This window comes from Passer domesticus, chromosome 9 (genome assembly GCF_036417665.1).
Source record: "Passer domesticus isolate bPasDom1 chromosome 9, bPasDom1.hap1, whole genome shotgun sequence".
NCBI lineage: Eukaryota > Metazoa > Chordata > Aves > Passeriformes > Passeridae > Passer > Passer domesticus.
The window spans coordinates 2088692-2231017 of NC_087482.1; the positions used below are offsets into that span (position 1 = coordinate 2088692).

Here is a 142326-nt window from a genome sequence, read left to right on the forward strand (position 1 = left end):
GTGGTGGGGCCCCAGGCAAGGACACCAAATCAAAGGCCATCCACAGCCAGTCACGCACCATCCCAGGAGATTCCAGACCACATGAGGAGGACCCAACACACAGAGCAATACCGAGGGGAACCCGCCAGCTACTGGTAACTGCTATGTCCATTGACTTTAAAAATTACAATGTTTATCGTGTTCCCACAGGCAAACGTGGGCCAAAAGGTGGTCCTTCTAACATCCTAATTATAGGTGATACTCTCCGTAGCCCAAAGGAAGTATTTGTTGTTCCAGAAGTACAAACAGTGTACCTGGGACAAGAAATCTCTGTCCAGATGTGCTGCACAGACTTACCATTTTTTCTTCCAAAGGGTACTCCGTTTGCACAAGCCTTTTTACTCCCTAAGAATCACAGGGAACAGCTTCCTCTAAACCCCACAGCAATGTGGACACAAGCTGTGGGACCGAGTAAGCCTGTCATCGAGTGCAGTGTTACCTGCAGAGGAGAAAAGATCCACCTACCAGGGATGCTGGACATCAGTGCAGACGTATCCATCATCACCCGCTCAGAATGGCCAGCACACTGGGAACTACAACCTGTGGCAGGCATGATTACAGGGATCGGTGGAGCTACAGTTTCCATGCGGAGCAAGAACTACATCCTTGTCGAAGGGCCTGAAGGCAAATTGGCAACCATCCGCCCATTTGTGGTAAGGGCCCCCCTCACCTTGTACGGACGGGACATTTTATGTCAGTGGGGTGCTTCCCTATGTATATTCCCAGTCCGGATTTCTAACTGGGGCCACTGAGGAGCGCGCACTGCCAGACACTCCTCGTCTCACCTGGAAATGCCATAACCCGATCTGGATCGAGCAGTGGCCCCTCTCTAAAGTCAAACTGCGCGCACTACATGCCCTTGTGGATGAACAGCTCGCCAAAGGCCACATCGTAGAGACCACCAGCCCTTGGAATTCTCCAGTCTTCGTACTACAAAAGCCTGGAATGGACAGGTGGAGGCTCCTCCACAATCTTTGCAAAATCAACGAGGTCATCGAGGACATGGGTCACCTCCAGCCTGGCCTGCCCTCACTATTGATGCTGCCTAGAGACTGGACACTTGCTATCATTGATATTAAAGACTGTTTCTTCAGCATCCCGCTGCATCCCCAGGACGCCCCACGGTTTGCCTTCTCCGTCCCCTCTCTTAACAGAGAGGCTCCACTCAAAAGATATCATTGGCTTTTTCTTCCTATAGGTCTCAAGTGCAGTCCCACTCTATGCCAGTGGTATGTTGCTCACATCCTGTCGCCTGTTCGGAACCTATTCCCAGACCCAATCATCCATCACTATATGGACGATATCCTGGTCTGTGCACCAGAAAAAACGTACTTGGACAAAGCAGTTAAAAGGACTATTGAAACCATAGAAAAGGCAGGATTCGAGATCCGTGAGGACAAAATACAGTACACCAATCCATGGACTTACCTTGGACTCCAGATCCGGGAAAGGACCATCGTATCCCAGCAGCTCGCCATCCGAGACAACCCAAAAACTCTGAGAGACTTACACAGTCTTTGCGGATCCATCAGCTGGGTATGTCCACTGCTAGGAATTACAACAGAGGACCTCGCTCCACTGTTCAACCTTCTTTGGGGCAAGGAGGATCTGGACTCTCCATGCACTCTTACAGCAGAAGCCCGAGATGCCATCACCAAGGTCCAAGAAGCCCTGTCTTCACTCAAAGCCCATCGCTTTGAGCCCAGCCTGCCTTTCCAGTTCGTCATTCTGGGAAAAGCACCTTGGTTCTATGGACTGATCTTCCAATGGGACACTCAACTTCGAGACCCTTTACTAATACTGGAATGGATCTTTACAAATAACCAACCCACAAAGACAATTACCACCTTCCAAGAAATTATGGCACATTTAATAAAAAAGGCTAGAACTCGCCTCCACTCCCTTGCAGGGTGTGAGTTCACATGCATATATTTGCCAGTGACCACTGGGGACGTGGAACATTTGCTCCAGACCAATGAAAATCTCCAGTGTGCCTTAGACAGCTATACAAGCCAAATTTCAGTACATATCCCAAAACATAAGCTTTTTAATTGTGATGTAACCTTTCATCTGACCCCAAAATTAATCCAAAGTAGAACACCTCTCAAAGCTCTAACCATCTTTACAGATGGCTCAGGGTCATCCCACAAGTCAGTAATGACATGGAAAGACCCTAAGACCCAAAACTGGGAATCTGACACGGAAATAGTGGAGGGATCTCCACAGATTGCAGAATTAGCAGCTGTTATCAGAGCCTTTGAGAAATTCAAAAATGAACCTTTTAATCTGGTCACATAAAACTCAGCTTATGTTGCTGGCATAGCTATGAGAGCAGAACATGCTCTTCTCAAAGAGGTTTCCAATCCAAAGTTATACCAATTGATTTCTACATTAAAACGCTTAATTTCCCACAGAAAACAACCTTACCATATAATGCACATGAGGTCACACACTGACCTCCCAGGTTTCATTCCAGAAGGGAACAGGAAAGCAGACACCTTAGCCATGGCAATAGAGACTGCTAATGTCCCTAACATCTGTGCCCAGGCAAAGTTGTCACATGCGTTTTTTCATCAAAATGTGCCTGCCCTTATCAGAATGTTCAAGCATTCAAAAGATCAAGCAGGAGCTATTGTTGCCACATGCCCGAACTGTCAAAACTACCAGATACCATCTATGGGGACGGGAGTTTAAACAGCTTTAAACAGCTGCCAGCTGTGGCAGACAGATGTAACCCACTTTGCACCTTTTGGAAAGTCAAAATACTTGCATGTATCGGTCGATACATTTTCAGGAGCAGTACTTGGATCAACACAACCAGGAAAAACTGCGCAGCACACCATAAAACATTTTTTTCCTGGCCTTTGCTACCCTGGGAGTACCAAAGGAGATCAAAACAGACAATGGACCTGCCTATACCTCTCACAAGTTGAAAGAGTTCTTCAGTGACTGGGGAATAGAACATAAGACAGGTATACCTGCAAACCCCACAGGACAATCCATCCTAGAAAGGACGCATCAAACCCTCAAAAGAGTCCTCAATCAGCAATAGAGAGAAACAAAAATCATTTCTCCAGTTGAAAGACTTTGCAAGGCTCTCTATGTCATCAGCTTCTTGAACTGTACAACATCAGAGCCTGATCCACCAATACTTCACCACTTTGCACATACCACCCAAGCAAAGCTCACTGAGAAACCACCTGTGCTCCTGAGTGGGAGGCAGAGCTGAGGGAGTGCCTTGGAGGGCACCAGTCACCCAGGTGCCCTCACTGCCACTCAGGCCTGAATGAGAAATTGAATCACTTTCCATTAAGGTCCCCCTAGATGGAAGAACCAAGACACAGGAGACAGCAAGTCTCTGGAGGCAGCCAAATCTCTGCACAAGATGCTGAGTGATCTGGAGAGGTGCCATGGTGAGTGCATTTCCCTCATGCTGCCCCTGGGACTCAGCAGCCGGGGGCTTTGGCTGCACATCTGGACACGCCGTGCGCGGCACAGCCGGAAGGGATCCATGGCAGCCTCGCTGCCCCGCTGCTGCTGTTGCTGCTTTCACGCCCTGCAGGGCTCTTTCCCAGCCTGGCCTGGCTGCAGCTTCTGCCCAGCCTCTGCAGGAAGGCATTTGGCATCTCCTGCCAGGGAGCCCAAACTGCACCATGGGCCATGTCCACCCTGAGTTACCCTGCAATTTCCCAGTCTCCAGGCAGATCACGAGAGGTGGTGGTTTGGAGAAGGGAGGGGCCTGTCCAATCCCAAAAGCTCATCTGATTTCCTCATCCTTGTCCATGACTTTCACCAGTGTTAGCTTCTGAAGACGACACCTCCCCATGGGGAACTGTCCCATCTGATCCATCTGTCCCTTTTCTTTCTCCAGCGATGACCCAAAAGCTGACAGAGAAGGTGGCTGTTCCAGGATGAAGCAGCGGCTAAGTGGCAGCCTCTTCTGCAGGAGAACAGGCAGTTCCAGGCACTGGCACAGCAGGTGATTGCTCCAGTGTCTCCTGACAGGGCCTGAGCCTGTCCCCTGGGGCTGGGGGAGCTGTGACGGGGCAGGGAGGGCCAGGGCTGGCAGTGGCTGCTCAGGGATGGCTTTGGCCCATGTCCCTGGCAGCAGCCACTGCCCAAGCAGCTGCGCTGCCCCCGGGCTCTCCTCCCGGCCTGCTGGGCTTTGTTGGCTGGCACAGCCTGTGCCAAGGGCCGGCAAGGTGCCTGCAGGCCCCAGCTCTGGGGGAAACAGAGAACGTCCTGCCCGTATCCACCGTGCTGCCAGCTCAGCAGTGCAGCACAGCACGGGCTCACACTCCCCATTGCTCCCACAGATGCAGCCGGCACCACAACACGTGTTCCCAATGCCCAGAAGGGCCTCGGAAGGTGTTGCTATTTTTGGAACCCTCTGTTTGCATGTGATAAGGGCAAGTTTGGCTATCTGTTTCTGCCAGGAAATTATTTGAAGAGCTCATCCGAGCCTTGACTCAGAGCTTCTCCATTGCAGTTCATGTTGTAATAAATAGGTGTGATTCCTGCTGATAAAATTGTAAAGTAATCAATATTGATATAATAATTAATATTTGGAAACAGTAGAACAGTTAGAAGGTGTAATGCCAAGGAAGAAAGGGAGAGGAGGGGCTCCCCCCCCTTCTCCTGCAGATGTTCAGAACAGGAAGAAGAAAGAGATAAGTATTACTGAATTTAGTTGGAAGAGAGGAAAGTTTGGTTGGACATCCAGGAAAATGTTAATTATAGGAGATTTATTGCTTTGATGCTAGAACATAGTATTGGCTTGTATGATATTAGCTTTGACTTACATTATACCAGCTTGTTGCGCATGTGTAATCCAAAAGGTGAATCAAAGGACATTGAGGAAGAGGAGAGGCCTTCATCAGAGATGACCCCAAAGAACAGTGCAACCACCTAAAAAACGGTGGAGCATGCGTGGTAAAAGTGATAATGAAGGTGGAGATACAAGTGTGACAAATTGAAAATGGGAGGAGATGGTGATGATGTACAGTGTAAAAAGGAGAATTTTAGGCTTGGCAATTTGTATGTGAGGGGACAGGGGTCAAGCCCTGCCCTCCGTACCCCTCGTGTACCCCGCACGATTATTTTTCCTTATGTGCTATTATAAGAACCAAATTATCCCTTATTATAACCAAATTATATTGTCAATATTTTGAGTGGATTCAATTTCATATACTTTTCTGCTACTTCATTAAAATTGCTGCAACATTTAATTTGCTTGGTTTTCTTTCATGATACAGTAATTGGAGAAATATAACAAAATTTTTGACTGTAATTCAGTCCTAGCAGTCAGTTTTATACCCCTCCCCTTATTTTCTATTGTTATAGCATATTTTATTACCAATGGGTTCCTCCTTTCCCCCCTGTGATGTTGGTTTTGCCCCACTTGTCCATCTCTCCAAAGACCTGCCCTTTTTTTCACTCCTCCCATTGCATGTCAGTCCCTCTCCAAGCCTGCCCCTTGCTCTAGAAACTTCCCTATCAATTTTGTATCCTTCGGAATCCCATTGGTTTGTTTAAGTTCTTCCCCTCCCCTGTAATCCCCAATTGGTTTAAACCTTGTATTCCCCGCCTGGTGTTCCACCCTCAGTTTCTCCCAATTGGCTAAAGATTGTATCCTGCCCTGGGACCCTGCATTGTTTGTAAGTTGGTGTATGCCTTTAATGCAGTGTTGGCCTGCCCCTGATGGTCTGTAGAGTAATCACCTTAGGAAAACATAGAGCAGACCTCACCCTGTTCCTTGTCCCTACCCTCAGGGCAGTCCTACCCCCAAGGCAGTCCAGCTGTGCTGTAGAGCAGCTGTGCCCTGCAGCCACAGCCCAGATTCGACAGTTTTCTGGGGGCAGCCCAGTGCCACTGTGGGTGTGGGCAGCTAGTGGGGCTGAAGAAATGGGGCAGCAGAGCACTTCCCAAATCAGCTCTTCTGTTGCAGTAGAGAGATGCAGCTGTGACCAGATTATCCTGGTGGTAGCACCAGCAAAGCCCACCCGGCAGCAGCAGTGGCTGAGCTCCATGCCCAGGAGCAGCCGTGGATGGCCACGGTGTGGGCAGGCAGGAGCCAGGCAGGGGCTGCTGTGCCCAGCGACGGGGCCCGAGGGGATGGGGGAGCCCATGCTGAGCATCCCTGGGCTGAGGGCACATTTCCTTCTGTGGGATCATCTGGGCCTGGACCTGAAGAGGCACAAAGGGATATTTTGGGGTGCCTGATGAGGGTTCCAGGAGTCCCGCATGTTTTAAATGAATTAGCTTTTTTTGATTAATACGGAGAATTTATTCCATAATTAAAATTCAGTCGTAGAAAATCTAGAAGCAAATATCAGATTGGCCCTGAACCAGGCTGACAGCGTCAGGTGAGACAGGTGGGGCATTTCTCTCCCCTGTGCATCACAAAGGGACAGCTCTCTCAAAGTCTTTTTTGTCCATTTCCAAGCTCCAAGCGGTGTGGAGGGCAGCAGTTTTTCTGCTTTCTTATGGTTGTTTTTATCCTTTTTGCATATTCATGTATTTTTTCCTTTCTTGCTGCAGCTCTTGCTGAGAGTTTCCCCAAAACTGGTAAAAAATTCACTTTGTTAGAGGAAAATCTCCTGGAATATGCATTCTAGGAGGCACACATTTATCTTATAGATGATGCAAATCAAATGCATATTGCTGAGGTTTGGTCAGAGAAATAATCTTCTGGAATCAGCATTTCTGGGGACGAATATTCAGGCTAGGATTTTGGTGCATGTTGATTGCCCTGAACCCTCCTTTGTTATGCTAGGATTTTCATTAGGCGAGATTACTGTAGTCTCAGCATGAATTTGTGCATACAATCTATCAGAATCCCTCCCTTTCTCTATTAATTTATTAAATTTGTACTTTTAGGATACACTTTGACAAAGCTTACTTATTTTCTAATTTTATGTTTAGTATTTATAAAACTTGACAACTACACTTTCATACTACTAGTCAGGGTCTAAAATTAACAGCTCTTCTCATAAGGTAGATTATTCTAAATCTTTAATTTCTTTTCTTTGGATTGTCAATTATATTTTTTTATATCAATGCATGTGCTTATTGTACTTTAGATATATTTTGACTCCATAGTCGTTTAAGGCTGGTAATATTTGTAAAATAAGTTTTTCATGTTTTCTTATGTTGCCTGCTAAAATGTGTCTTTATAACTGTCTCATGTTCTTGTTTTCTAATTCTTGAGCAATTTGCTTTATTCTACTCTCAGGATTTATTTCTTCTCTAGCTCTTCCAGAACAAAAAGTTTTAATATATTGCTTACAAATTTTGCCATTTTATTCTTTTTGCTGTATTTCACATTTTCTTCATTGCAGTCTTTTACTACTCATAGTGCACCTTCTGAATTTGTTAAAATTATAGCGTACTACACTAACTTGGTAGTGTGCATATGGCTCATTCTTTTTGGGCTTGGATAACTAATACAGTGACAATAATCCTCTGCAGTTTTAACACTCTAGCTCTCTCAAAGCCCCTTTGGGTTGCAGCCAAAGGGCAAAGATGTGTATCTTCTTGGTAGCAGAGCTTACACCTTGGGATCTAGTCACTGACGTCATTCGTCTCATTCTCAGTATTTACTTCATAAGATTTATAAGAGCCTTTTAAATTGTTTTTCAGGATTTAGGATAGCACCTGCTTATTTCTAATTGTTATAGTTTTGTTTCTTTGACATTTTAGCTCTAAAGTTGTAATTAGTCTGTACACTTCTCTTTCTTTCAGCTATACTTGGCTTTTTTCCTTTATTTTAATTTGATCCTTATTAAATATCTAACGGCTTTTGTTATATCCTATCTGATTTAATGTTACTTTTAGTGTTTCTTGTAACTTAAATCTGGTTTGTATCTTATATACTTAATTTTTTTCCGATTTTTCACGAATCATATTATTGTTCTAATATATTCTTTACAGTGTTTCATTAGCTTTTACTTCTATTTCTTTTGTCTGTTATAACAAAAGCACTAAAATATTTTATTTTTTGAAATAAATTTGCATATCACACCTTAAATATTCAGTTCACTTAAAACAACCTCATGAATAATACAGTTTAAAATAAAATATTTTACTTCTCATAACAATGGGTTTTACAGCTTACAAGCTTAGGTATTAACATGCATCAGTCTATTTTACTTCAAGAAGTAGTGGTGACTTTTTAGTGAGGTTTGGCTGGTGTTTCTGTTGGTGGATTTACAGGTCTTCTGTCCTGCCTTTCTTTGCTGCTGAACCTGCTGGTGAAGGTGGTGCAGCTTCCCAAGCCACGTCCAGGACTGAGGCTCTGGGAGATGCTGAGGGTAGGTCAAGGCCTTTCCCCTGGGAGAGCTGCCAGCTCAGAGGCCAAAGCTGGGCCAGTGAGGCAGCACTGCAGGTGCCAGCACAGAACGATGCACGTGTGTGCCCTCGCCCTGTGTGATTCCCTCACCCCTCCTGCGGCTCAGTGGTGCCCGTGCAGATCAGCAGAGATGGCAGAAGCTTCTGTGGCTGTTGAGTTACAGGTGTGTCTGCAGGGAGGACTTCTCCAGCTCCTTTGCTGATTCCTACACAGAAGCCTGGCAACCATCGCAGAGGTGAGTAGTGTGTCCCTGCTGACCCCACAGGCTGAGCCCTACTTTTGTGGGATCTGTTCCTGGGAAATGGAATTCTGTTGCTCTAAGGTCCTCCGAGGGGGAAGGACCAAGCCACAGGACACCAGAAACCCCATGATCCATCCGAAAACATGAGGCAAATGCTGAAGGAAATGCAGCAGGCAGGAGAAGGTGGGTGCATTTCCCTCATGCTTCCCCTGGGTCTCAGCATCTGGGGGCTTTGGCTGCACATCTGGACACGCCGTGCCTGGCACAGTGGGAAGGGATCCATGGCAGCCTCGCTGCCCCGCTGCTGCTTTGACGTCTTGCAGGGCTGTTTCCCAGCCTGGCCTGGCTGCAGCTTCTGCCCAGCCCCTGCAGGAAGGCATTTGGCATCAGCTGACAGGCCGCCCAATTGCACCACAGGCCTGAGATCCCCTGAAATTTTCCAGTCGCCGGGTAGAACAGAAACGGCACCAGTTTGGGGAAGGGAGGGCCCTGGCCTTCCCAAAATGTTTATAGGGATTTCCTGATTCTTAGCCATGTCTTTGACAATCATTCCCTCCTGAAGGCCTCACCTCCCCAGTAGGGGAACAGCCCCACCTGATCCAGCTGTCCCTCTTCCTTTCTCCAGAAGTGGATGCAGAGGCTGGGCATAAGGCGGCATTTCCCAGAGGAAGCAGTGGTTCCATGCCAGCCTCTGCTGCAGGAAGAGAGGCGATGCCAGGCACAGGCACAGGAGGTAATTGCTGTGCCTCTGGGCCTGAGCCCTGCTGAGGCTTGAGCTGCCCTCTCTGCTGCCTGGCAGTGCAGGGACAGCTTGGACAAGTCAGGCACAGCCCAGAGGTATTATCCCAAGCAGGCTCAGGGCACTCAGGTACTGAGCAGTCCTGCTGGGGTCCCTGCATGGGAGACATGTCCTGAAACCTGACAGCGACTGCACGGGGTGCCCACGGTGGGGAAAGGATAGAGGGGGAGAGCAAGGCTCCAGTGTGTCCTGAGAGGGCCTGGCTGTTTGCCCTTGGGATCTGGGAGCTGTCCCAGCATAAGGAGGGCAGGAGGGACAGAGGGAGGGATGGATACCTACGTCACTGCCTGCTGCAGTTTTCCCCGGGGTTTTAGAGAGGATTTCCTCTGTGTCTGAGGAAGAGAACCCGGAGGCCCTGCGCTGCTCCAGACACCCCTCCCAGGGATGTTGCTGAGGGCAGGGAAAGAGTGTGGAGAGCGACCAAGAGCCAGCCCAGAGCTCCCCACACCCCTGTGCACCTTTGGCCATGTCTATTCTCATCTGGCTCTCACGGCCTTACCCGACCCCCTTGCAGTGCCCAGTTCCCTGTGGCAGAAGGGGATCCCAGCACACCCTGCAAAAGTGTTCTGATCTGTGTTCCGTTCTAGATGAGGTGTCTGGGAAGGCTTCTCCATCAGCTTGGATGAATAAAGTTTTGAAGCCCTTGGAGCCTCCTGCAGGTATGTTCTCAGTGTGCCACCAAGGAAGAATTGTAGACAAGCGGGCAGGCACCAGGTGACAGAAGCTTCTGTGGCTGTTGTGTTACAGATGTGTCTACAGGGAAGACTTCTCCAGCTTCTCCAGCTGCTACCTTGGATGCTGCACTCAAGCCCAGCTCCCATCTCAGGGGTGAGTAGTGTGTCCCTGCTGACCCCACAGGCTGAACCCTGCTTTTCTGGGATCCATTCCTGGGAAATGGAAATATTTTTCTCTAAGGTACTCCAACAGGGAAAATCCAAGATACAACAGATAAGATATCCCTGGAACCATCCAAACAGATGAGGCAAGAGCTGAAGGAACCCCTGCAGACAAGAGAAGGTGGGTGCATTTCCCTCATGCTTCCCCTGGGAGTCAGCAGCCGGGGGCTTTGGCTGCACATCTGGACACGCCGTGCCTGGCACAGTGGGAAGGGATCCATGGCAGCCTTGCTGCCCCGCTGCTGCTTTCACGCCCTGCAGGGCTGTTTGCCAGCCTGGCCTGGCTGCAGCTTCTGCCCAGCCTCTGTAGGAAGTTATTTGGCATCAGCTGACAGGCCATGCCCAAACTGTAAGACACCCTGAGATCCCCCACTATATCCAGCCCTGCAGATTCGGAAAAGGGTGGCTGTTTGGAGGTGGAAGTGCTCTCATCATGCCACTGTAACCTGGCCATTTTCCTGCTCCATAAATTTCACAAATATTACCTCTGATGCCACCGCCCAAGTGGGGAACAGCTCCATCTGATGCAGCTGTCTCCCTTCCTTTGTCAAGAGATGGACATAGTGCTTCAGTGGAAGGTGGTATTTCTTGAAGGAAGCACTCCATCTTCGGTGCGAGCCCCTGCTGCAGGAAGGAAGGCAAAGCCAGACACGGGCACAGGCACAGCAGGTAATTGCTGTGCCGGGCTCAGCCCTGGCGGGGGCTGTGTGGCAGCAGCTCTTCCCCCAGGGCCTGACCTTGCCCGGCCCGGCAGCAGCCAAAGCTGGAGGCGCCTCGGCTTCCAGGCCTCTGGAGCTGGTTCAGAGCCCCGGGGAAACGGGACTGGTGCAGCAACGTCCCTGGTGCTGCAGCTGCTGTGGAGCTGGCCCTGAGTGCCCAGAGGCCCAAGGCACAGGAGCAGCCCCGAGCGGGAGACCTGCTGCCAGCCCAGGGCCAGAGCCAGCCCTGGCACACAATGGAAACAGTTCTCATCTTGGTTTGCTTCCAGACTGGGATGCTGGGAAGGATTCTCCATTAGCCTGGCGCTCTGAAGTTGTGAAGCACTCTGAGCATTCTGCAGGTATGTTCTCACTGTCCCACCAAGGCGTAATGTTTGACTGTCTGGTAAGAGCCAGATGACAGAAGCTTCTGTGGCTGTTGTGTTACAGGCGTGTCTGCAGGGACGACCTCACCAACTCCTACCTTGGATGCTGCACCAAAGCCCAGCTCCCATGGCAGGGGTGAGTAGTGTGTCCCTGCTGACCCCTCAGGCTGAGCCCTGCTTTTGTGGGGTCCATTCCTGGGAAATGGAACTACTTTCTCTTAAGGTCCTCTGACAGGAGAGACCAAAGACATGGCAGGCAGGAAATTCCAGGACCCATTAGAAATCATGTGGCAAATGCTGAAGGAACGTCTGCAGAGAAGACAAGGTGGGTGCATTTCCCTCATGCTGCTCCTGGGAGTCAGCAGCCGGGGGCTTTGGCTGCACATCTGGACACGTCGTGCCCGGCACAGCAGGAAGGGATCCATGGCAGCCTCGCTGCCCCACAGCTGCTTCTGCTGCTTTCACGCCCTGCAGGGCTGTTTGCCAGCCTGGCCTGGCTGCAGCTTCAGCCCAGCCTCTGCAGGAAGGCATTTGGCATCAGCTGGCAGACAGCCCCAATTGCACTACAGGCCATGCCCACCCTCAGATCCCCTGCAATTTCCTGGTGTCCAGGCAGTTCAGATGTTGGGGCTGTTTGGGGAAGGAAGCAGCCTTGGGTTGTCCCAAAATCCTGGGTGTTTTCTGATCCTTATGCATTCCTTTCACAAGTGATGCCTCCTGAAATTGTCCCCTTCCCCATTCCCAGTCAGGAATGTTTTCATCTGATGCAGCTGTCTCTTTTCCATTCTCCAGAAATGAAAGGAGAGCCTGCGGAGAAAGAAGCATTTCCCGGAGGAAGCAGTGGTTGCATGCCAGCCTCAGCTCCAGGAAGGGAGGCCATGCCAGGCACAGGCACAGGAGGTAATTGCTGTGCCTCTGGGCCTGAGCCCTGCTGAGGCTTGAGCTGCCCTCTCTGCTGTTTGGCAGTGCGGGCACAGCCTGGACTAGAGCAGCACAGCCCAGGGGAATTATCCCAAGCAGGCTCAGGGCACTGAGCAGTCCTGCTGGGGTCCCTCCATGGGAGACATGTCCTGAAACCTGGGAGTGACTGCACGGGGTGCCCACGGTGGGGAAAGGACAGAGGGGGAGAGCAAGGCTCCAGTGTGTCCTGAGAGGGCCTGGCTGTTTGCCCTTGGGATCTGGGAGCTGTCCCAGCATAAGGAGGGCAGGAGGGACAGAGGGAGGGATGGATACCTACGTCACTGCCTGCTGCAGTTTTCCCCGGGGTTTTAGAGAGGATTTCCTCTGTGTCTGAGGAAGAGAACCCGGAGGCCCTGCGCTGCTCCAGACACCCCTCCCAGGGATGTTGCTGAGGGCAGGGAAAGAGTGTGGAGAGCGACCAAGAGCCAGCCCAGAGCTCCCCACACCCCTGTGCACCTTTGGCCATGTCTATTCTCATCTGGCTCTCACGGCCTTACCCGACCCCCTTGCAGTGCCCAGTTCCCTGTGGCAGAAGGGGATCCCAGCACACCCTGCAAAAGTGTTCTGATCTGTGTTCCGTTCTAGATGAGGTGTCTGGGAAGGCTTCTCCATCAGCTTGGATGAATAAAGTTTTGAAGCCCTTGGAGCCTCCTGCAGGTATGTTCTCAGTGTGCCACCAAGGAAGAATTGTAGACAAGCGGGCAGGCACCAGGTGACAGAAGCTTCTGTGGCTGTTGTGTTACAGATGTGTCTACAGGGAAGACTTCTCCAGCTTCTCCAGCTGCTACCTTGGATGCTGCACTCAAGCCCAGCTCCCATCTCAGGGGTGAGTAGTGTGTCCCTGCTGACCCCACAGGCTGAACCCTGCTTTTCTGGGATCCATTCCTGGGAAATGGAAATATTTTTCTCTAAGGTACTCCAACAGGGAAAATCCAAGATACAACAGATAAGATATCCCTGGAACCATCCAAACAGATGAGGCAAGAGCTGAAGGAACCCCTGCAGACAAGAGAAGGTGGGTGCATTTCCCTCATGCTTCCCCTGGGAGTCAGCAGCCGGGGGCTTTGGCTGCACATCTGGACACGCCGTGCCTGGCACAGTGGGAAGGGATCCATGGCAGCCTTGCTGCCCCGCTGCTGCTTTCACGCCCTGCAGGGCTGTTTGCCAGCCTGGCCTGGTTGCAGCTTCTGCCCAGCCTCTGTAGGAAGTTATTTGGCATCAGCTGACAGGCCATGCCCAAACTGTAAGACACCCTGAGATCCCCCACTATATCCAGCCCTGCAGATTAGGAAAAGGGTGGCTGTTTGGAGGTGGAAGTGCTCTCATCATGCCACTGTAACCTGGCCATTTTCCTGCTCCATAAATTTCACAAATATTACCTCTGATGCCACCACCCAAGTGGGGAACAGCTCCATCTGATGCAGCTGTCTCCCTTCCTTTGTCAAGAGATGGACATAGTGCTTCAGTGGAAGGTGGTATTTCTTGAAGGAAGCACTCCATCTTCGGTGCGAGCCCCTGCTGCAGGAAGGAAGGCAAAGCCAGACACGGGCACAGGCACAGCAGGTAATTGCTGTGCCGGGCTCAGCCCTGGCGGGGGCTGTGTGGCAGCAGCTCTTCCCCCAGGGCCTGACCTTGCCCGGCCCGGCAGCAGCCAAAGCTGGAGGTGCCTCGGCTTCCAGGCCTCTGGAGCTGGTTCAGAGCCCCGGGGAAACGGGACTGGTGCAGCAACGTCCCTGGCGCTGCAGCTGCTGCGGAGCTGGCCCTGAGTGCCCAGAGGCCCAAGGCACAGGAGCAGCCCCGAGCGGGAGCCCTGCCGCCAGCCCAGGGCCAGAGCCAGCCCTGGCACACAATGGAAACAGTTCTCATCTTGGTTTGCTTCCAGACTGGGATGCTGGGAAGAATTCTCCATTAGCCTCGCGCTCTGAAGTTGTGAAGCCCTCTGGGCATTCTGCAGGTATGTTCTCACTGTCCCACCACGGCATAATGTTTGACTGACTGGTAAGAAGCAGGTGACAGAAGCTTCTGTGGATGTTGTGTTACAGATGTGTCTGCAGGGACGCCCTCACCAACTCCTACCTTGGATGCTGCACAAAAGGCCAGCTCCCATGGCAGGGGTGAGTAGTGTGTCCCTGCTGACCCCACAGGCTGAGCCCTGCTTTTGTGGGATCCATTCCTGGGAAATGGAACTACTTTCTATTAAGGTCCTCCACCAGAAGAGATCAAAGACATGGCAGGCAAGAAGTTCCAGAATCCATTAGAAATTACGTGGCAAATGCTGAAGGAAGTGCTGCAGGGAGGACAAGGTGGGTGCATTTCCCTCATGCTTCCCCTGGCACACAGGAGCCGGGGGCTTTGGCTGCACATCTGGACACGCCGTGCCCGGCACAGCGGGAAGGGATCCATGGCAGCCTCGCTGCCCCGCTGCTGCTTTCACGCCCTGCAGGGCTGTTTGCCAGCCTGGCCTGGCTGCAGCTTCAGCCCAGCCTCTGCAGGAAGGCATTTGGCATCAGCTGACAGGCAGCCCTTATTGCCCCACAGGCCATGCCCACCCTGAGATCCCCTGCGATTTTGCAGTCTCCAGGCTGATCACTTATGGCGGGTGTTTTGATGAAAGCGGGCCCTGTGCTACCCAGGATGTTTATGTCTTTGAGAAGAATTGCCTCTTGAAGATGCCACCTCTCCAGTGGGGATCAGTCGTACCTGATGAGCTGTTGTTTTTCCTTTCTCCACAAGTGGATGGAGAGGCTGCACGGAAGGCGGCGTTTCCCGAAGGAAGCAGCGGCTCCATGCCAGCCTCTGCCGCAGGAAGAGAGGCCATGCCAGGCTCAGGCCCAGGAGGTAATTGCTGTGCCTCTGGACCTGAGACATGCTGAGGCTTGAGCTGCCCTGTCTGCTGCCTGGCAGTGCGGGCACAGCCCAGACAAGACTGGCACAGCCCAGGGGAATTATCCCGAGCAGGCTCAGGACACTCGGGTACTGAGCAGTCCTGCTGGGGTCCCTGTGTGGGAGGCAGATCCTGAAACCTAGGAGCGACTGCATTCCCATGGTGGGGAAATGACAGAGCAGGACAGGAAGGCACCAGTGTGTCCGGAGAGGGCCTGGTTATGTCCTTTCCGTTCAGGGAGGAATTTCAGGGGGAAGAGGAATAGAGGGAGAGAAGAAATTAGGAAGGGAGGGAGAGAGGGCGGAGGGAGGGAGGGAGGGAGGGAGGGAGGGAGGGAGGGAGGGAGGGAGGGAGGGAGGGAGGGAGGGAGGGAGGGAGGGAGGGAGGGAGGGAGGGAGGGAGGGAGGGAGGGAGGGAGGGATGATTGTGGCAGTGCCTGCTGCATTTTTTCAATAGTGCTTTAGCAAGAGTTTTAGCTCTGGGAGTGGGAGAGCCCAAATGCACTCCGGGCTGCTCCAGCCACCTCGCCAGGGATGTTACACAGGGCCTGCAAAGAGGATGGGGATTGGCCAGGAGCCTGCCCAGAGCTCCCCAGGCCCCTGTGCAGCTTTGGCCACGTCCATTCACATCTGGCTCCCACAACCTTACCCAACCCACTTGCAGTGCCCTGTTATCTGAGGCAGAGGGGGCCACAACACACCAGGGAAATGGTTCTGATCTGTGCTCCCTTCTAGATCGGGATGGCAAATTGCATTATTTGGATGCCCTGCTGGATGATGGCTTAAGGCTCTTGAAGAATGCTGGAGGCAAGTTGTCCCTGTGCCTTTCTTAACAATATCCTGACAGCGCTGCAGGTGCCAGCACAGAACTATGCACATGTGTGCTCTCGACCTGTGCGATCCCCTCACCGCTCCTGTGGCTCAGTGGTGCCCGTGCAGATCAGCAGAGATGGCAGAAGCTTCTGTGGCTGTTGTGTTACAGGTGTGCCTGCAGGGAGGACTTTCCCAGGTCCTTTGGTGGATGTTGCACGCAAGCCCAGCTCCCATCGCAAGGGTGAGTGGTGTGTCCCTGCTGACCCCACAGGCTGAGCCCTGCTTTTGTGAGATCTGTTCCTGGGAAATGGAACTCTGTTGCTCTAAGGTCCTCCGAGGGGAAAGAACAAAGCTACCGGTCACAAGAAACCCCATGAGCCACTCAAAATCACGGGACAAATGGTGAAAGAATTACTGCAAGCCGAACAAGGTGGGTGCATTTCCCTCATGCTTCCCCTGGGACTCAGCAGCTGGGGCCTTTGGCTGCACATCTGGACACGCCGTGCCCGGCACAACGGGAAGGGATACATGGCAGCCTCGCTGCCCCACTGCTGCTTTCACGCCCTGCAGGGCTGTTTCCCTGCCTGGCCTGGCTGCAGCTTGTGCCCAGCCTCTGCAGGAAGGCATTTGGCATCAGCTGACAGGCAGCCCAAACTGCACCACGGGCCTGAGATTCTCTGCGATTTTCCAGTCACTGGGTAGAAGAGAAAGGGCACCTGTTTGGAGAAGGGAGGGCCCTGGCCTGCCCAAAAAGTTTATAGGAATTTTCCTGATTCTTAGTGATGTCTTTGACAAGCATTCCCTCCTAAAGATGCCACCTCCCCAGTGGGGAACAGCCCCACCTGATCCAGCCATCCCTCTTGCTTTCTCCAGAAGTGGATGCAGAGGCTGGGCAGAAGGCGGCGTTTCCCGAAGGAAGCAGTGGTTCCGTGCCAGCCTCTGCTGTAGGATTGGAGGCGATGCCAGGCACAGGCACAGGAGGTAATTGCTGTGCCTCTGGGCCTGGGCCCTGCTGAGATTTGAGCTGCTGTCTCTGCTGCCTGGAAGTGAGGGCACAACCCAGGGGAATTGTCCCGAGCAGGCTCAGGGCACTCGGGTACTGAGCAGTCCTGCTGGGGTCCGTCCGTGGGAGACACTTCCCGAAACCTGGGAGTGACTGCACGAGGTGCCCATGGTGGGGAAAGGACAGAGGGGCAGAGCAAGGCTCCAGTGTGTCCTGAGAGGGCTTACCTCTGTGCCCTTGGGCTGTGGGAGCTGTCCCAGCAGATCGAGGAAGGGCGGCTGGGAGGACAGGCAGGAGGGAGTTTGTGAGGGATACTTGCAGCACTGCCTGCTGCAGTTCTCCCCAGGGATTCCAGGAGCATTTTCCTTGTGCGACTGAGAGAACTGCCACGGGCCCTGGGCTGCTCCAGCCACCTCTCCAGGGATGTTGCACAGGGCCTGCAAAGAGGATAGGGATTGACCATGAGCCTGCCCAGAGCTCCCCAGGCCCCTGAGCAGCTTTGGCCTTGTCCATTCACATCTGGCTCCCATGGCCTTACCCGACCTACATGCAGTGCCCAGTTCCCTGAGGCAGAAGGGGATCCCAGCACATCATGGAAATGGTTCTGATCTTTGCAAACTTCTAGGTTGGGATCAAGACATGGATTATCTGGAAAACCTGCTGGATTATGGCTTGAGACTCATGGGAAATCCTGGAGGCAAGTGCTCAATGTACCTTTCCGGAGAGAATACACAGTGAGCAGGTGGCAAGAGCTCATACATTTGCCCTTTCACTTAAGATAATCTGAAGGTTGATGGAATATGGAAAATTTGCCCTGCTCCCTTCTGGAGCCCTGAGGGATCCCACAGGATCACTGTCAGTGGGAGGAAGGAGCATTTAGCTGTCCATCTTCCTCCCGTGTACAATGCCAGTGTGTCCTTCCATGTGCTCTGTGCAGCTACAGAGAAGAGCAGAGAGGGAAGGGGCCGGGCCCAGGGCTGTGCCCCGGGGCTGAGCCTTGTGGGCAGCCTGAGGATCTCCTGCAGTGCCACAGGAGCTCTTCTGTCCTGCCTTTCTTTGCAGCTGAACCTGCTGGTGAAGGTGGTGCAGCTTCTGAACCCACGTCCAGGACGGAGCCTCTGGGAGATGCTGAGGGTAGGTCAAGGCCTTTCCCCTGGGAGAGCTGCCAGCTCAGAGCCCAAAGCTGGGCCAGGGGGGCATTGCTGCAGGTCCCAGCACAGAACCATGCACGTGTGTGCCCTCGCCCTGCGCGATCCCCTCACTGCTCCTGTGGCTCAGGCATGGCAGCTGTTTGGAAACAGGAGAGCCCTGACACTGCCATGAAAGCCTAGACATTTTCTGAAACCTGCCGTTGTCGAGGTGGTCACGACACAAAGCAGGGACCACAAGCAGTTTCAGATGGCAACAGTTTATTATTGAACATGGCTGACCTTTTATACACTCTTTAATTGTTTATGTTTCTTCTACCCAAACTATTGGATACAATAAATCAACATAACATCATTGGTGAAAAGTTACAGTGACTTAACTAACTTTCTAAATATACTTCATGCAGCTGTGAAGTTCTTATCTTTCTTCAGTCTCTCAATTCTCTTGGTCTCCTTGGTTACAGCCTTGGAGAGAGGTCCTTATCAGCTTCTTCTTTCTTCTCAGCTTCTTCTTACTCCTTTAGCTAAGAGGCCCGCTGTTAGCCCCTTCCACAGAAACCTATCCCCATTTTAACGCGCATGACATCCTGAAGATGCCGGCACCCAAATCAGGAACTCTTCCATCTAATCCAACTGTCCTTTTTCCTGTCAGAAGTGATGGACCAAACATCTGTGCAGAAGGAGGCACATCCTGGAGGAAGCATTTTCCCATGGGGAGCCCCTGCTGCAGGAAGGAAGGCGATGGCAGACACGGGCACAGGCACAGCAGGTAATTGCAGAGAGCCCTGCCACCAGCCCAGGGCCAGAGCCAGCCCTGGCTCCCGACTGGGCAGGGGCTGCGCTGGGTCCTGACAGGGCCTGAGCCTGTCCCCTGGGGCTGGGGGAGCTGTCACAGGGCAGGGAGGGCCAGGGGTGGCAGTGGCTGCTCAGGGATGGCTTTGGCCCGTGTCCCTGGCAGCAGCCACTGCCCAAGCAGCTGCGCTGCCCCCGGGCTCTCCTCCCGGCCTGCTGGGCTTTGTTGGCTGGCACAGCCTGTGCCAAGGGCCGGCAAGGTGCCTGCAGGCCCCAGCTCTGGGGGAAACAGAGAACGTCCTGCCCGTATCCAGCGTGCTGTCAGCTCAGCAGTGCAGCACAGCACGGGCTCACACTCTCCATTGCTCCCACAGATGCAGCCGGCACCACAACACGTCTTCCCCATGCCCAGAAGGGCCTCGTAAGGGGCTTCTATATGGGAACAGGCTGCTGGGCAGGGGTAATGGCAGGCCTGCTACTGTTGGACCTTATTCTCATATTGTGCTGTGTCAGAATCTGGTGTTACTGGAAGAAGAAATGGTGAGTGGTCATCTTTCCCTGAAAGAGCTTCTTTTGAAAGTCTAATGTAGATAGGAAGCATTCCCACTGAGGTTGCAGTGGAGTTGTGGCCAGTCCATGGTTCTCCAAATAAGTCTGCTGAGGGTTCTGCTGCTGCCCAGTGCTTCCATTGGCCTCTCAATTGCTGGGCCTTGTCCTGGGGGCCCCGCTGGGGCTGCAGCCAGAGCTGGCTCCCACTGAGGCTGCCTGGCCAAGAGCAGCCCCAGGGGCACAGGGCAGAGGCAGAGGGAGGTGGGGAGGAGAAAGAGCAGGGCCGAGGTTGCCCTTGAAAGGCAGAGGCGCTCTGGGTCCCGCTCCTGGCCAGGGAGCCTGCCCAGAGCCGTGCCCTGCTGGCCGGGGCCTTGAGGGGCAGCTGTCCAGCTGGGCCCAGCTGTGCCAGCAGCTCCAGCCGTGCTGGGGAGCCTTGCCAGCTCTGGGCCCTGCTGTGCACGAGGGTCCCTGTGTGCCACTGGCAGCTGGGGCCTCAGCCACCTCCTCTCTCCACAGGAGCACCTCTGGCACTTCACAAGACCGGCCAAAGGCCTCAGTGCGGGAGAACTTGGCCTGTCATCATGCATCTGCGTGCCAGTGTCCATTGTCCCTTCCTGAGGTGCATTACCACCTTATTACTGCAAATACGCCGCAACCACTGCCTAGAACAGAACCACCTCTCCCTGAAGGGACTGTCGTCGCTCTCCATCCAGGACAGGAGGTGCAGCCTTCTAGCCACTTCATGGATTGTTGACAAAGTTATCATTACTTCTAAAATTTTTAAATGTTTATTAAAAACCTTATTAGAAATATAAGAGGACACTGAATAAAGACAATTTTACGGCGCCGGGAGTAGAGGATTTTTCCCACCATGTGCTCATCCACACATTGGAGGTTTCACCTTTTAACTGTTTTGCTCTTATTAATGTTCTGTCCATCGACTCCTTCTTTGATGTCCAGTGGTGGAGTTTACTTCCTTACATCTCGATTGGAGGTCAGGTGCTGCCGTCGTAGCAAGGTGACCCTCTTATATGTCCCAAACTCAGGTAACCCCATGATAACACAACAGGGGGTAAAACATATCTATAAATATATAAAACTTCTCTTAACATATATGCATGATATTTATCCTTTAATTGTGAGAGTCAACTGTCACTTTACTCATCTATCACAGGCTTGAGTCCAGCTTCAGCTCAGGTGTCTGTGTGCTACCACCAGCACTGGCGGAGCTGCTTGTCTGGGCACAGCCAGGCATGGGCAGGCAGCAGCTGGGCATGGGGCTCATTCGACCAACAGCGCCCTCATGTTATCTTTGTCTTTCATTTTGAAACATTTAGATATGTTTATCCTTTGTAGCATTGAGAAACGTTTTTCATAGAATACAGACACCAGATATTTGTTCCCCTTTCCTCCAACACTTCTGTATTTGTCCAAGTAGTTTTACAGGCAGGGAAACCTAGAATCTTCTGACACATTGGCAATAAAAAGTAAAATTGCCTTTAATTTTTAATGTTTAGTCTTACACAGCCTGGACAAGACCGGCATAGCTCAGGGGAAATATCCCAAACAGTCTCAGGGCACTCGGGTTCTGAGCAGTCCTGCTGGGGTCCCTCCGTGGGAGACACATCCCAAAACCTGGCAGTGACTGAATGGGGTGCCCTTGGTGGGGAAAGGACAGAGGGGGAGAGCAAGGCTCCAGTGTGTCCTTAGTGGGCCTGAGCCTGTCCCCTGGGGCCGGGGGAGCTGTCACGGGGCAGGGAGGGCCAGGGGTGGCAGTGGCTGCTCAGGGATGGCTTTGGCCCGTGTCCCTGGCAGCAGCCACTGCCCAAGCAGCTGCGCTGCCCCTGAGGCTCTCCTCCCGGCCTGCTGGGCTTTGTTGGGTGGCACAGCCTGTGTCAAGGGCCGGCAAGGTGCCTGCAAGCCCCAGCTCTGGGGGAAACAGAGAACGTCCTGCCCGTATCCAACGTGCTGTCAGCTCAGCAGTGCAGCACAGCACGGGCTCACGCTCCCCATTGCTCCCACAGATGCAGCCGGCACCACAACACGTCTTCCCCATGCCCAGAAGGGCCTCAGAAGTGTCTTCTATATTGGAACAGGCTGCTGGGCAGGGGTAATGGCAGGCCTGCTACTGTTGGACCTTATTCTCATATTGTGCTGTGTCAGAATCTGGTGTTACTGGAAGAAGAAATGGTGAGTGGTCATCTTTCCCTGAAAGAGCTTCTTTTGAAAGTCTAATGTAGACAGGAACCATTCCCACTGAGGTTGCAGTGGAGTTGTGGCCGGTCCATGGTTCTCCAAATAACTCTGCTGAGGGTTCTGCTGCTGCCCAGTGCTTCCATTGGCCTCTCAATTGCTGGGCCTTGTCCTGGGGGCCCCGCTGGGGCTGCAGCCAGAGCTGGCTCCCACTGAGGCTGCCTGGCCAAGAGCAGCCCCAGGGGCACGGGGCAGAGGCAGAGGAAGGTGGGGAGGAGAAAGAGCAGGGCCGAGGTTGCCCTTGAAAGGCAGAGGCGCTCTGGGGCCCGCTCCTGGCCAGGGACCCTGCCCAGAGCCGTGCCCTGCTGGCCGGGGCCTTGAGGGGCAGCTGTCCAGCTGGGCCCAGCTGTGCCAGCAGCTCCAGCCATGCTGGGGAGCTTTGCCAGCTCTGGGCCCTGCTGTGCACGAGGCTCCCTGTGTGCCACTGGCAGCTGGGGCCTCAGCCACCTCCTCTCTCCACAGGAGCACCTCTGGCACTTCACAAGACCAGCCAAAGGCCTCAGCCATGGAGAACTAGGCCTGTCATCATGCATCTCCGTGCCAGTGTCCGTTGTCCCTGCCAGAGGTGTATTACCAGCTTATTGCTGCAAATATGCCGCAACCACTGCCTAGAACAGAACCATCTCTCCCTGAAGGGACTGGCATCGCTCTCCATCCAGGACAGGAGGTGCAGCCTTCTAGCCACTTCATGGATTGTTTAAAAAGTTATCATTACTTCTAAAATTTTTAAATGTTTATTAAAAACCTTATTAGAAATATAAGAGGACACTGAATAAAGACAATGTTACGGCGCTGGGAGTAGAGGATTTTTCCCACCATGTGCTCATCCACACAATGGAGGTTTCACCTTTTAACTGTTTTGCTCTTATTAATGTTCTGTCCATCGACTCCTTCTTTGATGTCCAGTGGTGGAGTTTACTTCCTTACATCTCGATTGGAGGTCAGGTGCTGCCGTCGTAGCAAGGTGACCCTCTTATTTGTCCCAAACTCAGGTAACTCCATGATAACACAACAGGGGGTAAAACATATCTATAAATATATAAAACTTCTCTTAACATATATGCATGATATTTATCCTTTAATTGTGAGAGTCAACTGTCACATTACTCATCTATCACAGGCTTGAGTCCAGCTTCAGCTCAGGTGTCTGTGTGCTACCACCTGCACTGGCGGAGCTGCTCGTCTGGGCACAGCCAGGCATGGGCAGGCAGCAGCTGGGCATGGGGCTCATTCGACCAACAGCACCCTCATGTTATCTTTGTCTTTCATTTTGAAACATTTAGATATGTTTATCCTTTGTAGCATTGAGAAACGTTTTTCATAGAATACAGACACCAGATATTTGTTCCCCTTTCCTCCAACACTTCTGTATTTGTCCAAGTAGTTTTACAGGCAGGGAAACCTAGAATCTTCTGACACATTGGCAATAAAAAGTAAAATTGCCTTTAATTTTTAATGTTTAGTCTTACACAGCCTGGACAAGACCGGCATAGCTCAGGGGAAATATCCCAAACAGTCTCAGGGCATTCAGGTTCTGAGCAGTCCTGCTGGGGTCCCTCCGTGGGAGACACATCCCAAAACCTGGCAGTGACTGCAGGGGGTGCCCATGGTGGGGAAAGGACAGAGGGGGAGAGCAAGGCTCCAGTGTGTCCTTAGTGGGCCTGAGCCTGTCCCCTGGGGCTGGGGGAGCTGTCACGGGGCAGGGAGGGCCAGGGGTGGCAGTGGCTGCTCAGGGATGGCTTTGGCCCGTGTCCCTGGCAGCAGCCACTGCCCAAGCAGCTGCGCTGCCCCCGGGCTCTCCTCCCGGCCTGCTGGGCTTTGCTGGCTGGCACAGCCTGTGCCAAGGGCCGGCAAGGTGCCTGCAGGCCCCAGCTCTGGGGGAAACAGAGAACGTCCTGCCCGTATCCACCGTGCTGCCAGCTCAGCAGTGCAGCACAGCACGGGCTCACGCTCCCCATCGCTCCCACAGATGCAGCCGGCACCACAACACGTCTTCCCCATTCTTGGAAGTGTCTTCTGTAAGACTGGCCATAGAGTTCCATCAGGGAGACCTGTACCTGTACCTGTACCTGTACCTGTCATCAGCCATCCCCAAGCCATGTCCAACATCCCTGCCCCAGCTGCATTATCAGCTTGTTGCTAGGGACATGCTGCCACCACCCAGAACAGGAGTCTCTGTCCCCAAAGGTGCTGGCCCTGGTGTCCGGCCAGGACTGAAGATGGGGCCCCTCTGCCAGGGAAGGGCTTGAGCAACACCTTTGGGCTTCACCTCTGCTCTCTGGCTGGTAGCCGCAGCACTGGCTGAGCTGATTGTCTCGCCACAGCTAGGAGTGCGCAGGCAGCAGCCGGGCACGGGGCTCCTGAAGCACCATGTTTTGTCTTAATTTTCCTTTTTTAGAAGTTAGAAATTTTTTAAAATATTCAGACTTTTTTCTTTTTGTAGAAAGAAACCCCCAAATATTTCCCCCCTTTTCCCTTAGCAGTTTAGGGTTTTTCAAAGTAGTTTTAGAATAGGAAAAAATGTAGAACATTTTTACCATTCTAGAATAAACACCAGAATTTAATAGCCAATCTTTACTCCAGGAAGAACTAAGACATCTCAAGACACCTTGTCTACTGGAGAAGCCATTTGCCCTCTGGAGATTTTTACTTAGTCACAACAACCAATGAAAAACCTTTTCCCTGATATTTTTCAGAATATCTGACAAGCTTAGCTCTTAGTCTTCAGCAGCAAACTTTGAGTACAATGCTAATCTGCTGCTGTGCAGGTAGGTCTCTGTTTTGATCTTGGTTTAGGGCACATTTGGGAGATAACCTCCAAAGGCATTCTCTAGGAAACACATTCAAGAGGCCCCTCCCCCAACTAGATTGGGAAAAAGATTATTTTTTTTTTGTGAAAATGGAAAAAAAACCCTCTTTATTTAATAGGCAAGGAATTCACCATCAGAAAAAATGATGAACAATGTTAAACAATAAAACCTCTCGCCACTTAGAAGAGATGACATGCTCAGAAAGTCACCTTCGTGGGCTATAGCTCTGCTAACTCATTCTCTGGTCAGTCCCTCTGGCACTGGAAATGCTGCAAGCCTGGCCCAGCCCGGTGGGCCACAGCAGTGAGCTGCTGGTGCTCTTCTGGGTTTTCAGTCCAGAGGAGGTTTAAACAGTTCCACAAAAAAAGAAAAACCACAGTCCAGAGAAATTCTCTGCTTTAGCTAGCTAAAACTAACTAAAAATCAAAGTAGAGCTCTATCCTGCTGTCTGTCCTTGCCGCAGACAACACAGTGCAGGAGAAGGATGCAGAGGTGCAAGAGCAGTTTCTGATAACAAACTCCACCATTCTTCTTGTCCCCCCTTCACTCTTGGAACCAGACCTAAAGGTGCAAAACTTATTTCTGGGCTCAACCCACAAATGGAGATACAAGCATCATAAAGTCATGCCAGGACAGTGTCCCAGCTGCAACTGGGGCTGCAGCTACCTCCTCTCTCAACAGCTGCCCCTCTGCAAGTTCACAAGAACAGCCAAACACCTCAGTCTGGGACACACCTGGCACACACTTCCCATCTCCATGCCCATGCCTGATGTCCCTGTCACAGCTGCATTACCAGCGTGCTGCTGTGCAGATGCCGCCTCCACCCAAACAAGACCCTGTGTCCCTGAAGGTTTTGCTGAGCAATGGCCCTTGGATGAAGCAAAGCAACTACAATCAGTGTAATAGCCTTAATGGGGGATGCGGGACTCCAGGCAGCTCTGCATAATGCACTTTTACATCCAAGACATTACAGCAGTCCAGGGTCGTGGGTGACAGAGCCTGTGCCTGCAGCTGTCAGCTCCAGCTGCACACAAGCCTGAAGACCCTTTAGTTTTGCTGACAATGCATTATGTACTTTTCTTTGCTGGGCATCTTAAGAGAGAAGAACCAGTCGGTACCTTAACATTTACCTATAAGCTGTCATAACTACTGTAATTACCACATTCATGTTATTGCTCTCCAATCACTAAAAGTTAGTACATTACAGTTTAAAGTAGAAGTTGTTGAAAATTCTGAGAGCTTCTTTTTACTTGCAACATCACCCATCTTGTTCCCTGTGCTATCTTCATGACTGGTGAAAGCATCTACTTCTTTCAAGTGGGTTTATCCTTTGCTCCAGATCATAAAGCCCCCTTCTCACTAACACACCGTTTGCCTTCTCTAGTTATCTAGTAAGAGTGGCTCAGCAATTCTTTTATTCTATATCAAAACTTGCTTCCATCTCTATTTCTTCTTCAGATTCCACATTCAAAAATCTCTCTGCCAAGCACACATGGCTGTGAGACTTTCTTGTTAAACTTTCGTCCTTCCCAACAAATCAGGGCAGTCCATTCATTGAGATGGGGGCACACTCTGGGGGTACAGCTGAGGCCATGAGGTCACAGCAGGGCTCTGGGGTCACAGCAGGCTGAGCTCACAGCAGGCCCTGAGGTCACAGAGGTGCCAGAGCCCCGTGGTTGCACAGCAGCACAAGGAGCCAGCAGTCAGTCCTTGAGCACAACTGTTGCGGCAGCAGCGGCAGTGGCAGCAGCGGTGCTGACGTTGGGACAGTGGTGACAGGACAGCGGTGGCAGCAAGAGCTGCGGGACTGGCGGAGGACAAGGCACCATGGCCCTTGCTCTGCGCCTCCTCCTCCTGCTGCTCCTGGCCGTGGCCCTGCCTGCCAGGGCTGCCCAGGCTGCTCCGCTGCAAGCGCGGCGAGCAGGTGAGCCGGCAGCCTGGCTGCCCTTTCCCGGGACAGCGCTCCCTGCTCCCCGGGAAGCGCTGGGGATGGTTTTGCCCAGGGCTTTGGGGAGGGTTTCCTCTGCGGGAGGGTGAGAGTCCCAAGGGGCCCTGGGCTGCTCCAGCCACCCCTCCAGGGATGTTGCACAGGGCCTGCAAAGAGGCTGGAGAGTGACCAGGAGCCAGCCCAGGGCTCCCCAGGCCCCTTTGCAGTTTTGGCCATGTCCATTCACAACTGTCTCCCACAGCCTTACCCAACCCGTGCCATGTTCCCTCATGCAAGAGGACGTCGCAGCACACACAGAAATGGTTCTGGTCTTTTCTCCCTTCTAGAATTGGATCACGACTTACATGACTTGGATCTCCTGGTGAATGACAATTTGAATGTCTTGGACAATGCTGGAGGCAAGTTCTGCATTTCCATTTTGACTGGCAGAATAATCCCTGTCCATGTGGCAAAAGGTCACTCCTGGGCCATTTGTGTTCAGGTTAAGTCAGGGTTGAAAGATTCTGAAAAGTTTGCCCTGCTCCCTTCTGGAGCCCTGAGGGATCCCACAGGATCACTGTCAGTGGGAGGAAGGAGCATTTAGCTGGCCATCTTCCTCCTGTGTGCAATGCCAGTGTGTCCTTCCGTGTGCTCTGTGCAGTCACAGAGAAGAGCAGAGAGGGAAGGGGCCGGGCCCAGGGCTGTGCCCCGCGGCTGAGCCTTGTGGGCAGCCTGAGGATCTCCTGCAGTGCCACAGCAGCTCTTCTGTCCTGCCTTTCTTTGCAGCTGAACCTGCTGGTGAAGGTGGTGCAGCTTCCCAAGCCACGTCCAGGACAGAGCCTCTGGGAGATGCTGAGGGTAGGTCAGGACTTTCCTCCGTGGGAGAGCTGCCAGCTCAGAGCCCAAAGCTGGGCCAGGGGGCATCGCTGCAGGTGCCAGCACAGAACCATGCACGTGTGTGCCCTCGCCCTGCGCGATCCCCTCACCGCTCCCGCGGCTCAGTGGTGCCCGTGCAGATCAGCAGAGATGGCAGAAGCTTCTGTGGCTGTTGTGTTACAGGTGTGTCTGCTGGGAGGACTTTCCCAGGTCCATTGGTGGATGTTGCACGCAAGCCCAGCTCCCGTCGCAGGGGTGAGTAGTGTCTGCCTGATGAGCCCACAAGCTGAGCACTGGTTTTGTGGGATCCATTCCTGGGAATTGGAACGATGTTGCTCTAAGGTCCTCCGAGGGGAAAGAACAAAGCTACAGGACACCAGAAACCCCATGAGCCATCCGAAAACATGAGGCAAATGCTGAAGCAAATGCAGCAGGCAAGAGAACAAGGTGGGTGCATTTCCCTCATGCTTCCCCTGGGACTCAGCAGCCGGGGCCTTTGGCTGCACATCTGGACACGCCGTGCCCAGCACAGCGGGAAGGGATCCATGGCAGCCTCTCTGTCCCACTGTTGCTTTCACGCCCCGCAGGGCTGTTTCCCTGCCTGGCCTGGCTGCAGTTTCTGCCCAGCCTCTGCAGGAAGGCATTTGGCATCAGCTGACAGGGAGCCCAAACTGCACCATTGGCCTGAGATCCCCTGCGATTTCCCAGTCGCCGGGTAGAACAGAAAGGGCACCAGTTTGGAGAAGTGAAGGCCCTGGCCTACCCATAAAGTTTATAAGAATTTTCCTGATTCTTAGTGATGTCTTTGACAAGCATTCCCTCCTAAAGATGCCACCTTCCCAGTGGGGAACAACCACACATGGTTCAACTCTCCCTCTTCCTTTCTCTAGAACTGGATGGAGAGCCTGTGCAGATGGAAGCTTTTCCTGGAGGAAGCAGTGGTTCTGTGCCAGCCTCAGCTCCAGGAAGGGAGGCCATGCCAGGCACAGGCACAGGAGGTAATTGCTGTGCCTCTGGGCCTGAGCCCTGCTGAGGCTTGAGCTGCCCTCTCTGCTGCTTGGCAGTGCGGGCACAGCCTGGACTAGAGCAGCACAGCCCAGGGGAATTATCCTGAGCAGGCTCAGGGCACTCGGGTACTGAGCAGTCCTGCTGGGGTCCCTCCATGGCAGACATGTCCTGAAATCTGGGAGCGACTGCACAGGGTGCCCATGGTGGGGAAAGGACAGAGGGGGAGAGCAAGGCTCCAGTGTGTCCTTAGTGGGCCTGGATATGTGCCCTTGAGCTGGGGGATTTGTCCCAGGGGAAAAGAGGCATGGAGAGACAGAAGAAGGTAGAAAGGGAGGAGAAAAGGCTGGAGTGATGGAGGGAGAGCGGGATAGTTGTGGTACTGCCTGCTGCAGTTTTCCCCAGTGCTTTAGCAAGAGTTTCAGCTGTGGGAGTGAGAGAGAGCCCCAGGGCCCTGGGCTGCTCCAGCAGCCCCTCCAGGGATGATGCAAAGGGCATGGAAAGAGGGAGCAGGAGCCAGCCCAGAGTTCCTGAGGCCCCTGTGCAGCTTTGGCCATGTCCATTCACATCCGGCTCCCACAGACTTACCCGACCCCCTGGCAGTGCCCAGTTCCCTGTGGCAGAAGGGGATCCCAGCACACCCTGAAAAATGTTCTCATCTGTGCTCCAATCTAGATGAGGTTGCTTGGAAGGCTTCTCCATTAGCTTGGCTGCATAAAGTTTTGAAGCCCTTGGAGTCTCCTGCAGGTATGTTCTCAGTGTGCCACCAAGGAATAATTGTTGACTGTTGCCAGGATTTTTAGTGAAAAAGCCTCTGCTAGGATTTTTCCTGTCCTGAAGAGCTGAGAGCCTCAGGAAAGAAATGTAAACAATAACTATCTGCTGCTGTGGAGTGCCACAGGTGAATCTTCCATTGGTCCATGTGGATTGTTTTCAATCAGTGACCAATCACAGCCACCTGTGCCAAGGCTGTGAGCAGTCACAGGATTTTTGTTATTCATTCCTATTCTATTCTTGTCTTTGTAGCCTTCTGATCTTCTTCTCTCTGTTCTTTTTAGTATAGTTGTAATGTAGCATTTTAGTATAATATATAACATAATAAATCAGCCTTCTGATCAATATGGAGTCAAGCCTCGTGTCCTCGCACCAGAGGTTGCAGTCTAAGCAAGAGTTGACAACCTGGCAGGAAGCAGGTGACAGAAGCTTCTGTGGTTCTTGTGTTACAGATGTGTCTGCAGGGAGGACTTTTTCTGTTCCTTTGCTGATTCCTACACAGAAGCCTGGCTCCCATCGCAGGGGTGAGTCGTGTGTCCCTGCTGACCACACAGGCTGAGCCCTGCTTTTGTGGGATCCATTCCTGGGAAACAGAACTACTTTCTCTTAAGGTCCTCTGAGGGGAAAGAACAAAGGCAAAGGCCAGAAGAAACCCCACGAGCAAAACAACACCCGGAAACAAATAGTGACAGAAGTGCACAAAGGGCATGGTGAGAGCATTTCCCTCATGCCTCCTCTGGGACTCAGCAGCCGGGGGCTTTGGCTGCACATCTGGACACACCGTGCCCAGCACAGCAGGAAGGGATCCATGGCAGCCTCGCTGCCCCGCTGCTGCTTTCACGCCCTGCAGGGCTGTTTCCCATTCTGGCCTGGCTGCAGCCTCTGCCCAGCCTCTGCAGGAAGGCATGTGGCATCAGCTGACAGGCAGCCCAAACTGCACCACGGGCCTGAGATTCCCTGCGATTTTCCAGTCACTGGGTAGAAGAGAAAGGGCACCTGTTTGGAGAAGGGAGGGCCCTGGCCTGCCCAAAAAGTTTATAGGAATTTTCCTGATTCTTACTGATGTCTTTGACAAGCATTCCCTCCTAAAGATGCCACCTCCCCAGTGGGGAACAGCCCCACCTGATCCAGCCATCCCTCTTGCTTTCTCCAGAAGTGGATGCAGAGGCTGGGCAGAAGGCGGCGTTTCCCGAAGGAAGCAGTGGTTCCGTGCCAGCCTCTGCTGTAGGATTGGAGGCGATGCCAGGCACAGGCACAGGAGGTAATTGCTGTGCCTTTGGGCCTGGGCCCTGCTGAGATTTGAGCTGCTGTCTCTGCTGCCTGGAAGTGAGGGCACAACCCAGGGGAATTGTCCCGAGCAGGCTCAGGGCACTCGGGTACTGAGCAGTCCTGCTGGGGTCCGTCCGTGGGAGACACTTCCTGAAACCTGGGAGTGACTGCACGGGGTGCCCATGGTGGGGAAAGGACAGAGGGGCAGAGCAAGGCTCCAGTGTGTCCTGAGAGGGCTTACCTCTGTGCCCTTGGGCTGTGCGAGCTGTCCCAGCCGATCGAGGAAGGGCGGCTGGGAGGACAGGCAGGAGGGAGTTTGTGAGGGATACTTGCAGCACTGCCTGCTGCAGTTCTCCCCAGGGATTCAAGGAGCATTTTCCTTGTGCGACTGAGAGAACCCCCACGGGCCCTGGGCTGCTCCAGGCACCTCTCCAGGGATGTTGCACAGGGCCTGCAAAGAGGATGGGGATTGACCATGAGCCTGCCCAGAGCTCCCCAGGCCCCTGAGCAGCTTTGGCTTTGTCCATTCACATCTGGCTCCCATGGCCTTACCCGACCTACATGCAGTGCCCAGTTCCCTGAGGCAGAAGAGGATCCCAGCACATCATGGAAATGGTTCTGATCTTTGCAAACTTCTAGGTTGGGATCAAGATATGGATTATCTGGAAAACCTGCTGGATTATGGCTTGAGACTCATGGGAAATCCTGGAGGCAAGTGCTCAATGTACCTTTCCGGAGAGAATACACAGTGAGCAGGTGGCAAGAGCTCATACATTTGCCCTTTCACTTAAGATAATCTGAAGGTTGATGGAATATGGAAAATTTGCCCTGCTCCCTTCTGGAGCCCTGAGGGATCCCACAGGATCACTGTCAGTGGGAGGAAGGAGAATTTAGCTGTCCATCTTCCTCCCGTGTACAATGCCAGTGTGTCCTTCCATGTGCTCTGTGCAGCCACAGAGAAGAGCAGAGAGGGAAGGGGCCGGGCCCAGGGCTGTGCCCTGGGGCTGAGCCTTGTGGGCAGCCTGAGGATCTCCTGCAGTGCCACAGCAGCTCTTCTGTCCTGCCTTTCTTTGCAGCTGAACCTGCTGGTGAAGGTGGTGCAGCTTCCCAAGCCACATCCAGGACGGAGCCTCTGGGAGATGCTGAGGGTAGGTCAAGGCCTTTCCCCTGGGAGAGCTGCCAGCTCAGAGCCCAAAGCTGGGCCAGGGGGGCATTGCTGCAGGTGCCAGCACAGAACCATGCACGTGTGTGCCCTCGCCCTGCGCGATCCCCTCACCGCTCCTGTGGCTCAGGCATGGCAGCTGTTTGGAAACAGGAGAGCCCTGACACTGCCATGAAAGCCTAGACGTTTTCTGAAACCTGTCGTTGTCGAGGTGGTCACGACACAAAGCAGGGACCACAAGCAGTTTCAGATGGCAACACTTTATTATTGAACATGGCTGACCTTTTATACACTTTTTAATTGTTTATGTTTCTTCTACCCTAACTATTGGATACAATAAATCAACATAACACCATTGGTGAAAAGTTACAGTGACTTAACTAACTTTCTAAATATACTTCATGCAGCTGTGAAGTTCTTATCTTTCTTCAGTCTCTCAATTCTCTTGGTCTCCTTGGTTACAGCCTTGGAGAGAGGTCCTTATCAGCTTCTTCTTTCTTCTCAGCTTCTTCTTACTCCTTTAGCTAACAGGCCCGCTGTTAGCCCCTTCCACAGAAACCTATCCCCATTTTAACGCGCATGACATCCTGAAGATGCCGGCACCCAAATCAGGAACTCTTCCATCTAATCCAACTGTCCTTTTTCCTGTCAGAAGTGATGGACCAAACATCTGTGCAGAAGGAGGCACATCCTGGAGGAAGCATTTTCCCATGGGGAGCCCCTGCTGCAGGGAGGAAGGCGATGCCAGACACGGGCACAGGCACAGCAGGTAATTGCAGGGAGCCCTGCCGCCAGCCCAGGGCCAGAGCCAGCCCTGGCTCCCGACTGGGCAGGGGCTGCGCTGGGTCCTGACAGGGCCTGAGCCTGTCCCCTGGGGCTGGGGGAGCTGTCACGGGGCAGGGAGGGCCAGGGGTGGCAGTGGCTGCTCAGGGATGGCTTTGGCCCGTGTCCCTGGCAGCAGCCACTGCCCAAGCAGCTGCGCTGCCCCCGGGCTCTCCTCCCGGCCTGCTGGGCTTTGTTGGCTGGCACAGCCTGTGCCAAGGGCCAGCAAGGTGCCTGCAGGCCCCAGCTCTGGGGGAAACAGAGAACGTCCTGCCCGTATCCACCGTGCTGCCAGCTCAGCAGTGCAGCACAGCACGGGCTCACACTCTCCATTGCTCCCACAGATGCAGCCGGCACCACAACACGTCTTCCCCATGCCCAGAAGGGCCTCAGAAGTGTCTTCTATATGGGAACAGGCTGCTGGGCAGGGGTAATGGCAGGCCTGCTACTGTTGGACCTTATTCTCATATTGTGCTGTGTCAGAATCTGGTGTTACTGGAAGAAGAAATGGTGAGTGGTCATCTTTCCCTGAAAGAGCTTCTTTTGAAAGTCTAATGTAGACAGGAACCATTCCCTCTGAGGTTGCAGTGGAGTTGTGGCCGGTCCATGGTTCTCCAAATAACTCTGCTGAGGGTTCTGCTGTTGCCCAGTGCTTCCATTGGCCTCTCAATTGCTGGGCCTTGTCCTGGGGCCCCGCTGGGGCTGCAGCCAGAGCTGGCTCCCACTGAGGCTGCCTGGCCAAGAGCAGCCCCAGGGGCACGGGGCAGAGGCAGAGGAAGGTGGGGAGGAGAAAGAGCAGGGCCGAGGTTGCCCTTGAAAGGCAGAGGCGCTCTGGGGCCCGCTCCTGGCCAGGGACCCTGCCCAGAGCCGTGCCCTGCTGGCCGGGGCCTTGAGGGGCAGCTGTCCAGCTGGGCCCAGCTGTGCCAGCAGCTCCAGCCGTGCTGGGGAGCTTTGCCAGCTCTGGGCCCTGCTGTGCACGAGGCTCCCTGTGTGCCACTGGCAGCTGGGGCCTCAGCCACCTCCTCTCTCCACAGGAGCACCTCTGGCACTTCACAAGACCGGCCAAAGGCCTCAGCCATGGAGAACTTGGCCTGTCATCATGCATCTGCGTGCCAGTGTCCATTGTCCCTTCCTGAGGTGCATTACCACCTTATTACTGCAAATACGCCGCAACCACTGCCTAGAACAGAACCACCTCTCCCTGAAGGGACTGGCGTCGCTCTCCATCCAGGACAGGAGGTGCAGCCTTCTAGCAACTTCGTGGATTGTTTAAAAAGTTATCATTACTTCTAAAATTTTTAAATGTTTATTAAAAACCTTATTAGAAATATAAGAGGACACTGAATAAAGACAATGTTACGGCGCCGGGAGTAGAGGATTTTTCCCACCATGTGCTCATCCACACAATGGAGGTTTCACCTTTTAACTGTTTTGCTCTTATTAATGTTCTGTCCATCGACTCCTTCTTTGATGTCCAGTGGTGGAGTTTACTTCCTTACATCTCGATTGGAGGTCAGGTGCTGCCGTCGTAGCAAGGTGACCCTCTTATTTGTCCCAAACTCAGGTAACTCCATGATAACACAACAGGGGGTAAAACATATCTATAAATATATAAAACTTCTCTTAACATATATGCATGATATTTATCCTTTAATTGTGAGAGTCAACTGTCACATTACTCATCTATCACAGGCTTGAGTCCAGCTTCAGCTCAGGTGTCTGTGTGCTACCACCTGCACTGGCGGAGCTGCTCGTCTGGGCACAGCCAGGCATGGGCAGGCAGCAGCTGGGCATGGGGCTCATTCGACCAACAGCACCCTCATGTTATCTTTGTCTTTCATTTTGAAACATTTAGATATGTTTATCCTTTGTAGCATTGAGAAACGTTTTTCATAGAATACAGACACCAGATATTTGTTCCCCTTTCCTCCAACACTTCTGTATTTGTCCAAGTAGTTTTACAGGCAGGGAAACCTAGAATCTTCTGACACATTGGCAATAAAAAGTAAAATTGCCTTTAATTTTTAATGTTTAGTCTTACACAGCCTGGACAAGACCGGCATAGCTCAGGGGAAATATCCCAAACAGTCTCAGGGCATTCAGGTTCTGAGCAGTCCTGCTGGGGTCCCTCCGTGGGAGACACATCCCAAAACCTGGCAGTGACTGCAGGGGGTGCCCATGGTGGGGAAAGGACAGAGGGGGAGAGCAAGGCTCCAGTGTGTCCTTAGTGGGCCTGAGCCTGTCCCCTGGGGCTGGGGGAGCTGTCACGGGGCAGGGAGGGCCAGGGGTGGCAGTGGCTGCTCAGGGATGCCTTTGGCCCGTGTCCCTGGCAGCAGCCACTGCCCAAGCAGCTGCGCTGCCCCCGGGCTCTCCTCCCGGCCTGCTGGGCTTTGTTGGCTGGCACAGCCTGTGCCAAGGGCCAGCAAGGTGCCTGCAGGCCCCAGCTCTGGGGGAAACAGAGAACGTCCTGCCCGTATCCACCGTGCTGCCAGCTCAGCAGTGCAGCACAGCACGGGCTCACACTCCCCATCGCTCCCACAGATGCAGCTGGCACCACAACACGTCTCTCTGATGCCCAGAAGGGCCTCGGAAGGGGCTTCTGTAAGGGAGTAGGCTGCTGGGCAGGGTTAATGGCAGGCCTGGTTTTTTTGGAGTTTATCTTCATGTTATGCTGTGACCAAATTAATTTTTACTGGAAGAGAAAATGGAGTGCTTTCTTCATCTTTCCCTGAAACAGCTTCTTATGAAAATCTAATGCAGTCGGGAAACATTCGCAGGGAGGCCACAATGGAGTTGTGGCCAGTCCGTGGTTGTCCAAATAACTCTGCTGAGGGTTCTGCTGCTGCCCAGTGCTTCCATTGGCCTCTTAATTGCTGGGCCTTGTCCTGGCGGGCCCGCTGGGGCAGCAGCCAGTGCTGGCTCCCACTGAGGCTGCCTGGCCAAGAGCAGCTCCAGGGGCACGGGGCAGAGGCAGAGGGAGGCGGGGAGGAGAAAGAGCAGGGCCAAGGTTGCCCTTGAAAGGCAGAGGTGCTCTGGGGCCCGCTCCTGGCCAGGGAGCCTGCCCAGAGCCGTGCCCTGCTGGCCGGGGCCTTGAGGGGCAGCTGTCCAGCTGGGCCCAGCTGTGCCAGCAGCTCCAGCCGTGCTGGGGAGCCTTGCCAGCTCTGGGCCCTGCTGTGCACGAGGGTCCCTGTTTGCCACTGGCAGCTGGGGCCTTGGCCACCTCCTTTCTCCACATGAGTGCCTCTGGAACTTCACTATAACAGCAAAAGTGTTCCATCAGGAAGACCTGTACCTGTACCTGCACCGATCATCAGCCATACCCAAGCCAGTGTCCAACATCCCTGCCATGGCTGCATTATCACCTTGTTGCTAGGGACATGCTGCCATCACCCAGAACAGGAGCCTCTGGCCCTGAACATGCTGGCATTGGTGTCCGGCCAGGACTGAAGGTGGGCCCCTCCTGCCAGGGAAGGGCTTGAGCAACACCTTTGGGCTTCACCTCTGCTCTCTGGGTGGCAGCAGCAGCACTGGCTGTGCTGATTTTCTGGGCACAGCCAGATTTGTGCAGACAGCAGCCGGGCATGGGTCTCCTGAGACTAGGAGCTGCTATATTTGTTTTTGATTTTGCAAGATTTAGGGACATTTGTCATAGAATATTCCCCTAGTAATTCTTCCCCTTTTCCGGAATAGTTCTATATTTTTCAACATAGTTTTAGAATTGGGAAAACATAGAACATTTTCACACTTCCAGAATAAAATATAAAATTGCATTTACTTGTTAATCTTTATTCCTGGAAGAACTAAGAAGAACTAAGAACTAATTAAAGACACCTTGTCTACTGCAGAGGGTCATTTCCTAGGGCAGATTTGTATCTTGTCACAATAACTAACAAAAAACCTTTTCCCTCATATTTTCTGGGATTTCTGACTAGCTCGCCTCTTAGTCTTCAGAGGCAAGCTTTGAGCACAGTCGGAATCTCTTTAAGTCACCATCTTTGTTTGCTTCTGCCAAGAACTGCCTCAGTTCTAGAGCAGAGGCTTCTCTCAGCTTCCTGCCGACCCGCTCTGCCCAAGCCTGTCCTGAGCCCTCTCCTGCAGCTGCTGCGCTGCCGTGGAGCTGCTGTAAAACACAACAGCTCTGCCACAGCCGCTCAGCTGGACTGGAGAAGCTTTCTGGCCGTGTTTACATTAAGCTGGTGGCTCCTTGAAACACAAGCTGAGCTTCTGAATGCTGTGTTTCACCTGGCACAGGAACTGATGCTGCCTTTCTCATGCAGCCTAAACTCCCATGGGCTTTCAACGCTTTCTGGCCAGCATACGGCCTGGAAAACCATTTAATGCAGCCATTTAGTACTGAAAATGGCCCAGTCTGTGTATCAAAGGAACTTGTTTAAATGCTGGAGCCCACCAGTGCATCCTTCCAGGGCATATCTTTCTCCCCCACACCTCTCCCTCCATGACTGCCAAACAGCAACTTTGACAGTTCTTTCCTCCAGAAGCTGAATGGCACCATTTCATTTGGGGGAGGAAAATAAAGGAAATGTTCTGGGATACCATCACCATCATCATCATCAGAATGAGCTGCAAATCAATTAAATGACATCAACAACTCAGACTGTGGACTTATTTCTCAGAGTGCAGCACTGGCTGTACTACCCCTTGAAACTGCAGATGTGCTACAGTCTTTAAAATCAGATGGATGCAGACGAAATTTGAAGCCAAGCCCAGCTCTGGGAGAGCTTCAGGGACTGGGCCTCCACGGGCACCGCTGTGTGCCTGGAGTAACCTGCCCCAAGCCATCTGCCACCTGAAGAGCCAAGTGGGGCACAGAAAAGCACAGGCTGCAGAGGGGCTGGGAGTGCAGGGAGCCCATCCATGTCAGGACTAACACGCTCATCCCACCTTTGGACTGGGTTTGGATGGAGACCAGAACTCATAGCTGGCAAAAGGAAAAGAGGGTACAAATGTCCCTGGAGTCCCCTGCCCCAGTACCTCAGCCAGTGGGGAAAGGAAGAGGGCAATATGTGGCCGGGGGTATAAAACAAGGCTGTGTTCCCCACTAGCTGAGAGAGACAACCTCACAAGCGGATGTCCCAATGGACTCTTTCCCTATGTTCAAACAAAGCTGCAGGACTCCTCTGGCTCCTTTATGGACACTGGCTTTTCACAGCGTGATTTTTATGCACACCTGTTTCCTTGTATCAGACTATCAGCAGCCTGCAGTGACTCACTGCCACTCTGGTCTGCAGAGGAAATGGAACTAATTTCCATTGGGGCCCTCCCAGAGGGAAGAACAAACCCAGAGGAGAGAAGCAACCCCTGCAGGCATCCAAACTTCTGCACCAGAGGCTGAGTGAGCTGCAGAGGGGGCATAGTGGGTGCATTTCCCTCAGCCTTCTCCCGAGACTCAGCAGCTGGGCACTTGCGCTGCACATGAGTGTTGGATAATATATCAAGTTTAATTTTTGTTTCATGTCTCCAGTCAGGCTTGGTTTGCCTTTGCCTTGGGGAGAGGAATTCTCATGGCTTTTTTAAGGGAAATGAGCTGAACATCTCAATGAAATGGGAATAACCCAAAAGGTCCCCCAAAAGATAATGACCATCAAGAACACATCAATGACCATCAGCAAACATCCAGGAACATCTGCCCCAGACACTGCCCCCTGGCATAGTTGGAGACACCTGGTCTAGAAGAGGCAGAGAAGAAAATCAAGGAGGGTAGACTTTATTAACATCAGAGTCCAAGAAATCTGGCTCCAGGAGAAAAACAAATACTAAGAACTATGCGACCTGAGACCAACGAATATTAAAGGAATGGAAAATTACATCTAGTTGAATATTAGGAAGTCTGAAGCTTAATTATGGAGCTTTGGGTATTGTGATGTGCTTTTTCTTATATTAGTTTATTTGTAATTTTGTAGTTTCCTTATGCTGTTCCTTTTGTCCCTGCCCTTTTCCCAGAACTTTCAGCACTTTTCTTTTATTAGATGCCAGTTTCTCCCCTCGAGAATTTTCAGTTTTGTATTTCTTCAAACTTTATTAGTTCACCGAAACCATTTTCCTCCCTTGAACTTCTTTATTGGTTTATACATTGTATTTCCCACCTTGATTTTACTCCCAATTTTCCTGATTTGTTAAAGATTGTATCCTCCCGCTGGGACCTGCCCCTGTCTATAAGTTACTGTTTGCCCTCAGTTCAGGGTCCTGGGATGATGAAGAGGGGAAGTTTTACCATCAAATAAAGTTACCTTGGTACCTGTGTTTCTGTTCCTTCGTTTCATGCTGTGCCATCACTGGCAGCTGGGATTTAGTGGAGCTCGGGGGAGGGGGATTGTTGCCCCCCGTCACCATCCAGCTGGGCCAAGCAACAGTGATGTGTAGTTATGTTGTTGTAGTTTAGACGTCCTCTGTTCTCCCCATAGTTCCCCTTTCCCCCCATGTATTGTTACCATCAGGCAGCCGGGGTTGTCAAGGCCGGGTAGAAAAAGGCGTGCACGTGTCCCTTACCTGGGGCAGTTGGGAATGGAGAAGCTTGTTGCCAAGGGGGTGCAGCATGGCAACACCTGATCTCCCATCAAGTTACAAGAAAGCAATCTCCACCGATAAATGGCAAAGAGCTGACTGACAGACTTTGGCAGGGCCCAGGGCTGTCTGATGCAAGTCTCAGGGGTAGAACAGGCTGAGCACCAATCTTGAAAAAGAGCCAGCAACGTGGTCTCCACGAGGCCAGTTCCCAGCGCTGCAAATTTTTCCTTATATAGTCCTTTGTTGTATTTTTGTTAAGGTTTAATAAACCTTTTTACATTTTCAAAGTGAGCAGTTGTTTCTCACCGATAGAACTACTGTCAATATGCTTTTGCTTTGTGTGCTTGGTCAAAAAATTTTGAAGTAAGTTGTAACATTAAGTTGTTGGTCTGCTGCCAGGGATGTGAGCTGCTGGCATCTTCCCATTGTTATAACCATGTAATGGAACTGATGCTGGAAAAGAAACAGCTTGAGACGCGTTCCCCAGCAGTCCCATCCTGTTTGTGATTTGTACGTAGACTCCCCGTCCGGCAATAAATGGTGCTCCTTAGTGAGGAGGATTTGTAGACTAGAGGAATATAAAAAAATAAAAAATAAGACCGTGGACAGTGCTATTGCCAGAGGCCCAGGCTGTTAAAAGGAGGAATGGATCATGCCCTTTTTTGTCTGTAGCTGGTATGCTTGTAAGTAACAAGTAGCAACTTTAGGGGCTCCTGGGCAACGAGATGGGAAACCATCTATCTAAAACAGGAGGGGATGTCTTTTACCGGCTTCAGACAATTTTACAGGAAAAAGGACATTCAGACAGCTCAAAATATGAACTAAAAGACTTATTAATCTGGGTAAAAGTGAATACTCAAAATATAGACTTGAAGTCTGCTTTTGCCTTTGATTTCTGGGACCAGATAAACTGGAAAATTTACAATCTAGTCTCTCTCAAAAGGAAGAGACTTTAGTCAAACCTGTTTCCAGAGCTTTATCATAGAGCTTTAAACAGAATGATCGTAACAGAGACTTTCTCAAACACCAAAACAGAACACCTAGTTCTAAGATGTTAATTCCGAGTGGTGCTAGGTCTTTGTCCTTCTCTGGGAGGATCTCGGGTTTTGTTTGTAGCTCTTTCCCTTCTCCTGTCATGTCCGGGGTTTCCCCAGGCAGTGTGAACAGCATCCCAATCCCCGCAACGGGGGAATCAGATCAGCTTCCAGCTTTGGTCGTGTCCTCTGTTTCTTCCAGGATTCCCTGTGCCTCTGATGCTGTGACCAGGCATCCTCCATTTCTCCGCAAAATCATCCACCCTTGGATTTCCCGGGAAAGCATTCGGGATTTTCGTTGTGCTGCGAGAATTTAGGGGGTCAGGAGTCGTGTTCTGGGGAGATTGGGAGTCAAACGGGTGTGAGAGATGAGAGTTTGGGGAAGGTTTGTAAAACAAGGGCTGCTGTTTCTGAGCCCTGTTCCGCTTGCAAACAAGTTGCGGTCGGATCTTGTTCTGAAGTTGTTCAGCGGGGTCTGCCAAGGGGGGCTCCAGATCCACTTTGCCTGGCCGAGGGGCTGTGGGAGTCACCCCTGCCACGGTTTCTTCCCGGGAAGTTATTCCCTCAGATCGGGCTCAGGCGGGCAGATTGTTTTGCAGTTCTGAGAATTCTTTTCATAGAGATTCCTCCACCAAGCCTCTTCCAGGGTTTTTGCCACTTTTAGCACCCCAGACTCTGGTTACAGCTAGTGGGGGGGCTATAGATTTAGCTCTGCCTGCAGGGAAGCAGGCAGGGGGACAAACAGAAGCAGCGGGAGGCAGCCAAGAGTCAAGCAGAGCTGGGATGGCTCTGCCCAGAGAGATGGATGGCGTGGAGGCAGGAGAGCTCAGGAAAGTTTCTGTGCAAACACAAAGAGTTCATTAGGAGCCTTGAAACCTCTCTCGTTTGTTGCTGGGGGAGCTGGGGAGGAAAGCATGCTGAGATCGCAGCTCAGACCTGAGAGTTTTCCAGCTGAGTCCCTGTGGGTGGGGATGTGGTGTGGAACCTGTAACAGCTCATTGCAAAGTGTCACAAATACAAATTTGGGATCTAGAGCTCTAGAGCAGCTTGATTTGTATGAATCTAAAAACCCCAATTTAGTGAATTGAGATGTGATTTAGCAAGCTCTAGCTTTCTTCCTCTAACCAATACAACACATTCCTCGGCCGCTACCTCCAGCGGCGGGCAGGGGAAGGGAGGTGGGGGGTGTGTTAAAAATGTAGAGCTCTCCTCCTCCACCCTTCCTGGCAGGGCTCCCGGGAAGGGCGACACCTCTGCCAAGAACTTGGAGCTTCTTGGCAAGATTCCTGAGACAGCTGATTGCTGTGACAACACTACCTGTTCTTCTGTACCAGATACAGGAGTGATGAGAGCAAGAAACCACACACAGTCTAAATCAGAGGGAAACCTTCCACTTCAACTACCTAATTCATCTAATATTAGTCAAAGTTTAGAAAAAATTTAGACTCAAATAAACAGCTCCTTGCCTTAACCTGTAGGATATAGTCATAATGATGTAAATCCATGCTATGAAACTCATTCTCACCATGATATAAAAGAACTCCGTCAAGCTTTGAAAGAATGTAGGTTCTCTTCTCCTAATTTTAAGAATGTCTTGAAAAGTATATTTAATTCTTTTACTTTAGTCCCTGCTGATTGTGAAAATGTAGCTTCCTTGATCTGAACCAATTCACAATATCTTTTATGGGAATTACAATGGAAAAAATCTTCTTAATAAATCAGTTGAAAAATATAACAATACTCCTTATGAGAATATAGATATTATATACCCAACTAGCAAGTGATCCACCTTTCCACAGACCAGAAAATCAGGCTGTAGAATTGCCTCAGCCTATAGTCACAGATATTAAAAATGCTGCCAGAAAAGCTTTCCTTGCAGTTGAGCCAGCTGGTACCCATGTAAATGCTTACCCTACTATCAAACAAACTGATTTAGAACCCTTTAGTTCTTTCCTAGATAGATTACCCAAGCTGTTGAAAAACAGTGTCCAGGTGAACAAACTCATTTCTGTTTTATTCAAAACCTTGCTTTTGTCAATGCTAACGAAGAATGTAAAAAAATTATTTTAACTGTACCTGATCAGCCTCCAAGTGTAACACAGATGCTAACAGCTGGCAGTAAGCTCACCTCTCCACAACATCTGGCTAATGTACAAGTCAATGCTTTTGGAAAGCAGATTGCAGAATCGCAAGAATAGTCTAGAAAAGCATCGGGAGATAATTTAGGAAAAGCTTTAAGTGAAAATTTGAGACAACAAATGGAAAAGCTTGAAAAAGCCCTAGAAGCACAAACAAAAATTTTGTCCAAATCTGTTGGCACTTTACTGTTGGACTCTGATAAAAAAAATTTCTTGCTTTGCTTGTAGTAAAACAGGTCACATTAAAAAAGATTGTCCTTCAAAAACAATCCAACCTAAACAACTTTCTATTTGCCCTCGATGTCAGAAAGGGAAGCATCTTGCTAAGCACTGACACTCTCAGTTTGACATCGATGGCAAACCTTTGTCGTTAAACTCAAACAAGAGCGTGGATAAACTCTAAAAAGAGCGTGGATTAGCACCACCCCTTGACACAAGCAGTGGTACCTCCTGACAGTCAATTACCCAGCCAAGTGGCATTGGTACCTCCATCATTTATTCCGCAGTCAACCATTCCTCAAATGGTCCCAGCTCAATATGCTCAAGTACAAGGTTTGAATTTGCCTCCTCAAAATTAATGCAGCTTCAAAATAATTTTTGTTATGCAAGTATTCCTACTGGAATTATCAGGTTTTTTCAACAAAGACAAGATCTTTCAATTATAGGCAAGGCCAGCAACACAATTTTCAGACTTTCAGTGCATCCAGCTGTTGTTTCAGTAAATTGTAACAAAGAGCTAGTAATTTTAGCTCTTGCACTTAATGTTCCTATAGTAATTCCACCAAAAACACCTATAGCTATTGCATTTCTTTTACCCATGAATACATCCAAGCAAAACAACTTCCAGAGAATTCAATTCTGTCTGTGCCATTTGGAACTCAGGTCCTGAGGTCTTTTGGGTGCAATCTTTAGACCACAGCCAACCAAAATTGACTTGCAGCCTGACTCACCGTGGTAAAACAATTTCCATTACAGGCATGCCAGGTACTGGTGCAGGTGTCACTGTAATTTCTCACGTGTTTTGGCCCAGTGATTGGGATTTGGTAACTCCTGCAAGTTCCCTCACAGGGATTAGAGGTGCTACTGCGTGTTTGCAAAGTGCATCCCTGATTAACATTACAAGTCCTGAAGGACAAACAGCCACGGTGCGTCCTTTTGTTGTTCAGAAGCCTCTCAGTGTCTGGGGGAGAGACATCCTGTCCCAACAGGGAGCAAAACTAAAAGTGAGCCTGTGATGGAAACCACACCAAAACCTGCCACTTTAAAGCTGAACTAAAAAACTGATCATCCTATGGAGATTGATCAATAGCCTTTAACTGAGAAAAAATTAAATATCCTTAAAAGATTAGTGAAAGAACAGTTACAGCAAGGTCACATCACACCCACAAACAGTCCCTGAAATTCACCAGTATTTGTCAACCACAAGAAGACATCAGACAATCCTGGAAGTTGCTTCATGACCTAAAGAAGATCAATACAGTAACTGAAGACATGGGACCTCTTCAGCCTAGACTTCCTTCTTTATCAATGATCCCAAAACACTGGCCTCTTGTTGACATTGATTTAAACAACTGTTTTTTCCACATCACACTTCATCCCAGTGCTGCTCCAAGATTTGTCTTTTCAGTTCCAGTCAGTCATCAATCGAAGAGAACCCATCCAGAGATACCACCAGAAATCATTGCCTCAAAGAATAAAAAAAAAAATTGCCTATAATTTGTCAATATTTTATTGCACAAAGTTTTGTCTCCAGGTTAACAGAAGCATCCAAGATCCATTATTCTACACTAGATAGATAATTTGCTCATCACAACTACAATGCAGCCAAGGAGAAAACAAACTCGTGCTAGTGTTGTTACTGAAATCCAAAATACTGGAGGTGAAATTTCTATGACCAAAATTCAAGAAGTTCCACCCTAGAAGTATCTAGGATGGAAAATGACTGAAAAAATCATTACAAAAGATACAGCTCCAGACCAGTATCAACAACCTACAAAATTTACAATAACTTCTAAGAGAAATCACTTAGGTCAGGACTGATTTGAGAATTACCAGTGATGAACTCAGACCACTTTTTAATTTACTGAGGAGACAAAGCTGTGACATCAATTCTCCTAAAACTCTAACACCTGAAGCTCTTGCAGGCCTTAACAAAGTCATAGAAGCTCTCCAAAGACGACAAGCTCATCACTGTATTCCAGAAAAGCCTTACTTTTTTGCTATTTTGAGAGAAAAAAATGCAACTTTGTAGCCTCATCTTTTGATGAGACTCTTCTAAGAGAGATCCTTTGTTGATAAAAAAATAAGTCTTTCTTCCCTACAAGTTTCCAAAGACTCTTTTTTCAGTTTTAGAGATAATAGCACAAATTGTAATGAAAGCCGGAATAAAATTGTTAAGTTTAGCAGGTCAAGAATTTTAGTTATCTATTTACCATTGGAAAAAAAAAAATCTTAATTAGGCAATGTAAAATTCTGATGATTTGCAATATGCATTGTTAAATTTTCCAAGTATTTGTTGTGTTCATTACCCAGCTCACAAATTATTGCAAGCAAAATTGAGTTGGAGAGAGAAACCTGTTAGGCAAAGAAGCTTTGAACGCAATAACTCTTTTCACTAACAAATCTAGCAAAAGTCACAAGTCAGTTGTAACTTAGTTGAACCAAACAACTAAAATTTAAGAATCAGATATTGCAATAGTAGAAGGATCTCCTCAAATTGTTAAGCTTGCTGTTGTAGTTTGGGCTTTTCAGCTCTTTCTAAAACCTTTTAATTTAATCACAGATTCTGCTTATGTTGCTAATGTGGTTAAAATATTAGAAAGATCAGTTCCAAAAGATGTTATGTTGCTAATGTAGTTCAAAGAATAGAAAGATCAGTTTAAAGAATGTTAATAATGACACTTTATATCATTGGCTTTCATGTCTTTATACAACTTTGCAATCTGGAACTAATCCATATTTTGTTTCTCACATTAGGGCTCATTCCTTGCTTCCTAGATTTTTAGTGAAAGGAAACGCAGGAGCACAAAACCTGACAATGGTTATTTCAAACACTTTACCAAACATTTTTCAATAAGCAAATCTGAGTCATGCCTTTTTTCACCAAAATGCACAAGCACTTGTGCAAATGTTTCAAATTTCCAAAAGTGAAGCTAAGGCTACCGTCAGTACTTACACTCAGTCAGCTTGTGCAGCCTCCTGTTTCTACATAGAGCAGTCAACCCACAAAGCTTACAAAGCCTGCAGTTATGGCAAATGGATATCACTAAATATCCTTCCTTTGGTACATTTAAAAATATACATGTTTCAGTAGACACGTTCTCTTGCACAGTTTTTACTTCTGTTCACAAAAGTAAAACAAGTAATCATGCCTGTCAACCTTTTTTGCAAGCTTTTGCTTCATTAAGTGTACCCCAAGAAGGAAAAACTGACAATAGTCCTGCACATAGATCTCAAAAATTAGCCAAATTTTACGAAATATAAGTGTTCATCACAACTTTAGTATTCCTCATTCTCCCACAAGTCAAGCAATTATTGAGACAACACATCAAACATTAAAACATATTCTTCATCGACAGAAGGGGGAGTAGAGGTCACACCACAGATGAGGTTGAACAAAGCTTTCTATGTTTTGAATTTTTTAAACAGCTCTGTTGCAGAACCCGATCCACCAATTTTTAGGCATTTTTCAAATAAAAGACAGATGAAACGGAAAGAAAACCCCCGTTTTAATTAGAAACCCTGAGACTGGACAAATTGGAGGTCCTTTTTGCTTAATCACTTGGGGCAAAGGGTGTGCTCCTGTCTCTACAGGTGCAGGAATTAAGTGGGTCCCAGCCAAAAACGTCAAACCGTATCGCACCCCAGAACGTGTTGGCGAGTCCAAGACCGTGGAAGCGAGTACGCAGACGTGAGCCCAACAGAGGCATCACGGGCCACGCCTGGCATTCCTTGTTCATCCCTGGAACCTGCAAAGTCTGATTGTATGCTATTTATCAATGTGTCAGTTGTGTGTTTCGTAGAATCTTTTTGGCAAATGCATGGGTTTTGTTTTGTTACATTATAGATCCCCCTACTGGATTTTCAAAGGTGAAATTCTTTTTAAAGGTCAAAAGCAAAGTTTTTAAATTGAGATATATAGGAAGATCTTTTGCCAAAAATATGCTCACTAAAAGGAAGGAGCGAAATTGAATGATACACTAGTGTTAGTTGGTTTTAATTGTTTCTTATAGTGCAAATTTACCTGTAGAACAACTAAAAACAAATGTTTGGGTGACCTTAGCCAAGGCAACAGGCTCAGATACCATATGCTTGTCTAATTCAGAAGCAGAAAACCTGTCTAGTCGGTGTGCCAGTAAAGGATTTGCCTTTGATTGAAGAACGATTTAATAGTAAGCCTAGTGAAATTGACAATGAGAGCAATCCTGTACTGAATTGGAACATTTGGGCCTAGGAACTTCCCAAAGCAGTGTCTGAACCCCAAGAATTAGAAATCCTTGGTTCTTTAACAATGGACTATTGCCTTACGTTGACAGATAATGACTCACCAGAAGGTGACCTTCCAAAGTACAATGTTAGTCCCCATTATTTTGCATACAGAAATTCAAGTTTTTAGTGTAGTGATTCAGACAGTTGGGATGTGCTTTCCGAGGCTGACCAATGTCCTTGACAATTGCCAAAAGGATATGGGCTCATTTGTGGAGATAGGGCTTGGCAAGGCTTTCCATCATGCCTTGAAGGTGGCCCATGTAGCATTGGCATGCTCACTGTGATAGCACCTACTGCTAAAGTAGTCATTAAGAAGAAACATAGGGGAACAAGATCCGCTCATCACTATGATGAGAATTGTAAGAGTGATTTCATGCCTTAGAATGCTGCCAAAAAGGTTTCAGCAGGTTTGTTTTTACCCCAAATGGCTTCAGCAAGGGCATTGAAACAATGAGATTGAGTTGGATGTTGGCTGAGTAAAGGAACTAATGCCACATCCACTGCAATCAGTGATATGCTGACAGATGTTAATAATGTTAGACATGCTACCCTTCAAAACAGAGCAGCAGTGGATTTTCTTTTACTGGCACTTGGACAGGGTTGTGAGGAATTTGAAGGATTCTGTTGCATGATCCTGTCAGAGCATTCTGAATCCATCCAAACAGCATACAAAAGCTGAAAGATTTGACAGCTCAAGTTAAAGAAGATGGTCTGTCATAGTTAGATGATTTGTTCCAAGAATGGAGCTTTGCACCTTGGCTAAGGGAACTCTGTAAGATAGGTCTATATGTGCTGAGTGTTTTGGTGGCCATACTAGTAGTGACACCTTGCAGACTTTGGTGCGACAAATGATGGACAAAACTATCAGAGAAGTTTTTATCATACAAGAGAGAAAAGCAGGAAATAGATTTCCACAAAGTTCTCCAAATCTTACAGAGATGGTAGATGAAGGTATAGCCATAGAAAAAGGTTTTGAATTAAAACCTTAGAACAGGCGAGAGTTTTTGAACAATGAGTTGTAATTGTTATCAGACATGACTTATGCCCTTTGAACCGACTGGATTTACACTGCATTAAAATTGCTGTGTTGTAATATAGCAATACTTAATGTGAGCAAAAAGGAAGCTTTAAGCAAGTAACAAGCAGATATATTATAGGAAATCTACAAAACGCAAGGGAGTTAATAAAGGAGACAGTTAGGAAAGTTTCTTTTTAGTTGAACCAAGAGGGGGAATTGTGGGAATCCATAAAATCTGAGGGTTTTGGGAAAGCTGCAAAAGGCAAGCCTCATTGACAGCAGAACTGCAATTAGAGCTAAAAAGTAATCATAAGATTTGTCAGCAGAAAAATTGTATAAGAAGTAGGTAAGTAAAGACTTAGAGAGCAATGGTCTATGTATTAACACTTGTCTAGAACAACTCCCTAACCTGCAGAAAAGTCTATCTAGTTGAACATGAGGAAGTTCTAAGCTTAATAATGGAGCTCTGTGCGTTGTATTTTAAGCAGATATTGTATTTGAAATAAGCAAGCATTATTTTAACCAAAGGAATGTGTGCTTATAGTAATTGGATAGACCTACTGTCAATAGGTTTTGGGTTTTGTGATTGGCCAGGAAACTTTTAAAGTAAGTTGCAACATTAAGTTCTTGGTCTGCTGCTTGGGATGTGAGATGCTGGCATCTTCCCATGGTCATAACCATATAATGAGACTGATGCTGGAAAATGAAACTGCTCAAGGCACATTCCTGAGTAGTACTGTCCTGTTCGTGATTTCTACATAGATCCAGATCCAGCAATAAGGGGCAGCTGTCCAGCTGGGCCCAGCTGTGCCAGCAGCTCCAGCCGTGCTGGGGAGCCTTGCCAGCTCTGGGCCCTGCTGTGCACGAGGGTCCCTGTATGCCACTGGCAGCTGGGGCCTCAGCCACCTCCTCTCTGCACAGGAGCACCTCTGCAGCTTCACAAGACCGGCCAAAGGCCTCAGTCATGGAGAACTGGGCCTGTCCTCTTGCATCTCCGTGCCAGTGCCCGTTGTCCCTGCCATGGCTGCATGACCAGCTCATTGCTGGGCACATGCTGCTGCCACCATCACCCAGAACAGGAGCCTCTGTCCCCAGAGGTGCTGCTCCTAGTGTCCAGCCAGGACAGATGCTGCAGCCCTCCTGCCAGGGAAGGGCCTGAGCCCAGCAACATCTTTGGGCTTCAGCTCAGGTGTCTGTGAGCTACCACCAGCACTGGCTGAGCTGATTGTCTGGGCACAGCCTAGAGGGGCAGCCAGCAACCACATATAGGACTCCTGAGAAAAAGCGACCCCATTTTGTCTTTGATTTACATTTTGACATATTAGAAATTTTTAGAAATATTCAGCATTATTTTTCATAGGAAAAAATCCCCAAATGATTCTTACATTTTTCTATAGTCCTTTAGGATTTTTCAAATTACTTTTTGAATTAGAAAAATTTAGAACACTTTTACACTTGTAGAATAAAAAATAAAATTGCATTTAATTGGTAATCTTCACTCTAAGAAGAATGAATTCATCACAAGACACCCAGTGTACTGGAGAGACTCTTCTCACTGGAGATTTGTACCTAGTGACAACAACCAACTTAAAACCTTTTCCCTGATATTTTCTGGGATTTCTGACAGCTCACGTCTCCATCTTCAGAGGCAAAATTTGAGCCCAGTGGGCATCTCCTGCAGTGCAGGAGGGTCTCTGTGTGCCAGCTGCAACTGGGGCCTCAGCCACCTCCTGTCTCAACAGGTGTCCATCTGCAGCTTTACAGGAACGGCCAAACACCTCAGTCTGGGACACCCGTAGCACACATTTCCCATCTCCATGCCCATGCCCGATGTCTCTGTGCCAGCTGCTTTAACAGCTTGTTGCTGTGCAGATGCTGCCTCCAGCCAGACAAGGTCCTCTCCCGTGAAGGCGCTGGCCCTGCTTTCTGGCCCCTACTGAAGGTGGGCAGGGCTTGGCCCAGCTCTTCTCTTGCACTAAAGAGATGGAGCTGTCACCCCAGTGTCCGGGTGGTAGCAGCAGCAAAGCCCAGCCAGGATCAGCACTGGCTGAGTTCCATGCCCAGGGGCAGCTGGGGATGGCCACGGGGTGGGCAGGCAGGAGCCAGGCAGAGGCTGCTGTGACCAGTGGCGGGTCCCCGGGGAGGATGGGGCAGCCCATGCTGAGCGTCCCTGGGCTGAGGGACATTTCCTTGCCTGGGACCATCTGGGACTGGACCTCCTCCAGTGGCATGCCCAGGAAAATAGGAAAGACATCAAGGGCATCTCCAGGGACACAGCCTGACCAGCAATGTCAGCAGGTGAAAAATAAGGTTTTTCTGAGCAATGGAACTGTGATAAAGCAAAACAATCAGGGCAGTGCATTCATACAGATGGGGGCACACTCTGGGGGTACAGCTAAGGCCATGAGGTCACAGAAGGGCTCTGGGGTCACAACAGGCTGAAGTCTCAGCAGGCCCTGATGTCACAGAGGTGCCAGAGGTGCCAGAGCCCCTTGGTTGCACAGCAGCACAAGGAGCCAGCAGTCAGTCCCTGAGCACAACTGTTGCGGCAGCAGCGGCGGTGGCAGCAGTGGTGCTGACATTGGGACAGCGGTGTTGGGACAGCGGTGGCAGCAAGAGCTGCGGGACTGGCAGAGGGCAAGGCAGCATGGCCCTTGCTCTGCGCCTCCTCCTCCTGCTGCTCCTGGCCGTGGCCCTGCCTGCCAGGGCTGCCCAGGCTGCTCCGCTGCAAGCGCGGCGAGCAGGTGAGCCGGCAGCCTGGCTGCCCTTTCCCGGCACAGCGTTCCCTGCTCCCTGGGAAGCACTGGGGATGGTTTTGCCCAGGTCTTCAGGGAATGTTTCCTCTGTGGGAGGGAGAGTGTCCCAAGGGGCCCTGGATAGCCCCATTTCCCATTCCTGTCCCAGAATGTTACACAGGGCAGGTAAAGAGGGTGGAGAGTGACCAGAGCCAGTTCAGAGCTCCCCAGGCCCCCATGCACCTTTGGCCATGTCCATTCACATCTGGCTCCCATGGCCTTACCAGACACCCTTGCAGTGCCTGGTTCCCTGAGGCAGAAGGGGATCCCAGCACACACAGAAGTGGTTCTGGTGTTTGCCCCCTTCTAGATTTGGATCACGACTTACATGACTTGGAAGTCCTGGTTAATGACACTTTGAATGGCTTGGAGAATGCTGGAGGCAAGTTCTGCATTTCCGTTTTTACTGGCAGAATAATCAGTGACCATGTGGAAAAAGCTCACTCATGGGCCATTTTTGTTAAGGTTAAGTCAGAGTGGAAAGATTCTAAAAACTTTGCCCTGTTCCCTTCTGGAGCCCTGAGAGATCCCACTGGATCACTGTCAGTGGGAGGGAGCAGCATTTAGCTGTCCATCTTCCTCCTGTGTGCAATGCCAGTGTGTCCTTCCGTGTGCTCTGTGCAGCCACAGAGAGGAGCAGAGAGGGAAGGGGCCAGGCCCAGGGCTGTGCCCCGGGGCTGAGCCTTGTGGGCAGCCTGAAGATCTCCTGCAGTGCCACAGGAGCTCTTCTGTCCTGCCTTTCTTTGCAGCTGAACCTGCTGGTGAAGGTGGTGCAGCTTCCCAGCTCACGTCCATTACTGAGCCTCTGGGTGATGCCGAGGGTAGGTCAAGGCCTTTCCCCCTGGGAGAGCTGCCAGCTCAGAGCCCAAAGCTGGGCCAGGGGGGCATCGCTGCAGGTGCCAGCACAGAACCATGCACGTGTGTGCCCTCGCCCTGCGCGATCCCCTCCCTGCTCCTGCGGCTCAGCGGTGCCCGTGTAGATCAGCAGAGATGGCAGAAGCTTCTGTGGCTGTTTTGTTACAGGTGTGTCTGCAGGGAGGACTTTCCCAGGTCCTTTGGTGGATGTTGCACGCAAGCCCATCTCCCATCACAGGGGTGAGTAGTTTGTTCCTGCTGACCCCACAGGCTGAGCCCTCGTTTTGTGGGATCCTTTCCTGGGAAACCGAAATATTTCTCTTAAGGTCCTCCAAGACGGAAGAAGAAACCTACAGGAGCTCGTACATCCCTGGAGGAATCCAAATATCTGGAAAAACTCCTAAGTGATGTGGACAGCCAGCGTGGTGGGTGCATTTCCTTCAGCCTTCCCCTGGGACTCAGCAGCTGGGGGCATTGGCTGCACATGTGGACACACCGTGCCCGGCACAGCGGGAAGGCATCCATGCACCACAGGCCATGCACACCCTAAGATCCCCTGCAATTTCCCAGTCTCTGTGCACATCTGGAGGGGCCGCTCTGTGCAGGAGGGAGGGCCCTGGAGCAGCTCCAAAACCCTGGCCATTCTCCTTATCCATGTCTTTGACAAGTGTTGCCTGGAGCAGAAGGGCACAGCACAGAGGAATTATGGCATGCAGGCTCAGGTGGTTTGGGTACTGAGCATGCCTGTGCCAAGGGGCAGCAAGGTGCCTGCAGGCCCCAGGTCTGGATGAAACAGGGAGTGAGAACGTCCTGCCCGTAACCACAGTGCTGCCAGCTCAGCAGTGCAGCTCAGCACGGGCTCACGCTCCCCATTGCTCCCACAGATGCAGCCAGCACCTCAACACATTCTGACATCATCTGGAAAAGCATGAGAAGAGTTTTCTGCTGCGGAACACCTTGTTTGATTAAGTTGATGGCCATTGTGGCTGGTGCGGCACTGTGCCTGATGATGTGCTGTGCAGGAATCTGGTATTGCTGGACGAGAAAATGGTGAGTGTTTTGCGATTCTGCACCTCAAACAGCTTCCTTTAAAGGCTGCTCATAGTCAGGGAACATTCCCAGAGAGTCTGCAGTGGAGTTGTGGCCAGTCCATGATTGTCCAAATAACTCTGCTGAGGGTTCTGCTGCTGCCCAGTGCTTCCATTGGCCTCTTAATTGCTGGGGCTTGTCCTGGGGAGCCCTCTGGGGTAGCAGCCAGGGCTGGCTCCCACTGAGGCTGCCTGGCCAAGAGCAGCCCCAGGGGCACAGGACAGAGGCAGAGGGAGGTGGGGAGGAGAAAGAGCAGGGCCGAGATTGCCCTTGAAAGGCAGAGGCGCTGTGGGGCCCGCTCCTGGCCAGGGACCCTGCCCAGAGCCATGCCCTGCTGGCTGGGGCCTTGAGGGGCAGCTGTCCAGCTGGGCCCAGCTGTGCCAGCAGCTCCAGCCGTGCTGGGGAGCCTTGCCAGCTCTGGGCCCTGCTGTGCATGAGGGTCCCTGTGTGCCACTGGCAGCTGGGGCCTCAGCCACCTCCTCTCTTCACAGGTGCTCCTGTGTATCTCCAGAAGACCAGCCTAAAAACAGAGGCAATGACAACCTGACCGTTTATCCCACCTCTTCACTTCCGCCCCTCTTTGACCTGCCGTGGCTGCATGAGCATGATGAGGCATCCCAAAACCCACCCCTCCTCAACAAGACCCTCTGCCCCTGAGCCCCCTGGTCCTGTTCCCTGGCCAGGACTGAAGGTGGGCAGCCCTTGTCTGCCAGGGCAGGGCTTGGCCCACATTTTATATTTAAATAAAGAAATAGAGTTTTCGCAGCTATGTTTGTGTGGTAGCACCAGCAAAGCCCACCCGACACCAGCACTCGCTGAGCTCCATGCCCAGGAGCAGCCGTGGATGGCCACGGTGTGGGCAGGCAGGAACCAGGCAGGGGCTGCTGTGCCCAGCGGTGGGGCCCCGAGGGGATGGGGGAGGCCATGCTGAGCGTCCCTGGGCTGAGGGCACATTTCCTTCTGGGGGATCATCTGGGCCTGGACCTCAGGAGGCACACAGGGATATTTTCGGGTCCCTGCTGAGGGGTGCAGGGATCCCTCATGAGGCACAAAGGAGTATTGATGGCCTCTCCTACGTTGTGCAGGGATCCCTCATGTGTTGGGCAGCAGGGTTAAATTTGAGGAGGTTTTTTACTCTTCTCAGCACAGCACAGGGACACTTGGCCGAGGTTTTGCCAAGCTGGGAGAAAGCCTCTTGCAAAGGCTTGGGCCCAGCCTGTGGGCACAGCGGGCGGGCGCAGCCCATCCCCTGGGCCAGTCCGGGCTGCTCAGGCCGGGCCGGGCCGGGCCAGGCTCGGGCCCCGGCAGGGAAGGGCCGCGGCCCTGGGCTCTGCTGAGGCTGCTGAGCTCCGGCCTGCCCTGTGCTGCAGCCCAACACATTGACAGCCATGGCCGTGCCCTGGGCCACCGCAGGCACCCGGGGCTACAGCTGAGGCTGCGCCTTCTCCCACTGAAGGGAGGCTGGCTCTGTTCCCTCGCAGGGCACAGCTTAGCTCCCAGCACCTTTGGGAACCTGCCTGCCGGGCAAGTGCTGGGGGGCAGAGTGTTCCAACCCTTCTCACTGGGAAGTGTGTCTGGTGATGTAGGGATTTCAAATTTTTTTCCCTCTAAATTTGTGTCCTGGCAGAGGGTTAAGTTTGGTTGCTCTCAGTAGGGCGCTTTTCTTCTTGGCAGTCAGTGGGGCTTCAATGCAGCCAGGGTTGAAGGAGGATCTCTGGCTGCTTGGGCCATGGTTGTGGGACACCTTGGCTTCATCCTTCCTTTGGCTGTTATTTGCACTGGTGCTTGTGCAGGCATTTTACAGTGAGTGGCTTCAGTTTGTTCCTCTTGGTACCAAAAACCGAGAATAAACCTCTTTAACACCACTGTAGTATTAAGAGGCAGGCCTTACTTTCTTGACTTGCTGGATGCACAGGCCATTGGCATCACAGGGCCTTCTTGGTGGGGTCTTCAGATACCCTGGTGGTCACTGGAGAAGGAAGCTGAATTTTCTGGGAAAAAGACAGTTTCCCATGGGTGGAAAAGAATAACCTCTCACTTCCCCATCCCTTTCTATACAAAGCGATACAGGCAAGTGCATTCATCTATCTCTATCTGCCTTGTCTATCTATCTATCTATCTATCTATCTATCTATCTATCTATCTATCTATCATCTATCATATTAATCTATTGTGGTGTTGCATTTCATTCAAATGGTATGCTCTATCTTGAAAATGTACCCCTCAAAAATGTATGATTTATTCCAACCTGTGTTCCTCCCCTGAAGTCCCATGAATCTGCAATCCCATTGGCCCAAATCTTATTTCGTGCCCACTTTGAATTTCCCTCTTAAGCTGTGCGAGGAAGATCAGATTCTCTCATGGCCCATCTCTCCCCTAGGCTCGCCCTCTCTCCCCCTTCCTTTTGCCTTTCCCCCTTCTCCCTCTGAAACCATGTTACACCTGGGGCTGGGGCCCCCAATAAACCCTCATCTAATCAGCACCCTCAGAAGCCGTGTGGAGTCTCCTTGCGTGCCTGCTGCTGCCAGCGAACTCACAGCCCAGGGGGCCCTCCGGGGACTCCCCGGGGAACCCCCCCCCCCCAAACAAACTGCTACAATCTATGAAATGTTTCTGTGATTTCCTTCTTGCTCGACATATGCAGGCTTGTTTAGATTGACTGTGAACCAAAATCCTGCAAAGCTGGAAAATGACTGGTGGCCATCACTCCGATTTCCTTAAAAGCCATTTTTCATTCTAATTTTTTCATCTATGGTGGCTGGTAAATACCTGTCTTCCTTAAGCTATGTGCTGGCAATACTGGAGGTAGAAAATAACATAATACTGCATAGTTTAGATACTTGATAGTTTCCTTGTGAAATTTTATGGCAGTATCTCCTGCCCCAAAACTAAAGCAGCAGGTCAGCTACTGAGCACAACTTACTGCATAGCTGCAGCTCATGTTTCTACAGTGGAAGTGGCTTTTTGTTTTTCTGCATGGGTATGAAACACTACCAATTGAAAGGCCGTTTACAGAGCAAAGAGCCTTGTTAACTGTTGCCTGGACTTTGGGAAGGTGGTAGCTGTTAGATCAATACCCAGTAAACTGCCGAAATTAATTTTTGTGACTACTCTCTTGTGATTTTGGCCTGGCTTCTTTAGGAGGTTCAATTTTCATTTAGAAATGGCACAGTGGAGCCAGTGCTGCCTCAGGACAGGTGGAGCTGGGTCAAATGGCTCATTGATTTTGATCTCAACAAAAAGCCACCTGAGCTCCTCATGACAGCAACCCCACGGACTGGAAATGGATCCATTAAAACTAACTCATCACAGAGCTTTTAACTCGAAGCTCTGACACATGGAGCTTGCTCAGTTCTGCCATGGAGGAAGGGAGTTTGAAGACAAAGAGGTTTAGCAAGGAGATCCATGTACAACAAAAGTGCTTCTATTTTAGCAAATGAAGTATCTTAGATGTGAAACTTCATCCGTACTCCAGTCTTATCCTTCCATTTACCCAAATTCTCTGTCTTAAATCCTTTGTCAGTAGGAAAATATGACAGGGAAGTGTAGATCCTCCTTTCCTTCTTGAGCTGGGCAGCTTGTAACCTTGTCTTCTCCGACAAACAGGAGCAGACAAATGGGAATTTTGTCATGAAACCATACTTGGGAAAGTTTGCCCTGTGTTTGTTTTTGTCCCAAAGTAACTGAGATTCATCGGAGTATTTACAAGCCCTAAAGGATGGATTTATTTTGCTTGCTAGAATTTTGATTTTTTTAGACCTTTTCTGCTGCAGAAGAGCCTGGCACTTGCAGAACTCTTACCCCATGCACTTCTCCAGTGCTTCTTGCAGAGAATCATGTGTTGTGAATGAAACTTTCACAGTTGACTTCTGCCTCCTTTCCTGCCACTGTTTTGTTCTTTTCCCATTTATAAGGACACAGGTGAACTAGAAATGTTGTGGTCAGATGTGCTCTGTGGCTGCTCTGTGCTCAGAGGAGCTCTCCTGGATGTACAGCTTAGCATCTCCCTCTTTAAAGGGCTGCCCGGCTTCCTCCTGTCCCATCTCGTGGGTCCATCTTTTCATTCCTTTTTAATTTAAAATACTTCCACAATTTAATATTAAATGCTAGGTAAAAAAATCCAGTGGCACTCCCAGATAGAAAAAAATATGTTGTGTGTAACCCAGAGGAGGAATTCTGCTGGCAAAGTGATGGCTTTCCACTGAAGTGGATCAAACAGGTGCTCAGTTGGATGCTGGTGCTGAAGTACTTTTCTCGTGGCTTGAGTGTCTCATGGCAACAGCCTGAGATTTTAATAGCAGAAAGAAGGGATTTCCTGCTAATTTTCCTCTGAGAACTGTCACCTGTACAATCTTTTCCAGCCTCATGTAGTCTGACCTGTAACTGCTCCAAAGCCTGGTTAATTTTTTTAATGCTTTTGAAATTTTTGGTCCCATTTGCAGAGAACAGGAGGGTGCTGGCTATTTTTTTTCAGGTGCAGTGTATTTTTACTGGGGGCGGGACTGGCTTTAGTTTTACCTTCCCAGCATCAGCTGCACTGATGCTGGGAAGTTACTCTCTCTTATTCCAGTTACTCTCCAGGCTGGTACGTGCAACCCCAGTGGCAGCAGTGGTAGATTGAACTGTGCCTGGGCTGGGTTGGGAGGGGAATAATCCTACTGCATCCATGATTTTCCCTCCTGGGCACCTGCAGCAGGCAGAGCTGTGCCCTCCCACTGAGGCTGCCTCAGCCAGGAATGCTTGCAAAATCCCCGTGCTCCTTTTGCACAGTTCTGTTTTTTCCCTGGCAGAAGCAGGGCTGGTATCTCCAGACCAGGGGACATGGTGACACTGGGTGTTGCCATGGAACGTGGTGACGCTGGGTGTTGCCATGGGACAGGTGAGTCCTTGAAGGCACACACTTGTCCCACTGAGCTTGGGGCCCCTATTTGGAGATCAGCTGCAGACGACTGGAAAAAAGAATGTGGCATCTCCCAGTTCAAACAAACAAACAAACCAGAAAACTTTATTTTGAGGGATGAGGGGGCCAAACAACAGGGGTGGGTGCTCGTCTGGTCCTGCCCTGGTTTTCAGGCCGACTGTAGGGCTTTTTATCTCGCAGCTGCCGCCGCAAGACGTGCCTCACACGAATTGGCCCGGATTGGGAGCGGGGCAAGATCCAGGGGGGTATGTATGGGGCTGTTTGTTTCCTGGATGACTGAGATTCCTGGGACAGCCTCAATGCCACCTGGCTGGTGGTACCAGCACTCTGGGCTGAACCATCCTCCAACCTGCGGCGCTTTGCCAGTGGGCTCTTGGGTGCCTGAGGCTCCGTGTCTCCCCGTGGGTGGCCTCGCTTCAGGCCCTGCTTTCGGCAGGGCAAGCTGCTGCTGGTGACCAGCCCCACGGCCTGGGACCACCCTGACACCTCCTGAGGGGTTGGACCATCCTCCAACCTGCGGCGCTTTGCCAGTGGGCTCTTGGGTGCCTGAGGCTCCGTGTCTCTCCGTGGGTGGCCTCGCTTCAGGCCCTGCTTTCGGCAGGGCAAGCTGCTGCTGCTGCTGGTGACCAGCCCCACGGCCTGGGACCGCCCTGACACCGCCTGAGGGGCGGTGCTGGGGCTGCTGGTCTCAGCACGCAGCAGTGGCACGCGGTTGAGCCGGATGCGTTTTCCTTTCTGGCTGCCCGAGTCTTGTGTTTGCTGTCTCCATGAACGGCGACGAGCCTGGTCCGGCCTGGCATGTCCGGAGAGGCAGCTGCCGCTCTCTGCGTCTGCCTCTGCCCGGTGACACGGTGTGCATTGGGGAGAGAGAGAGAGGGCAGGGGGAGTGAGCACCTTGTAGAGCTCAGGAAATGTCCCTGCAGCATTGTCCCCAAGGCCCTGCTGGCTGGCTAAAGGGCAGGGGAAGTGCCGGTGCCCACAGCCCAGCCTGGCTCCTCTGGCCCATGAGAGGAGGGCCTCTACTCTGGGGTGATTCTGTGGATCTCCTGTTTCCCCTTTCTGCTGCTCTTGGCCGCTCCCCCTCTGCCATCTGTGGGGAGGGAGACTTGGCTCTCACCTCGCTCCTTGCCAGGGGGACGCTTCTTAGCAGCGTTCTGCTGCACCATTGTGGGTACGGAGGAATGCCTGGACGGTCTGTGCCACAGCACTGCCGGCCTTTCTCCTCCTGACAAAGCCTTCCAATCCTTCCTTGAGTGAAGAGAGATGCCTCAGAGACACCAAAACTCGCTCAGCATCCTTGGGCAAGCTCCCTCTCGGGATCCTGTCCTCAGCTCTGAGTGCAATGTTGATGTACAGCAACGGTTATACCTCAGGCCTCCCTGGAGATGTGCCCGTGACCTCACAATCGGTGAGTTCTGCATGCCCCACTCCCCTCACTTGGGGACGGTGTCCTTGTGGGTGCTGGCTGGGACTTTGTCCATGTCAGGCATGGCTGTGGTGGGAAGAGGAGAAATGGGAACAGGTCCATCAACAGGTTTATGGGCTTGAGTAGGCTCAGGTCTTACTACAGGTCATCAGTGATGATTGTTCCCCCCACCACAGCACCCAGGGGACCTTGTAAAGTCTGAAGACTTTGCTTATTTTTAGGCCTCTCATGTTAAAAGAATTCCATGCTGGGCCTGTGTTACATAATTTTCTCAAAAAAATTGTCCAGTTAGACCAAGCTGAAAAGTAGTTCTTTTACTGTGGTAGGTTTAGGAAGGAACACAGATGTCGACTAAAAATCAGTCATTCCTAAGAAAGCGTAACTGTCATTATCAAAGAATTGTGGATGTTGAATAGCTTAAATGTACAAAATAACATGAAACTAAAGTTGAAGCAGGTTATTACTTACAGTCTAATTCAGAGCCCCTTGAAGTATGTCAAAAAGAAGCTTGGACTTCAGTGCTCTTTGCATCTGACTTAATTCCACAAATTGGAAACAATGTTTTGGTCAAGCTTTTTTTAATTTTTTTTAACAATTTAATATGTGTCAAAAACTCCTAAGGTTCACTACATTTGCCTATGGAGTATTTTTGATTTCCAGTGTTTTCTTATTCCCATGTTGGGTTGTTGTTGCTGGGTTTTTTGCCTTTTTTTAAATTTTATTTTCCAGTCTAAAATAAAAATCTGCTGTATTTAAGTTTTTGATCCTGTATGATAATGAAGACTAAACTATCCCATTTCAGTTACTTTTCAAAATAAATATGTGGATGAAAGTAGGTAAAATCTACTTAACAATATGATTATATTCACATGAGGGTCTGAAAAAAATAAGTACTTTTTTCTTATCTGTTAGCTCACATAATTAGTTGTTAGAGCACTCTTGGAAAAAGAGCTATGGGAGTAAAAGCAGTGGAGCTAAAAAAGTGCAGCTAATGTAAGGCAATGGTTGTAGTGCAAAGATGCCAGAGAATATAATAAAAAATATCTGTTGTGATCTAAATTTAGCATTATTAGAGTCTGGGGAAAACTATGGCTGAGAAGTCATTAGGGCAAGAACAAAGGTTAGTGCTGCAGAGAAGAGAGCTGATGCCAAGCTGAAGACACTGTTATTTACAGATGATTCAGATCTGCCTATCAGTTCAGAAAATTGCCCTCTAAAAATGGAAACCATCATCATATTAAACTTCACATGGAAACAAGAACCACAGCATGTGGACTGGCCTTTCTCCTCGTGTTGTCTATGTATAAATATCTATTTAGCAGTGGGCAACTGGGCTGCCTCTGTGTGGTGGGGATGATGGGGTAGTAGTTTGTGGAAGGTAGCTGGGACAAACTTTAGGAGAGGTAAAGGACAAGTACCCACAGCCAAAGAATATGGTCAATGAAACACTTGTGGTTTTGTCATGAAGAGTAAATTTTAAGGAATTAAACACTTGTGGTTTTACCATGAAGAGTAAATTTTCTTAGTGTAAAGTCATCTTTTTATCATAGACTGTTGAATTTTAAGCAGTGTATGTGGCTGTAATGCAGCTCTCAACGTCAACATTTTGGAAAATTTCAGAGTATGGTATGTCTTTTGGTCCATGGTTTTCATGTGCCTTCACTTGCTATGAGGGGTTTATCCAAACCCCAGGTTCAGATAGTATCCAGCTTGTTCCAGATATCCTGCACTTTTGTTTCATGGGCACATAGATAATAAAAAAGTTATCAGTTTCTTTATGCCTTTTAACTGTTGTTGTTAGCCAAGGACATGGTGTACATTTTTGTGAAAGCATTTTAAAACCAGATGAAATTGTTTTTAATTCAGAGGTTTTTCAGAAATATTTTCAATGATACACATTATAGCATACAATCAGTGCACTGGAATTTGGATTAACTTAAATAAGATCAAGTGAATATATCAGCAATCTTCCACAAAATAATTAAGAAGTAACTGTGTACTGCATATGACTTTTAAATATCTTTAAATATCTGATGACTATTGCAATTGTGTTGTGGTGCAGGGTTCATTTGGTTTCTTCCGTTTCCCCCTAAAGTTATAACGGTTCGGTCCTAGGGTTCCCCCCCCCCACCCCCCCTGGCAACCCCTCCTTTTGAGAGTGTCAGTTTTTTGTCTCCACCCCTGTTCCCCTGGTTACCCTCTGTCAATCCCTCCCTGAGTTCCTGTCCATCAGCCACTGTCCCCTTCCCTATTTCCAGAAAGTTCTCCCCTCCTCGGTGGGTGACTGGATCGGGAACAAGGGTCCCTCCCTGTCGCATTCCCTATTGGTGAGCCGGCATATTTGTCACGAGTTTGTTCCCTCCCAAGTTCTCTCTCATTGGTTGAAATGTTCTGTGTTCCGTCCCTTTCTAATCGGCTGTACCCCTGCCTCGTGGTCCCGACTCGGCTGGCGTTCCCTGGAGACATTAAAGCACTCTGGACTTTGCCCTGATTCGGGTCCCTCTTTTCTACTTCGCCTTCTTGCTGATCACTGCTGCCTCCTGCTGAGGCGCTGCCCGGACGCCCCCGGCGCATCTGGGCAGTGCCCCCCGGCTGTCAGCTGCTGTGCCACAGCTCGGCCGGTGCAGCCTCCTCCCCCGCCCGGGGGAGTAGAGAAAAACTCGGACAGCAACTCGGCACAATTGTACTTCAACTCGGATGAAACTTTGACAGATTTCAGTGCATGTTTTGCTTTTTTTTTTGATCTGGGCCAGAACTGTAGAGAAATGGAAGTCTGACCATGTGTGCACTTTGTGTGGAATGTATTGAGTGGTTGCAAACTTGTTTGAAGTCGTTGTTTTGGGGAACTAAATATATTTTTTTCCGTGTGTGTGAAAGTTACAGAAGAGTTACTGTCTAACACATAAAAATTCAAAGCTAGCCCTATAAATGGGTAAGAAATCACATGTCTCTCACAGCTTTCAAGAAGTGAACCTTTCTTTGGAAAAAGAGAACCAACAATAAGCTGTGCTTTTTATTAAAATTTCTTTTTATTTACTATCTCTCTCCATGTTTGTATACAATGTGTATAATTTAGTGGATTTTGTAGTCAAAACAATTGATATTGCCCCTATTTTCCTGCAGGTTTCTCTAAATATATATCCTCTTCAATGATTTTTTCCCTTTTAATAATCTTTATTTATGGTTCACATGAAAAACCAGCCACTGGGGAGTTGAGAACATGGTTTTTATTGTCTGGATGTTGTCAGTGATGGTGCACGGAAGCATAAAGGATCTTGAATTTTGTAAACCAAGGTAATTGTGCAGGAATCTTGATAACAAATTCTTGTTTTGACTAGTAAAGGATAGGTTATTAAATTCATCGTTGTAGTATCTAAAGCTTGCTCCAAAATGGGGTAATTTTTCATCTAAGGACCACTTTGAAGTACACTCTGCATGTTTTTTTTGAAGCATCCCTTAACAACAGAAAGTTACAGCTGGGATGATGTTTCACTGCTTTTTAAATAGATCCTCTATGCAAAACCTGAGGGCTGTAGTTGAGCTGAGCCCTGTTTTGCTTGGAACTTTTTTGCCCCCACAATTTCCCACAAAGTGAAGGTGGAGAAATTACTAACTTTTACTAAGAAAGATAATAGGTCTAATGGGCTCTTGTATATTATGGATTGATCAGTATACTCAAGCTGTAAAATTTTTGTATGAAAAATTAACAAGCACAGAACCTGTAGTCTGGACTCTGGAGGATACCGAACGGTTCCAAGACTTAAAGGCTCGATTGACGAAAACCCCAGTTTTGAGTCTGCCTAATTGAAGAAAACCATTTGATCTGTTTGTTAATGTTAATGAATGGATAGCATATGGAGTGATAACCCAAGGCTGGGGGGGAAGCAGGAAGCTGGTGGCTTATCTGTCAAAATTATTGGATGTGGTTGCAAGAGGGTGGCCAGCCTCTATTCAAGCTGTGGCAGCCACAGCTACCTTATTAGAAGACACTCCAAATCCTACATTAAATGGAAGGATTTCAGTACAGTACACACATCCCATTATTTGAGGACAGTGTTAAGCCAAAAACTCCTCAGTGGCTAACACACAGCTGAATCCTGAGGTATGAAATAACCCTGATGAATGTCAAGAATCTAGAGACTGTCACCTCAAAAGGTTGAAACCCTGCTCAATTCTTAACCGGGGAACCAAAAATGGAAAATTTAGATCATAATTGTATAGAGCTAATTGAGATGCAAACAAATGTAAGAGAAGAGCTAGAAGAAGACCCCTTACCATATGGAAGGATCCAGTATATAGATGGATCCTCCCAAACAGTAATGGGAAAATGGGCATCAGGATACGCCATTATTGAAGCAGAGGAAAACAAAGAAAAAGGGAAATTACCCTCAAATTGCTCTGCACAAACTGCGAGGTATATGCCCTAAAGAGAGGTTTTGATTTATTAGATGCTATAGGGACAATCTCCATGGATTCTCAATATGCCTTTGGGATAGCTCATACCTTTGGAAAAATCTGGCCAGAGAGGGCATACCTTAACTCAAAGGGGAAAAATCTGGCACATGAAAGTCTGATAGGGAAGCACTTGAATCCCTCAGAGGACCAAAAGAAATTGCCACAGTCCATATTAAAGGCTACTAAAAAGGGGATACCCCTGAAATCCAAGGAAACAAATTAGCAGACCGGGCAGCCAAAAAAGCAGCCTTTGAAATGCTGGACTCAGTCATAGTCCTAAGGGTAAAAAAAGACCAGGGGAAAATAAAGGAAGAGGGGGTTCCAGTTTTCAAGGACAAGGAGCTAAAAGAAATAGAGCAAATGGGAGCAGTAAAAACAGGGGATGGAAAGTGCTGGACCCCAGATGGATGATAAATATTCAACTGAATAATAACCAGGAAAGTGATGGAAGAGATATACCAATTAACTCACTGGGGAACACAATGAATATATGATCATTTCCTGAAATATTGCATGGGGACAGGAATATATGAAATGGCCAGATCCATCACAGGAGAATGTCTAACCTGCCAAAAAGTCAACAAAAAGGTAATGTGAAAAACAACTCCAGGAGGGAGGAAATTAGCCATAAGACCTTTCCAGAGTATTCAGGTTGATTTTACTGAATTAACTCCAGCCCCAGGGTATAAACACCTATTGGTCATACTTAACCACCTAACCCACTGGGTTGAAGTGTTCCCCACAAGAAACTCAAACTGTGACAAAAGTTCTCTTGGAAGAAATTCTTCTGAGATATGGGCTAGTAAATCTTATTGATTTGGACTGTGGCCCCACTTTACATCCAGTGTTCTGCAACAAGTCATCAGGGCCCTGGGAATAAAGTGGGAGTTACACACCCCTTGGCACTCTCAGAGTTCTGGGAAGGGCGAGAGGGTGAATCAAACCTTAAAGCATATCTTAACAAAATTGGTCTTAGAAACCCAATAGAACTGGGTCAAATGTTTACATCTAGCCCTATTACAAATAAGAACAAGAGCCAGAACAGATCTAGGGGTCTCTCCTTATGAAATGCTGCTTGGGCTGCCTTTCTTGCTTACCCTGTACAGTACCAGGGAACATCTAGAAGGGGGCATGACAATGCAAAAATACTTAGAAACAGTAACAGCAACCCTGGAAGAACTAAGGGAAAAGGGACACCTTCCCCAAACTTCCCCACTGAACTGTAAAATACGTAGTATTAACCCAGGAGACCGGGTATTGATTAAATCATGGAAAACCTCTCCACTCACTGCTCGCTTTGAGGGCCCCTTCCAGGTGCTGCTTACAACAAACACCGCAGGAAGAACAAAGGAGCGGGGGTGGACACATGCAAGTCCAGTGAAGGGTCCAGTACAACCCCCAAATGAGGCAAGCAAATGGACTATAGGCAGCAGAGAAAATAAAGACTTGAAATTGGTCCTGAGGAAAACAGCAAAAGAAGCGCAACCCTGAACACAACCCCCCACGGGAAGCATCTACATTGTTATCCTTAAATCCTTAAAGCTTGTTAATGTTTGTTATAGTACAAGGTCAAGTTTTGTTCAGCTAAGAATGACAATCAAAATAAGATCTCAGTTTCTGGTACTGTTCCATAGAGCACTCTCCTTGCAACCCTAATTGGGACCAAATTGAAGAAAGGGAGTCGGTACAATAAAGGTCATGGCAGAATGTCTCCAGAAGAAGGGAAAACCAGAAGTGGGAGGCAAGACTGGATTGGGAACTACCTCCAGGAAATACTCTCTGGGCACCGAGAAAACCCCTGTGGTTCGAGAGGTGAGGAGGCCAGCCCGTACCAGACTCCCACTCGTAGCAATGCTACTACTCACCCACTTTGGAGGAAGTGGAGGAAACACTTGTGAGAAGTGTTACTGTCCCTTGTATAGAGGAGATACAGTACGTGTACTCATCAGAGTACACACAGACATGAATCCCAAATGCATCGATCACTCCCAGTTAACAACCTGTAAAGAAGAAAATAAACTATATGGGCTGGCTAAAAATATTGCAAACCCAAGCCAGAGGATGTCAGGAGAGTGCCCTGTGAAAGAAAGATGGGTATGCTTTGAACAAGGAAGTGAAACCACAAGGAAAGTGATACATTCAAAGAGAAAGAAGTGCAGTTGAAAAGACAAAGGGATAGAGAGGGACAAATATACAGAAAGAATCTTTTTTATCAATATGGTACAAAAGAATTTAATTTGATTCATTGTTGAGGGTGCAGGGGGACACACTTAAGTGAAATTTGGCCATGGGACAGTATCAGTTTAGGTCCCCTAGACATTTTTAAATGGATTACATCAAGAAAAAGCACAGTGGTACCCAAAAGAAGGGAAGGTGAGTGGAAGCTTAAATCAACAACAACAGGGGAAGAGTTCAATAACATTAAAAAGTGTGTGCTGGATTGGCACGGCTAACAAATCAGCCATGGCATTGCCTTCTGCTAAAAAATCTGGAAGAGAAGAACGTGAGCGAATGTGCATTACAAAGTAAAGTTCTTGTCGAATGGAAAGAAGTAGGATTAACTTTTTAAGCAAACCGTATAACTGATCATCAGAAACTTCTTTCAGCAGACATCCTTCTGCTCTTTCCACCACACCTGCAACGTAAATTGAATCCGTTACTAAATTAAAAGGAAATGTGAATTTTGAAAAGACCCGTACAACTGCTGCTAACTCTGTAATCTGTGCAGAACCATCTACTTCCTCAATATCTGATTCCCATTTTTTTGTCTCTGAATTTTGCCAAGCAATCACAGACCTTTTAGACTTCCCAGAACCGTCTGTAAAAAACGTGATTGCCTCGAGGAGTGCATTACTTCTTAAAGGCTTATGAATTAATTTTAAAGATGAACTTAATAGCTCATGTTTGGGACAATTGACTGAAATTTTTCCTGCAAAATTTTCCAAAGCAAATTGCATGACTTCTGAATTTTGAATTAACCATTCTAAATAGATGGATGTGACAGGCAGAAAGATTTCTGCAAAATCTTTTCCTGCAAGTGAAAGCATTCGAGATCTAGCCTTGATAATCAATTGTGAAATAATTTCAGGGCAAGTTGTTATAGTTTTACCCAATTGACGAGACAGGAAAACCCACTCTAAGATTATCAGATGGTCCTTCTTCTCTAGATCCCACTGGAATATCAAACCATGAAGCTGTGGACTGTCTCCTAAAACTGCAAACAAAAAAGACAGGTTAGGATTATACCGATGAGCCTGGCACATCTGGATGGCTCTCATCACTTTGTCTTAAAGCATTTTGAGCTTCTTTGTTGAATTCTCACGGTGAGTTTAAGGCTGTGTCTCCTCTCAACAAATCTGCCAGAGGAGCCAAGTCCTGATTTGAAAGGCCTAGTAGTGGACGAAGCCAGTTCAGAGTCCCCACGAGCTGCTGCACTTCATTCAATGTCTTTGGATTTGTCCTTACCTGGAGTGGCTGCGGGGTTACCGTTTGTTCTGTCATCCTGTATCCTAAATATTTCCAGGGAGGAAGTGTCTGTATTTTTTCTTTCGCTACAGTGAGTCCTGCTTTCTCCACTGCTGAGATGACCTGATCTGTTGTCTCTTGCATTGATGTTTGGTCCTTGGCTGCTACTAAAATATCTTCCATGTAATGTAATATGAGAGAATTTGGATATTGTGCACGAACTGAGGAAAGTATTTTTGCAACATACCACTGGCATATACTCGGGGAATTTCTCATTCCTTCTGGTAGAGAAAGCCAATAATATCTTTTCAAGGGTGCTTGCTGATTTATGAATGGGATGGAAAATGCAAATCTTGGTGCATCATCTGGATGCAAGGGAATATTGAAAAAACAGTCTTTTAAATCAATAACACTTAATTTCCAATCTTTTGGAATCATAACAGGAGAGGGTAAACCTGGTTGTAAAGAACCCATTTCTTGAATCACTTCATTAACTTTTCTGAGATCCTGCAACAACCTCCACTTCCCACTGTTTGGCTTTTTGATTACAAAACCTGGGGTGTTCCAGGGACTAGTAGTTGGAGTTAAGTGACCTTTGTTTAACTGTTCCTGTACCAACTGCTCTAAAGCAGCAAGTTTCTCTTTGGGTAAGGGCCACTGGCTGACCCAGACGGGTGTATTAGATGTCCATGTCAGTTTTAAAGTGTTATGTCCATCAACAGCTTTTGTTAAAATCCAGTTTCTAACCTGAGACCCCATTGCGACAAAATGTCCCGGCCCCAAAGAACAATATCAGCTCCTACAACGAATGGTCTTGTGGTGGCAACACGACCTTCAGGCACCTCAAATGTGCCTGAGTGGGAGCTTCGAAAGCTCTCACAGTGACCACCAATAGCTGCCAGCTGAGCCAGCGCAGGTACCGTGGCCCAGTCCTGTGGCCATTCCGGTGTCAGATGCCGTCTGCTCCGGGATCTGTCAGGCCACTGAGGGTGATGGCTGCCCGAGGGGCTGCAGCACACAGGTGAGCTGAGGCCGCCCGCGGCTGATGAGCCTGGTCCAGGCCATGGCAGCTGTGCTGTTCTGGGACTCTGGTAGGAGGAAAGCTTGTGCTGTGGTCAGTCCTTTGGGTAAAAAGCATGGAGGGTCTGGACACAAAGCTAACACTGTAATTTCCTGTGAACAGGTGTCTGCAGGGACGATTTCACCAACTCCTACCTTGGTTGCTGCACAGAAGCCCAGCTCCCATAGCAGTGGTGAGCAGTGTGTCCCTGCTGACCCCTCTGGCTGAGCCCTGCTTTCTTGGGATCCATTCCTGGGAAATGGAACTACTTTCTCTTAAGGTCCTACGACAGGAGAGACCAAAGACATGGCAGACAAGAAATTCCAGGACCCATTAGAAATCATGTGGCAAATGCTGAAGGAATGTCTGCAGAGAAGACAAGGTGGGTGTATTTGTCCATTTCCCTCGTGCTTCCCCTGGGACTCAGCAGCCAGGGGCTTTGGCTGCACATCTGGACACGCCGTGCCCGGCACAGCAGGAAGGGATCCATGGCAGCCTCGCTGCCCCGCTGCTGCTTTCACGCCCTGCAGGGCTGTTTGCCAGCCTGGCCTGGCTGCAGCTTCTGCCCAGCCTCTGCAGGAAGGCATTTGGCATCAGCTGGCAGACAGCCCCAATTGTACCACAGTCCATGCCCACCCTCAGATGCCCTGCAAATTCCTTCTGTCCAGGCAGATCAGATGTTGGGGCTGTTTGGGGAAGGAAGCAGCCTTGGGTTGTCCCAAAATCCTGGGTGTTTTCTGATCCTTATGCATTCCTTTCACAAGTGATGCCTCCTGAAATTGTCCCCTTCCCCATTCCCAGTCAGGAATGTTTCCATCCGATCCATGTGTTTCTTTTCCATTCTCCAGAAATGAAAGGAGAGCCTGTGCAGATGGAAGCATTTGCCGGAGGAAGCAGTGGTTCCGTGCCAGCCTCTGCTGCAGGAAGGGAGGCCAGGCCAGGCACAGGCCCAGGAGGTAATTGCTGTGCCTCTGGGCCTGAGCCCTGCTGAGGCTTCAGCTGCCCTCTCTGCTGCTTGGCAGTGCGGGCACAGCCTGGACTAGAGCGGCACAGCCCAGGGGAATTATCCCGAGCAGGCTCAGGGCACTCGGGTACTGAGCAGTCCTGCTGGAGTCTCTCCATGGGAGACATGTCCTGAAACCTGGGAGTGACTGCACGGGGTGCCCACGGTGGGGAAAGGACAGAGGGGGAGAGCAAGGCTCCAGTGTGTCCTGAGAGGGCCTGGCTGTTTGCCCTTGGGATCTGGGGGAGGTGTCCCATCAGAAGGAGGGCAGGAGGGGAGAAGGAAGGGAGGGAGGGATAGCTGTGGCACTGCCTGCTGCAGTTTGCCCCCGTGCTTTAGGGAGGATTTCCTCTGTGTGTGAGGGAGAGAGTCCCAGGGCCCTGCGCTGCTCCAGCCACCCCTCTCAAGGGTGTTGCTGAGGGCAGGGACAGAGTGTGGGGAGTGACCAGGAGCCAGCCCAGAGCTCCCCAGGCCCCTGGGCAGCTTTGGCCATGTCTATTCCCATCTGGCTCCCACGGCCTTAGCCGACTCCCTTGCAGTGCCCAGTTCTCTGTGGCAGAAGGGGATCCCAGAATGCCACTGATATCGTTCTGTTCTCTGCTCCCTTCTAGACTGGAATCATGACTTTGATTTTTTGGAAGCCCTGCTGGAAAATGGCTTGAAATTCTTGGAGGATGCTGGAGGCTATTCCTCCGTGTGCCTTTCTTGACAGAAAATCAGGATCAATGCGACAAGAGCTCACTCATAAGCCATTTCCCTTAACATTATGTAAGGGCTGAAGGATTCTGAAAATCTTGCCCTGCTCCCTTCTGGAGCCCTGAGGGATCCCACAGGATCGCTGTCATTGGGAGGAAGGAGCATTTAGCTTTCAGTCTTCCTCCCGTGTGCAATGCCAGTGTGTCCTACCATGTGCTCTGTGCAGTCAAAGAGAAGAGCAGAGAGGGAAGGGGCCGGGCTGGGCCCAGGGCTGTGCCCCGGGGCTGAGCCTTGTGGGCAGCCTGAGGATCTCCTGCAGTGCCACAGGAGCTCTTCTGTCCTGCCTTTCTTTGCAGCTGAACCTGCCGGTGAAGGCCCCACATCCAGGACTGAGGCTCTGGGAGATGCTGAGGGTAGGTCAAGGCCTTTCCCCTGGGATAGCTGCCAGCTCAGAGCCCAAAGCTGGGCCAGGGAGGCAGCGCTGCAGGTGCCAGCACAGAACCATGCACGTGTGTGCCCTCGCTCTGCACGATCCCCTCACCGCTGCTGCGGCTCAGTGGTGCCCGTGCAGATCAGCAGAGATGGCAGAAGATTCTGTGGCTGTTGAGTTACAGGTGTGTCTGCAGGGAGGAGATTCATACGTACATTGGTGGTTATTGCCAACAAGGCCAGCCCCCATGGCAGGGGTGAGTAGTGTGTCCCTGCTGACCCCACAGGCTGAACCCTGCTTTTCTGGGATGCATTCCTGGGAAATGGAAATATTTTTCTCTAAGTTAATCCCAAGAGGAAGATGCAAGACACAACAGAGAAGATATCCCTGGAACCATCCAAACAGACGAGGCAAGTGCTGAAGAAAATGCTGCAGGGAGGACAAGGTGGGTGCATTTGCCTCATGCTTCCCCTGGGACTCAGCAGCCGGGGGCTTTGGCTGCACATCTGAACGCATGGTTCCCGGCACAGCGGGATGGCATCCATGGCCCATTCCCAGTGAGGAATGTTTCCATCTGATCCAGCTGTCTCTTTTTCATTCTCCAGAAATGAAAGGAGAGCCTGCGGAGAAAGAAGCATTTCCCGGAGGAAGCAGTGGTTGCATGCCAGCCTCAGCTCCAGGAAGGGAGGCCATGCCAGGCACAGGCACAGGAGGTAATTGCTGTGCCTCTGGGCCTGAGCCCTGCTGAGGCTTGAGCTGCCCTCTCTGCTGCTTGGCAGTGCGGGCACAGCCTGGACTAGAGCAGCACAGCCCAGGGGAATTATCCCGAGCAGGCTCAGGGCACTGAGCAGTCCAGCTGGGGTCCCTCCATGGGAGACATGTCCTGAAACCTGGGAGTGACTGCACGGGGTGCCCACGGTGGGGAAAGGACAGAGGGGGAGAGCAAGGCTCCAGTGTGTCCTGAGAGGGCCTGGCTGTTTGCCCTTGGGATCTGGGGGGTTTCCCCACAGAAGGAGGGCAGGAGGGACAGAGGGAGGGCAGGATGGATAGCTGTGGCACTGCCTGCTGCAGTTTTCCCCCATGCTTTAGGGAGGATTTCTTCTGTGTGTGAGGGGGAGAGTTCCAGGTCCCTGCACTGCTGCAGCCACCCCTCCCAGGGATGTTGCTGAGGGCAGGGAAAGAGTGTGGAGAGTGACCAGGAGCCAGCCCAGAGCTCCCCAGGCCCCTGGGCAGCTTTGGCCATGTCTATTCACATCTGGCTGCCATGGCCTTACCCGACTCCCTGGCAGTGCCCAGTTCCCTGTGGCAGAAAGAGATCCCAGCACACACTGGAAAATGTTCTCATCTGTGCTGCATTGTAGATGAGGGTGCTGGGAAGGCTTCTCCATCAGCTTGGATGAATAAAGTTTTGAAGCCCTTGGAGCCTCCTGCAGGTATGTTCTCAGTGTGCCACCAAGGAAGAATTGTAGACAAGCGGGCAGGCACCAGGTGACAGAAGCTTCTGTGGCTGTTGTGTTACAGATGTGTCTACAGGGAAGACTTCTCCAGCTTCTCCAGCTGCTACCTTGGATGCTGCACTCAAGCCCAGCTCCCATCTCAGGGGTGAGTAGTGTGTCCCTGCTGACCCCACAGGCTGAACCCTGCTTTTCTGGGATCCATTCCTGAGAAATGGAAATATATTTCTCTAAGGTACTCCAACAGGGAAAATCCAAGATACAACAGATAAGATATCCCTGGAACCATCCAAACAGATGAGGCAAGAGCTGAAGGAACCCCTGCAGACAAGAGAAGGTGGGTGCATTTCCCTCATGCTTCCCCTGGGACTCAGCAGCCGGGGGCTTTGGCTGCACATCTGGACACGCCATGCCCGGCACAGCGGGAAGGGATCCATGGCAGCCTTGCTGACCCGCTGCTGCTTTCACGCCCTGCAGGGCTGTTTCCCAGCCTGGCCTGGCTGCAGCTTGTGCCCAGCCTCTGTAGGAAGTTATTTGGCATCAGCTGACAGGCCATGCCCAAACTGTAACACACCCTGAGATCCCCCACTATATCCAGCCCTGCAGATTAGGAAAAGGGTGGCTGTTTGGAGGTGGAAGTGCTCTCATCATGCCACTGTAACCTGGCCATTTTCCTGCTCCATAAATTTCACAAATATTACCTCTGATGCCACCGCCCAAGTGGGGAACAGCCCCATCTGATGCAGCTGTCTCCCTTCCTTTGTCAAGAGATGGACATAGTGCTTCAGTGGAAGGTGGCATTTCTTGAAGGAAGCACTCCATCTTCGGTGCGAGCCCCTGCTGCAGGAAGGAAGGCAAAGCCAGACACGGGCACAGGCACAGCAGGTAATTGCTGTGCCGGGCTCAGGCCTGGCCGGGGCTGTGTGGCAGCAGCTCTTCCCCCAGGGCCTGCCCTTGCCCGGCCCGGCAGCAGCCAAAGCTGGAGGCGCCTCGGCTTCCAGGCCTCTGGAGCTGGTTCAGAGCCCTGGGGAAACGGGACTGGTGCAGCAACGTCCCTGGCGCTGCAGCTGCTGCGGAGCTGGCCCTGAGTGCCCAGAGGCCCAAGGCCAGGAGCAGCCCCGAGCAGGAGCCCTGCCGCCAGCCCAGGGCCAGAGCCAGCCCTGGCACACAATGGAAACAGTTCTCATCTTGGTTTGCTTCCAGACTGGGATGCTGGGAAGGATTCTCCATTAGCCTGGCGCTCTGAAGTTGTGAAGCCCTCTGAGCATTCTGCAGGTATGTTCTCACTGTCCCACCAAGGCGTAATGTTTGACTGACTGGTAAGAACCAGGTGACAGAAGCTTCTGTGGCTGTTGTGTTACAGGCGTGTCTGCAGGGACGACCTCACCAACTCCTACCTTGGATGCTGCACAAAAGGCCAGCTCCCATGGCAGGGGTGAGTAGTGTGTCCCTGCTGACCCCTCAGGCTGAGCCCTGCTTTTGTGGGGTCCATTCCTGGGAAATGGAACTACTTTCTCTTAAGGTCCTCTGATAGGAGAGACCAAAGACATGGCAGGCAGGAAATTCCAGGACCCATTAGAAATCATGTGGCAAATGCTGAAGGAATGTCTGCACAGAAGACAAGGTGGGTGCATTTCCCTCATGCTGCTCCTGGGACTCAGCAGCCGGGGGCTTTGGCTGCACATCTGGACACGTCGTGCCGGCACTGCAGGAAGGGATCCATGGCAGACTCGCTGCCCCGCTGCTGCTTTCACGCGCTGCAGGGCTGTTTCCCAGCCTGGCCTGGCTTCAGCTTCTGCCCAGCCTCTGCCGGAAGGCATTTGGCATCAGCTGACAGACAGCCCCAATTGCACCACAGGCCATGCCCACCCTCAGATGCCCTGCAATTTCCTGGTGTCCAGGCAGATCAGATGTTGGGGCTGTTTGGGGAAGGAAGCAGCCTTGGGTTGTCCCAAAATCCTGGGTGTTTTCTGATCCTTATGCATTCCTTTCACAAGTGATGCCTCCTGAAATTGTCCCCTTCCCCATTCCCAGTCAGGAATGTTTTCATCTGATCCAGCTGTCTCTTTTCCATTCTCCAGAAATGAAAGGAGAGCCTGCGGAGAAAGAAGCATTTCCCGGAGGAAGCAGTGGTTGCATGCCAGCCTCAGCTCCAGGAAGGGAGGCCATGCCAGGCACAGGCAGAGGAGGTAATTGCTGTGCCTCTGGGCCTGAGCCCTGCTGAGGCTTGAGCTGCCCTCTCTGCTGTTTGGCAGTGCGGGCACAGCCTGGACTAGAGCGGCACAGCCCAGGGGAATTATCCCGAGCAGGCGCAGGGCACTGAGCAGTCCTGCTGGGGTCCCTCCATGGGAGACATGTCCTGAAACCTGGGAGTGACTGCACGGGGTGCCCACGGTGGGGAAAGGACAGAGGGGGAGAGCAAGGCTCCAGTGTGTCCTGAGAGGGCCTGGCTGTTTGCCCTTGGGATCTGGGGGGTTTCCCCACAGAAGGAGGGCAGGAGGGACAGAGGGAGGGCAGGATGGATAGCTGTGGCACTGCCTGCTGCAGTTTTCCCCCATGCTTTAGGGAGGATTTCTTCTGTGTGTGAGGGGGAGAGTCCCAGGTCCCTGCAGTGCTGCAGCCACCCCTCCCAGGGATGTTGCTGAGGGCAGGGAAAGAGTGTGGAGAGTGACCAGGAGCCAGCCCAGAGCTCCCCAGGCCCCTGTGCAGCTTTGGCCATGTCTATTCACATCTGGCTCCCATGGCCTTACCCGACTCCCTGGCAGTGCCCAGTTCCCTGTGGCAGAAAGAGATCCCAGCACACACTGGAAAATGTTCTCATCTGTGCTGCATTGTAGATGAGGGTGCTGGGAAGGCTTCTCCATCAGCTTGGATGAATAAAGTTTTGAAGCCCTTGGAGCCTCCTGCAGGTATGTTCTCAGTGTGCCACCAAGGAAGAATTGTAGACAAGCGGGCAGGCACCAGGTGACAGAAGCTTCTGTGGCTGTTGTGTTACAGATGTGTCTACAGGGAAGACTTCTCCAGCTTCTCCAGCTGCTACCTTGGATGCTGCACTCAAGCCCAGCTCCCATCTCAGGGGTGAGTAGTGTGTCCCTGCTGACCCCACAGGCTGAGCCCTGCTTTTCTGGGATCCATTCCTGGGAAATGGAACTATTTTTCTCTAAGGTACTCCAACAGGGAAAATCCAAGATACAACAGATAAGATATCCCTGGAACCATCCAAACAGATGAGGCAAGAGCTGAAGGAACCCCTGCAGACAAGAGAAGGTGGGTGCATTTCCCTCATGCTTCCCCTGGGAGTCAGCAGCCGGGGGCTTTGGCTGCACATCTGGACACGCCGTGCCTGGCACAGTGGGAAGGGATCCATGGCAGCCTCGCTGCCCCGCTGCTGCTTTCACGCCCTGCAGGGCTGTTTCCCAGCCTGGCCTGGCTGCAGCTTGTGCCCAGCCTCTGTAGGAAGTTATTTGGCATCAGCTGACAGGCCATGCCCAAACTGTAACACACCCTGAGATCCCCCACTATATCCAGCCCTGCAGATTAGGAAAAGGGTGGCTGTTTGGAGGTGGAAGTGCTCACATCATGCCACTGGAATCTGGCCATTTTCCTGCTCCATAAATTTCACAAATATTACCTCTGATGCCACCACCCAAGTGGGGAACAGCTCCATCTGATGTAGCTGTCTCCCTTCCTTTGTCAAGAGATGGACATAGAGCTTCAGTGGAAGGTGGCAATTCCTGAAGGAAGCACTCCATCTTCAATGCGAGCCCCAGCTGCAGGAAGGAAGGCAAAGCCAGACACGGGCACAGGCACAGCAGGTAATTGCTGTGCCGGGCTCAGCCCTGGCCGGGGCTGTGTGGCAGCAGCTCTTCCCCCAGGGCCTGCCCTTGCCCAGCCCGGCAGCAGCCAAAGCTGGAGGCGCCTCGGCTTCCAGGCCTCTGGAGCTGGTTCAGAGCCCCGGGGAAACGGGACTGGTGCAGCAACGTCCCTGGTGCTGCAGCTGCTGCGGAGCTGGCCCTGAGTGCCCAGAGTCCCAAGGCACAGGAGCAGCCCCGAGCGGGAGCCCTGCTGCCAGCCAGGGCCAGAGCCAGCCCTGGCACACAATGGAAACAGTTCTCATCTTGGTTTGCTTCCAGACTGGGATGCTGGGACGGTTCCTCCATTAGCCTGGCGCTCTGAAGTTGTGAAGCCCTCTGGGCATTCTGCAGGTATGTTCTCACTGTCCCACCAAGGCGTAATGTTTGACTGACTGGTAAGAACCAGGTGACAGAAGCTTCTGTGGCTGTTGTTTTACAGCCGTGTCTGCAGGGACGACCTCACCAACTCCTACCTTGGATGCTGCACAAAAGGCCAGCTCCCATGGCAGGGGTGAGTAGTGTGTCCCTGCTGACCCCAAAGGCTGAGCCCTGATTTTGTGGGATCCATTCCTGGGAAATGGAACTACTTTCTCTTAAGGTCCTCTGACAGGAGAGATCAAAGACATGGCAGACAAGAAATTCCTGGACCCATTAGAAATCATGTGGCAAATGCTGAAGGAACGTCTGCAGAGAAGGCAAGGTGGGTGCATTTCCCTCATTCTTCCCCTGGGTCTCAGCAGCCAGGGGCTTTGGCTGCACATCTGGACAACCGTGCCTGGCACAGCAGGAAGGGATCCCTGGCAGCCTCGCTGCCCCGCTGCTGCTTTCACGCCCTGCAGGGCTGTTTGCCAGCCTGGGCGGGCTGCAGCTTCTGCCCAGCCTCTGCAGGAAGGCATTTGGCATCAGCTGACTGGCAGCCCCAGTTGCACCACAGTCCATGCCCACCCTCAGATCCCCTGCAATTTCCTGGTGTCCAGGCAGATCAGATGTTGGGGCTGTTTGGGGAAGGAAGCAGCCTTGGGTTGTCGCAAAATCCTGGGTGTTTTCTGATCCTTATGCATTCCTTTCACAATTGATGCCTCCTGAAATTGTCTCCTTCCCCATTCCCAGTCAGGAATGTTTCCATCTCATCCATCTGTCTCTTTTGCATTCTCCAGAAATCAAAGGAGAGCCTGTGCAGATGGAAGCATTTCCCGGAGGAAGCAGTGGTTCCGTGCCAGCCTCTGCTGCAGGAAGGGAGGCCATGCCAGGCACAGGCACAGGAGGTAATTGCTGTGCCTCTGGGCCTGAGCCCTGCTGAGGCTTGAGCTGCCCTCTCTGCTGCTTGGCAGTGCGGGCACAGCCTGGACTAGAGCGGCACAGCCCGGACTAGAGCGGCACAGCCCAGGGGAATTATCCCGAGCAGGCTCAGGGCACTGAGCAGTCCTGCTGGGGTCCCTCCATGGGAGACATGTCCTGAAACCTGGCAGCGACCGCACGGGGTGCCCACGATGGGGAAAGGACAGAGGCGGAGAGCAAGGCTCCAGTGTGTCCTGAGAGGGCCTGGCTGTTTGCCCTTGGGATGTGGGAGCTGTCCCAGCAGAAGGAGGGCAGGAGGGAGTGTAGGAGGGAGGGACAGCTGTGGCACTGCCTGCTGCAGTTACCCCAGGGCTTTAAGGAGGGTATTCTGTGAGTTTGAGGGAGAGAGCCCCAGGGCCCTGGGCTACTCCAGCCACCCCTCCCAGGGGTGTTGCTGAGGGCAGGGAAAGAGTGTGGAGAGTGATCAGGAGCCAGCCCAAAGCTCCCCAGGCCCCTGTGCAGCTTTGGCCATGTCCATTCCCATCTGGGTCCCATAGCCTTACACGACCCCCTTGCAGTGCCCTTTTCCCTGTAGCATTCGGGCATCCCAGCATGCCACAGATATGGTTCTGATCTCTGCTCCCTTTTAGACTGGAATCGTGACATGGGTTTTCAGGAAGTCCTGATGAAGGATGGTTTGAAGTTCCTGGAGGATGCTGGAGGCAAGTTTTCATTCTGCCCTTCCTGAGTGAATAATGAGGATCAATGCAACAAAAGCTCATTTATAAACCATTTCCCTTAACATTATGTAAAGGCTGAAGGATTCTGAGAATCTTTCCCTTCTCCCTTCTGGATCCCTGAGGGATCCCACAGGATCGCTGTCAGTGGGAGGAAGGAGCATTGATCTTTCAGTCCTCCTCCCGTGTGCTGTGCCAGTGTGTCCTTCCGTGTGCTCTGTGCAGTCAAAGAGAAGAGCAGAGAGGGAAGGGGCTGGGCCCAGGGCTGTGCCCCGGGGCTGAGCCTTGTGGGCAGCCTGAGGATCTCCTGCAGTGCCACAGGAGCTCTTCTGTCCTGCCTTTCTTTGCAGCTGAACCTGCCGGTGAAGGCCCCACATCCAGGACTGAGGCTCTGGGAGATGCTGAGGGTAGGTCAAGGCCTTTCCCCTGGGAGAGCTGCCAGCTCAGAGCCCAAAGCTGGGCCAGGGAGGCAGCGCTGCAGGTGCCAGCACAGAACCATGCACGTGTGTGCCCGCGCCCTGCACGATCCCCTCACCGCTGCTGCGGCTCAGTGGTGCCCGTGCAGATCAGCAGAGATGGCAGAAGCTTCTGTGGCTGTTGAGTTACAGGTGTGTCTGCAGGGAGGACTTCTCCAGCTCCAGGGCTGGATGCTTGGCCCCAACCCAGCTCCCATGGCAGGGGTGAGTAGTGGGTCCCTGCTGACCCCACAGGCTGAGCCCTGCTTTTGCGGGACCTATTCCTGGGAAATGGAACTACTTTCTCTTAAGGTCCTCCAAAAGGGAAGACCCAAGATACTGCAGCCAAAATGTCTCATGAGGCAGATGAATTCCTGACACAAACACAGAAGGAAGCACCCAGAGGACAAGGTGGGTGCATTTCCCTCATGCTTCCCCTGGGACTCAGCAGCCGGGGGCTTTGGCTGCACATCTGGACACGCCATGCCCGGCGCAGCAGGAAGGGATCCATGGCAGCCTCGCTGCCCCGCTGCTGCTTTCACACCCTGCAGGGCTGTTTCCCATTCTGGCCTGGCTGCAATTCCTCCCCAGCCTCTGCAGGATGGAATTTGGCATTAGCTGATAGGGTGCCCCAACTGTACTGTGGGCCTGGGATCCCCTGCCATTTCCCAGTCTCTGAGAAGAACAGGCGGTGTAGCTGTTTGCTCATGGGAGTGCACTGGCCTAGCCCAAATTACCTGGGCTTTTTCCGGGTCTTTATCTGTGACTTTGACAAGCATTTCCTGATGAAGATGCCACTTCCCCAGTGGGGAATGTTTCCATTTGATCCAGTTGTCCCTTTTTTCCTTTTTCAAGTGATGGACCAAAAGGCTGTTCAGGAGGAGGAACACTCAGGGAGAAGCAGTGGCTCACTGGCAGCGCTGGCTGCAGGAAGGAAGGCGATGCCAGACACGGGCACAGGCACAGCAGGTAATTGCTGTGCCGGGCTCAGCCCTGGCCGGGGCTGTGTGGCAGCAGCTCTTCCCCCAGGGCCTGCCCTTGTGCGGCCCGGCAGCAGCCAAAGCTGGAGGCGCCTCGGCTTCCAGGCCTCTGGAGCTCGTTCAGAGCCCCAGGGAAACGGGACTGGTGCAGCAATGTCCCTGGCGCTGCAGCTGCTGCGGAGCTGGCCCTGAGTGCCCAGAGGCCCAAGGCACAGGAGCAGCCCCGAGCGGGAGCCCTGCCGCCAGCCCAGGGCCAGAGCCAGCCCTGGCTCGTGACTGGGCAGGGGCTGCGCTGGGTCCTGACAGGGCCTGAGCCTGTCCCCTGGGGCTGGGGGAGCTGTCACGGGGCAGGGAGGGCCAGGGGTGGCAGTGGCTGCTCAGGGATGGCTTTGGCCCGTGTCCCTGGCAGCAGCCACTGCCCAAGCAGCTGCGCTGCCCCCGGGCTCTCCTCCCAGCCTGCTGGGCTTTGTTGGCTGGCACAGCCTGTGCCAAGGGCCGGCAAGGTGCCTGCAGGCCCCAGCTCTGGGGGAAACAGAGAACGTCCTGCCCGTATCCACCGTGCTGCCAGCTCAGCAGTGCAGCACAGCACGGGCTCACGCTCCCCATCGCTCCCACAGATGCAGCTGGCGCCACAAGACCTGTTCCCAATGCCCAGGATGGCCTCGGAAGTGGTTTCTGTCAGGGAACAGGCTGCTGGCTAGGGTTTCTGGCAGGCGTGCTTTATTTGGAGCTTGTCTTCATATTGTGCTGCATTGGAATCTGGTATTCTTGGAACAGAAAACAGTGAGTGTTTTGTGCTCTCCCCCTCCAACAGCTTCTTTTGAAAGTCTAACGTGGTGAGAGAACATTCCTATTGAGGCTGCAGTGGAGTTGTGGCCAGTCCATGATAGTCCAAATAACTCTGCTGAGGGTTCTGCTGCTGCCCAGTGCTTCCATTGGCCTCTCAATTGCTGGGCCTTGTCCTGGGGGCCCCGCTGGGGCTGCAGCCAGAGCTGGCTCCCACTGAGGCTGCCTGGCCAAGAGCAGCCCCAGGGGCACAGGGCAGAGGCAGAGGGAGGTGGGGAGGAGAAAGAGCAGGGCCGAGATTGCCCTTGAAAGGCAGAGGCGCTCTGGGGCCCGCTCCTGGCCAGGGACCCTGCCCAGAGCCGTGCCCTGCTGGCCGGGGCCTTGAGGGGCAGCTGTCCAGCTGGGCCCAGCTGTGCCAGCAGCTCCAGCCGTGCTGGGGAGCCTTGCCAGTTATGGGCCCTGCTGTGCAGGAGGCTCCCTGTGTGCCACTGGCAGCTGGGGCCTCAGCCACCACCTCTATTCACAGGTGCTCGCGTGTATCTTCAGAAGACAAACCTAAAAACAGAGGCAATGACAACCTGGCAGTTTATCCCAGCTCTTCCCTTCTGCCCCTATCTGCCCTGCCGTGGCTGCATCCCCGCCATGCGGCCGTCCCAAAACCCACCCCTCCTCAAGGAGACCCTCTGCCCCTGAGCCCCCTGGTCCTGTTCCCCAGCCAGGACTGAAGGTGGGCAGCCCTTGTCTGCCAGGACAGGGCTTGTCCCACATTTTATGTTTAAATAAAGAATTAGAGTTTTCACAGCTATGTCCGGTTGGTAGCACCAACAAAGCCCACCCGGCACCAGCACTGACTGAGCTCCATGCCCAGGAGCAGCCGTGGATGCCCACGGTGTGGGCAGGCAGGAGCCAGGCAGGGGCTGCTGTGCCCAGCGGCGGGGCCCCGAGGGGATGGGGGAGCCCATGCTGAGCGTCCCTGGGCTGAGGGCACATTTACTTCCGTGGCATCATCTGGGCCTGGACTTGAAGAGGCTCAAAGGGATATTTTGGTGTCCCTGCTGAGGGGTGCAGGGATCCCTCATGAGGCACAAAGGAGTATTGATGGCCTCTCCTAAGGTGTGCAGGGATCCCTCATGCGTTGGGCAGCAGGGTTAAATTTGTTAGGGTTTTTACTCTTCTCAGCACAGCACAGGGACACTTGGCCGAGGTTTTGCTAAGCTGGGAGAAAGCCTCTTGCAAAGGCTTGGGCCCAGCCTGTGGGCACAGCGGGCGGGCGCAGCCCATCCCCTGGGCCAGTCCGGGCTGCTCAGGCCGGGCCGGGCCGGGCCAGGCTCGGGCCCCGGCAGGGAAGGGCCGCGGCCCTGGGCTCTGCTGAGGCTGCTGAGCTCCGGCCTGCCCTGTGCTGCAGCCCAACACATTGACAGCCATGGCCGTGCCCTGGGCCACCGCAGGCACCCGGGGCTACAGCTGAGGCCGCGCCTTCTCCCACTGAAGGGAGGCTGGCTCTGTTCCCTCGCAGGGCACAGCTTAGCTCCCAGCACCTTTGGGAACCTGCCTGCCGGGCAAGTGCTGAGGGGCAGAGTGTTCCAACCCTTCTCACTGGGAAGTGTGTCTGGTGGTGTGGGGATTTTAAATTTTTTTTCCCTCTGAATTTGTGTCCTGCCAGAGGGTTAAGTTTGCTTGCTCTCAGTAGGGTGCTTTTCTTCTTGGCAGTCAGTGGGGCTTCAATGCAGCCAGGGTTGAAGGAGGATCTCTGGCCGCTTGGGCTGTGGTTGTGGGACACCTTGGCTTCATCCTTCCTTTGGCTGTGATTTGCACTGGTGCTTGTGCAGGCATTTTATGGCAAGTGGCTTCAGTTTGTTCCTCTTGGTACCAAAAACCGAGAATAAACCTCTTTAACACCACTGTAGTATTAAGAGGCAGGCCTTACTTTCTTGACTTGCTGGATGCACAGGCCAATGGCATCACAGGGCCTTCTTGTTGGGTCTTCAGATACCCTGGTGGTCACTGAAGAAGGAAGCTGATTTTTCTGGGAAAAAGACAGTTTCCCATGTGTGGAAAAGAATAACCTCTCACTTCCCCATCCCTTTCTATACAAAGTGATACAGGCAAGTGCATTCATATATCTCTATTTTCCTTGTCAATCTATCTATCTATCTATCTATCTATCTATCTATCTATCTATCTATCTATCATCTATCATATTAATCTATTGTGGTGTTGCATTTCATTCAAATGGTATGCTCTATCTTGAAAATGTACCCCTCAAAAATGTATGATTTATTCCAACCTGTGTTCCTCCCCTGAAGTCCCATGAATCTGCAATCCCATTGGCCCAAATCTTATTTCGTGCCCACTTTGAATTTCCCTCTTAAGCTGTGCGAGGAAGACCAGATTCTCTCATGGCCCATCTCTCCCCTAGGCTCGCCCTCTCTCCCCCTTCCTTTTGCCTTTCCCCCTTCTCCCTCTGAAACCATGTTACACCCGGGGCGGGGGCCCCCAATAAACCCTCATCTAATCAGCACCCTCAGAAGCCGTGTGGAGTCTCCTTGCGTGCCTGCTGCTGCCAGCGAACTCACAGCCCAGGGGGCCCTCCGGGGACTCCCTGGGGAACCCCCCCCCCCCCAAACAAACTGCTACAATCTATGAAATGTTTCTGTGATTTCCTTCTTGCTAGACATATGCAGGCTTGTTTAGATTGACTGTGAACCAAAATCCTGCAAAGCTGGAAAATGACTGGTGGCCATCACTCCGATTTCCTTAAAAGCCATTTTTCATTTTAATTTTTTCATCTATGGTGGCTGGTAAATACCTGTCTTCCTTAAGCTATGTGCTGGCAATACTGGAGGTAGAAAATAACATAATGCTGCATAGTTTAGATACTTGATAGTTTCCTTGTGAAATTTTATGGCAGTATCTCCTGCCCCAAAACTAAAGCAGCAGGTCAGCTACTGAGCACAACTTACTGCATAGCTGCAGCTCATGTTTCTACAGTGGAAGTGGCTTTTTGTTTTTCTGCATGGGTATGAAACACTACCAATTGAAAGGCCGTTTACAGAGCAAAGAGCCTTGTTAACTGTTGCCTGGACTTTGGGAAGGTGGTAACTGTTAGATGAATACCCAGTAAACTGCTGAAATTAATTTTTGTGACTACTCTCTTGTGATTTTGGCCTGGCTTCTTTAGGAGGTTCAATTTTCATTAGAAATGGCACAGTGGAGCCAGTGCTGCCTCAGGACAGGTGGAGCTGGGACAAATGGCTCATTGATTTTGATCTCAACAAAAAGCCACCTGAGCTCCTCATGACAGCAACCCCACGGACTGGAAATGGATCCATTAAAACTAACTCATCACAGAGCTTTTAACTCGAAGCTCTGACACATGGAGCTTGCTCAGTTCTGCCATGGAGGAAGGGAGTTTGAAGACAAAGAGGTTTAGCAAGGAGATCCATGTACAACAAAAGTGCTTCTATTTTAGCAAATGAAGTATCTTAGATGTGAAACTTCATCCGTACTCCAGTCTTATCCTTCCATTTACCCAAATTCTCTGTCTTAAATCCTTTGTCAGTAGGAAAATATGACAGGGAAGTGTAGATCCTCCTTTCCTTCTTGAGCTGGGCAGCTTGTAACCTTGTCTTCTCCGACAAACAGGAGCAGACAAATGGGAATTTTGTCATGCAACCATACTTGGGAAAGTTTGCCCTGTGTTTGTTTTTGTCCCAAAGTAACTGAGATTCATCGGAGTATTTACAAGCCCTAAAGGATGGATTTATTTTGCTTGCTAGAATTTTGATTTTTTTTAGACCTTTTCTGCTGCAGAAGAGCCTGGCACTTGCAGAACTCTTACCCCATGCACTTCTCCAGTGCTTCTTGCAGAGAATCATGTGTTGTGAATGAAACTTTAACAGTTGACTTCTGCCTCCTTTCCTGCCACTGTTTTGTTCTTTTCCCATTTATAAGGACACCGGTGAACTAGAAATGTTGTGGTCAGGTGTGCTCTGTGGCTGCTCTGTGCTCAGAGGAGCTCTCCTGGATGTACAGCTTAGCATCTCCCTCTTTAAAGGGCTGCCCAGCTTCCTCCTGTCCCATCTCGTGGGTCCATCTTTTCATTCCCTTTTAATTTAAAATACTTCCACAATTTAATATTAAATGCTAGGTAAAAAAATCCAGTGGCACTCCCAGATAGAAAAAAATATGTTGTGTGTAACCCAGAGGAGGAATTCTGCTGGCAAAGTGATGGCTTTCCACTGAAGTGGATCAAACAGGTGCTCAGTTGGATGCTGGTGCTGAAGTACTTTTCTCGTGGCTTGAGTGTCTCATGGCAACAGCCTGAGATTTTAATAGCAGAAAGAAGGGATTTCCTGCTAATTTTCCTCTGAGAACTGTCACCTGTACAATCTTTTCCAGCCTCATGTAGTCTGACCTGTAACTGCTCCAAAGCCTGGTTAATTTTTTTAATGCTTTTGAAATTTTTGGTCCCATTTGCAGAGAACAGGAGGGTGCTGGCTATTTTTTTTCAGGTGCAGTGTATTTTTACTGGGGGCGGGACTGGCTTTAGTTTTACCTTCCCAGCATCAGCTGCACTGATGCTGGGAAGTTACTCTCTCTTATTCCAGTTACTCTCCAGGCTGGTACGTGCAACCCCAGTGGCAGCAGTGGTAGATTGAACTGTGCCTGGGCTGGGTTGGGAGGGGAATAATCCTACTGCATCCATGATTTTCCCTCCTGGGCACCTGCAGCAGGCAGAGCTGTGCCCTCCCACTGAGGCTGCCTCAGCCAGGAATGCTTGCAAAATCCCCGTGCTCCTTTTGCACAGTTCTGTTTTTTCCCTGGCAGAAGCAGGGCTGGTATCTCCAGACCAGGGGACATGGTGACACTGGGTGTTGCCATGGAACGTGGTGACGCTGGGTGTTGCCATGGGACAGGTGAGTCCTTGAAGGCACACACTTGTCCCACTGAGCTTGGGGCCCCTATTTGGAGATCAGCTGCAGACGACTGGAAAAAAGAATGTGGCATCTCCCAGTTCAAACAAACAAACCAGAAAACTTTATTTTGAGGGATGAGGGGGCCAAACAACAGGGGTGGGTGCTCGTCTGGTCCTGCCCTGGTTTTCAGGCCGACTGTAGGGCTTTTTATCTCGCAGCTGCCGCCGCAAGACGTGCCTCACACGAATTGGCCCGGATTGGGAGCAGGGCAAGATCCAGGGGGGTATGTATGGGGCTGTTTGTTTCCTGGATGACCGAGATTCCTGGGACAGCCTCAATGCCACCTGGCTGGTGGTACCAGCACTCTGGGCTGGACCATCCTCCAACCTGCGGCGCTTTGCCAGTGGGCTCTTGGGTGCCTGAGGATCCGTGTCTCCCCGTGGGTGGCCTCGCTTCAGGCCCTGCTTTCGGCAGGGCAAGCTGCTGCTGGTGACCAGCCCCACGGCCTGGGACCACCCTGACACCTCCTGAGGGGTTGGACCATCCTCCAACCTGCGGCGCTTTGCCAGTGGGCTCTTGGGTGCCTGAGGATCCGTGTCTCCCCGTGGGTGGCCTCGCTTCAGGCCCTGCTTTCGGCAGGGCAAGCTGCTGCTGGTGACCAGCCCCACGGCCTGGGACCACCCTGACACCTCCTGAGGGGCTGGACCATCCTCCAACCTGCGGCGCTTTGCCAGTGGGCTCTTGGGTGCCTGAGGCTCCGTGTCTCCCCGTGGGTGGCCTCGCTTCAGGCCCTGCTTTCGGCAGGGCAAGCTGCTGCTGGTGACCAGCCCCACGGCCTGGGACCACCCTGACACCTCCTGAGGGGCTGGACCATCCTCCAACCTGCGGCGCTTTGCCAGTGGGCTCTTGGGTGCCTGAGGCTCCGTGTCTCCCCGTGGGTGGCCTCGCTTCAGGCCCTGCTTTCGGCAGGGCAAGCTGCTGCTGCTGCTGGTGACCAGCCCCACGGCCTGGGACCGCCCTGACACCGCCTGAGGGGCGGTGCTGGGGCTGCTGGTCTCAGCACGCAGCAGTGGCACGCGGTTGAGCCGGATGCGTTTTCCTTTCTGGCTGCCCGAGTCTTGTGCTTGCTGTCTCCATGAACGGCGACGAGCCTGGTCCGGCCTGGCATGTCCGGAGAGGCAGCTGCCGCTCTCTGCGTCTGCCTCTGCCCGGTGACACGGTGTGCATTGGGGAGAGAGAGAGAGGGCAGGGGGAGTGAGCACCTTGTAGAGCTCAGGAAATGTCCCTGCAGCATTGTCCCCAAGGCCCTGCTGGCTGGCTAAAGGGCAGGGGAAGTGCCGGTGCCCACAGCCCAGCCTGGCTCCTCTGGCCCATGAGAGGAGGGCCTCTACTCTGGGGTGATTCTGTGGATCTCCTGTTTCCCCTTTCTGCTGCTCTTGGCCGCTCCCCCTCTGCCATCTGTGGGGAGGGAGACTTGGCTCTCACCTCGCTCCTTGCCAGGGGGACGCTTCTTAGCAGCGTTCTGCTGCACCATTGTGGGTACGGAGGAATGCCTGGACGGTCTGTGCCACAGCACTGCCGGCCTTTCTCCTCCTGACAAAGCCTTCCAATCCTTCCTTGAGTGAAGAGAGATGCCTCAGAGACACCAAAACTCGCTCAGCATCCTTGGGCAAGCTCCCTCTCGGGATCCTGTCCTCAGCTCTGAGTGCAATGTTGATGTACAGCAACGGTTATACCTCAGGCCTCCCTGGAGATGTGCCCGTGACCTCACAATCGGTGAGTTCTGCATGCCCCACTCCCCTCACTTGGGGACGGTGTCCTTGTGGGTGCTGTTAAATAAAAATTAAAACTGGCCAAGGGTCAGAATGTATTTCTGAATTTCTGTTTTTCTGCTTGAACTTGGACTAAACAATGCTACTTTTTTGCCCCCACAATTTCCCACAAAGTGAAGGTGGAGAAATTACTAACTTTTACCAAGATTTGGAAGTGGCTGTAGTAACAGAGATCATATAAAAAGCTAGAGACACAGAAAGTTAGTATATAAAATCAGCTGAATAGCAAGAGGGAATTGGCATACATCTAGTCTCTTCTCAGGGCTCTTTCTGAATGCTGACTTTGAACGTCACTTGCTTTGTCATAATTCATGGGTAAAGAAAAAGAATATCTGTTTGAAATTGGAAAAGGACAGAACTTGTTCTTTGGTTTTTTTTGTTTTGTGTTTTTTTTTTTTGTTTTGTTTTTTAATGTGGGCCACCAAAAGACACTAGAAAATAAAATTCTTGAACTATTGCCAGCTGAAGCAAAGTTCTGAATCAGTTAAATAAATACCCTGTAACCTATTTGCAGAAGTTCCTCTAGCATCCAAGCTGTGTAGTAATCTCCTCAGATTCTCATGTAGATTTCACAAAAATTGTATTGACAACGTTCTGTTGCCAGGATTTTTAGTGAAAAAGCCTCTGCTAGGATTTTTCCTGTCCTGAGTGTTATGAATAGAAAGTTGTATTTTTTTTAAGTTTCAGAGTTAAAAAAACCAAGCCAGACCGAGTCAGCCTCCTTTAGTTTCACTGCCGAAGGAAAGCTTTTCAAATACCTGTTAATGGCAGGTGATTAACTGATTGTTTCCCTGATGCTGGCTGCATACCAAGAAGATACCAAGAGAAACCCTCCAGGGTAAAGAGATGAACAGTGACACCAGAGACAACATGCAAATGAGAAACGCAGTGCACCCTGGATTGTTACAGTTTTACAGTTTTTATAAGAAAAACCCCTAAAATCACGAGCCAATAAGTGACTTAGAGTGACGTCTGAGGATGGGAGCATTGTCCCGTACCGGCTTGAATCTTTTTGTTTCTCGCCCTGACCTGAAAAGAAACTGATTAAAGAGACCCCCCGGGTTTCTAAACCAACAAACCAAGGACTCAACGACTCTCCCGTGAGGACAGAGTCCCCAGTTCTGTCTGCAGACCAGCAGACAAAACTGCATCATCCTCCTGCTTCGTGCCACGCCTGGGAGCAGCGGTGGCGAGGGCGCAACCCGTCGATTTCTTCCCATCTGAGCTGATTCTTCTTAATAAAGGCATTAAAAAGGAGAAAGATCTCCTGCCCATTTATTTCAGCTTGGGGACTCGTCCGGGATAGCCACGCCTGAAGAGGACACCAGGACTGGGACGGCCGCCCACCCTGGACCTGCAGGACAGCTGGCTATCAGGACCAGAGAAGATCGGCTTGGGACAGTGACACGGAGCAGCGTCGGATAGGTGAGAATATCCGGCGTCGGGAGAGGGAGGCGAGCGAGTGTGTGTGCGTGAGACGAGGGCCGGCAGCTCGGCCCCTCGAAGCGAGTGAGGACCCCTCAGTACCGCGGTTCCGCACCCCCGCGAGGGGGCCGGCCGGGAACAGGGGGAAGCGAGTGGAACTGGTGATTGAGGCGCCTCCAGAGGGGTAAAGAGGACCCCCCTCCGGGCGTGCGGAGGAAATAGCTGTGTGAGTGGCACGCACCCCACAAGACCCCCCTCCGGGCGTGCGGAGGAAATACTGTGTGAGTGGCACGCACCCCACAGGACCCCCCTCCGGGCGTGCGGAGGAAATACTGTGTGAGTGGCACGCACCCCACAGGACCCCCCTCCGGGCGTGCGGAGGAAATAGTTGTGTGAGTGGCACGCACCCCAAAGGCCCTGATACAGGTCCTAACGAAAGAAGTTAGGGTATCAGGCAGTTTGGCCCAGACAAAGGGCGCCTCAGAAGCCAGGGTTTCGAGGTTTGACTGTTTGAGCCTTGGCAATGGAAGGCCAAGGTCTCTCTAAGTCCTGACGAAGGAGGTCAGGCGAACCTCAGAGGTCAAGACCTCGAGGATGTTTTTTTGTATTTTGGTTGTTTGTTGAGTCTTGGCAAGAAAGCCAAGGTCTTAACAAAGTCCTGACGAAAAGGGTCAGTGAAATTGGAGTTTTGGCAGGAGGTCGAGACTTCTTAAATAAGATATATTTCCTTTAGAGAAAAAGACATCTTGTGATTTGGCAGAAAATAATGGGAGGGTGCGGTAGTAAGAAAAGTGGCCAAAGATTAAAGAATATACCTCCCCACAGTCCCCTAGGTGAACTATTAGAGAAATGGGACTCTATAGAAGGCACAGAAAGATTAGATAAAGTTAAGATGATTCATTACTGTTCAGAAGTGTGGCCAGAATTAGAAGTGCAAGGAGGATGGCCATGGTGTGGGACGAAAGACAAGTGGATGTGTCAGCAGCTGAGTAACTATCTGACGGCCCGAGAAAATAGGGAAGAAGAAAAAGCAATAGCCAAAGCCAAGATCATGCTTGCTATAGCCAGAGAAAGTGTGGGAGCAAACAACTTTTTCCTACAGTACGAGGCCACAAAAGAGTGGGGGGGCCCACCACCAGGAGCAGGCAAGGATACAGCAGTACTGTCAGGGACAGGAGGCATGGAGAGGCCTCAAGTCCCTTTGAGTGAAAGCTGCTGCTATTACTGTGGAGCAACTGGACCCCCCCCCCCAAGACTGTTTAGCCTAAAGTTGTGAAACCTTTGCTAGCTTATCAAGATAGCAAAGGAAGCAGTTTTAAGACCAGAAGATCTGGTAAAAGGTTTTTTTTAAGCAGAAACCACACCCGAGTAGGGAAAAAGAAAAAAAAGAACTCATATTTTGTGAAATATAAAGTTACATCAAGGGATATGGGGGAGTGGTTAATATCTGACGGACGGGTGTTGCTAAACAAAAGCACTTGCTGGGATAGTGCTAACAGAACTACATAAATTAACCCACTGGGGAGTCCAAGGACTATGTGATCATTTCCTAAGAAATAACCTGTGCATAGGTGCATATGACCTAGCAAAGGCAATCACAAAAGGGTGTTTAATTTGCCAAAAAGTAAACCAGAAAGTCATGAGAAAAGTAGCACCTGGAGGGAGAGAACTAACTCTAAGACCTTTCCAGAGCATACAAATAGATTTTACTGAGATGCCACCAGTACAAGGATACAAATATTTACTAGTTATAGTAGATCATCTCACTCACTGGGTAGAAGCTTTCCCAACCAAAAGAGAAACAGCCCAAGTAGTAGGAAAGGTAATCTTAGAAAACATTATCCCCAGATACGGAATGGTGAATACCATAGACTCAGACCGAGGTCCACATTTTGTAGCTCAAACATTGCACAATATAATTGAAGTATTAGGAATAAAATGGAGATTGCATACTCCGTGGCACCCCCAGAGTTCTGGGAGGGTGGAACGAATGAACAAAACTCTCAAAAATGTATTAACTAAATTGATCGAAGAAACAAAAATGAATTGGCTAAAGTGTTTACCCCTAGCGCTCTTGCGCATCAGGACAAGACCCCGGTCTGATATAGGGATTTCACCTTATGAAATGATGTTCGGATTGCCATTCTTGTTAACACCCTATAGCACAGGAGACTACCTGGAAGGAGAAATTTGAAGGCCCCTTTCAGGTACTCCTCATCGCTAATTCGGCCGTGCGAACCAGAGAAAAAGGTTGGACTCACATTACGAGAATTAAAAGGACCAGTCCCACCCCCGGGCATTGGACAAGATTCGTCAGTATCTCCTTCTGGTATTGGACCAGATTCTACACCACCCTCACACTCTAACTCAGGACAAGATTCAACTGCATCAGGAGTTAATTCAGCTGAGTATACTATTATAAAAGGACCAAATGACTTAAAATTGACATTCAAAAAGACTGATGAACTGTGTAAGAAAAAAGTTTAGAATCATAACATGTCTTGAAGTGTTTTAAGAAATTTGTAAAAGTTAAAAATTGTTAATAAGTAATTCTGGTTAAGTCGTCCCAACTTGGTACCAAAGACCCCAGGTTAATCTTCTCCAGAGTGCTCCCCTAGGAGGGACCAAATTAGCAGGGACAGATCAAGAGAAGTTTAACCAGAGGAGCAAGAGACTCTAAAGAACTTGGAGACTTCTTCTCAGTAAAATCCTCAAGAGGCAAGGCCGGGTGGGCAGGCTGTGCAAGATGACCCATACCGGACTCTTAGGAAGGGTAGTAGTGCTGGCTCTGATTGCTGGTGGTGCTCTGGAGAGCCCAGGAGAGCTGTGCAATGAGTACTACCAACCTTTCTATGAGAAAGAAGTAAGCTCCTTGCTGAGAGTCCACAACAATTGTGTTAACCTCTCCCAATTGATCTTTTATCAAGAGAATAAGAAAATATATTGGATGACCCAGAACACTGCCACCTTTAGGCAGCCACTCCTGAGAGAGCACCCTGTAGGAGAAACCTGGTGGTGCTTTGAACGTAATGCTACTGAAGCAAACCTAGTAAATCTGGTAAAAGGAAAAAGTATTTCTAAATATTGGGAGGGCACGACAAAAATTAATCTCTTTCAGGAAACCCCTAAACGCCTGTTTTGGGTCAATGGTACCACAACATCCACTGAATTGCCAAGAAGCTGGTCTAGTGGTGGCATCATTAGAATTATAAAACAAACTGTCTTTATAATACACAAAGAATCTGGATCAAGTTTAAGAGTGCCTATATATGAGGATTTGAGAAAAACAAAACTGAAGGAACAATATATGTTAAACAAAATTTTGAAACTACAATCAGAATTGGAAGTAATATCTAGTCAGACGGCATTGGCTCTTAATCATATTAATGACCAACTCAACCAAACCAAAACAGTAGTTTATCAAATCAAATTAATTGTGGCAGTCATTAGAAATACTTTAAACGAAATAAAAGAACTAGCATATTTACAAAATCAAAAGACTCCTACACTTGATTCCAGTTGGTGGGATAATCTACGGATTTTCAAAAAAAGTTGGAAAACTATAACCTTCACTGTGGGTACACTTGTTAGTCTGTTCTTATTTCCATGTTTAACAAAAATAGTGACATCTGCTGTACAGAATAACCTAAGGATCTCTAAAGGAATTAACCTGAAAAAACCAAAAAAGGTAATGAAGCTTAGTAAATATGATCACCCAAGTGCTGAGGAAATGTATGATCAATACAAAAAATATAGGAAATTCTATGTTAATGAACCAAAAATTATAAGTTGATGCAAGCTTAAGCTTGATCAAAGAAAAATAGGGGGGAACTGTTATGAATAGAAAGTTGTATTTTTTTTAAGTTTCAGAGTTAAAAAAACCAAGCCAGACCGAGTCAGCCTCCTTTAGTTTCACTGCCGAAGGAAAGCTTTTCAAATACCTGTTAATGGCAGGTGATTAACTGATTGTTTCCCTGATGCTGGCTGCATACCAAGAAGATACCAAGAGAAACCCTCCAGGGTAAAGAGATGAACAGTGACACCAGAGACAACATGCAAATGAGAAACGCAGTGCACCCTGGATTGTTACAGTTTTACAGTTTTTATAAGAAAAACCCCTAAAATCACGAGCCAATAAGTGACTTAGAGTGACGTCTGAGGATGGGAGCATTGTCCCGTACCGGCTTGAATCTTTTTGTTTCTCGCCCTGACCTGAAAAGAAACTGATTAAAGAGACCCCCCGGGTTTCTAAACCAACAAACCAAGGACTCAACGACTCTCCCGTGAGGACAGAGTCCCCAGTTCTGTCTGCAGACCAGCAGACAAAACTGCATCATCCTCCTGCTTCGTGCCACGCCTGGGAGCAGCGGTGGCGAGGGCGCAACCCGTCGATTTCTTCCCATCTGAGCTGATTCTTCTTAATAAAGGCATTAAAAAGGAGAAAGATCTCCTGCCCATTTATTTCACTGAGGAGCTGAGGGCCCCAGGAAAGAAATGTAAACAATAACTGTCTGCTGCTGTGGAGTGCCACAGGTGAATCTTCCATTGGTCCATGTGGATTGTTTTCAATCAGTGACCAATCACAGCCACCTGTGCCAAGGCTGTGAGCAGTCACAGGATTTTTGTTATTCATTCCTATTCTATTCTTGTCTTTGTAGCCTTCTGATCTTTCTCTCTGTTCTTTTAGTATAGTTGTAATGTAGCATTTTAGTATAATATATATCATAATAAATCAGCCTTCTGATCAACATGGAGTCAAGCCTCATGTCCTCGCACCAGGGGCCCAAGTCAAAGCAACAATTGGTGACCCCTGGACGTGTGAAACTGATGGTCACCCCAAGAGTGACCATGGAATCTAGCCTGGAGCTGAAGAAACGAGACCCTGAAGATGGGCAGAGTTCACAGCCAAGGCAAACAGGAGAACCTGTTGGACTTTCCTGGAGATTGTGTCCAGAGACCGCAGAGCAGCAGAGCTGCACAGCTGGGTCCACAAGGACACTGTCTAGAGGTACTGTTATTTTTTCCCTTTCTGAAGATCCTGCCATTCGCAAAAGGTGGGAGGAAAGTTGGGAAAAGGTACCTTCGGAAGCTCAGGTTCCGTTTACTGCGTCAGAGGAGAAAGTTATTAAACACTGGTGCAGATGGGGATGCAGGGACAGAATTCCTCAATGTATGTTGGAGAGACGGTGTTATGAGTTCTTCAGATGGGCAAAATTTCATAGATTTATTACAAATGTCGTAGACTCCCTTGATTTAGGTTTTTGGGAGTTCATGGACGCTCTTTTTAGGTGGACAATAGTCCAGCGTGTTTCATCCCCAATGATGCATGCAGTGCACGTACTGATTTATGGCGTTATCTTGAAATGGGGACGGGCTGCAGGGGACATCATGGCTCGGGAGCGCAGTCGCGTTCTGTCCCCGCCAGCTTCGGCACGAGAGAAGCCTCTCAAAGAAGACGAACCGCGAGTTTGCATTCCCCCCGCACTGCCCACAGCTGAGCAAAAGTTTTTCTCCGCTCCCTTGGAGCAAACAGATCTACCTTCCCCCCCGCTCCTTCTCTTGGGGGGGATGAAAAACCGAACCCGCCGCTTTCCGGGCCGGCCCCGCCCGCTTCGCCGCGAAATTCTCCGCTTCCCCCACCCCGGGAGGGAGCGGATCCGGCTCCGCCTCAGCCAGCCCCGCGGGAGGCGCCGGACCCCGCGGCTCCGCCTCAGCCAGCCCCGCGGGAGGCGCCGGACCCCGCGGCTCCGCCTCAGCCGGCTCCGCCCGCGGCCCCGCAGCCGCCCGGGCCAGCTCCGCCGGCTCTGATGACTGCGCCTGCGCCGCGGCACCCGGAACCGCCTCCCGCCGATCCGCCCGTGTTGCCAGGCAGCGCGATCAACAACAGTGATTCCCCGGCTGTGCTGCTGCTCCCGGGAGCTGCAGGAGCTGCCTCCGTGTCTTCTTTCTCTGCATCCCAGCCGGCAACTGAATTCGCAACGGTGCAGGCGGCGCCTGCGCGGGCCGACCCCGCTCCGAGCCCGCCGCCCCCGCCTGTCCCGCCGCTCCCTGCCGATCCAATTGCAGTGCAAGAGCTTGCTGAGAATGGTGCTGAGCCCACGGGACCACCTCAAAAGTCGACACCAGCGCCCGTGCTGCCTGCACCACCCACCCCAGTTGTCCCGCAGGTTTCCGAAACTCCATCATTCACATCAAACCCTGCGAAAAGCCTATCCTTCCGTAAAAAAAAGCATAACCCTCCAGCTGACTGCAGGAGCAGTTCGGCTGGCTGTGTTCAAAATCAATATAGTTTTTAAATCACTTTGCGTATAGTCGAGAGCTTCTCCCTAGAAGTTAAAGTGCCTGCCTTCCCCCGAGCGCCCCAGCGGCGTGGGGGAGTTGGCTCCTGTAACATCTACCTCTAGTTCCCAACCCAGTAGAGATAAAAGTAGTGCCAAAAAGCAAAAAGCAGAAAAAATAACATTTACCTTACAAAAACAAGAGACACAGAGCAAAGCAAGCACTGCTCGCTTGCTCTGGAGACAAGAAACCCTCAAATCTAAAATAACAATTCCTGAGAAAACTTCTCTTCTCCAGCTGCCAGTGTGCACCAGTGCTTCTAAAAAAAAAAACATTTCGTCATTTCTACTCTCAAAACACTAGCAGCATAGTCCTACCAAGTTCTGAGCGTGCAGAGCCCGCCTCACAAGCTAGTTCTAAGCTGTTTAACTCATTTCCCTGGGCCGGGGCCATCGCCCCGTCCAGTGCTGAGTTCAAAAACTTTGCTTTCCCCACAAGAACCTAGGCCACCATTCTGTGAGCCAAGTCTGAGTTCTCTGGTCCGCCCACCAGGACCAGAGCCACCCAAGGGTCCTAGAGACACTCTGCTGCTGCTACTCTTCTTCTAATGAAAAAAAAAAAAAATAATAATAATAAAGAAAAGTGGAAAGAGCTAGCAGCTCAAAAGCATTGAAAAGCCAAAAATTAGCCTCAGCCCAAGTGGTTCAATGAAGGGCTGTGGCCAGGGCATTCCAGAAATTTTCTCTGAATTGTTTCATGACTGTCAATGAATTGTTTGCTAATTCTTGTTTTCTTTAGCAGTTCTTTGTCTCAGAATTCTGCAAGCCTGTTTCAGGACCAAAGGGGACTTCCAGAGATGTCAAAAAAGAACATCTTCAGTCCATGGACTCTGTCCTGAAATTCAGCTGCTTGGACTTGAAACAATGAACTTTCCTTGCATGAGTTTTTGCATTTTCTTATTTTTTAAGATTGTTTTAGTGATATGATATAATTAGATGTTTGATAAGTGAAGAATTTCCCTGAATGTTCTACAGGTGAAGAATTTCCCTGACCATTCCACATCAGCAAATGATTGAGATTTTGATTGGCAACAGATGAACCTCAAGAGGTGTTGTTCTTTTTTCAACAAAGCCCTAGTACAAGAAATTGCAAACATTTCTTTTTCCATTTAATTTAATAATTTAAAAGGATGAGATGTTGCCATGATAATTTAGGGAAAAAGCCTCTGCTAGGACTTTTCCTGTCCTGAGGAGCTGAGAGCCTCAGGAAAGAAATGTAAAAAATGGCTATCTGCTGCTGTGGAATGCCACGGGTGCATCTTCCATTAGTTCGTGTAGATTGTTTTCAATCAGTGACCAATCACAGCCACCTGTGCCAAGGCTGTGAGCAGTCACAGGTTTTTGTTATTGATTCCTATTCTATTCTTGTCTTGGTAGCCTTCTAATCTTCTTCTCTCTGTCCTTTTAGTATAGTTGTAATGTAGTATTTTAGTATAATATATAACATAATAAATCAGCCTTCTGATGAAAATGGAGTCAAGCCTCATGTCCTCGTCCAAAGGGTCGCAGTTTAAACAAGAGAGCCTCACACTGGTTTTGCTTTCAAACTAGGACACAAATCCATCTCTTTATTTGAACACAGGAATGGGCCATTGCCTACCGTGCAAGCAGGAGTTGGAGGGGAGGGGAGGGTGGGGTGGGGTGTCACCTTCAGTGTTGCCTAGAGGGCAAGGCCAGGGGGCTCAGGGGCAGAGGAAGGGATGTGTTGGTGTCAGGAGGTGCTGGAAGCTGTTGGGCTGGTCCTGGGGTCCCTAGCGGAACTCGGGTTGGCTGGGATGGGACAGACGGAGAGAAAAAAAGGAATAAAGGAAGCTTGGGAAGGCCCATGGGGAGAGCAGGTGGCAGTGGGATCTACGGGGCAATAAGAGGCTTCCTCGTAGACGGTTGTTCTGGGGTCCTCTTCACAGAACACTTGAGAGGGCTGTCCAGGCCGTTCCTGCTGCTGGAGGAGCTGCTCACGCTGTCGGTGTGAGGTGCAGCCACCGTCTTCCAACTCCTGTCCCGAGGTGATCCTGTGCAGAGAGGAGGTGGCCGAGGCCCCAGCTGCCAGAGGCACACAGGGACCCTCGTGCACACCAGGGCCCAGAGCTGGCAAGGCTCCCCAGCACGGCTGGAGCTGCTGGCACAGCTGGGCCCAGCTGGACAGCTGCCCCTCAAGGCCCCGGCCAGCAGGGCACGGCTCTGGGCAGGGTCCCTGGCCAGGAGCGAGCCCCAGAGCGCCTCTGCCTTTCAAGGGCAACCTCGGCCCTGCTCTTTCTCCTCCCCACCTCCCTCTGCCTCTGCCCCGTGCCCCTGGGGCTGGTCTTGGCCAGGCAGCCTCAGTAGGAGCCAGCTCTGGCTGCAGACCCAGCAGGGCCCCAGGACAAGGCCCAGCAATTGAGAGGCCAATGGAAGCACTGGGCAGCAGCAGAACCCTCAGCAGACTTATTTGGACAATCACAGACTGGCCACAACCCCACTGCAGCCTCAATGGGACTGTTCCCTGTCCACTCTGGACTTTCAATAGAAGCTGTTGGAGGGGGAGAGCACAAAACACTCACTGTTTTCTGTTCCAGGAATACCAGATTCCAATGCAGCACAACATGAAGACAAGCTCCAAATAAAGCATGCCTGCCAGAAACCCTAGCCAGCAGCCTGTTCCCTGACAGAAACCCCTTCCGAGGCCATCCTGGGCATTGGGAACAGGTCTTGTGGTGCCGGCTGCATCTGTGGGAGCGATGGGGAGCGTGAGCCCGTGCTGTGCTGCACTGCTGAGCTGGCAGCACGGTGGATACGGGCAGGACGTTCTCTGTTTCCCCCAGAGCTGGGGCCTGCAGGCACCTTGCCGGCCCTTGGCACAGGCTGTGCCAGCCAACAAAGCCCAGCAGGCCGGGAGGAGAGCCCAGGGGCAGCGCAGCTGCTTGGGCAGTGGCTGCTGCCAGGGACACGGGCCAAAGCCATCCCTGAGCAGCCACTGCCACCCCTGGCCCTCCCTGCCCCGTGACAGCTGCCCCAGCCCCAGGGGACAGGCTCAGGCCCTGTCAGGAGCCAGCGCAGCCCCTGCCCAGTCGGGAGCCAGGGCTGGCTCTGGCCCTGGGCTGGCGGCAGGGCTCCCGCTCGGGGCTGCTCCTGTGCCTTGGGCCTCTGGGCACTCAGGGCCAGCTCCGCAGCAGCTGCAGCGGGAAGGACGTTGCTGCACCAGTCCCGTTTCCCCGGGGCTCTGAACCAGCTCCAGAGGCCTGGAAGCCGAGGTGCCTCCAGCTTTGGCTGCTGCCAGGCCGGGCAAGGGCAGGCCCTGGGGGAAGAGCTGCTGCCACACAGCCCCGGCCAGGGCTGAGCCCGGCACAGCAATTACCTGCTGTGCCTGTGCCCGTGTCTGCCATCGCCTTCCTTCCTGCAGCTAGGGCTGCCAATGAGCCACTGCTTCTCCCTGAGTGTTCCTCCTCCTGAACAGCCTTTTGGTCCATCACTTGAAAAAGGAAAAAAGGGACAACTGGATTAAATGGAAATATTCCCCACTGGGGAGGTGGCACCTTCATGTGGCAATGCTTGTCTAAGTCACAGGTAAAGATCAAGAAAAAGCCCAGGTAATTGGGGCTGGGCCAGTGCACTCCCTTGTGCAAACAGCTGCACATCCTGATCTTCTCAGAGACTGGGAAATGGCAGAGGATCTCAGGCCCACAGTACAGTTGGGGCACCCTATCAGCTAATGCCAAATTCCATCCTGCAGAGGCTGGGGAGGAATTGCAGCCAGGCCAGGCTGGGAAACAGCCCTGCAGGGTGTGAAAGCAGCAGCGGGGCAGCGAGGCTGCCATGGATCCCTTCCTGCTGCGCCGGGCACGGCGTGTCCAGATGTGCAGCCAAAGGCACTGGCTGCTGAGTCCCAGGGGAAGCATGAGGGAAAAACGCACCCACCTTGTCCTCCGGGTGCTTCCTTCTGTGTTTGTCTCCAGAATTCATCTGAGTCATGAGACGTTTTGGCGGCAAAAAATTGGGTCTTTCCTTTTGGAGGACCTTAAGAGAAAGTAGTTCCATTTCCCAGGAATGGATCCCACAAAAGCGGGACTCAGCCTTTGAGGTCAGCAGGGTCACACTACTCACCCATGCCATGGGAGCTGGGTTGGGGCCATGCATCCAGCCCTGGGGCTTGAGAAGTCCTCCCTGCAGACACACCTGTAACTCAACAGCCACAGAAGCTTCTGCCATCTCTGCTGATCTGCACGGGCACCACTGAGCCGCAGCAGCGGTGAGGGGATCGTGCAGGGCGAGGGCACACACGTGCATGGTTCTGTGCTGGCAACTGCAGCGATGCCTCCCTGGCCCAGCTTTGGGCTCTGAGCTGGCAGCTCTCCCAGGGGAAAGGCCTTGACCTACCCTCACCATCTCCCAGAGCCTCAGTCCTGGATGTGGGACCTTCACCGGCAGGTTCAGCTGCAAAGAAAGGCAGGACAGAAGAGCTCCTGTGGCACTGCAGGAGATCCTCAGGCTGCCCACAAGGCTCAGCCCCGGGGCACAGCCCTGGGCCCGGCCCCTTCCCTCTCTGCTCTTCTCTGTGGCTGCACAGAGCACACGGAAGGACACACTGGCACAGCATACGGGAGGAGGACTGAAAGCTAAATGCTCCTTCCTCCCAATGACAGCAATCCTGTGGGATCCCTCAGGGATGCAGAAGGGAGCAGGGAAAGATTCTCAGAATCCTTCAGCCCTTACATAATGTTAAGGGAAATGGTTTATAAATGAGCTTTGGTTGCATTGATCCTTATTATTCACTCAGGAAAGGCAGAATGAAAACTTGCCTCCAGCATCCTCCAGGAACTTCAAACCATCCTTCATCAGGACTTCCTGAAAACCCATGTCACGACTCCAGTCTAAAAGCGAGCAGAGAGCAGAACCATATCTGTGGCATGCTGGGATCCCCTAATGCGACAGGGAAAAGGCCACTGCAAGGGGGTCGGGTAAGGCTATGGGACCCAGATGGGAATGGACATGGCCAAAGCTGCACAGGGGCCTGGGGAGCTCTGGGCTGGCTCCTCATCACTCTCCACACTCTTTACCTGCCCTCAGCAACATCCCTGGGAGGGGTGGCTGGAGTAGCCCAGGGCCCTGGGGCTCTCTCCCTCAAACTCACAGAAAATCCTCCCTAAAGCCCGGGGGAAAACTGCAGCAGGCAGTGCCACAGCTATCCCTCCCTCCTACACTCCCTCCTGCCCTCCTTCTGCTGGGACAGCTCCCAGATCCCAAGGGCAAACAGCCAGGCCCTCTCAGGACACACTGGAGCCTTGCTCTCCCCCTCTGTCCTTTCCCCACCGTGGGCACCCCGTGCAGTCACTGCCAGGTTTCAGGACATGTCTCCCATGGAGGGACCCCAGCAGGACTGCTCAGGACCTGAGTGCCCTGAGCCTGCTCGGGATAATTCCCCTGGGCTGTGCCGCTCTAGTCCAGGCTGTGCCCGCACTGCCTAACAGCAGAGAGGGCAGCTCAAGCCTCAGCAGGGCTCAGGCCCAGAGGCACAGCAATTACCTCCTGTGCCTGTGCCTGGCATGGCCTCCCTTCCTGCAGCCGAGGCTGGCACGGAACCACTGCTTCCTCCGGGAAATGCTTCCTTCTGCACAGGCTCTCCTTTGATTTCTGGAAAATGGAACAGAGACAGCTGGATCAGATGGAAACATTCCTGACTGGGAATGGGGAAGGTGAGGCATCACTAGTGAAAGGAATGGATAAGGATCAGGAAAACACCCAGGATTTTGGGACAACCTAAGGCTGCTTCCTTCCTCAAACAGCCCCAACATCTGATCTGCCTGGACATCAGGAAATTGCAGGGGATCAGAGGGTGGGCATGGACTGTGGTGCAATTGGGGCTGTCTGTCAGCTGATGCCAAATGCCTTCCTGCAGAGGCTGGGCAGAAGCTGCAGCCAGGCCAGGCTGGGAAACAGCCCTGCAGGGCGTGAAAGCAGCAGCGGGGCAGCGAGGCTGCCATGGAGCCCTTCCCACTGTGCCAGGCACAGCGTGTCCAGATGTGCAGCCAAAGCCCCCGGCTGCTGACTCCCAGGGGAAGCATGAGGGAAATGCATCCACCTTCTCTTGTCTGCAGGGGTTCCTTCAGCTCTTGCCTCATCTGTTTGGATGGTTCCAGGGATATCTTATCTGTTGTATCTTGGATTTTCCCTGTTGGAGTACCTTAGAGAAAAATATTTCCATTTGCCAGGAATGGATCCCAGAAAAGCAGGGTTCAGCCTGTGGGGTCAGCAGGGACACACTACTCACCCCTGAGATGGGAGCTGGGCTGGAGTGCAGCATCCAAGGTAGCAGCTGGAGAAGCTGGAGAAGTCTTCCCTGTAGACACATCTGTAACACAACAGCCACAGAAGCTTCTGTCACCTGGTGCCTGCCCGCTTGTCTACAATTCTTCCTTGGTGGCACACTGAGAACATACCTGCAGGAGGCTCCAAGGGCTTCAAAACTTTATTCATCCAAGCTGATGGAGAAGCCTTCCCAGCACCCTCATCTACAATGCAGCACAGATGAGAACATTTTCCAGTGTGTGCTGGGATCTCTTTCTGCCACAGGGAACTGGGCACTGCCAGGGAGTCGGGTAAGGCCATGGGAGCCAGATGTGAATAGACATGGCCAAAGCTGCCCAGGGGCCTGGGGAGCTCTGGGCTGGCTCCTGGTCACTCTCCACACTTTTCCCTGCCCTCAGCAACATCCCTGGGAGGGGTGGCTGCAGCAGTGCAGGGACCTGGGACTCTCCCCCTCACACACAGAAGAAATCCTCCCTAAAGCATGGGGGAAAACTGCAGCAGGCAGTGCCACAGCTATCCATCCTGCTCTCCCTCTGTCCCTCCTGCCCTCCTTCTGTGGGGAAACCCCCCAGATCCCAAGGGCAAACAGCCAGGCCCTCTCAGGACACACTGCAGCCTTGCTCTCCCCCTCTGTCCTTTCCCCACCGTGGGCACCCCGTGCAGTCACTCCCAGGTTTCAGGACATGTCTCCCATGGAGGGACCCCAGCAGGACTGCTCAGTGCCCTGAGCCTGCTCGGGATAATTCCCCTGGGCTGTGCTGCTCTAGTCCAGGCTGTGCCCGCACTGCCCAACAGCAGAGAGGGCAGCTCAAGCCTCAGCAGGGCTCAGGCCCAGAGGCACGGCAATTACCTCCTGTGCCTGTGCCTGGCATGGCCTCCCTTCCTGGAGCTGAGGCTGGCATGCAACCACTGCTTCCTCCGGGAAATGCTTCTTTCTCCGCAGGCTCTCCTTTCATTTCTGGAGAATGGAAAAGAGACAGCTGCATCAGATGAAAACATTCCTGACTGGGAATGGGGAAGGGGACAATTTCAGGAGGCATCACTTGTGAAAGGAATGCATAAGGATCAGAAAACACCCAGGATTTTGGGACAACCCAAGGCTGCTTCCTTCCCCAAACAGCCCCAACATCTGATCTGCCTGGACATCAGGAAATTGCAGGGGATCAGAGGGTGGGCATGGACTGTGGTGCAATTGGGGCTGTCTGCCAGCTGATGCCAAATGCCTTCCTGCAGAGGCTGGGCAGAAGCTGCAGCCAGGCCAGGCTGGGAAACAGCCCTGCAGGGCGTGAAAGCAGCAGCGGGGCAGCGAGGCTGCCATGGATCCCTTCCCGCTGTGCCGGGCACGGCGTGTCCAGATGTGCAGCCAAAGCCCCTGGCTGCTGAGTCCCAGGGGAAGCACGAGGGAAATGCACCCACCTTCTCCTGCCTGCTGCATTTCCTTCGGCATTTGCCTCATGTTTTCGGATGGATCATGGGGTTTCTGGTGTCCTGTAGCTTGGTCCTTCCCCTTCGGAGGACCTTAGAGCAACAGAATTCCATTTCCCAGGAACAGATCCCACAAAAGTAGGGCTCAGCCTGTGGGGTCAGCAGGGACACACTACTCACCTCTGCGATGGTTGCCAGGCTTCTGTGTAGGAATCAGTAAAGGAGCTGGAGAAGTCCTCCCTGCAGACACACCTGTAACTCAACAGCCACAGAAGCTTCTGCCATCTCTGCTGATCTGCACGGGCACCACTGAGCCGCAGCAGCGGTGAGGGGATCGTGCAGGGCGCAGGCACACACGTGCATGGTTCTGTGCTGGCACCTGCAGTGCTGCCTCCCTGGCCCAGCTTTGGGATCTGAGCTGGCAGCTCTCCCAGGGGAAAGGCCTTGACCTACCCTCACCATCTCCCAGAGCCTCAGTCCTGGACGTGGCTTGGGAAGCTGCACCACCTTCACCAGCAGGTTCAGCTGCAAAGAAATGCAGGACAGAAGACCTGTAAATCCACCAACAGAAACACCAGCCAAACCTCACTAAAAAGTCACCACTACTTCTTGAAGTAAAATAGACTGATGCATGTTAATACCTAAGCTTGTAAGCTGTAAAACCCATTGTTAGGAGAAGTAAAATATTTTATTTTAAACTGTATTATTCATGAGGTTGTTTTAAGTGAACTGAATATTTAAGGTGTGATATGCAAATTTATTTCAAAAAATAAAATATTTTAGTGCTTTTGTTATAACAGACAAAAGAAATAGAAGTAAAAGCTAATGAAACACTGTAAAGAATATATTAGAACAATAATATGATTTGTGAAAAATCGGAAAAAAATTAAGTATATAAGATACAAACCAGATTTAAGTTCCAAGAAACACTAAAAGTAACATTAAATCAGATAGGATATAACAAAAGCCGTTAGATATTTAATAAGGATCAAATTAAAATAAAGGAAAAAAGCCAAGTAGAGCTGAAAGAAAGAGAAGTGTACAGACTAATTACAACTTTAGAGCTAAAATGTCAAAGAAACAAAACTATAACAATTAGAAATAAGCAGGTGCTATCCTAAATCCTGAAAAACAATTTAAAAGGCTCTTATAAATCTTATGAAGTAAATACTGAGAATGAGACGAATGACGTCAGTGACTAGATCCCAAGGTGTAAGCTCTGCTACCAAGAAGATACACATCTTGGCCCTTTGGCTGCAACCCAAAGGGGCTTTGAGAGAGCTAGAGTGTTAAAACTGCAGAGGATTATTGTCACTGTATTAGTTATCCAAGCCCAAAAAGAATGAGCCATATGCACACTACCAAGTTAGTGTAGTACGCTATAATTTTAACAAATTCAGAAGGTGCACTATGAGTAGTAAAAGACACTGCAATAAAGAAAATGTGAAATAGAGCAAAAAGAATAAAATGGCAAAATTTGTAAGCAATATATTAAAACTTTTTGTTCTGGAAGAGCTAGAGAAGAAATAAATCCTGAGAGTAGAATAGAGCAAATTGCTCAAGAATTAGAAAACAAGAACATGAGAGAGTTATAAAGACACATTTTAGCAGGCAACATAAGAAAACATGAAAAACTTATTTTACAAATATTACCAGCCTTAAACGACTATGGAGTCAAAATATATCTAAATTACAATAAGCACATGCATTGATATAAAAAAATATAATTGACAATCCAAAGAAAAGAAATTAAAGATTTAGAAGAATCTACCTTATGAGAAGAGCTGTTAATTTTATACCCTGACTAGTAGTATGAAAGTGTAGTTGTCAAGTTTTATAAATACTAAACATAAAATTAGAAAATAAGTAAGCTTTGTCAAAGTGTATCCTAAAAGTACAAATTTAATAAATTAATAGAGAAAGGGAGGGATTCTGATAGATTGTATGCACAAATTCATGCTGAGACTACAGTAATCTCGCCTAATGAAAATCCTAGCATAACAAAGGAGGGTTCAGGGCAATCAACATGCACCAAAATCCTAGCCTGAATATTCGTCCCCAGAAATGCTGATTCCAGAAGATTATTTCTCTGACCAAACCTCAGCAATGTGCATTCGATTTGCATCATCTATAAGATAAATGTGTGCCTCCTAGAATGCATATTCCAGGAGATTTTCCTCCAACAAAGTGAATTTTTTACCAGTTTTGGGGAAACTCTCAGCAAGAGCTGCAGCAAGAAAGGAAAAAATACATGAATATGCAAAAAGGATAAAAACAACCATAAGAAAGCAGAAAAACTCCTGCCCTCCACACCGCTTGGAGCTTGGAAATGGACAAAAAAGACTTTGAGAGAGCTGTCCCTTCGTGATGCACAGGGGAGAGAAATGCCCCACCTGTCTCACCTGACGCTGTTAGCCTGCTTCAGGGCCAATCTGATATTTGCTTCTAGATTTTCTACGACTGAATTTTAATTATGGAATAAATTCTCCGTATTAATCAAAAAAAGCTAATTCATTTAAAACATGCGGGACTCCTGGAACCCTCATCAGGCAAGCCAAAATATCCCTTTGTGCCTCTTCAGGTCCAGGCCCAGATGATCCCCCAGAAGGAAATGTGCCCTCAGCCCAGGGACGCTCAGCATGGGCTCCCCCATCCCCTCGGGGCCCCGCCGCTGGGCACAGCAGCCCCTGCCTGGCTCCTGCCTGCCCACACCGTGGCCATCCACGGCTGCTCCTGGGCACGGAGCTCAGCCACTGCTGGTGCCGGGTGGGCTTTGCTGCTGCTACCACACGAACATAACTGTGAAATCTCCAACTCTTTATTTGAATATAAAATGTGGGCCACGCCCTGCCCTGCCAGGCAAGGGCTGCCCACCTTCAGTCCTGGCCGGGGAACAGGACCAGGGGGCTCGGGGGCAGAGGTTCTCATTGAGGAGCGGTGGGTTTTGGGATGGCCTCGTGACACTGCTGCAGCCATGGCAGGGCAGATAGGGGCAGAAGTGGAGAGCTGAGGTCATGGCTCAAATTCTCGCTGCCTGCGTTGTTAGGCTGGTCTTCTGGAGATGGAGAGGAGCACCTGTGTAGAGAGGAGGTGGCTGAGGCCCCAGCTGCCAGTGGCACACAGGGACCCTCCTGCACAGCAGGGCCCAGTCCTGGCCTCCACGGCTGCTCCTGGACATGGAGCTCAGGCAGTGCTGCTGCCAGGTGGGCTTTGCTGGTGCTACCTCGCAGGCACTCGCGTGACAACTGCATCTCTTTATTGCAGCAGAAGAGCTGATTTGGGAAGTGCTCTGCTGCCCCATGTCTTCAGCCCCACTAGCTGCCCACACCCACAGTGGCACTGGGCCGCCCCCAGAAAACTGTCCAATCTGGGCTGTGGCTGCAGGGCACAGCTGCTCTACAGCACAGGTGGACTGCCTTGGGGGTAGGACTGCCCTGAGGGTAGGGACAAGGAACAGGGTGAGGTCTGCTCTATGATTTCCGAAGGTGATTATTCTACAGACCATCAGGGGCAGGCCAACACTGCACTAAAGGCATACACCCTTCCAAACTTGGCAGGGTCCCAGGGGAGGATCCAATCTTTAGCCAATTGGGAGAAACTGAGGGTGGAACACCAGGCGGGGAATACAAGGTTTAAACCAATTGGGGATTACAGGGGAGGGGAAGAACTTAAACAAACCAATGGGGTTCCGAAGGATACAAAATTGATAGGAAAATTTCTAGAGCAAGGGGCAGGCTTGGAGAGGGACTGACATGCAATGGGAGGAGGAACAGTGAACAAAAGGGCAGGTCTTTGGGGAAATGGACAAGTGGAGCAAAACCAACACATGGGGTAAAGGAGCAAGCCCTTGGTAATAAAATATGCTATAACAATAGAAAATAAGGGGAGGGGTATAAAACTGACTGCTAGGACCGAATTACAATCAAAGACATGAACTGCAGTGCCGAAACTCTGAGTTGAGGTTCAGTTGAGCACTTCCAAATAATTTCCTGGCAGAAACAGATAGCCAGACTTGCCCTTATCACATGCAAACAGAGGGTTCCCCAACAGCAACCCATTCTGAGGCTCTTCTGGGAATGGGAAACACGTGTTGTGGGGTCGGCCGCATCTGTGGGAGCGATGGGGAGCGTGAGCCCGTGCTGTGCTGCACTGCTGAGCTGGCAGCACGGTGGATACGGGCAGGATGTTCTCTGTTTCCCCCAGAGCTGGGGCCTGCAGGCACCTTGCCGGCCCTTGGCACAGGCTGTGCCAGCCAACAAAGCCCAGCAGGCCGGGAGGAGAGCCCGGGGTCAGCGCAGCTTCTTGGGCAGTGGCTGCTGCCAGGCACACGGGCCAAAGCCATCCCTGAGCAGCCACTGCCACCTCTGGCCCTCCCTAACAAATTCTAGGTTACATCTGTGAATTGCATGCTACACTTTCCTTCATGTTTTTCCCAATACCAGGACGTTTCTATATATAGTAATGCCCTTGAGAATCTCTGATTATTTTCAGGTTTTATTTTTTTTTTTTTTTTTTTTTAGTTGAGACAGATGAAACAGCCTTATTGGTCTTAGTTTTGGCAGGTCTGTTTTTTTTCTTTGCATGATGGTTTACTTATTATCTACATTTAAGCTTGTTTTTATTTATGGGTTTTTTGTTCCCCAAGCAATTATTTTGACAGTCTGTTGTTAACTTCTTACTTAATGTTCCATAGATGAATAGTTTGGACTCTCTTTTTATAGTAATATGAAGATCTGAGAAAGCTCTATTTTTAATTTTGATAACATTCTCTCTCCCCGCTCCTAGCTTTCACAATGATCGTTTTTGAAACATCACTGAGGATAGACAGAGTTATTTGGGAAATAACCAATAGGCTTGGCTTAACCTGGGTATTGGATTATTATTTTCAGTGCTATAAACCTACATTGCTTCAAGGTTCACACCACGGTCCTGATTTGTGGCTCAATGCATGGATGACTGAATTAAAAGAATGTTTGTGAGGCAGCTGAAGAGCTTAGACCTCAGCGATTAAAATTCCTGGGAGGAGGAGGTGGAGGAAGAAAGGATAAAATCCTGATTCAAAGGGTTTTTTCTCACTTCTAGTATGCCAGAAGTATGGTAGACTACACCTGTCTTCAAATGGCATTTAGTTACAGAACAACTCTCTACAGTGTCAGACTCCAGGAGAAATGACTCAACACTTTGCCTCCCAATGCATCAGCTTTAATTCTAGTGAGAGGTAGGCCTTAATTACAGTCCGATTAGAGCAAATCAACAAAGCAGTCTTGCCATTGTGAGAGTGGCAAGAGGAATTTGCTTGTGAACAGATAAATATGTCCCACTCAGTAATGAACAAAATTTGCCCTGACTTGGAAGAAAGTAGACAAGGAGCAATGCAGTATTTGGGTTTTATTCAGGGATAAATGGGGCAAGAAGCTGTAACAACTTACCTGTTTTACAGAACACAAGTACTGATACGGCCAATAATGCACCCACATGAAGGGATCTTCAGGACATTCCTTTATTTCTCTAACCAGAAATGGGCAGCAAAATGCTGGCATTTATCTGAACTGGAAGCCGTGTTCCTCTCCTGTTTCTTCTTGAGCACACTGAGTGTTATTTGCAGACTTCACTGTCCAGCCCATCAATCCTCTCATGGCCAATTGCTAAATGGCACAAGTACCAAAATACAGGTGCCAGCACAATCAGCCCAGCACTAATGCAGCACTGCTTTGATGGTGCACAGGAGCACAGAATGGCTTGGGTTGGAAGGGACATTTAAAGGCCATCTTGTCCCAATGCCCTGCAATGAGCAGGGGACACCTTGAACTAGGTCAGGTTGCTCAGAGCAGGAGCTTGAATGTCTGCAGGGATGGATGTCCACCTCTCTGGGCAACCTGTGCCAGGGTTTCAAAAGCAAATGTGTAAAATGTGTTTCTTTCATCTAGTCTGAATTGACCATCTTTTAGATTAAAACCATTCCCTCTCTGTCTGGTCACAAAAGGCTCTACTAAAAATTCTGTCCCATCTCTTTACAAGCCCCCAGAAGACACTGAAAGGCAGCAATCAGGTGTCCCTGGAGTCTTCTCTCTTCCAGGCTGAACACTGCCAGCTCTCCCAGCCTGTGTCTCCAAAGCAGAAGGGCTCCAGCCCTCAGAGCATCTTGTCCCTCCTCTGGACTAGATCTCACGGGACCATGTCCTTCCTGTCTTGGGGACCCAGAGCAGGATGCAGTACTCTGTCGTGGGAGAGATCGAGACACTACAAGGCAACACAGTCCATTTCCAGAAGGCTTCAAACCCTGTTTTTATTCTAGCCTGCATGCTTTTTCTCCATTCTTACAAAGCTCTTAAGTTTATACTTTACGTATTGGTCACGAGATACAAACAAAATACTCATTGAAATAGGGAGTTGCAGGTTTCTCTTATTTATCCTTCTTTCTTTCTTGGTTTCTATGTCAACAACCTTGGTAGAAAATTCTTTCAGGGGTTAGCATGGATCCTCTTATCAAACTTCTCGATGGCTCACAGAGGTCACTGTAAAACCTCTTCCACAGTACTCCAGGTGGGGTCTCACCAGAGCAGAGAGGTGGAATCACCTCCTTCAACCTGCTGGGCACTCTCCCTTGGATGCACATGGCTGCCTCATGTCCAGCCTCTCTTCTAGCAGCAATCCCAAGTCCTTGGTGGAGCTGCTCTCCATCCCTTCATGCCCCAGCCTGTGAGATCAGCTGAGCTGGCACTGTGTCACAGCCCTTGGGCAGAGCAGCTGGGCAGGATGAGCTCACTCCCGAAGAAGGCAGATCCAGCTCCCGAAACAACTGCACCCTGGCCATGAGCTCACAGCAGGCTCTGAGGTCCCAGAGGTCCCAGAGCCCCGTGGTTGCACAGCAGCACAAGGAGCCAGCAGTCAGTCCCTGAGCACAACTGTTGCGGCAGCAGCGACGGTGGCAGCAGCGGTGCTGACGTTGGGACAGCGGTGTCGGGACAGCGGTGGCAGCAAGAGCTGCGGGACTGGCAGAGGGCAAGGCAGCATGGCCCTTGCTCTGCGCCTCCTACTCCTGCTGCTCCTGGCCGTGGCCCTGCCTGCCAGGGCTGCCCAGGCTGCTCCGCTGCAAGCGCGGGGAGCAGGTGAGCCGGCAGCCTGGCTGCCCTTTCCCGGGACAGCGCTCCCTGCTCCCCGGGAAGCGCTGGGGATGGTTTTGCCCAGGGCTTTGGGGAGGGGTTCCTCTGTGGGAGGGAGGGAGGGAGGGAGGGAGGGAGGGAGGGAGGGAGGGAGGGAGGGAGGGAGGGAGGGAGGGAGGGAGGGAGGGAGGGAGGGAGGGAGGGAGACCCCAGGGGCCTGGGGCTTCCTCAGTTTCCACTCCAAGGATGTTCCACAGAGCTAGGAAATAGTGTGGAGAGTGACCGGGGCAAGGCCATAGCTCCCCAGCCCCTGGTACTGCTTTGGTCATGGCCATTGACATCTGGCTCCCATGACCTTATCCGACCCATCCTCATGAAGAGGAACTACCTTTCTCTAATGTCCTCGAAGAGACAAGACCCAAGATACAGAAGACAAAAAATCCCTGGAGGCAGCCAAACATCTGGACCAGATGATGAGTGCACAGTTGAGACGCCATGGTCAGTGCATTTCCCTCCCTTGGTCAGTGCATTTCCCTCCCTTTCAGTGCCCAGATCCCTAAGGCAGAAGGAAATTCCAGTACACCATGGAAACACTTCTGATCTGTGCTCCCTTCAAGGTGAGGGTGCTGGGATGGCTTCTCCAGGAGCGGGGATGGAAGATGATTTGGAGCCCTTGGGAATTTCTGCAGGTTAGTTCACCAGTTTCCCTCAGAGAATAATTATTGCAATCCTGGAAGAAAAAGGTGACAGAAGCTTCTCTGGCTGTTGAGTTCCAGGTGTGTCTGCAGGGAGGACTTTTCAAGCCCCAGGGCTGGATGCTGCACACAATCCCAGCTCCCATGGAAGGGGTGAGTAGTGTGTCCCTGCTGACACCGCAGGCTGAGTCCTATTTTTGTGGGATCCATCCACACGAACTGGAAGTACTTTTAAGGTCCTCCAACAGGCAGTACCAAAGAGGAGACAGTAAGTTCCTGGAGTCAGCAAAACATCTGGGCCAGATGCTGTGTGATCTGGAGAGATGCTGTGGTGGGTGCATTTCCCTCATGCTTCCCCTGGGAGTCAGCAGCCGGGGGCTTTGGCTGCACATCTGGACACGCTGTGCCCGGCATAGTGGGAAGGGATCCATGGCAGCCTCACTGCCCCGCTGCTGCTTTCACGCCCTGCAGGGCTGCTTCCCAGCCTGGCCTGGCTGCAGCTTCTGCCCAGCCTCTGCAGGAAGGCATTTGGCATCTGCTGACACGGTGCCCAAACTTCACCACAGGCCATGCCCACCCTGAGATCCTCTACAATTTCCCAGTCTCCAGGCAGATCAGGAGGGGTGGTGCTTTGGAGAAGGCAGGGGCCTGTCCAATCTCAAAAGCTCATCTGATTTCCTCATCCATGTCCATGACATTCACCAGTGTTAGCTTCTGAAGATGACACCTCCCCAATGGGGAACTGTCCCATCTGATCCATCTGTCCCTTTCCTTTCTCCAGCGATTACCCAAAACTTGGCACAGAAGGTGGCTGATCCAGGAGGAAGCAGTGGCTCAGTGGCAGCCTCTTCTGCAGGAGAACAGGCAGTTCCAGGCACTGGCACAGCAGGTGATGCCTCCAGTGTCTCCTGAGAGGGCCTGACTGTCCCCTGGGGCTGGGGGAGCTGTGACGGGGCAGGGAGGGCCAGGGCTGGCAGTGGCTGCTCAGGGATGGCTTTGGCCCGTGTCCCTGGCAGCAGCCGCTGCCCAAGCAGCTGCGCTGCCCCCGGGCTCTCCTCCCGGCCTGCTGGGCTTTGTTGGCTGGCACAGCCTGTGCCAAGGGCCGGCAAGGTGCCTGCAGGCCCCAGCTCTGGGGGAAACAGAGAACGTCCTGCCCGTATCCACCGTGCTGCCAGCTCAGCAGTGCAGCACAGCAGGGGCTCACGCTCCCCATCGCTCCCACAGATGCAGCCGGCACCATAACACAACTGCCCGATGCCCAGAAGGGCCTCGGAAGGGGCTTCTGTAAGGAAGCAGGGTGCTGGGCAGGGTTAATGGCAGGCCTGCTTTTTTTGGAGTTTATCTTCATCTTATGCTGTGTCCAAATTCATTTTTACTGGAAGAGAAAATGGTGAGTGCTTTCTTCATCTTTTCCTGAAACAGCTTCTTATGAAGATCTAATGCAGACAGGAAACATTCACAGGGAGGCTGCAATGGAGTTGTGGCCAGTCTATGATTGTCCAAAGAACTCTGCTGCTGCCCAGTGCTTCCATTGGCCTTTCAATTGCTGGGCCTTGTCCTGGGGGCCCCGTTGGGGCTGCAGCCAGAGCTGGCTCCCACTGAGGCTGCCTGGCCAAGAGCAGCCCCAGGGGCACGGGGCAGAGGCAGAGGGAGGTGGGGAGGAGAAAGAGCAGGGCCGAAGTTGCCCTTGAATGTCAGAGGCGCTCTGGGGCCCGCTCCTGGACAGGGACCCTGCCCAGAGCCGTGCCCTCCTGGCCGGGGCCTTGAGAGGCAGCTGTCCAGCTGGGCCCAGCTGTGCCAGCAGCTCCAGCCGTGCTGGGGAGCCTTGCCAGCTCTGGGCCCTGCTGTGCACGAGGGTCCCTGTGTGCCACTGGCAGCTGGGGCCTCAGCCACCTCCTCTCTTCACAGGTACTCCGGTGCATGTTCAGAAGACGCACCTAAAAACAGAGGCAATGAGAACCTGAAACTTTATCCCAGCTCTCCACTTCTGCCCCTATCTGCCCTGCCATGGCTGCATCCCCGCCATGAGGCCGTCCCAAAACCCACCCCTCCTCAACGAGACCCTCTCCCCCTGAGCCCCCTGGTCCTGTTCCCCGGCCAGGACTGAAGGTGGGTAGCCCTTGTCTGCCAGGGCAGCGCTTGGCCTATATTTTATGTTCAAATAAAGAAATTGAGTTTTTGCAGCTACGTCTGGGTGGGTAGCAGCAGCAAAGCCCACCCGGCACCAGCACTGACCGAGCTCCATGCCCAGGAGCAGCCATGGATGGCCACGGTGTGGGCAGGCAGGAGCCAGGCAGGGGCTCACAGGCATATTTTGGGGTCCCAGCTGAGGGGTGCAGGGATCCCTTATGAGGCACAAAGGAGTATGGATGGCCTCTCCTCAGGTGTGCAGGGATCCCTCATGCGTTGGGCAGCAGGGTTAAATTTGATGGGGTTTTTACTCTTCTCAGCAAAGCACAGGGACACTTGGCCGAGGTTTTGCCAAGCTGGGAGAAAGCCTCTTGCAAAGGCTTGGGCCCAGCCTGTGGGCACAGCGGGCGGGCGCAGCCCATCCCCTGGGCCAGTCCGGGCTGCTCAGGCCGGGCCGGGCCGGGCCAGGCTCGGGCCCCGGCAGGGAAGGGCCGCGGCCCTGGGCTCTGCTGAGGCTGCTGAGCTCCGGCCTGCCCTGTGCTGCAGCCCAACACATTGACAGCCATGGCCGTGCCCTGGGCCACCGCAGGCACCCGGGGCTACAGCTGAGGCCGCGCCTTCTCCCACTGAAGGGAGGCTGGCTCTGTTCCCTCGCAGGGCACAGCTTAGCTCCCAGCACCTTTGGGAACCTGCCTGCTGGGCAAGTGCTGGGGGGCAGAGAGTTCCAACCCTTCTCACTGGGAAGTGTGTCTGGTGGTGTAGGGATTTTAAATTATTTCCCTCCAAATTTGTGTCCTGGCAGAGGGTTAAGTTTGGTCGCTCTCAGTAGGGCGCTTTTCTTCTTGGCAATAAGTGGGGCTTCAATGCAGCCAGGGTTGAAGGAGGATCTCTGGCCGCTTGAGCTGTGGTTGTGGGACTGGCTTCATCCTTCCTTTGGCTGTGATTTGCACTGGTGCTTGTGCAGGCATTTTACAGTAACTGGCTTCAGTTCCTTCCTCTTGCCACCAAAAACTGAGAATAAACCTCTTTAACACCACTGTAGTATTAAGAGGCAGGCCTTACTTTCTTGACTTGCTGGATGCACAGGCCATTGGCATCACAGGGCCTTCTTGGTGGGGTCTTCAGATACCCTGGTGGTCACAGAAGAAGGAAGCTGAATTTTCTGGGAAAAAGATAGTTTCCCATGTGTGGAAAAGAATAACCTGTCACTTCCCCATCCCTTTCTTTGTAAAGTGATACAGGCAAGTGCGTTTATATATCTCTATCTGCTTTGTCTATCTATCTATCTATCTATCTATCTATCTATCTATCTATCTATCTATCATCTATCTATCTATCTATCTATCATCTATCATACTAATCTATTGTGGTGTTGCATTTTATTCAAATTGTATGCTCTGTCTCAAAAATGTACCCCTCAAAAATATATGGTTTATTCCAAGCTGTGTTCCTCTCCTGAAGTCTCATGGATCTGCAATCCCATTGGCCCAAATCTTATTTCGCACCTACTTTGAATTTCCCTCTTAAGCTGTGTGAGGAAGACCAGATGTTCTCATGGCCCATCTCTCCCCTAGGCTCATCCTCTCTCCCCCTCCCTTTCCCTTTCTCCCTTCTGCCTCTGAAACCATGTTACATCTGGGGCTGGGGCCCCCAATAAACCCTCATCTAATCATCACCCTCAGAAGCCGTGTGGAGTCTCCTCTCTGGAGAGCTGGAAAAGAATACCATCCATCTTTGGTATAGCAAAGCTTGAGTGCAGGAGCAAACCTGAACTGTGATTTCCTTCTTGCTAGACATATGCTGGCTTGTTTAGATTGACTTTGAACTGAAATCCTGCAAAGCTGGAAAATGACTTGTGGCCATCACTCTGATTTCCTTAAAAGCCCCTTTTTTTCATTTTAATGTTTTTCATTTCTGGTGGCTGGTAAATTCCTTTCTTTCTTAAGCTATGTCCTGGCAATACTGGAGGTAGAAAATAACCATAATACTGCATTATTTCAGATACTTGATAGTTTTCTTGTGAAATTTTATGGCAGTATCTCCTGCCTAAAACTGCCTCAAAACTAAAGCAGCAGGTCAGCTACTGAACACGACTCACTGCATAGCTGCAGCTCATGTTTCTACAGTGGAAGTGGCTTTTTGTTCTTCTGCATGGGTATGAAACACTACCAATTGAAAGGCTCCTTACAGAGCAAAGAGCCTTGTTTAGTGGAGCCTGGACTTTGGGATGCTGGTAGCTGTTTGATCAATACCCAGCAAACTGCCAAAATTATTTTTCGTGACTACTCCCTCGTGATTTTAGCTTGGCTTCTTTAGGAGATTCAATTTTCATTTAGAAATGGCACAGTGGAGCCAGTGCTGCCTCAGGAGAGGTGGAGCTGGGACAAATGGCTCATTGATTTTGATCTCAACAAAAAGCCACCTGAGCTCCACATGACAGCAACCCCACGGACTGGTAATGGATCCATTAAAAATAACTCATCACAGAGCTTTTCACTTGAAGCTCTGACTTATGGAGCTTGTTCAGTTCTGCCATGGAGGAAGGGAGTTTGAAGACAAAGAGGTTAACAAGGAGATCCATGTACAACAAAAGTGCTTCTATTTTAGCAAATGAAGTATCTTAGGATGTAAAACCACATCCATACCCCAGTCTTATCCCTCCATTTACCCAAATTCTTGGTCTTAATTCCTTTGTCAGTAGGAAAATATGACAGGGAAGTGTAGATTCTCCTTTCCTTCTTCAGCTGGACAGCTTGTAACCTCTTGTTGCACAAACAGGAGCAGACAACCAGGAATGTTGTCTTCAAACCATATTTTTGGAAAGTTTTCACTGTGTTTGTTTTTGTCCCGAAGTAACTGAGATTCATCAGAGTATTTACAAGCCTTAAAGGATGGATTTATTTGGGTTGCTAGAATCTTTCATATTTTATGACTTTTCTGCTGCACAAGAGCCTGGCACTTGCAGAACTCTTGCCCCATGCACTTCTCCAGTGCTTCTCGCAGAGAAGCTTTGGGAAGCACTCAGGAAAAGTGCCATGTTCGTGTGCGGGTTATAGAGCCCACAGGACAGGGAAATGTCTTTGCAGTGGGCACTGCCTTTTATTCCAAGGAGTTGTTATTGCTGTGGGCACTGGCTGTTGCTCCAACACCTGTGTCATTTATTCTACTGGAATCCTTGTGAAAAAGTTCTTCTTTGCCATCGAGATTTTTGATCTGAAACTGCCCAAAGTTTTCCATCTCACAGGTTTCTGATGCTGGTTTTTCGTTTCCAGTCTGTTGTTGGCCCATGAAGATGCTGCTTCGATTCTGAAGGCCCCCATACATGGGTACCAAGCTGAAAGTTCTCCAGTGCTCCACAGCAGCACAGTTATCCACAGGAGGGCCAAGAGCAGCTCCAGAAGCTCCAAGGGATTCTAACAGATGAATTTCTGTCCCTCAGGAAGGCAGGGCTGGGTCTGAAGTAAAGGGTCTAACCCTGCACCCACCACTGCATGGCAGCAGCTGTCCCACACTTTGTGGAAGGCACATACATGTGACACTCTTAATTCAGCACTGGGTTAGTCAGTCTTATAAAGCTCCTAAAAAAAACAGACCGGGCAAAAAATATTTGTATTTTAGTTGGCTGGGGTATTTTGGGCTTTTTTTTTCTTGGTTCTTTGCTTTGGTGATCAGAGATAATGAAGGAGGAGGCAGATTTTCTGTTCAACTTGCCTGTCAGTATGCAGGGGGCATGAAAAGAAGATCAGTTTTTCACCATCTAAGGAGCTCTAAAAGCAATTGTGCTGTCCCTAATCAGGGGGTGGGGGCACTGCTAACAGCCTGGATTGTCCCCACCTGTGTTCCCCTCCTTACCAAAGTGCTGTGTAGATCCAGAGCCTTCTACCTCGGCCTGATGGTACAAAAATCCTCCCAACATCCATCTGTTTGCATAAATAAAGGCTGTGTGCTCATTAAGATGAAAAGCTGTATGGGTGGCCTGCAGCTAATGTTCTTTTGTTGCCTGGACCCCAGTCAGTGCTCACATCTAAATGACTGACCAGCCCCAAGCTGCTCTTAAGACTGATTTGATCAAAGGCACTGAAGCTCTGTTGAGTGCAAATTCTCCAGGAAAACAAGCACAGGATCTTTGATAATGTTCGTGGCAAAAGCAGAGTGCAGAGTTGAACCTCTGAGGACACCTCACTGCTGCCTCCCCTCACCCTTTTAATTTTAATTAATTTAATATTCTGAGTGCCAGCTCTTGCATGAAGTGGGTCCTCAGCAAGGAGCTGCTGAGCCTCCTGGCTGTGTCCCTTTGTGCTCCCAGTGCTTCTGGTCTGGTTTGGCTGGGAAACTTGTCCATCCTGCCTCTGTGGCCGCTCCCTGTCGTTCCAATGCACAGCCCTTGCCCGCTGCTTGGCATTTAAATACTCTGATTACTTGATTGGGTAACTTTCATCTTGCACTCCATGACATTAAATTGTGTTGCTCAGACTCTGCCCTATCCTGAGTTTCTGGAACACATTTCCAAGCCTTCCAGCTGTAGCCCAAGGGAAACTGTTTCTGCCTTGCATCACAAAATTGGCAGACTTTTTGCAAAGACAGCCTGTTACAAAGGACTTGTTGTGTGCATTAACATCTGAGGGGCTGCTTTCTAAGACAGATAAAAAACCCATGAACAAACAGCAAACCAACCAAACAACATATTTTTAAAAATTACTTTATTTTTACCTCTTATTTTTAATATTTCCCAAGCTGGCCTCCTTTTCTGCTGCAGTGTTTTTCTTTGGACAGAAAAGCCCCCTTGCCAGATGATGCGACTTCACAAGGGAAACAGAACTCACACACAATGCATATATGAAAGCTAAACGTGGAGATTCCCATTATCACAATCATCATCAATGGTTTTCAGTGTATTTTGATGTCGAACTGTTTCCAGAAGGGTGACAACAGTATCTCCAATCCCCTGGCTACTTTGGTGTTGTAGCCACTTATTATCTCTCCTTTCTTATTATCTTTCCTTTCTGCACTTCTGTAGTTGCTCTGCTCATTTGTTGCTCTTGGATCTCTGCCTCCTTCACCTGATTTTTATCTTTTTCTGGATTTGTGGGGATTTTTCTGTTGGTTTTGGCTTTTTCTTGGTGGTTGTTTTGTTTGCCTATTTTATTTGGTCCCTGTTAGAGAGCCTTTTGGGCAGATGCTGTGGCCTATGTGCACAACCCTGCAGATAAAAACCAATGGACATTCTGTGGATTTAGAAGCATGCTTGCCAACACTTCGGGTACGTGCCTGATAGCAGAAGCTTGCTGCCCTTGGACAGCCAGCCTGAGAAAGTTTGCCAACTGAAGAAGATGTGAAAGAACATGGTCTGAAGATTCTAGCAGAGGATGAGAAAATGTTCTACTGATATTGCTGACAAGCTGAGTTACGTGACCAAGACATGTTTAAGAAATAGTCTTTGTTTTATGTATAAGTGCTTTGTTAACCAATCAGATACTTTCCCATGTCGCCTGAACCCTGGAACCATATAAATGTACCCTGAAACTAACAGTAAATGGAGCATTGATCATACTTCTATGAGGACTCGATCTTTGACTCTGGAGGCCCCTCTTCCTTTTCCCCCCTACCCCTCCTCTCTCTCTCTCCAGCAAGAGGTCCCGGTTGTGCTTTAGTTTTTTGTGGTTTTATTAATCCACTCAACAGCAGAATCAGCTTGTGATTTCTATTATGAAGTTTTGATATACAGGTGTTGCACATACAGATTGTTTTTGTTTTTAAAGTCATCTCAGACACAGACCTGCAAGCTCCTGTGACTTTGGGAACTGAGTGCTCTCAGACAGCAAATTGTGCATGAATAGGAAACTTGTAGTTCCCGTCTCCATTACACACAGCAAAATGTAAAGTGGTTGGAATTGTTGTAGATAGAAATTGATCAAGCCAATTTAATAATAATAAATATATGTATATAATTTATTGTGTGACTGATATACAGGCTTGAGATCCACAATCAAAGGGACAGTGTTGAGCCTGGATGGACACTGGGTGAACACTGATCCGACCTCTATCGCATCAGACCCGCTCTGTTCACTAAGGCAGTCTGGTACAGTCAGGTTTTATACCCTTTCTGTTGCTTGAGGCAGCGTCTCTCTTGTTCTTTTCATAGTCAAACACATTCATGATGTCCTCTTTCTCCAAGTTGCACTGGACAATGTGGTTCCTGGCAAGCTGTGAATGCTGACAGTAGGGGGTACCTGGTATTTGGATACCAGTTCCCTGATAACTTCTGCTATCTTGATCTCAGTGCTTGATGAGCGTTGACCGCCCAGGTTTGGATTGTTTGAGAAATGATCCATCTCCTTCCCCAGCTAGGCTCTTTTAATTGCAAATTAGATCCCTCCTCACTGCTGTCTGCAGTTTTGCAATGGCATGCAGCAGTCTCTAAGCATGAAGCAATTCCATGTGGATTTGAAAATGCTTTTGTGTATTTCTTTTAAACATTATAACATATCTTCCTCTCATATTCTACATAAGCACAAATTACCTATATCACATATTACAGAATGGTACCAATTCTAGCCTTTATTTTGCCTTCTTTTGCTGCCATGCATCAAACTGGGTCAGACTCATCAATGACCTGGGTTCTTCCAGGATGGGGTGTGCAAGGATGATCCCTCAGCTCATGTGTGGACCTGGTGTGCACCAGGCCAGAGACGTGACTGTCATCCATGGCCAGCCCCTGTCTGCCAAGAGAACAGGGAGCTGCAGCTCTGAGGAACTCCGGGGTGAGGCAGCAAACAGCCCAAATGCCTAGTTTATATCAGTTACTGGTCAGGAGGATTTACTGCTGAGAGATTTTTATCTTCCTGCCCAGAGCTGGAAAAAAAGAGCTCTCTCTCTGTGAAGAGATTCTCTTCAACAGGTTCCAGCTCTTCTGCTTGTCTAAATTAAAAGCAGAGCCAAACTCTTCTGTTGGTCACATCAAACCAACATAAGTTTCAGGAGTCTGTGAAAGACATAAGAGTGTCAACATTATTTCATTTTATAATACTTACAGTCTTCTAATTCAGCCATGGGATAATTAGGCCATCACTCACTATATCAAATAACTGGAAAAAGCACTGGAAAAGAAGTTTTTTTACAACTAAGTTTTAAAAACTAATGAATGCATTTCATAAAGAAAACCATGTAGTAAGAATACAGTAATTTAAACATCTCAAAGCTCTTTGATAATGGAGCCCTGAACCCCAGTCATGTGCAGTGCAGCCTCGGCTGTCCCTTTGAGGCCAGAGAACTGCCAAGGCTCACGGCTGGGATGAGCCTTTGCCCAAAACCAGTTCCAAGACTGACTGGGAATCACTCCAGAGCAGGGCTGACACAAAGAGCAAAGTCTCAAGGCCAAAGCCAAACCTTCATCATGTTGGATTTGTTTTAACACTGATCTGGAGCAAATTTGCCTGACCTGCAACAACACTCTTACTGTAAAACTTTACATGAGGTACTAAATAAGCACTGTCCTGTCCTGTCCTGAGCTGTGCTGCCCAAATACTGTGGAGAACTTGCTCTGCCTCTGCCCCGTGCCCCTGGGGCTGCTCTTGGCCAGGCAGCCTCAGTGGAAGCCAGCACTGGCTGCTGCCGCAGCGGGCCCCCAGGACAAGGCCCAGCAATTGAGAGGCCAATGGAAGCACTGGGCAGCAGCAGAACCCTCAGCAGAGATATTTGGACAGCCATGGACTGGCCACAGCTCCACTGCAGCATGACTCCCAGTGAGGCTACCTATGCAGGAGCAGAGTTATAAGAAAACTGTGGAGAAAAATCAACAACTGACAGTCTGAGCCCGTACAGTTTGCGAATGCCAAGATAGCAGCCTATCAGCACAAGTGGCACAGTGAACACTGTCACCACTGTGCCTATCATGCAGGTCCTGAACACATCCTGGGGGCAGACAATTCTTGGGAAGCGCACTGGATCCGGGGCATATATTCCTGTTTCATTGATAATATCTGTGGGAGCGATGGGGAGCGTGAGCCCGTGCTGTGCTGCACTGCTGAGCTGGCAGCACGGTGGGTACGGGCAGGACGTTCTCTGTTTCCCCCAGAGCTGGGGCCTGCAGGCACCTTGCCGGCCCTTGGCACAGGCTGTGCCAGCCAACAAAGCCCAGCAGGCTGGGAGGAGAGCCCGGGGGCAGCGCAGCTGCTTGGGCAGTGGCTGCTGCCAGGGACACGGGCCAAAGCCATCCCTGAGCAGCCACTGCCACCCCTGGCCCTCCCTGCCCCGTGACAGCTCCCCCAGCCCCAGGGGACAGGCTAGGGCCCTCTCAGGAAACACTGGAGCAATCACCTGCTGTGCCAGTGCCTGGAACTGCCTGTTCTCCTGCAGAAGAGGCTGCCACTGAGCCACTGCTTCTTCCTGGAACAGCCACCTTCTGTGCCAGCTTTTGGGTCATCGCTGGTGAAAGAAAAGGGACAGATGGATCAGATGGGACAGTTCCCCATCAGGGAGGTGTTGTCTTCAGAAGCTAACACTGGTGAAAGTCATGGACAAGGATGAGGAAATCAGATTAGCTTTTGGGATTGGACAGGCCCCTCCCTTCTCCAAACCACCACCTCTCGTGATCTGCCTGGAGACTGGGAATTTGCAGGGGATCTCAGGGTGGACATGGCCAATGGTGCAGTTTGGGCAGCCTGTCAGCAGATGCCAAATGCCTTCCTGCAGAGGCTGGGCAGAAGCTGCAGCCAGGCCAGGCTGGGAAACAGCCCTGCAGGGCATGAAAGCAGCAGCAGCAGCAGCAGCGGGGCAGCGAGGCTGCCATGGATCCCTTCCCACTGTGCCGGGCACGGCGTGTCCAGATGTGCAGCCAAAGCCCCCGGCTGCTGAGTCGCAGGAGATGGCTGAGGGAAACCACGACAACTCTCCGGTTCACTCAGGATTTGGTCCACTTGTTTGGATTCCTCCAGGGACTTACTCTGATTTGTAGGTTTTTTCCTTCCTCCTTGAATACCTTAAGAGGAAGTATTTCCATTTCTCCAGAAATGAATTCCACAGAACCAGGGCTCAGCCTGAGGCGTCAGCAGGGACACACTACTCACCCCTGCGATGGGAGCGGGGCTTTTGTGCAGCAACCAGCCCTGGAGCTTGAAAAGTCTTCCCTGCAGACACTCCTGTAACTCAACAGCCACAGAAGCTCCTGTCACCTGGTTCCTGACAGTGTGTCAATGATTATTCTCTGAGGGGAAGTTGAGAACTTACCTGCAGAGGCTCCCAAGGGTTCCAAACCATCTTCCATCCCAACTGCTGGAGAACCTATCCCAGCACCCTCACCTAGAAAGGGAGCATAGATCAGACCCATTTCCATGGTGTGCTGGGATCCCCCTCTGCTTTTGGGAACTGGGCACTGCAAGGGGGTCGAGTAAGGCTGCGCGAGCCAGATGTCAATGGACAAGGCCAAAGCTGCACAGGGGCCTGGGGAGCTCTGGGCTGGCTCCTGGTCAATCTCCACCCTCTTTGCAGGCCCTGTGAAACATCCCTGAAGGGGCAGGCACTGACACACAGCAGCAGAGAGGGCAGCTGAAGCCTCAGCAGGGCTCAGGCTCAGAGGCACAGCAATTACCTCCTGGGCCTGTGCCTGGCATCGCCTCCCTTCCTGCAGCAGAGGCTGCCAATGAGCCAATGCTTCCTCTGGGAAGCTCAGTCTTCAGCAAGGCATTTCGTTTCATATCTGCAGAACGAAAAAGGAACAGGTGGATTAGGTGCAGATGTTCCCCTTTCTGGGAGTTGGAATCTTCAGGAGGCAATACTGGTCTAACTGATGGATAAGGATCTGGAAATCAAAAAAACTTTTGGGATTGGACAGGGCACTCTCTTGTCCAAGCAGCTGCCATTCCTGATCTGCCTGGAGACTGGGAAATTTCAGGGCATCTCAGGCCAATGGTGCAGTTTGGGCAGCCTGTCAGCTGATGCCAAATGCCTTCCTGCAGGGGCTGGGCAGAAGCTGCAGCCAGGCCAGGCTGGGAAACAGCCCTGCAGGGCGTGAAAGCATCAGCAGGGCAGCGAGGCTGCCATGGATCCCTTCCCACTGTGCCGGGCACGGCGTGTCCAGATGTGCAGCCAAAGCCCCCGGCTGCTGAGTCCCAGGGGAAGGCTCAGGGAAATACACTCACCACGGCGTCTCTCCAGATCACTCAGCATCATGTTCCGAAGTTTGGCTGCCTCCAGCGACTTGCTGTCTCCTGTGTCTTGGTTCTTCCATCTAGGAGGACCTTAATGGAAAGTGATTCAATTTCTCCTTCAGGCCTGAGTGGCAGTGAGGGCACCTGGGTGACTGGTGCCCTCCAAGGCACTCCCTCAGCTCTGCCTCCCACTCAGGAGCACAGGTGGTTTCTCAGTGAGCTTTGCTGGGGTGGTATGTGCAAAGTGGTGAATTATTGGTGGATCAGGCTCTGATGTTGTACAGTTCAAGAAGCTGATGACATAGAGAGCCTTGCAAAGTCTTGCAACTGGAGAAATGATTTTTGTTTCTCTCTTTTGCTGATTGAGGACTCTTTTGAGGGTTTGATGCATCCTTTCTATGACGGATTGTCCTGTGGGGCTTGCAGGTATACCTGTCTTATGTTCTATTCCCCACTCACTGAAGAACTCTTTCAACTTGCGAGAGGTATAGGCAGGTCCATTGTCTGTTTTGATCTCCTTTGGTACTCCCAGGGTAGCAAAGGCCAGGAAAAAATGTTTTATGGTGTGCTGCGCAGTTTCTCCTGTATGTGTTGATGCAAATACTGCTCCTGAAAATATATTGACCCATACATGCACATACTTTGACCTTCCAAAAGGTGCAAAGTGGGTTACATCTGTCTGCCACAGCTGGCAGCTGTTTAAACCTCTGGGACTGACTCCCGTCCCCATAGATTGTATCTGGTAGTTTTGACAGTTCGGGCACGTGGCAACAATAGCTTCTGCTTGATCTTTTGAATACTTGAACATTCTGATAAGGGCAGGCACATTTTGATGAAAAAATGCGTGTGACAACTTTGCCTGGGCAAAGATGTTAGGGACATTAGCAGTCTCTATTGCCATGGCTAAGGTGTCCGCTTTCCTGTTCCCTTCTGCAATGAAACCTGGGAGGTCAGTGTGTGACCTCACATGCATTATATGGTAAGGTTGTTTTCTGTGGGAAATTAAGCGTGTTAATGTAGAAATCAATTGGTATAACTTTGGATTGGAAACCTCTTTGAGAAGAGCATGTTCTGCTCTCATAGCTATGCCAGCAACATAAGCTGAATCTGTGACCAGATCAAAAGGTTCGTTTTTGAATTTCTCAAAGGCTCTGACAACAGCTGCTAATTCTGCAATCTGTGGAGATCCCTCCACTATTTCCATGTCAGATTCCCAGTTTTGGGTCTTAGGGTCTCTCCATGTCATTACCGACTTGTGGGATGACCCTGAGCCATCTGTAAAAATGGTTAGAGCTTTGAGAGGTGTTCTACTTTGGATTAATTTTGGGGTCAGATGAAAGGTTACATCACAATTAAAAAGCTTATGTTTTGGGATATGTACTGAAATTTGGCCTGTATAGCTGTCTAAGGCATACTGGAGATTTTCATTGGTCTGGAGCAAATGTTCCACGTCCCCAGTGGTCACTGGCAAATATATGCATGTGAACTCACACCCTGCAAGGGAGCGGAGGTGAGTTCTAGCCTTTTTTATTAAATGTGCCATAATTTCTTGGAAGGTGGTAATTGTCTTTGTGGGTTGGTTATTTGTAAAGATCCATTCCAGTATTAGTAAAGGGTCTCGAAGTTGAGTGTCCCATTGGAAGATCAGTCCATAGAACCAAGGTGCTTTTCCCAGAATGACGAACTGGAAAGGCAGGCTGGGCTCAAAGCGATGGGCTTTGAGTGAAGACAGGGCTTCTTGGACCTTGGTGATGGCATCTCGGGCTTCTGCTGTAAGAGTGCATGGAGAGTCCAGATCCTCCTTGCCCCAAAGAAGGTTGAACAGTGGAGTGAGGTCCTCTGTTGTAATTCCTAGCAGTGGACGTACCCAGTTGATGGATCCGCACAGACTGTGTAAGTCTCTCAGGGTATTTGGCTTGTCTTGGATGGTGAGCTGCTGGAGTCCGATGGTCCTTTCCCGGATCTGGAGTCCAAGGTAAGTCCATGGATTGGTGTACTGTATTTTGTCCTCACAGATCTTGAATCCTGCCTTTTCTATGGTTTCAATAGTCTTTTTAACTGCTTTGTCCAAGTAAGCTTTTTCTGATGCACAGACTAGGATATCGTGCATATAGTGATGGATGATCGCATCTGGGATTAGGTTCCGAACAGGAGACAGGATGTGAGCAACATACCACTGGTATAGAGTGGAACTGCATTCAAGTCCCTGAGGAAGATACAGCCAATGATATCTTTTGAGTGGAGCCTCTCTGTTAAGAGAGGGAACGGAGAAGGCAAACCGTGGGGCGTCCTGGGGATGCAGCGGGATGCTGAAGAAACAGTCTTTAATATCAATGATAGCAAGTGTCCAGTCTCTAGGCAGCATCGATGGTGAGGGCAGGCCAGGCTAGAGGGGACCCATGTCCTCGATGACCTCATTGATTTTGCGAAGATCGTGGAGGAGCCTCCACCTGTCCGTTCCAGGCTTTTGCAGTACGAAGACTGGAGAGTTCCAAGGGCTGGTGGTCTCTACAATGTGGCCTTTGGCGAGCTGTTCATCCACAAGGGCATGTAGTGCGCGCAGTTTGACTTTAGAGAGGGGCCACTGCTCGATCCAGATCGGGTTATGGCATTTCCAGGTGAGACGAGGAGTGTCTGGCAGTGCGCGCTCCTCAGTGGCCCCAATTAGAATTCCGGACTGGGAATATACGTAGGGAAGCACCCCACTGGAATAAAATGTGCCTGCCATAGAGGATGATGGGGGCCCTTACCATGAACGGGCGGATGGTTGCCAACTTGCCTTCAGGCCCTTTGACGAGGATGTTGTACTTGCTCCGCATGGAAACTGTAGCTCCAGCGATCCCTGTAATCATGCCTGCCACAGGTTGTAGCTCCCAGTGAGCTGGCCATTCTGAGCGGGCGATGATGGTCACGTCTGCACCGGTGTCCAGCACCCTGGTAGGTGGAACTTCTCTCCTCTGCAGGTAAGACCGCACTCGATGACAGGCTTACTCGGTCCCACAACTTGTGTCCACATTGCTGTGGGGTTGAGAGGAAGCTGTTCTCTGTGATTCTTAGGGAGTAAAAAGGCTTGTGCGAACGGAGTACCCTTTGGAAGAAAAAATGGTAAGTCTGTGCAGTACATCTGGACAGAGATTTCTTGGCCCGAGTACACTGTTTGTACTTCTGGAACAACAAATATTTCCTTTGGGCTATGGAGAGTATCACCTATAATTAGGATGTTAGAAGGACCACCTTTTGGCCCACGTTTGCCTGTGGGAACACGATAAACATTGTCATTTTTAAAGTCAATGGACAGTGCAGTTACCAGTAGCTGGCAGGTTCCCCTCGGTATTGCTCTGTGTGTTGGGTCCTCCTCATGTGGTCTGGAATCTCCTGGGATGGTGCGTGACTGGCTGTGGATGGCCTTTGATTTGGTGTCCTTGCCTGGGGCCCCACCACGCTCCACTGGAAGTTTCCCGGACGCAGCTGATAGTACTGCTGATTCTGGGAACTTTGGTAGAAATTGTGAGGGTACCTGGGAGGTGACCTCTCTGGACAGTCCTTTATACAATGTCCACAGTCTCCGCAGTGGTAGCAGCAGACCTGGTCTTTAGAAGCTATTATTGCATATGCACCAGAAACTCCTTCTGCAACACCCTTAGTAACTGCTTGGGCCACTGTATCTTCAGTGGACAGGTGGCGTGTGCAGCTTTCCAGCATTTGCTCTATGGTAGGTTCTGTGTCTAAGGGTAAGGCTCTCAGAATTGCTTTACATTTTTCATTCGAATTACTCATGGGAAGCTTGCACAACAGTTCTTTTCTTGCCTCTGTGCTCTCTATCTGTTTTTCCAGAGCATCCTTAATTCTATCTACAAATTTGATAAAGCTTTCATCTATTCCTTGTTTAATACTAGAAAAGTGTTGGGTAGAAATAGAGTCATCAGGGGTAAGAAGTAAGGAGGTTTCTGCTGCAATAACCATGTCTTGTAGTGTTGTCTTAGGTAAGGTATCAGCTTGGTGAGAGGGTTTCTGCAAATCCCCTTCACCAGCCAGCTGTTTGAGTGTAAGGTTTGACTTATCAGCATCAGCAGCATAGTTATCTGATAATGTTTTTAATTGCTTTTTCCAATGCCTTTCCCAAAGCATGTACTCGGCGGGAGAAAGGAGGCACTGGGCAATATTTTTAATATCGTGGGGTACCAGAACATGTGCTGAGAATGTAGATTCTAGGGAATTTCTAAAAATATGTGAACTTCTACCATGTTCTTTTGTACAGGTTCTTTATTTGTAATAGGTTCCCATGTCTTTCTAGTAGTAGCACCGCCCCTTTTTTCCTTTTTATAATCTACTGGAAAGGCAGTAATTCTCTGAGCCAAAACGGAAACAGGCGCAGTTGCACTCGGAGATAACGCAGAGCAAGGTCGCTCGCAGGATGCCGCGGGCTGCACAGTGGAATTCACGTCCAAGGGGGAGGGGGGGACACAGGCAGGAGCCTCGGGCACGGCAGGGGTGGGGGAGGCGGCACAAGGGGAGGGGGGGACAGCAGGACACGAGGAACCAGGGGAAGAGTGGAGAGTGTAGGAATGTTATCAGCACGATTAGCATTTGATGGAAAGGGTTCTGGTGAAACAGATAAGTTAGCACTTTGTTCATAAAAGGTTCGCACTGAAGTTACAGGTTTTTTGTTAGTTTTTTCTATGGCTTTGGTTATAATGTGAAATATAGGGATAAACTGAGTTACAGAAAAATCTTGGTTAGTGTGAAACTTATATATCGTGGTCCCAATTGTATCCCAAAAGGAGTCTAAAGTGGTAGTGTGTGTGTTAGTATCTGGAAAGTGGGAAAGAATCCATTTTATAAATTTTTTCAGGTTAGTTTTTGAAAGGTTACCTTTAGAAAAAGAAAAGTTGTTAGAAGATAGGATTTCTAGGATTAGTAAATATAAATCTCTCTCGTTCTGGGATTGTTTTAACGTCCTGAGCTTCGATCCCATGTTCCCGTTCCCTGCCAGCAGAAAAAAAAAGAAAAAAGAAAAAAAAAAAAAAAGGGGACCCAAGGAAAAAGTTTTTTGCGTGCAAGAAAGGCTGTTTCAAAACGTACACTTCTTCACTTCTTCAGCCAGATGTGGGTCAAAGGTCTGCCAGCAGGTAGTCTGCTGAATCAGTCTCCTCGAGCACTTTTTGTGCCCAGATGTCAGCGGTTTGAGGGTCGACTGACAGCCTTTCAGAAGAGTCCTGCTAAAACGGAGGGCTTCTTCTTCCAGGACGTCTGGTGAGCAAAGGCAGTGACAATTTCAAGAAGAAATGCTGCTCCTCTGAAATGCCAGGTCCAGCATTCAGTTTGGGTGCCAGTTTATCACGGCAGTTTCCCACCAGGCTGATGCCCAGCAGGGTGCCGGAGCCAGGATAACTCAGTGGAGGCTCAAGCAGCCTAGGCAAGCTATAGTGATTGGAGCTCTTAGTGATTATCAGCTCAGTGATTTCAGCTCGTGGCTTGCTAGGTGCTGCAGCAGCAGACGCAGGGAGAGAGAGGAGAAGGCCGTGTGAGGTTCCACAGGATTCTTTATGCAGGTGTGCCACGAAGGTTCCCAGTGACAGCTCTTCTGCCGAACCGGGCAGAATCAGGGGTTTTTATACCCTACAGGGGTTTTGAAAACTGTCCAACAGAAAGGGTCAGGGGAAAGTGACCTATGGGCTTACAGAGAGATAAGCAGGGTTGGAAAGGTGGAAGAGAGGGGCTGCTAGGGTCCAGTCATGCTGACCTGGCATTTCCTAGCTCAGGCCTCTGACCGCCAAGGAGGCCGTGCAGGCCCTGGGCCTGCTACACTGACCCACAGGGTGTCAGGTCCTGCTCTGACTCTGGCTGTGGGTTTTGGTTTTTTTCGTTTGTACTGTTGCATTTGTATTTTCAGTTTTCCTAGTAAAGAACTGTTATTCCTATTCCCATATCTTTAACTGAGAACTTTTTAATTTCAAAATTACAACAGTTTGAAGGGAGGGGGTTGACATTGGCCATTTCATGGAAGGCTCCTGCCTTCCTTAGCAAAAGCTGTCTTTTCCCACCAAGACACCTCCAATGCTCTTACAGAGAAAAAGAATATGGACACTTTATTAAGTAATCGATTTCTAAGCCACCTCCAATCTAGTATAGAAAACAAAGCTAACTCATATTTGGCAAGAACAATTCACGTCAAACCAATCCAGTTTCCTTTTCTGACAGGGCAAATGGCTCAATGGGTGAAAGAAGCAGTAGATGTGACATTTGTACTGTAGTAATATTTTAATGTGTGGTATTTTTAGAAACAACACTTAAAAATCATAGGATCCCATTAGAACATGGAAGATGTCACCTTGTGCTGCAGAAGAACTTAGAGGGGGGGAAAAAGGGAGTTTAGGGCATAGTGACCAATGATTTGTCCTGTGAGAATAAATCCCTGGGCACTGCATAAAAATGGGACTTGCCTGACTTCCTAAACTCTCCTGTCATCAGGCACTGGCAACTACACACTCTTGATACAACACCAATAGTAAGTATACAATTTCTTGTGATGTCTTTTGCACTGAAATGAATTGAACTCAAGCTTTTCAGGAAGGAATTTATTGAAATGTACCTTTAAAGTTGAGCTGACTCACTAACTTGACAGGGATTAAAAAGTAAAAGCTGAAAGATAGTCCAGACACAAACCTGGCACACGCATCAGAGTAGGAAGATCAGGATGGGCACCTGAAGAAAAGAACTATGAACTATTTGGTCAACTAGGCTGGTTTAGGAACCCAGTGACATGACAGGGGCAGTTCAAACCCTGGCACAGGAACTTGTGCTCTCAGAAGAAGTTCATGTTTAAGTCATACAGATTTCAGGAATATGAGTCTGGAATATGAAATCAGGAATAGGTGATTATAATTACACACTCCAATTTAGGACAACATTTAATCACTTGCAGGTACTTAAACACTTTCTTGACTAAATGCAAACTGTTGTTTCCTGCATTAGGGATTATAACTTAAGGTCATGGCTGGGATTTCAGATCTAAGTGATAGCAAGTAGGTCTCAGATGAAGGTCTAGAAGAGGGATTTAGATGCTAAAAGAGCTTTTAAAATCTGAGCCTAAAAGGAGAAAGCATTTCCTTGATAAATATGAAACTATAAAAATGAGCAGTGTGTAAAGCTTACAGGTTGGACTCTTTCTTGAATATGATCCTCTCTGGAAGAAAGTGGACTTTAGCTGGAGGAAACCTGTGGCTCACCAAGCCAGTTAAGGTGAATTCTCAGGAGAGATATCTCCAAATGGCAGTGCTTCCTGCAGAACACCCAAATCCCCCCCCATTCCTCTCCAGCCCTACCTTGCAGCATTTACAGATGGCTCAGGGTCATCCCACAAGTCGGTAAGGACCGGGAAAGACCCTAAGACCCAAAACTGGGAATCTGACATAGAAATAGTGGAGGGATCTCCACAGATTGCAGAATTAGCAGCTGTTGTCAGAGCCTTTGAGAAATTCAAAAATGAACCTTTTAATCTGGTCACATAAAATTCAGCTTATGTTGCTGGCATAGCTATGAGAGCAGAACATGCTCTTCTCAAAGAGGTTTCCAATCCAAAGTTATACCAATTGATTTCTACATTAACACACTTAATTTCCCACAGAAAACAACCTTACCATATAATGCATGTGAGGTCACACACTGACCTCCCAGGTTTCATTGCAGAAGGGAACAGGAAAGCAGACACCTTAGCCATGGCAATAGAGACTGCTAATGTCCCTAACATCTTTGCCCAGGCAAAGTTGTCACACTCATTTTTTCATCAAAATGTGCCTGCCCTTATCAGAATGTTCAAGCATTCAAAAGATCAAGCAGAAGCTATTGTTGCCACATGCCCAAACCGTCAAAACTACCAGATACCATCTATGGAGACGGGAGTCAATCCCCGAGGTTTAAACAGCTGCCAGCTGTGGCAGACAGATGTAACCCACTTTGCAACTTTTGGAAGGTCAAAATATGTGCATGTATGGGTCAATATATTTTCAGGAGCAGTATTTGCATCAACACATCCAGGAAAAACTGCGCAGCACACCATAAAACAATTTTTCCTGGCCTTTGCTACCCTGGGAGTACCAAAGGAGATCAAAACAGACAATGGACCTGCCTATACCTCTCGCAAGTTGAAAGAGTTCTTCAGTGAGTGGGGAATAGAACATAAGACAGGTATACCTGCAAGCCCCACAGGACAATCCGTCATAGAAAGGATGCATCAAACCCTCAAAAGAGTCCTCAATCAGCAATAGAGAGAAACAAAAATCATTTCTCCAGTTGCAAGACTTTGCAAGGCTCTCTATGTCATCAGCTTCTTGAACTGTACAACATCAGAGCCTGATCCACCAATAATTCACCACTTTGCACATACCACCCCAGCAAAGCTCACTGAGAAACCACCTGTGCTCCTGAGTGGGAGGCAGAGCTGAGGGAGTGCCTTGGAGGGCACCAGTCACCCAGGTGCCCTCACTGCCACTCAGGCCTGAATGAGAAATTGAATCACTTTCCATTAAGGTCCTCCTAGATGGAAGAACCAAGACACAGGAGGAAGCAAGTCACTGGAGGCAGCCAAATTTCTGAACAAGATGCTGAGTGATCTGGAGAGGTGCCGTGGTGAGTGTATTTCCCTCATGCTTCCCCTGGGACTCAGCAGCTGGGGGCTTTGGCTGAACATCTGGACATGCCATGCCCGGCACAGCGGGAAGGGATCCATGGCAGCCTCGCTGCCCCGCTGCTGCTGCTGCTGCTTTGACGCCCTGCAGGGCTGTTTCCCAGCCTGGCCTGGCTGCAGCTTCTGCCCAGCCCCTGCAGGAAGGCATTTGGCATCTGCCACCAGGGAGCCCAAACTGCACCATGGGCCATGCCCACCCTGAGATCCCCTGCAAATTCCCAGTCTCCAGGCAGATCACGAGAGGTGGTGCTTTGGAGAAGGGAGGGGCCTGTCCAATCCCAAAAGCTCATCTGATTTCCTGATCATTGTTCGTGACTTTCACCAGTATTAGCTTCTGAAGACGATATCTCCCTGATGGGGAACTGTCCCATCTGATACATCTGTCCCTTTTATTTCTCAAGCGATGACCCAAAAGCTGGCACAGAAGGTGGCTGTTCCAGGAAGAAGCAGTGGCTCAGTGGCAGCCTCTTCTGCAGGAGAACAGGCGGTTCCAGGCACTGGCACAGCAGGTGATTGCTCCAGTGTCTCCTGACAGGGCCTGACTGTCCCCTGGGGCTGGGGGAGCAGTCATGGGGCAGGGAGGTCCAGGGGTGGCAGTGGCTACTCAGGGATGGCTTTGGCCCGTGTCCCTGGCAGCAGCCACTGCCCAAGCAGCTGCGCAGCCCCCGGGCTCTCCTCCCGGCCTGCTGGGCTTTGTTGGCTGGCACAGCCTGTGCCAAGGGCCGGCAAGGTGCCTGCAGGCCCCAGCTCTGGGGGAAACAGAGAATGTCCTGCCCGTATCCACCGTGCTGCCAGCTCAGCAGTGCAGCACAGCACCGGCTCACGCTCCCCATTGCTCCCACAGACGTTATCAATGAAACAGGAATATATGCCCCGGATCCAGTGCGCTTCCCAAGAATTGTCTGCCTCCAGGATGTGCGCAGGACCTGCATGATAGGCACGGTGGTGACAGTGTTCACTGTGCCACTTGTGCTGATAGGCTGCTATCTTGGCATTCTCAAGCTGTACGAGCTCAGATGCTCAGTTGTTGATTTTTCTCCACAGTTTTCTTATAACTCTGCTCCTGCATACGTAGCCTGACTGGGAGTCATGCTGCAGTGGAGTTGTGGCCAGTCCATGGTTGTCCAAATAACTCTGCTGAGGCTTCTGCTGCTGCCCCGTGCTTCCATTGGCCTCTTAATTATTGGGCCTTGTCCTGGTGGCCCGCTGGGGCAGCAGCCAGTGCTGGCTCCCACTGAGGCTGCCTGGCCAAGAGAAGCCCCAGGGGCACGGGGCAGAGGCAGAGCAAGTTCTCCACAGTATTTGGGCAGCACAGCTCAGGACAGGACAGGACAGTGCTTATTTAGTACCTCATGTAAAGTTTTACAGTAAGAGTGTTGTTGCAGGTCAGGCAAATTTGCTCCAGATCAGTGTTAAAACAAATCCAACATGATGAAGGTTTGGCTTTGGCCTTGAGACTTTCCTCTTTGTGTAGGCCTTGCTCTGGATTGATTCCAAATCAGTCTTGGAACTGGTTTTGGGTGAAGGCTCATCCCAGCCCTGAGCCTTGGCAGTTCTCTGGCCTCAAAGGGACAGCTGAGGCTGCACTGCACATGACTGGGATTCGGGGTTCCATTATCAAAGAGATTTGAGATGTTTAAATTACTGTATTCTTACTACATGATTTTCTTTATGAAATTCATTCATTAGTTTTTAAAACTGAGTTGTAAAAAAACTTCTTCTTCAGTGCTTTTTCCCGTTTTTTGATATAGTCAGTGATGGCCTAATTATCTCATGACTGAATTAGAAGACTGTAAGTATTATAAAATGAAATAATGTTGACACTCTTATGTCTTCCACAGACTCCTGAAACTTATGTTGGTTTGATGTGACCAACAGAAGAGTTTGGCTCTGCTTTTAATTTAGACAAGCAGAAGAGCTGGAACCTGTTGAAAAGAGTCTCTTCACAGCTAAAGCAAACTGCCAGGGTTCTTTTTTTCCAGCTCTGGGCAGGACAATAAAAATCTCTCAGCAGTAAATCCTCCTGACCAGTAACTGATATAAACTAGGCATTTGGGCTGTTTGCTGCCTCACCCCGGAGTTCCTCAGAGCTGCAGCTCCCTTTTCTCTTGGCAGACAGGGGCTGGCTATGGATGACACTCACGTCTCTGGCCTGGTGCACACCAGGTCCACACATGAGCTGAGGGATCGTCCTTGCACACCCCATCCTGGAAGAACCCAGGTCATTGATGAGTCTGACACAATTTGGTGCATGGCAGCAAAAGAAGGCAAAATAAAGGCTAGAATTGGTACCATTCTGTAATATGTGATATAGGTAATTTGTGCTTATGTAGAATATGAGAGGAAGATATGTTATAATGTTTAAAAGAAATACACAAAAGCATTTTCAAATCCACATGGAATTGCTTCATGCTTAGAGACTGCTGCATGTCATTGCAAAACTGCAGGCAGCAGGAAGGAGGGGGTCTAATTTGCAATTAAAAGAGCCTAGCTGGGGAAGGAGATGGATCATTTCTCAAAGGCCACCTGGGCGGTCAACGCTCATCAAGCACTGAGATTGAGATAGCAGAAGTTATCAGGGAACTTGCATCCCAATACCAGGTTCCCCCTACTGTCAGCATTCACAGCTTGCCAGGAACCACATTGTCCAGTGCAACTTGGAGAAAGAGGACATCATGAATGTGTTTGACTATGAAAAGAACAAGAGAGGTGCTGCCTCGAGCAACAGAAAGGGTATAAAACCTGACTGTACCAGACTGCCTTAGTGAACAGAGCGGGTCTGATGCGATAGAGGTCGGATCAGTGTTCACCCAGTGTCCATCCAGGCTCAATGCTGTCCCTTTGATTGTGGATCTCAAAACTGTATATCAGTCGCACAATAAATTATATACATATATTTATTATTATTAAATTGGTTTGATCAGTTTTTATGTACAACAATCTTAGTGACCCCTACATGATCTGATTTAGGGGTTCTGGGGACCCCCTTCCTCTGGTCAGGATGTGCCCTGGTCATTTCAGTGGCCCAACAAGGTTGGGAAGCCCTGTAGGACCAATCAGACAAACCAAAAGCTAAAAGATACAATCTGGGACGAGATTTAAAAAAAAAAAGGGGGCCCAAAAATAGCTCTCAGGTATTTGGAGGTGGGTCTCCGAGGCTGCGGCAACATTTTTTCACTCATAGAAGTCTACGTGCACGAAGAATCCACACGGAAAAAAGAATCATATCATGTGGTTGAGTGAGGTGTGGTTGAGCGCGTGTGTGAGACATGATACTATCACAAAGCGAGTGCAAACTCCAAGATCCCAGCTCCCCTCTCCCTCGAGGGAAGGGGTCGGTCAAGGGGGAAGCAGAGGAGCTCATTTCACACGTAAAGCCTGTAACTCCGGGGAGGGGAGTTCAGGGGTTTGATCACGGGCGGACCAGAAAGGGAGGGTACGTTCCCAGGCGTTCGGAAGCTGGTAAATTTTTTTGGTCCAGGACTTCAGTAAGTCCAGGTAAGAGAGCCTTCTACCAGTCGGCAAACCGACACTGTCAGCCTAGCAGGCTGGTAACGTTCAATTAGGATTAAAAACAGGTACGGTACTGATTCAGGGAAAAATTTAGGACTCATATCGAAATACAACACAGGAACACGGTATGGAGAGACTAAAAGAAATAGACTCGAGGAAGGTGGGGCAGAAAAAGAGTAAGATGCAGGGAAAAACTCAGGGTAAATCAAAAAAGGAACAGGAGAACGGTTTACCTGAAATTCCGAGAAATAGTCCATTGGGGTGGATGTTAGAACACTGGGAGGACTGCCTCAAGAGAAGTATGAGATCCAAGGAACAAATGATACATTATTGCATTGAGGTATGGGGAGGAAAAGAGATTAAAAGACACCTAACGTGGCTGATGTTTGGCACTTTCGAAAGGTGGACTTGCCGAGCTTTGCACGACTACGTGTACGATGAGTACCTGCCAGAAAGTGAGGAGATGAGCTATGCCAAACTATGGGAATATGCTAGCACAGTTAAAACTTACAGGAGTGCCATGATTCAGGGAGAAACGTGGGAGCCCTTAGATAACCTTCCGCCTCCATATCCTCTGCAGGCTCAGGTTCCTTTGCCTGCATCCTTGGATCCTTCACACCCACCCACACAGGCACAGGCACCTCCGCTCCCAGTGCAGCAGCCGTAAGTCCTGCTCCCACAGGGACAGGCTTGGCTCCATAGTATCCACAAGATAGTGCTCAGCCTCCCCCCCTACTGCTGCCAGTGGAAAGCAAGTGGCAAGCCTGTCATACTGGGGAAACCAGTTCTCCTCCAGCCAGCCGAATACGGCACAAGACAAGGAGGGTGGCCAATGATGATAGTGAGAGCGAGGAGGACAAACAGAATCTCTTTAAGAGAAATGCCCATTGCCCCAGGAATAATTTGGTACGTAAATGTACCAATTAATACTGAGGATGTAAGGGCTTTCAAGAAAGAGATGGGGAGTTTGATGGACAATCCGATAGGAGTAGCAGAAAGCTAGATGAATTCCTGGGGACAAGCGTATACACTTACGATGATATAACGGCATACGAAGGTCATTGTCTTATCATAAGGGATATGATAAGACAAGTGGCGATATGAGACTGGGATCACAGGAATCCCCAAGGGACATGGGGGAACCAGAAGTGGCCAGATCAGAGGCTATCATGGAATGCTCAGAATGAGGAGGACTGAACAAAAATGATAGAACTGAGAAATATGGTAATACAGGGTATAGGGAAAGCAGTGCCAAAAGAACAAAATATCAGTAAGGTATTCCGGGAATGCCAATGAAAAGATGAGACACCCACAGAATGGCTAGAGAGACTAAGGAAAGGACTTTGAATGCATTCGGGGACAGATCCGGACTCCCCTGTCAGGGAGGTTATGCTAAAAACACAATTCGTTGCGAAATCATGGGAGGATATATAGAGAAAACTAGAGAAAATAGAAGGCTGGCAGGAAAAAGGATTACAGAAATTACTAAGGAAGGCTCTAAAGGTTTATATGAGAAGAGACGAGGAACAACAAAAAGCACAGGCAAAGGTCCTGGTGGCCGCCGTCAGGGAAGCCCAAAAGCAGGAACGGACTCAAGACTCTATGAAACCAACACAGAGTCATCCGCCTCCGAGAAAGCCAAACCTTCCTCAGAGAAGGCACTCGAACAGTAACAAGTACAACCCCGAGTGCTTTTACTGCAAGCCCAGGGAGCACCTTCGGAGGGAATGCAAGAAAAGAGTGAAGGATGAGAAAATCTTTCAGGAAGATTAGAGGTGTCAGGGGCTTTTTAATTTGGGGTCCAGAACATCCAACGAGCCCTTAATAAAATTAAAGACAAGACCCCGAAACAGGAATTAACTTTTCTAGTAGATTCAGGAGCAGAGCAGAGCACCATTCAGCGGCTGCCACCAGGATGTATAAGAAGCAAAGACACCATGGTGGTGATCGGATTGAAGGGAGACCTTTTTAAGGTACCTGTGATTAAAAATGTTAAGATAGAATCAAAGTTTTGCTTCGGGAATATGTTACTGGTGGAAGAGTCAGATTATAACCTACTAGGAAGGGATCTGATGGTAGCCCTGGGGATAAGTATAATTGCACAGGAGTCTAAACTCATGCTAAGTTTATATAAACTAACCACTGAGGACAAAAGCAAAATAAATTCAAAGGTTCGGCATACACAAGGAGAGGCTGGGAGGCTGCATATGGAGCCAATTTGTATTGAAATCGAAAGACCAGAGGATCCAGTTAGAATTAGAAATACCCTATACCTATGGAAGGTAGAAAAGGGCTGAAAGCAATAATAGAGGAATTCATCACAAAAGGAACACTAGAACCGTGCATGTCTAGACATAATACTCCTATTCTGGCAGTATGGAAACCAGTTGGAAATTACAGATTAGTACAGGATTTGAGGGCTGTGAATGGGAGGACAAAAATGCTATTCCCCACAGTTTTCAATCCTTACACTCTGCTAAATAATATTTCTCCTGAGGGTACATGGTATAGCGTAATAGATTTAAAAGATGCTTTTTGGACCCGTCCTTTAGCTAAAGAAAGTAGGGACTATTTTGCATTTCAATGGGAGGATCCAGAGACGAATAGGAAGCAACAGCTCAGATGGACATCTGCCTCAGAGGTTCGTGGATTCACCAAACTCGTTTGGACAGGCTCTTGAGCAATTTCTAAGCCAATTTGTACCGCCAGAGGGTATCAAGCTACTGCCGTATGCAGATGACTTACTGGTAGCAGGTCCTAAGGAGGAAGATGTAAGGGCCAGCACAATTTCATTGTTTCTTAGGAGACAAAGGATTAAAGGTCTCAAACTCCAAGCTACAGTTTACTGAGCCCGAGGTAAGATACTTGGGACGCTGGTTGTCCTGAAAGAGTGGCACGAATTGTTGCTTTACCCTCCCTGTGGACGAAGAGAGAAATCAGACAACTGTTGGGACTTTTAGGATATTGCAGGCAGTGGATCGAGGGATATAGTGAGAAGGTGAAGTTTTTCTATGAGAAATGGACCACTGATAGACTGAAATGGACACAGCAGGATGAGGAAGGATTTAAGCAGATAAAAGAGACCCTGACGGCAGCTCCGGTGTTGAGTTTGCCTGATATAAAAAGACAATTTCAGTTGTTTGTGGACATGAGTAGCCATACTGCTCACGGGGTACTAATGCAGGATTGGGCAGGGGATAAGAAACCAGTAGGATATGTATCTAAGCCTTTAGACCCGGTGGTAGCCCACCTGTCTGCAAGCTATTGTAGCTGTGGCATTATTAGTGGAGGAAGCGAAAAAGGTAACTTTTGGAGCCCCACTAGTGGTATACACTCCTCATAGTGTGAGGAACATATTGCAACAAAAGGTCGAGAAATGGCTCACTGATGCCAGGCTTTTGAAATATGAAGCCATATTAATCCACTCCCGTGATCTTGAACTACAACTGACTACTGCAAAAAATCCGGCACAATCTTGTTCAGGGAAGCCTCAGGGGAACCAGCGTATGATTGCGTCGAGGTGGTGGAATTGCAGACCAAGATAAGACCTGACCTAGAGGAAGAGGAATTAGACGAGGGAGAGAAATGGTTTGTAGACGGCTCAGCCAGAGTCATAGAGGGGAATAGGAAATCTGGATATGCTGTAGTGGATGGTAAGATCAGAGAAGTAATAGAATCAGGACCCCTGAGTGTTAGCTGGTCAGCAGAAGCATGTGAATTATATGCAGTAATTAGAGCCCTATGGAAATTAAAAGGCAAAAAGGGAACGGTTTTCATAGATTCTAAGCACTCGTTTGGGATAGTCCATACCTTCGGAAAAATTTGGGAGGAGCGAGGATTACTTAACACCAAGAGAAGAGAACTAGTGCATGGAGAATTAATAAAGCAAATCTTAGAAGCCATCAGGGAGCCAGAGGCAATATCAATAGTCCATGTGAAAGGGCACCAAGCAGGAATGCAGTTCTGGACCCGAGGGAATAATCTAGCAGGGAAGCGAAAAACACTGCTCTATTGCAGGTAAGTACCCCAGAGATCAAAGAAAGCGGTACCCAGGAATATCCTCTGTATCCTTCTCCCAAAGAAATTGAAGGGTATGAGAAAATAGGGGGAAGATTAGAAGAAGGTAAGTGGAAATTACCAGATGGGAGAGAATTACTGTCTAAAGACTATACCAGAAGGATATTGAAAAGATTAAACCAGCAGATGCTTTGGGGCGCTCAGGCCCTTGCAGAACAGTTTCTAAAATTTTTCGGGTGTAAGAGGATTTATGAATTAGCCAAACAAGGAATACAGGGATGTATGGTTTGCCAGAAAGTTAATTGAGCCAGGGCACGACAGGTAGCATTGGGAAGGCGTCCAACAGCATACTGTCCTTTGGAGAGGATTCAGGTGGATTTTACAGAACTGCCTAAGGAAGGAAGATGCAAATTTTTACTAGTACTAGGGAACAAAATGACCCATTGGGTAAAGGCCTTTCCAAGCTCTAGGGCTATGACTCAGGCAGTATCAATATTTTTACTAGAAGAAATCATATCTCGATATGGGTTGGTGAAATATACAGATTCAGATCAAAATATATAGATTCAGATCAAATTCTAAAATCATTAAGCAACTAGCAGGAGCCTTGGGGATCAGGTGGGAACACCATACTCCATGGCACCCACAGAGTTTGGGACAGGTTGAAAGGATGAACCAGACGCTGAAGGCTCAATTATCAAAGCTGATACTTGAAACCAAGATGTCCTGGTCAAAGTGCCTCCCCTTAGCTTTGCTAAACATCAGGACCATGCCCCATTCAGAGACAGGGCTGTCACCTTTTGAAATGTAATATGGGATGCTGGTAGGACACCCAAGAAAAGAGGATGGCCAGATACAGCCATACCTGATAGAGATAAGAATCTGCAGGAATTACGAAAGCAGGATATAATAACTCAGGGCACCCCCTTGGGGTTTGCTGTACATAGGCTACAGCCCAGGGATTGAGTGCTCATAAAAACATGGAGAGAGGTCCCTCTCTCCTCACTGGGAAGGCCCTTTTCTCATCCTATTGACCACAGACACCGCCGTCGGGACAGCAGAGAAAGGCTGGACCCACGCGTCTAGAGTAGAAAAGATTGAGCACCGGGAGGAGATGCCTGAGTGGAAGGCTACCACTTCCCCTGGAGACCTAAAGATAACTTTATGTCGGCCAAGTAAATGACCAAACGGGATCAGATAAGTTGTGCAACTCCCAGGTGTAGATGTTATCCATTTGTGCATTTTAAGTGTGAATATTGTAACAAGGTGTGGGTGGTACATTGTAGAAGGGGATATCGACCAAAGGGCTTGTGTGATAAGTGCCTAGAGCACAAACTGTACCTGACTAGCCGTGTCTTAGAGCTCGCTACTGCTTTGGGTATAATAGAATTAGATTCCTGGGAATGGTTTCACCTGTTTCAAAACATGGTGGGAGGAAAATTAAACTTCAGAGCTCAAATTATAACGGTTGAGTGCCAGAGGTTAAAAAAAAGTTCCCTGCAGCGCTGATGCCATTAAACTTGTGAGGTGGGGCTCCTTTAAGAGGACGTATGCAGTTCGGTCCAGGACCCTGGAAGAATATTCCTGCTGCTGAAAAGATGGCTTATCTCGCTGTTGGTGGCAACCCAGTGGGCGCAGGCAGAGGCAGAGGGATACAAATATGGGGAGTTCTGATGAGCCTGAGTCTAGTCATGTGCCACTTGATTAGCCTGCACCAAGAGAATTCACCCAGCCAGAAAGGGTCAAGTCTCGATAACGGGTGCGGGCAGTGTGTGGAAATTGTCCGGGGGAGGACAAGGAGAAGCGGAGACTCTGGCATACCCAGCCCCAGGAAATTGCAATATGAATAAGCAAAGCAGGTTCTGCTTTATAAATGGCACTCAATATGTGAATTGAATGGAAAGATGATATGTTATTCACAAAAGGCAATCTAAGGACAGGCAGTCAGAACATAGACTACATAAACAGAATGTTGAACAGATGTCTATTCCTATCTGTAACAAATGCAATCACACGGTATGGGTAGGAGGAAAAACAGAGTCAGGATTTGTAGCTTACTTTCAGGTTAACAAACTATGTTATGATAATAGCCAACTGGAGATGTGTGCAATGGGAGGAAAACATATTGGGTTGGAAAGAACTTGAAATATGAAGGCAGGGTATCCCTCAGAAATGAACTGGTCTTTCTTGACCTCCTTGAGGAACATGATGACAGAGCCTATCTACAGTTTGACAAAACATTCTGCCTTTCAAAGAATAAGGATGGTATAGACCCAGAGGGGAAAATGAAACAGGTAGCCCAAGAATTGAAAAGACAGGAATCAGAAATGAGGAAAAAGAGAATAGAGCAAGAAAGGCTAAGAACTCTAAGTGAACAATACAAGCAATTGGAAAAGCAGTATACTGGCTGGGGGCTGCCTGCTTCCGAGAGAAATTTATTTATAGATCTAATGCAAGAAATTGCTACTGAACTGGGTTTATCAAATTGCTGGATTTGCAGAGGGCTTAAATCAGCGGACAAATGGCCTTGGAAAGGTGAGAGCTTAACTCCAGAGCAGCTGCTAAAATGGGATAACACTGAGATTTCAAGAACAATACAGAGGCCTGAGAGGTGGGTCTTGGACCAGTGGGGAATTGGGATGGTTTGTATCAGCCAAGAAGGGAGAGAATATAACAAGGTAGTGGGATATACCTCATTTATCTCTACCTTATCAGTAAATTCAACTAATAAAAGCAGGACCTGGCAACCAGAACCTCCTGCTGGATATTGGAGCCGGGAAAAAGGGACCACTTGTGAGTGGAATGAAATAATTGCGCTCTGCTGGAACAAAGGCTCTGGAGTTAATCCTTACCAATCCTTGGGAGACCTAAAGGGATACTGGAACTCCCCAAAGGGAGCCAGAAAATACCGAGGGGAATTGGAAAAACCCCAAATGGTATATATTGGATCTGTGGGAGAAAAGCATACAAAAAATTACCCCTGAAATGGAAAGGGTCGTGCACCCTAGGAAAAATCAGGTTTTGTTCACACTCCCTATGTCAGAAAGTAGCTCATTGGGAGCACCCTTATATGAAACTTTAAGTAGGGGAAAAAGAGAAATAAAGAAGAAATTCCATGTGGTGGACGGTAGCCAGACATGGGGAGAGGAAGAGTGGCCTGCTGAGGGAATAATAGAATATTATGGCCCTGCCACGTAAGCCCCAGATGGAAGCTGGGGGTACAGAACCCTGATTTTTCTGTTGAACAGGCTAATATGACTTCAGGCTGTAGTTGAGATAATTTCAAAACATACATCAGATGCCCATGAATTGTTATCTAGACAGCATTCCCAAATGCGGGTTTTTGTATATCAAAATCAGATAGCCCTGGATTATTTGTTAGCTGAAGAAGGGGGCATCTGTGGAAAATTTAACAAATCAGAATGTTGCATAGAAATTGGCCATTATGGGGAAACCATCTGAGGTCTGGCAGCAGAAATTAAGAGGGTAGCACATGTACCAGTTCAGAAATGGAATTCCATTCTCTAAGCATCCTGGTGGGATCACTTATTCGAAGGAGCCTGGTGGAAGAAAGTAGTATTCTTTATACTATGTTCAGTAGCCAGGGTTATATTCCTACCCTGTTTTAATACCTTGCTTTATTAGACTGCTGTACTCAGTTGTGTAAGGTATGTAAGTAGCAGCCATGCCCATAGACCTAGAATGTGCTGCAGGAAAAGTAAGTCAAGTGTCTAAAATAATGAAATTAGAGGAAAAAGATAATAAAGCAGCTGAGGCCCTGGCAACATTTGAAAAACAAGTGAAGGGAGACAGGGCTGTCTGTAAAGTATATCAGGAGATATCCCAGGACAAATAGGAAAAAGACAGAGAGGCTGGGGAAAATTAAAAAGGTAACTATATTTCCTAAAAACACAAAATAGCTAACACACATAGATATTAAAGAAGTTACATGGGCTAAGGGAAAATTCACTAAATGAATTAAAGGATATTAGGACTCTAGCATGAATTAATGTGTTTATATAGAAGGGGAGGGATTGTAATATGTGATACAGGTAATTTGTGCTTATGTAGAATATGAGATGAAGATACGTTCTAATGTTGAAAAGAAATACTCAAAAGCATTTTCAGCGGAAGCCAAGGAATTGCTTCATGTTTAGAGACTGCCACATGCCATTGCAAAACTGCATACAGCAGTGAGGAGGGGTCTAACTTGCAATTAAAAGAGCCTAGCTGGGGAAGGAGATGGATCCTTACTCAAATGCCACCTGGGCGGTCAACGCTCCTCAAGCTCTGAGATCAAGATAGCAGAAATTATCAGGGAACTTGTATCCCAATACCAGGTTCCCCCTACCATCAGCATTCACAGCTTGCCAGGAACCACATTGTCCAGTGCAACTTGGAGAAAGAGGACATCATGAA

General features: G+C 50.1%; 4 long non-coding RNA genes across 5 annotated transcripts; all 4 read left to right on the forward strand.

Annotated features, from left to right (window-relative positions):
* Positions 1–11310: 11310 nt before the first annotated feature.
* Positions 11311–68671, forward strand: LOC135307597 (uncharacterized). The gene is made up of 4 exons (XR_010368310.1): positions 11311–11385; positions 11474–11545; positions 68005–68106; positions 68573–68671. It is a non-coding gene; the product is annotated as an uncharacterized LOC135307597 (long non-coding RNA).
* Positions 13822–15183, forward strand: LOC135307022 (uncharacterized). Its single transcript, XR_010367774.1, has 5 exons — positions 13822–13932; positions 14252–14323; positions 14412–14483; positions 14571–14672; positions 15103–15183. It is a non-coding gene; the product is annotated as an uncharacterized LOC135307022 (long non-coding RNA).
* On the forward strand, positions 18126–22571 carry LOC135307023 (uncharacterized). 2 transcript variants are annotated; one of them, XR_010367776.1, is made up of 6 exons: positions 18126–18202; positions 18869–18985; positions 19383–19548; positions 20074–20603; positions 21582–21747; positions 22273–22571. It is a non-coding gene; the product is annotated as an uncharacterized LOC135307023 (long non-coding RNA). The 2 variants fall into 2 exon arrangements; XR_010367775.1 differs by lacking the exon at positions 18126–18202 and having other exon boundaries at positions 18382–18985.
* Positions 68672–74464: 5793 nt separating the features above from the next.
* On the forward strand, positions 74465–75674 carry LOC135307461 (uncharacterized). The gene is made up of 4 exons (XR_010368180.1): positions 74465–74574; positions 75006–75122; positions 75441–75512; positions 75601–75674. It is a non-coding gene; the product is annotated as an uncharacterized LOC135307461 (long non-coding RNA).
* The last annotated feature ends 66652 nt before the right edge of the window (positions 75675–142326 follow it).